A 140,538-nucleotide genomic window follows, 5' to 3' on the forward strand; every position below is an offset into this window, starting at 1 on the left:
AAGACATATAGTGTAGGAAGAGATTAAAAAATTTAGAGAAGTCAGCAGGAGGTGGATGTACTTAAGGTCAGAAATCCCACAGAATGATCATGTTCTGTGGGAAGACGAAGAGGAGACGTGTGAATTCATCAAGACTTTAAGGAATGTGATGGTAAGGGGTGCGCCAGCATCACCAAAAGTTCAGCTGTGGTTTTCCTTTATAGGCGAGGACTGACAGTAGGAGCAGCTGTTGGAAAACTGGGTTCCGAAAGGGGAGCAATAGGGTCTTGAAATAAGAAGTCAGGTAATATCACTTAATTGTGAGAAGCCAGGCAGATGCAATTATCATGAAGAGTGGAAAAGTCAGAATGACAGCTGCAGAATCCTGACCCTCAGAGAATCATGGAAATGGTTAACAGAATATAGCATTCCCCAAGACAAAATAGATAGCCAAACAAGTGTACTCAGTTTTTAATCAGAAGAAATTAAGGTTGGGTGACCAGGGGCTGAGGGCAGTTGCCCCAATGGATAGTGACCATCCTTTGCCCACTTTTAGATCTGGGTTAGTTTTCAGACCCTGAACTCATTAAGAGATGGTTAGGTCACCAAAAGGAGGACTCTACAACAGCATGGCAAATTACATAGTAATGATTTCCTAGTCCTTTTCTCAAAGTTCACATACCTACTTGTATGACTCTCAATATATTTTAGATACAGTTGTAAGGAACAGGATACAGATTCGTTTAAAATGTTTAATGGATTCATAGTATTTTTTCTTGCATTTAAACAGCAGGAATCTATTTTCCACAGTTCTGGAAACTAGGAGTCTAAGGCTGCCAGCATGGTTGGGTTCTGGTGAGGACCCTCTGCAGGTACAGACTGCTATCTTTCTGCTGTGTCCTCACCTGGCAGAAGTGGTGAGAAAGCTCTCTGGCGTCTCTTTGATAGGGCACTTAATCTTATTCATGAGAGTCCCACCCTTATAACCTAAAGAAAGAAAGTCGCTCAGTCGTGTCTGACTCTTTGCGACCCCATGGACTGTAGCCTACCAGGCTCTTCAGTCCATGGGATTTCCCAGGCAAGAATACTGGAGTGGGTTGCCATTTCCTTCTCCAGGAGATCTTCCCGGACCACATGCCAAGAGGCAGCTAAGCCCATGTGCCACAACTAGTGAAGCCTGCGCACCCTAGACCCCGTGCTCTGCAACAAGAGAAGCTACTGCAATGAAAAGCCTGCCCACCACAACTAGAGTCGCCCCTGCTAGGGCAGCTAGAAAAACCCTATGTGCAGCAATGAAGACCCAGCACGGTCAAAAATAAAAAATTAAAATTAAAAATAAATAATGATGAAAATCCATATTCAGTGTAATAAGTTCACACAATACCATAGTATACAAAAAGCAAAAATTTCCCATTTCCAACACTATTCCTCCAGCCCCTACTCACTCTACTGTAATTCACCTCCCCAATTATACAATTATAGACATTTATTGAGTACTTACTCTTTACCAGGAAGTATTTAAAGCACTTTTTTATATGTTAAGTAATTTATACCTTGTGTGTGCTATGCACTCAGTAGCTTCAGTCATGTCTGACTCTTTGTGACCCCATGAACTGTAGCCCACCAGGCTCCTCCATTCATGGGCTTCTCCAGACAAGAATACTAGACTGAGTTGCCGTGCCCGCCTTCAGGGGATCTTCCTGATCCAAGGATTGAACCTGTGGTTTCCTGGGTCTTCTGCATTGCGGGCGGATTCTTTACCCACTAAGCCACCTGAAAAGCCCAGTTTATACCTTGCTGCTGCTGCTGCTGCTGCTGAGTCACTTCAGTTGTATCCGACTCTGTGCAACCCCATAGACGGCAGCCTACCAGGCTCCTCTGTCCCTGGGATTCTCCAGGCAAGAATACTGGAGTGGGTTGCCATTTCCGTCTCCAATGCATTAAAGTGAAAAGTGAAAGTGAAGTCGCTCAGTCATGCCCGACTCTTACCAACCCCATGGACTACAGCCTACCAGGCTTCTCTGTCCATGGGATTTTCCAGGCAAGAATACTGGAGTGGGTTGCCATTGCCTTCTCCGAATTTATACCTTAGCAAAACCCAAAGAAGCAGATATTATCATTATCTTCATTTTACAAAGGGGAAACTTTCACAGGTTGGGTTCCCTGAGAAGCCAACTCAAGAGGAAATTCAGAGTACAGAATGCTCACTCATTCATTTCAGACACAGTTTGGTCTCAACGTGGACTAAGTCCAGTCCACAATGCTTTAGAAGGCCCCTTGCTGAAAAATCAATAGATTTCACTCAAATAAAGAACCCATCTTTCTTAATTGCAGTCAAGGGTCACTGACTATATTATAGCTTTCTTTTATTCACAGATTTAAAGACAGTCCTCAGAGAAGGGCACCAGCCTTTGAGGTAGCTAGAAACAAGGGAGGTAAGCTGGTCATTTTGGGTCACCTTGGCCATGGGCTCAGTTCCAAGGATACGCTGGGGGAGAGAAGTCTAGGGGACTTCTCTTAGGACAAGGTTTTTCGAGTAGAGATAGTTGGGCCTTATTTGGGTTGTTTTCTCTACCTTAATTCTGAACACTTTTCAATAACACTTAGGGAAGCCTCAAGCCTAACTCTCAACTTCACAACCAGAATAAAAAATTAATGGACTCCAAAAACTTTTGAGAACAGTTTCAAATTATTGTTTCTGATGCTCCCTACCTTATATTCCAAATCCCACAAAGAAATCACTGTGAAGTTGTTCTTATCAGCTGCCCTCAACAGGCATAAAACTGAACTGATCTCCTACACACCCAGTCTCCCAAACATCCTCTCCACTTGTGCTCCTTATCTCCATGAAGGACCCACCAGCTTCCTAAACCAGAACCTGAGTATTATTTGTATTTGGGACGTCACCTTTCCCCTTTCCCAACTAGTTTTTAAGTCCTAGTCATTCTACCTTCCAAATTATCCAGAAGCTATCCATTGCTCCCCAATTTCACTGCTTCTTCCTTAGTTCTGGCTTCCCTGGTGGCTCAGGAGGTAAAGAATCTGCCTGCAATGCGGGAGACCTGCATTCAATCCCTGGGTTGGGAAGATCCCGCTGGAAAAGGAACCGCTACCCACTACAGTACTCTGGTCCGGAGAATTTCGTATCTGTATAGCCTACGGGGTCGCAAAGAGTAGGACACGATTCAGCGACTTTCACTTTCCTTAATTCAGGGCATTATCTTTTGCCAAAACGCCTTCAACAGCCTACGTGGTTTTCCTGCCTTAGTCTCCTTCCTTCTTTATTCATTCGCTACACTGCAGCCAGAGTAATTTTTTAAAAACACAAATCTGATAATGTCGTTCTACAGTTTAGAATCTTTCAGTACGAAAGATTTTAAAACTTCCTAATATAGTTTATTAGGATCTGAATGATTTGGCCGCTGCGTGCCTCCACAGTCTCATCCCCACACACCACGCCCTCTGTTCGGCCATAATGAACTTTCAGTTCCCTGAACTCAACTTTTTCTATTATCGCTATGTCTTTGACCAAACGGTTCTCTGCTTGGAATACCCTTCCCTCTACTTTTTTTTGGGGGGTAAATCAGATGCATCCTTCAGGTCCCAGATCAGTTGTCACTCGCACAGCCCAGGTAGGCAGGCTTCGTTCCACAACAGGTGTCCTCAGCGTGGTCCAGACGATCTGTCTTTCAGGCGGGCGGCCCTAACGGTGCCCTAGAGACTCCATCAGTGTCAGACAGTCGAAAGGCTCCTTAGAGCAGACCCAGATGCTTGCGGCTCCAGTCCAAAACAAGTAGGCAGTACATGAAGCTTCGGCCCCACAGCAGAGACACACCCAGAGCTTCCAGTTGCGGGCGCTGGGTACAGGACGATCGTTCACCGCCCGGAACCCAACCGGGTGTCCCCGCCTCCCACGCTGCGTCGGGGGGGGAGGGGCGGGGCTTTGGGCGCCGGCGAACGGCGTGCGACGAGCGGGGGGCGGGGCCAGGGGCGGAGCGGAGCGCGCATGCGCGGTCGCCTTTGTGTGGGTCGAACAGCAGCAGCGGCGGCGGCGGCGACGGCGGCAGTGGCGGTCCCACTGGCAGGCGGGCAAGAGGGGAGTCCGGGCGGCGTCCGGCGTGGGAGCCGGGGGACCACGATGGTAAAGAAGCGGAAAGGCCGCGTCGTGATTGACTCAGACACGGAGGACAGCGGCAGCGACGAGAACCTGGATCAGGTTAGGACAGGCCGCGGAGGCGCGGGCCAGCGGAGCGGGAGGGCTGAGTCCCGGCCACGGGAGTCGGGAGCCTGTCGGGCCCCGGGCCTCCTGGCTGGAGCGCCCGGCCTGCCTCGTGTCCTGAACGCCGCTGCCGCCCCCTCAGTCCTCCCCGCAGTGCCCGCGGCCCTTGGAGTCTGGCCGGGGCCTGGAGACGGAGCCCGAAGGACTTGGCGCCTTGGGCGGGGAGGCGGGGCAGGGGCCAGGCTGGTGGGCCTCGGACTGGGGGAACTGGAGGAATCCTTGGTCTGCCACGGCCAGATCGGGGCGGCAGGCAGCAGGCCAGGCAATCCGGCCACGGAGAGATAGAAAGTATCGCTCGCCAACCCGGGCGTTTGGGAGGTTTTGGGGGCGGTGCGGGGGGTGGGGGGCGGGAGAGGGAGGCCGAGAAGGTGCAGGCTGTGGAAGATGAAGTTTTTCAGACGAGGGTGTGAACAGAGTGAAGGGCGACCTCTCCGTGCTTGGCGAAGAATACTTAGCTGTGGACACGAACCTACTTGGCAGCTAGGGTGTTTTGTGTTTGTTAAGGGTCCCCATTGAGATGTCAGACCCAGGAAAGCTCTTGGGAGGAGGAAAGTGGGCATAAGTGGAGAAATATCTAGGGCGGCATGGAGGCCCTTTTCATGCAGCATCCCAGAATTCTTTCTACTTGAAAGATGTTCAGGAGCCATTGAAACTAACTTTACGTCTCACTGTCTTGGGGTTGCTTGAACTGTTTATATACTCTGGGAGATACTATAGGGAGGAAGCTGTCCTTTGTAGCAGTGCTCCAGTGATAACAGAAGATTCAAAGAGAGTTTTCCCCCATGTTTAGTGAACAAATTATATACAGAAAGGATATGCAAGAGCTAGTAGTTCTGTAAGTTGAGTAGAGGACTGAACTTAGAATCTGAAATTTTTGAGTTCTAGGCTGTGCTGTTTTCTAGCTATGTATCTTTGGCCATAACTGTAAAGTCTAGATAAAACATCAGCCTTGTGTATCTGATTGGCTTATTACAAAGGATTGAGTATTTGTAAGAATTAATTGATACAAGCACCTGAAAACTAAAGCTTTTCTACAAATGGCTTCTTGGGAGTCCTCTGTATTAGGTCAGAGGTCTCAGGACTTAAATATTAGGGCATGAAAGGGGAGGACTTTGAGAAAGAGGGACTGGAGAGGTGTTGAAGAAAAGAGGGCTCTTTTGAAAATGGTAGTATGGAGGTAGGAGATGAGGAAGTAGTGGGGCCTGTGGAAAAGTATCAGAGGGATAGAAACCTTGTTATGGGATAAAAAGTGAAAGGTAAGGTGAAAATGTTCACAGGAGAGACTCCTGAAATATGTAAAAATATATTCTTGACTGTAAAAGTTTGGCTGGTAAGTTTAGACTGGCACTTAGGATTAGAACTTAAAAAACAACTATTTTCTAATTTTAAAATGTAGGTTTTTCTGATGATAACATCAGTTATCATTTAAATAGGTCCTGGGGTGAACGTCCCTAGATCAGGAAGATCCCCTGGAGAAGAAAATGGCCACCCACTCCAATATTCTTGCTTGGAAAACCCCATGGACAGAGTCTGGAGGGTTCCAGTCCATAGGGTCGCGAAGAGTTAGACAAGGCTGAGTGACTAACACTGGGGTGAACTAGTCACCTATGTGTTGTGTGTGCTTAGTCGCTCAGTGATGTCCGGCTCTTTGAGACCTGCAGAAGGGTACTGTAGCCCTGGAGAAGGAAATGGCAACCCTCTCCAGTATTCTTGCCTGGAGAATCCCATGGACAGAGGAATTCAGCAGGCTGCAGTCCTTGGGGTCACAAAGAGTCGAACACGACTAAGCGACTGAGCACATACTGTAGTCCATTAACCTCCTCTGTTGGTGGAATTTTTCAGGCAAGAATCCTGGAATGGGTTTCCACTTCTCCGGGAGATCTTCCTGACCCAGGCATCAAACCCTCATGACTGTGTCTCCTGCATCGCAGGTGGTTTCTTTACCCGCTGAGCCGTCCAGTCACTTCAATTAAGTGCTTTATTTACATTGTCAGGTTTTCAAATTCTGATGAAGTAGGTACCATTTTCCCCATTTTAGATATAAGAAAAATGGAGCTTGAAGATATAACTTACCTAGATTCACACAACTTGGTAGTAGAATTTGAACCCAAATCTGTATGACTGCAAGGCCTATGCTCTTTCCATATACCAACTATTCTGTGTTTCATATTGCAAAATGATGTTTCATAGTCATTTTCTATGTTACTCGAATGCATGTTTGTAAAGTATATTGAATAGAGGAAATTGATACATCAATTTGAAAGATGATTTGGGGGGCTTCCTTGGTAAAGCACTCTTAAGACATCTGTTCTTTTTTTTTTTTTTTTTAAGACATCTGTTCTGATGATAAATGCACTAAGCTGTAAATTATTCTTTGATTTTTTTCCACAGAAGTCTGACAAGTAAAATGAGTAGAGAGCTTCCTTTTGTAGCAGAAAGATTTTTCCTTATCCACAAAAAAGTTTTTTCAAAGTGAAAACTGAAGGGATTACAACTTTAAACCCAACTTTATCTATTTGTAAAAAGAAATTAGCATAAAATTTGTAAGTAATACCTAATACATTTTAACAGCAATTTCAGCTTTCTCCTTTTCAACTCATTGGCATTCTTTTTATCAGATGGGAACCAGACCAAAATCCCCATTTCCTGTGCATCCTAACAGGCATCAGTGCCTTCTTTCTGTTCAGCCCTGTGCCAGGCTTTCAGAAGACTCAAAAAGTTCTATGCTCTCTAGAAGTTTTCCCAGAGATCTTGAGCAGAAGTTCAAAGTCAGCCTGGTTTTGCGGTCTTTAGGAATCCTCAGGACAAAGTTAATGCCTTCTGGGCCTTACCTCACCAAGATGCCTCGGTCTACTCCATCTATTTCTTGGTCTTCGTTGGTGGGGTATAGCATCGTATTTGCTGTCTAATGAGCAGGCCTTGTGGAAAGGAACAAACCATGACAAATCTCTGAGTGTCAAGTGTGAGAATGGAGCACAGTTAGTAAGGAGATCCTTTGTCTATGAGTTTTCCAAGTGGGAATCTAAGCCATTATGTCAGGAATATTACCTCCAAATTAGTCTTTTCGGAAGGTGAGGCAGGTCAGCCTTCTACACTGGTTTTTCCTGGTGGTGAGAGAAAGAACATGTATGTATGAAACTGCTTGGGTTGCTTGTTTAAGATGTACTTTGCAGGGGCTCCCATCCCAGACCTACTGAATCAGAAGACTCTCAGGGGACTCTATCCTCTGAGGTAAAATACGGCATTTTACCAGTTATAGTCCAGGTACTTATTTGTGTTAAACACTGAGACCACTGTCTGTATGCAAGTTAATCATTTTCATAAGACACTGTAAGTAGTTTGGGAGAGAAATAGCTTCCTGTCTCAGCCATAGTGTGTGTGCACACATAACCAAAGGAATTTAACAGAGATGTTTAAGGTGGCTTCCCTGGTGGCTCAGAGGTTAAAGCATCTGCCTCCAATGCGGAAGACCCAGGTTCGAAGATCCCCTGGAGAAGGAAATGGCAATCCACTCCAGTATTCTTGCCTGGAGAATCCGGTGGACGGAGAAGCCTAGTAGGTTACAGTCTACGGGGTCGCAAAGAGTCAGACACGACTGAACGACTTCACCTCAAACCTTAAGGTGGCAAAGCAGCTGGTTTTTCTAATCTCTGAAGCCATTTGAATTGTTGGGATGCTTTTTTTGAGGCCTGTTTGTTTTTTCCCTTTCTTCTTGGTGGGAAGAGGTATGTAGTAACTGAATTGGAGTTCTTTGAAATTTGTTTTAACTTTCAAAGGTTTTAAAAACTCAGACCTTTGAGGGATTCATTTTAACATCTGACCTGATAGTGACCTTATTTTTTATGTTGGCCACACCTTTTTTTCAACATCTTAGAATTGCAAATCATGGAGTTACTGCTTTTGGTGCTTCTTGGGAAAAAATAACACAATTTGAGCCAAATCTAGGCTTTTTTTACCCCACCTTGTACCTATATGAAGATAATATGCCACTCTTTCGGAATAATATTTATGTAGTAGGTTCTGTAATATGAAAAGCATCCAAGACAAGAAAGGAATCAGAAGTTGTCTATTCAAGTCAGTACAACTCTGTTTATAATAAGAACTTTACTCTGCCTTTTTCAAGGAAAAAAGAAAAGCTACCTGCAGTTATTTTGTAGTTTTCATCTTCATTTAAAATGATGGTAATTGTGTTATCCTGTCCTCTTTGCTCATGCTACTTGAAGTAGCCATAAATTAAACTTTTTTTTAATAGGCCCCTAAGTATTTTGTAGGAATTATTTTTAGACATTATGTGTTTAAAATATAATTCTTATAAAGTATCCTTCCATAAATCTTTCACATAAAAGTTGGGAAATTTAGAAGTGCTTCTTATTAATATAGTCTTTTTTTTTTTTTTGTCAGTGCCAGGTCTTAGTTGTAGCACATGGGATCTTCAGTCTTCATTAAGGCATGCGAACTCTTAGTTGCTGCATGTGAACTCTTAGTTACAGCATGTGGGATCCAGTTCTCTGACCAGGAATCCAACCTAGGCCCCCTGCATTGTGATCACGGAGTCTTAGCCACTGGACCACTAGGGAAGTCCCTAAGGTCTTTTTTCATGAGTCAGAGCAGTTTGAAGTCTAGGATGAAGTTGTGAGAAGTGTCAGTGTTAACTTCTGTAGTTTTTAAATTTGTGCCATGATGTTGTATCTTGCCTGATGTAACTCATCTGCCAGTTTCAGTTGACTTTCCTTTAGAAATAGTGCAGGGAAGGTTGAGTCCAGTGGGAGCCATAACAGGCTTTTAGGAAAAATTGAAAACCTGTCTTTCAACACCCCTTCTCTTGGTTTGTACTTATTTGCTCCCTTCCTAAGTTCCCCAAAAGGAAAGATTTTTTTCTTTTTTTTTTTAAATCTTTCAACAAATGTGTTAGACAGTGCTAGACAATAAGGCTATTGGATGAACAAAATGGAAGCAATTCCCACCTTCCAGGACCTGGGAGTAGGGGAGCACAGAGGGAGGGACAGGTGCTGAAATTGCTCAGAGAGTCATTTCCTTAGATTTTTGTTACATCTTAGGAAGGAAGAACAAAGATGCTGTGACAGTTTGACCTGGGACCCAGTGCTAGCCTGATGGGAGTGACATTTAAGCTGAGACATGGAATATGGATTAGGGACAAGGAGATAGGTGACTGAAGAGTACAGGGACATGTGAGTGTTCATGGTTGAGGGACCAAAATGTACAAAACCGTTGAGGCAGGAAGGGCCTAGCACCCTCATGAAACTGAAAGAAGCAGTGACTACGACATCACTAGTTGGAGAGAGAGTGGTCCAAGCGAAGCTGCAGAAGCAGTCTCTTTGGATTCTTTGAAAATGGAAAAACCAGTTTAGTGGATCACAACCAGTATTAAAAATAAAAACAAAATTGAATCAAGTATAAAAAATAATTGTATGTCAGGCTTTATAAAGGTAAGTATGTTTCATAAAGATATTGTTTCATAAGGTCTAATTTATCTCTCTGTGGGCTGAGGTTGAAAAGAAGTTTTAAGCCACTGGCAGGATCAGGTCAGCAATATTCAGGACTGTGAACTCTATTCTGAGGGTAATGAGAAACCAGTGGAGGATTTTAAGCTGGAAGAGGTGTTCCTCTTTGTCTTTTGAAAAGTTTTCCCAGACTGACATGTGAAGAGTAATCTAGAGAAGGGACACCAGTTAGGTGGCAGATAGAGGAGTCCAGGTGAGAGATGGTGGAGAGGGTAAGTTCCACTAGAATGGAAGCTCCGAGAGGGCAGTGGAGTGTCCCTGCATCTAGAATAGTGTCTGGCCTGCTGCATGTGCCTTGTCAATATTTGTTGAATGAATGCCTAACTTGGACCGGTGTAGTTATAGACACTGCAGAAAGTGGATTCAATAGGACATAATATTCACGCTATGAAACTGTGAGTTTGATGATTGATTGGATGCTGGGGGTGAGGAAGAGGATGTTCTGGCATGAGATAGGGAACCCTGGAGGAAGATCAGGTTTAGAGGTGAAGAGTATATCTTCAGTCTTAGATGTGTAGAGATTAAAATTGTCTTATGAGACTCAAGTGAAAGCATTGTAGGTAGTTGAAAATAATGCCTGCCTGACACAGAGTAGACAATTAATAAATCTTTGCTGAATAAGCAAATGCTGCTTGTGGCATATCCATGGTAGAAAGTTAGATTCTAACTTTTCTGTATAGTGGGGTTGCTTAGAGATAAAAAGGACACTGTCAGATTGGGAGTTCTTACTCTAGCCTCTGCTGTAATACTGATATCTCTTCTATAAGGCCCAATGTGCATTAGTTAGAAAGTATTCAAAGAGGGAACCAATTATAAATAAATAACAGTAATAGAATTTTTTAAAGATTTTTATGTACTTTTCATTTTGATTGTGTTGAAAGCTGACTTTATTTTATCAGTTCTGTGGCAGTGTGGGCATTTATAGAGCACAGTATTTTATCTATAACTATAATCACTTTGCTGGTAGTTGGAAGAAATTGCCACAGTTAGCTCCAGTCATGCAATATGTAAAAGAATGCTATACTGTCACTTTGGAATTACTTATTCTGAAGGGTTTTTGTGTTTGTTCATTGGTTTGGTTTGTTTTCTTTTGTTTTTTAATTACAAAAATAGTGCATGCTTGTTGAAACAGTTCTAGCAAAACAGAATGGGACATACATGTATGTACAGATACATGTATGGCATACCTGTATCCCACAGACATGTGTGTACACAGTGGCTGTGTTCCTTATTCTTTAAAAATAACCAGTGTCCACTGTTGGAATCATGTTCTTCTATCAACAATTTTGATATGAAAGAAAAAATAGGAATTTCAGATTTACACTTCTGTGAATTATTACTCTTTACTCAGCATCTCTCAGGTCCTCCCACTTGCCTGTGTCCCTGTGGCTACTTAGGCTGTCCAGGCCGCATCCACTCTGATTGCCCTGCTGTGGACCCCTCGGTACTTCTTCCCTGGCCTTCTAGTCGATTCCTGTTGGTCAGAGTGCTCTTCTAAAAGCCCTCTCAGGGGGTGGTTACTTCCCTAGCTTAAAATCATTTGATGAAGGCTCCCCACTGCCTTCCAATAAAATTTGTTCTCCTGATCCTGCTTTATAAACCTGGGAATGATGTGGTTTCTCATCGCCTCTAACCTGCCTCATTCCATCATCCCCTACCCCTTGCCTAAGAAGCTCTAGTCACACTGGTTCCCTTTCAGTTCTTTGGTTAAGCCAAGCTGTTGCCAGTCTCAGGGCCTTATCTATTCTCTCTGTAGACTTCTGTCCAGAAGACTGCTGCACCCCTGTCTCCTCTCGCCAGGTTTCTAGTCTCAGCCTAAATACCATTGCCTCAAAGAAGCAATCACCCTATTGCAGATAGGTGTTCCATCCACTTGACAGCCACCTTCTCAGCACTTATTACTAGATATAATTGCTTCTTTATCTATTTGTCTCTCTCCCTCACTTGATTTTATTTATTTATTTTAAAAATTTTATTGGCGTATAGTTGACTTATAATGTTTTGTTAGTTTCAAGTGAACAGCAAAGTGAATCAGTTATTCATATACCCCCTCACTTGGTTTTCAGTTCTGTGAGATCAAAGGATTATGTATCTTCATGACTGTCTACTCAGGACTTGGTATATAGTAGGTGCTGATAGCAGGGAACTATTAATATCTGTCCCAGCTTGCCAGGAACTGAGTTTCCCAGAATTCAGGACTTTCAGTGCTAAAACCAGGACAGTCCGGAGCAAACCAAGATGTCTGGTCACCCTAATTGGCAGTAATCACTTATATCAGTTGTATTTGTGGAATGAATAAGTGAAAAATACATGCTAATTAACTATTAGGGAAAAAAAACCTCTGAGGTTTATCCATATGAGCTTTTATTCTCCTTATCTGGGGTACAGAATGTGTATCCCACTTTCACGTGATCATGGGAGGTTTGATTAAAGAGATGAGACTTAATTTCCTTAGAGTAAGGGGAAGCTAAATTGCTTTATTACAAGCAATTGCTTGATCCCAACATGGCATCACAAAAAGCTCATTGTGAATGATGGGGTAGGGGAATTCAACCCTCAGGTTTATGAATCTTGACATATTGATGGATTAAAATTATAATTTTAACCAAAATAATACTATTTTAATAAATATTACCTTAGTGTAGTTAGGCTTGCTTTGTTAGGGTCTGAGTTTTGGCCACCTAGTTTAGTGTTGAATATCAAGCAGTGTTAATGACACTCCTCTGGAAGCCAGATGTGGTATCCTACACAGCCTTACCTGCGGTGTGTTGGGCATTGGCATTACTCTCAGCAGATCTTTAGTTCAGCTTCAATTTGATAAGCCATGCTGGCACCCTGTACTGCCATGGCATCCTAGAGGAATCCCGAGAAAAGAGGTTTTCACTAGCTGTGATGAAATACAGAGAGGATGGTGAGAAAACCAATGGACACACACCAACATCATCTCAACCAGTGTGGCACAGTGAAGTGGGCCTGCCAGAGAGAGCTGCAGGTGGATCTACCCCCATTCATGAATCAGTTTTAATCTGGCTTTTATGAGTATTGGTGTTAGATAAATCCACCCCTATAGGTAACAAATCTATCTGTGTGTGCGGTATTGGCAAGACCTTTCTGTTGCACATTAGTGTGTTCAGCTGATTTATGAGCCCTCAGAATATAAAGGCCTTAACTGTGAAGAGTAGCCTTTCACACTTTTTAAGGTCTTTGCCGTCTCTGCTGTTGTTAATATGGTATTTAATACTGTAGAAGAAGGACTGTGCCTGTCAGATGCAGTTGTCCACTAATGAAGAGCCATTTGCTAGGTTTTTATCTTTTTATTTGCTTATTTATTGTTAAATTTTTATTGGGGTATATTTGATTTACAGTGTTGTGTTAATATCAGGTGTACAGCAAAGTGAATCAGTAATACATACGTTCACTCTTTTTTAGATTCTTTTCCCATATAGGTCAATTACAGAGTTTTGAGTAGAGTTCTCTGTGCTATACAGATAACTTACAACGGTTCTTATTAGTTGTCTTGGGTTTTTAATATTATGTGGAATCTCTTTAACAGGAAGACAGTATTAACATCTTAACACTTTAGTTACAGTAACTGTTAATGCGTATCTTCTGCTTGTAATAGTCTGTGTTTCAGGGAAGAATTTGATTGCCAACATATCCAAATCCATGTTATAATGAGTTGGTATTATTATAAAACAGAATTCTGTTGCATTTGTGAACCTCAAAGGGTCAGAAAAAAATTATAAATAAGAAATCTTTCCTATTTTTATAAATTTGCATGAAGGTAATGTAGAAAAAAGATAATAGTAAAGGCCATACACAAATTACCATATAACTCGGCATTTATCCAGGTGAAATAAAAACTAGTATTTACATGAAAACCTGTACATGAACCAATAATTGCCCCAAGCTGTAAACAATCCAGATGTTTTTCAACTGGCAGATGGGTAAAGTGTGGTGTATCCATACAATGGAATATTACTTAACAATAAAAAGAAACAAACTGCCTATTCCTGTCCCAGCAACATGGATGAATCTTAAATGCATTATTCTAAAAAAAAACGGATTCAAAAGACTACATGCTACATGATTACATTTATATGATATTTTATGATAGGCAGATGTATAGGGACAGAAAACAGGTCTGTGATTGCCAGGGGATGGAGGGAGGGAGATGAAGAGCATTAACTTCCTGAAAAGGCTGAAGGTCATACATACTCTACTTTTTCATATGAAAGTAATGACTCCTATTGACCAGTGCAAATTACAGCAAAATTTGGAGGGCGTGATGGGACTGTCCTGTATCTGGTTCACAGGAGTAGTTCAGCTATATTTGTCAAACTCATAGAACTGTCCATAAGAAAGGATAAAACACACTATATGTAAATTACATACTTGTTTTTACAAGACTATAAGCACACAAATATTGTTGCAGTTCGTGTTTGGTCAGTAGGAGTTACCATTTTGGTATGAAAAAGGAGAGTGTTCTTATGATCTGAAGCCTTTTCAGGAAGTTAGTATGCTAGCTCTGTCTAAGGAAATGAGAAGAGTAACGTTTCATGACTGCTTATGAAGACGAGATCATGTCAGCTGTTAATCTGAGAAGGTCATTTTCTCATTCTGGCCAAGGAGGGTATACTCCTAAAATAGAAAGAGACTGGAAGAGGAAAACAGATATTTTATAGCAGTCTTTAAAAATTTTGTCTTGGCTGTTAATCTTTAGTTGTATAGCACCACCATCATCAAGGAATAATGCTACTAGTGTTTATTAGTTGTATTTTTCTCTTTTTTTGGCATAAGGGGAAAATGTAAACCATGATTGAAATAGGAACTAGGATTTTATCTGTCCTGGTTTGAATCCTGACTCTGTCATACACTGGCTGTATTATCTTGGGTAAATTACTTAACCTTTGCTACCACTTAGTTTTTTTTATCTTTAAATCGGGAGGGGTGATGATATTTACCTTAAGGTGTTGTGAAGATTACATGTTAGATGCTTAGAAAAGTATCTGACATCTGGTAAGTGCAATATAATTTTGGTCTGGTATTAATATTATCCAAGAGTAAGAACCAGAGCAAGTATCCTTTTGTTGTGTTTTTGAGTGGACTGAGTTGGGGAGAACTAACAGGAGAGGGGAACCATGTGAAAGAGCAAATCCTGGTTGTAGCCACAACTTACCAAATGGCATATCTCTTCCCCTTTAATTTCTTAAATCACCAGGACAAGGCAGAGATGGTGAATGGAAATATTTGGGTTATCAAATTAGGATTCTGATGTAGTGGTCAGCATACTTCCTGCTTGGCCCTGGGTTAAGCACCAGAAATATATTTTTCCCTGCCCTGGTTTAAGCATTCAGAAAACTACCTCAGAAACTTATTGGGCTTCCCTGGTGGCTCAAACGGTAAAGAATCTGCCTGCAATGCAGGCATCCTGTGTTCGGTCCTTGGGTTGGGAAGATCTCTAGCATTCTGGCCTGGAGAATTCCATAGACAGAAGAGCCTGGCAGGCTATAGTCCATGGGGTCACAAAGAGTCAGATACGACTGAGCAACTTTCACCTTCAGAAACTTAACAGTTTGTCAGCTTATTCTGAACAGCGCTACAGATGCCAGTTTTACCGTGAATTTTATATATATAGTAAGAAGATGCTCAGAGTATTGGCTATACCACTAAGGACAGGGAGCAGATTACCTTCGTAGACATGGTCCTGAGAATCAGTACTTCTGTAACTTATAGAGGAAATTTGGGGGTAGCCTGGGGCTTCCCTGGTGGCTCAGATAGTAAAGAATCTGCTTGCAATGGCGGAGACCCGGGTTTGATCCCTGGGTTGGGAAGATCCCCTGGAGAAGTAAATGGCAACCCACTCCAGTATTCTTGCCTGGAGAATCCCATGGACAGAGGAGCCTGGCAGGCTACAGTCCATGGGGTTGAAAAGAACTGGACACGACTGAGGGAGTAACACATATGGGGGTAGCCTACAGTTAAGTTTTCTAATCACTTTTCCATTTCAGACATACACCTCCCATTGAGGGGACAGATTTTTAAATTTTTTTTTCCTGTGCTTTATGGCTTGTGGGATCTTAGTTCCCCCACCAGTGGTTGAACCCAGGCCCTTGGCAGTAAAAGTACAGTCTTAACCACTGGACCACCCGGGAATTCCCAGGACAGATTTTGAAAACATTTCTTTACCACTTAGAATCGTGGCAGTCCGACTGTTCATGTGATGAAAGTTCCCATGATGGTATTTTTTGATTGCAACCACAAAGAGGTAGAAGAGATTTAGGGAAAGTGGGCATTGTAGTATTTTTGGATGTATTTTCTCTGTAAACAAAACTCATGCGGCTACTTTGCCCTCTCAGGAACTCTTGTCCCTGGCAAAGCGGAAGCGAAGTGACTCTGAAGAGAAGGAGCCACCTGTGAGTCAGCCTGCTGCCTCCTCAGACTCGGAGACATCTAACAGTGATGACGAGGTGGGTGTGGAGGGGTGGGCCTCTGACGGGCATCTGAGAGTCCCGACAGCCTCTTTTCCTTAACCTGAGACCTTCCTGCCTAAGATCTGTAAGAACTTCTTAGGGAAAGAAAATTGTGTCTGGAAAGCTCTCACATTGTGATGTTCTCTGCACTGCTAGTTACCAGCAGGCACCTCTGCAGTGCATCTGTGACCATTTTTTAGTTTTTTATTTTTAGCACTCTTACAGAAGGGGCACAACTTGTTAGTCATCATCTCTTTTATTTTTTTTGTCAACTTTTTAATCCCATTTCTATGTCAGAAAAGAAATTCTATCAAGAATGCCAAATTATGGTGGAAAATACTTTAGAAAAACAAGAAGCTTTCTTTGAGTAGACATAATCAACATTCCCCAAAGTGGTGTCTAGGTATTACAGAGAAATATCCAGCTGTTCATTGTTTAAGCCAAGGTGACTTTCCCAATCTGCTGCCCACCACCAAACAAGGCCCTAAAAGATCCAGAACTTTAATGGAAGAGAGAGATTAGGGGAAAGGTCTTTGAAACACTCCTACATGTTCCTCATTTGATTTAAAATACTTTTCTTCCCCTTAGTAATTTCCTGGAGGTAGACTGGATATCACCTTTGTGTTTAATCTCTTACCCTGCAGTCTAGGAAAAAATTTTTGTTGAAAAATTTTTTAATTTTTGTAGTTATTTTATTGTTTGGCTGTGTTGGGTCTTCATTGCTTTGTGCAGGCTTTCTCTAGTTGGAGTAAGCAGAGGCTGCCCTTCATTGTGCTATGTGGGGTTCTCATTACAGTGGCTTCTCTTGTTGCTAAGCACAGTGTACAGGCTTCAGTAGTTGTAGCACTCGGGCTTAGTTGCTCTGAGGTGTGTAGGATCCTCCTGGACCAGAGATCAAACCTGTGTCCACTGCATTGCAAGGCAGATTCTTAACCACTGGACCACCAGGGAAGCTCCTTAGGAAAATATTTTTAACAGTGTACTAACAGTATCTTGTTTTAAAGTTCCACTGAAGTAAAAAAAAAAAAATTTTCTAGTATAATAAATTTTAGTTAACAGCCAGAACAGTATTCACCAGTGCCCTGCATATGCAGATTAGGAAAGATTGCATTCTGATTGACTGTAGTGATATTCTCTTAATCGTAAATAATTTAACAGACCTAAAATTGTTTTGACTATAAGAGGTAGTAAATGTGTGAATTTTATTTTTTGTTTCATTTATTTTTCATGGAGGAACTGTAATTCCTCTAAAATTGATAAAGTAATCTAATCTGATAGAAAAGCATTAGGCTTTATGAAATAATTTGCTTTTTCTATTAAAAAAGAAGCAAAAATAGAACAGAAAAATCTTGAAATAATTCCCTTCCCCACTATTCCTACATTAACTATTTTCATTTTCCATGTTTTAGAAGTCAGCTGCTACAGTGTAATCCCAAATCTGTGTTGTGTTTGGAATATCCTGTAGCATGTTTATGATCTTTGTACTTCCTTAAGGAAAACATCAGTAGCTATCCTTTGAAGCTCCATAGTACTATCATTAGATCACTCTTGAGTATGCAGTTACTACAAGGATTCCCTTCATCCTTTTGAACTGCTTCTATCAAGCGGTCAGAGTATGTATCAACTCCATAGCATTAGAGGAGCCCAAATATGTGCTAGGGTAGATCGAGCATCATAAACATGTCTCCAGCTTTGTCACTCTCAGCTACTTACCAACTCTTGAGTCTTCATCCTTAGAATGCTACCAGCTACTCCTGTACTTATTAGAGAAAAAGCTGACAGACAGGCTGCACCCTGTCTAGTAGGGAGTTAAAGTTTGAGTAAGTTTCCCCCCACAAAGTTCTTAGCTCTTGTAGCTGCCTCCACGTCCCATCGCCCAGGCTCACTGGCTTCTTGCAGCTCTGCTCCAGTCTGCTCACCCTTCACTGGAAATAGCAGTCTCTGTTTCATGGCCATTCTGAAAGGTGCCTCTTTTTTGGTCTGCATTATCAGTTTCTGGCCCAGGCTACTAGCTTAAGCACAAAGCACTACAAAGTTAGGGTGAATTATTTCATTATTTTCGACAATTAAGAAAGTCTTTTTTTAAAAATCCTACCAACCACTAGAGAACTCAGTAGTATGGTAAACTCAGATTTATGGCTGCCATGTACACCTCCCAACACTTTTCCCCTCCCATGTGACTCTTTTATGGTTTATTGTCATTAGCAATGATAAACACAGATAGAAAGAATTATATTGTTCCCCTCAGATTTGCTGGAACAGAAAATTTGTCAGGAACAACTGAGTTAGGTTAATGGGTGGTTTGTCTTAAGGAGAGACACGCACTGACTTTAGAATAAGAAGGTATCTAGCTAACTGGTAGGGGTGGGGAGGGAGATGCAAAGAAGTTATGAAAGTTTCCTATCCAGAAAAAGTGGGTACAGCGGATATTAAGGTTCAATTACGAGGACTTCCCTGGTGGTCCAGAGATAGGACTCAGTGCTTCTGCTCCCTGGGGCATGGGTTTGATCCCTAGTCAGGGAACTAAGATCCCACAAGCTGTGTGGTATAGTCAAAAAAAAAAAAAAGAAAGAAAGAAAACGTTCATTTCAGGAGGGAATAGTAGAGATTTCATTTATATTCTCTGTCGGGGGGAGGGAATACCTAACTTTAATGGAAGAAAATATGCTTTGGTATTATTTTTGGTGAGTGAATTATTCTCAATCATACCTTGGGCACATGAGAAAATAAGAAGTAGAACTCTTCCTGTAACCTTTCATTGGCCGTGCCTGGGACATGGGGAAACACACCGCAGTGGTAGTTTATAATGTTGTGTTGTGGCGTTTTGGTACCGTCACTTCTTGTCCCTTCTTGTCCCTTCTTGAGCGCATTTGATAAGAGAAGCACCACCAAGGGTGCAGACAGGAGTGGCGGGGAAGAAAAATAACAAGCTTAGAAGGAAGAGAATTAGTGCTCATTCATGAGATGAAGTTTAAAAACAAAAAAGTGGCTGAAACAAAAGTCTACTAGGAGGAAGAGAGTTCTAAATCGGGTAGTTCAGAGTCCTTTTTAGAAACATGGTGGGTCTCGTGGAAACAGATGGCTGCATCTAGGTAAGACATAAGAAGAAAGCCTAGATTTTCACTTGGTACCAGTAAAAATCATGTTAGATACCAAGAAAACCTTTTTTGTTGTTGTTCAAAGCAGAATATAACTACATTAGACAAAGTAAGGGGACATCAGACTTATGTTCTAATACCCTCAGCCTGACTGATTATTTTATAAAGCTTCATGTATAGCCCTGTTTTCTACACTTTTGAGAAATAAAAGTGTCGGGCCCAGCCCTGTTATTCACTGCTTGTCACACCAGGTTTTTCTTCCCTAGAACTTGTGTCAGCCCTCCTGGACGAACTTCATGCTCCAGCTTACCACCTCTTCAAAACTCTGGTCTCTTCTTGCTTTCCCCCATTCCATTGTCTTCTACTTTCTTTCTTTCTGAAGCTTCTTCTCTTTCCCTTTTATCCCATTAATCTTTTGGGCGCTCCCAGGTTGATCTAGTTGCACTCCTATTCCACTACTTTATTTATTGCTTGCTGGCTCCAATATTTTTAATAGGACATTTTGAAAAGGATTCTACTTTTACTTAAAATTCATTTAGTAATAACTTCCACGAAGTTGGCCGAGATACCCAAGAGCAAAGTTGTGTTACTGCCTTACCATGCAAATAATAATCAGCACGTACTTCCGATAAAGGCCTTCACCGCCGAACTAATGTTTTTCAGTGTGTATATTCATTTAGTAAGGTTGTCATACACACAATACTTGTAGAAAAAGATGTTCCATGGAGATGAATTATCCCAATACTAAAACTAAACTCTTGAAAGTTTATTATATTTGAAACTTTCGGATACGTTTTGTCAGATATAGTTTTTTAAGCTGATTATGAATGGTTATGAATGGCAGTTCTTGTCCTGTGAAATAATGACTTCCAGAATACCAGCGCAGGTTGGGGTGCCTTTCCTTTTCCCCCCACTATCGTAGGTAAGCAGTGGCCATTGTCTCATCTCCTAGTGATGGCTCTGCTTCCGGCTTCCTGTATCTGATCTGCTCTGAGGTCAGGAAGCCAGGGCCCCATAGAGTTTGTGTGAATATTCTGCTTGAATTTAACAAGAGTAGCTGTTTGAATTACTCATAAGCTTTTATTTTTTAACATACTTCTTGGTTCTTGGCTATGTAGATTACCGTACTATAGCACCTCATTTTCTAGAAACCAAAAAAAATCTCATCATAAGAAAAATAAAGTGATTTTCATGGACCACTTGCTTAAACTGTGTACAGCAAATTCTGACACCTCTTACCACACAGTGCAATGGAATACTGATTATATTTTACTTTGTTTTTTGGTATCTTTTCTGTTTCACTTTTTATCTCGACAACCACATTGTAAGTTTTTGTGATTGAGTGTAGGGATTCTTGTGATTGTGATTTTTGTGATTGAGTGTATTTTCCAGTTAAATATGCATGATTGCTTGATTATAAGGTATAGTAGTGTTCTTTGTACTGTGATTAATTACAAAGTAATTAATTTCTTTTAAGGAAAAAGAAAACTTGCTATTCCTCATGTCCTTCAGGCTGACATTTGCATTTACTCTTTAGCTTGGCTGATCCTTTTCTATCTTCAAGGGGGGAAAGAAAACCACCTAAATCAGGAACCATGCCCTTTCCACACAGCTCTCTATCGGCCACTGTTTAGATCTAGAATAATGACTACTGAACCCTTTTGACAAATGCTTCCATTTAGTATAATACTCAGTTCATATAGAATCCTACTCCAAGGGGTCATAGAGATCATTTGGATTCCCTTATTACAGATTAGAGAACAGAGGCTCACAGAGGATCTGGTTTCCTTTTCCCATCATAAAATGGTGCCCTCCATTTATATAGAGCTTCATGGTTTCTGATGTGCTCTAAACATCTTTCATTCAGTCTCCTTTGAGTCTCACACTACCCTGATATGTGGTCAAGTATTATTCCTTCTTTACAGATAAGAAAACAGTCTCAAGTTGAGGGCTTGGGCCTTATTCCAATTCTTTGAACCTCTATTCCTGTAGTTTATCGCTAGCCCAGCTATTCTTAAACCCTACTTACTTCAAAGGATGTCATTTCACTCTAAATTCGTTTCAGGAATAACTGCACTGCAGTGGTTTCTACTCTGGGTCCTGAGACCTAGAATATGATCTTCCTTGCCCATTAGAGATAACCTCTCTGAAATGCTGAAGAAATTGCTTTTCTGTCTCCAGGATACTCAATATGCAGCATGTCAATGCCACCCAAGTCCAAAGCAGCCACGCCCCACCCCATGTTCCTTCCTGTCTTTCAGCTGAGTGCCAGGAAGGTCAGCTGCTTCCCAGAGTAGGGACCTGCCTATAATACACCCTACACACTCAGTCTGGCACAGGGTGATGTAGTAGTTCCCAACCCTCTTTGTATTATTAGATAATTGCCATCCATTAGAGTATCTGTTACAGGAGTGAGAGTCAAAGTGCTAATTTCTTTTAATTTATTACTTAAGAAAACATCTTCCTTCTAGTCGCTGTTTTAGGTTTCCATCACTGCATATGTACATAATGCTTCCCTGGTGTTATGTGTGGGTCTGCTTGCATGTAAGTGCAGGGGAGAGCAGGATGTCAGTGTGTATGAGACCTGACTGATCCACTGATCCTTTCCCTTTTCCAGATTGTTTTTAAGCAGCTATCCTCAGGGGATTCTCTGGCTCTGTGAAAGTGAAAGTGAAGTTGCTCAGTGGTGTCTGACTCTTTGCGACCCTATGGACTGTAGCCTACCAGGCTACTCCATCCGAGGGATTCTCCAGGCAAGCGTACTGGAGTGAGTTGCCCTTTCCTTCTCCAGGAGATCTTCCCAACCCAGGGATTGAACCCCGGTCTCCCGCATTGCAGGCAGACGCTTTACCATCTGAGCCACCAGGGAAGACTGGTTCTGTACTCGGATGCAAATCGGCAGGCACTCGCTTTCTCATTCTTGTCTTCTTTGTGGTGCATTTCAGAGCACTTTTAAGGTCACCACAGAGCTTGCGATTCATTATAGCCATAGTTCCCAAAGCAAATTAAGAAAAGCCAGGTCATTTCTTCTGCTCTCTCCTGGATGGAGAGAGCCCAAGAGTAGCTCTTTAATCCTATCCTGTACTCTTTAGACTCCCTTTACTACCACCCTCTGGCAATGAAAGAATTAGTTTTCCTTCTTAGAGTCAACAGAATGAGTCAATCTCTGGGCTAATGGCTGCTGTTGCTGATGTTAAGTCGCTTCAGTGTCCGACTCTGTGTGACCCCATAGACGGCAGCCCACCAGGCTCCCCCACCCCTGGGATTCTCCAGGCAAGAACACTGGGAGTGGGTTGCCATTTCCTTCTCCAATGCATGAAAGTGAAGTTGCTCAGTCGTGTCCAACTCTTTACGACCCCATGGACTGCAGCCTACCAGACTCCTCCATCCATGGGATTTCCCAGGCAAGAGTACTGGAGTGGGTTGCCATTGTCTTCGCCGGGGCTAATGGCTGGGTTAAGATTATTTCTATATTGATTTTGCCTGCCACAATTCTTGACCATCTCCTTTATGGTTTATTAGGTTCTGTGATCTTGAGAGGAGAGGTACTGGGCAAATATTTAAAATATGTACTTTAGATGTATTTAGACCAAGAAAACACTCAGAAACCTCTGGATTATAGGAATAAATGTAAAATATTACAAATATGACCTGTTCTCCAGGGGAAAAAAATCTTTTGGGTGACCAATCAGAACCAATTTGAGTCTCTTTCTCTATATTAAATAGGAATAATGAGACTGGGCCCCACATTTTAAGTGATTATTTACCTTTAGGTGGTAGAAATACAGATTTTTTTTTCTTAGCTTTAAAAATACTATTTTTTCCCCAAAGCTTCATATAATGAACACATATTATTATTAAAGATATATTCATAAGAAGTTTTATTTTTTAAACTAAAGTTACCTGCTGCTGCTGCTAAGTCGCTTCAGTCATGTCCAACTCTGTGTGACCCCATAGACGGCAGCCCACCAGGCTCCCCCATCCCTGGGATTCTCTAGGCAAGAATACTGGAGTGGGTTGCCATTTCCTTCTCCAATGCATGAAAGTGAAAAGTCAAAGTGAAGTCACTCAGTCGTGTCCGACTCTTAGCGACCCCATGGACTGCAGCCTACCAGGCTCCTCCGTCCATGGGATTTTTCCAGGCAAGAGTACTGGAGTGGGGTGCCATTGCCTTCTCCACACATAGCTTTCTAGCACTTCCTGAATTGAGTTCACCTGTGTGGCCTTGTATTTAAGCCCTTTTTGCTCTTACACACTCCCCCCTTGCCCTCACCCAGGATTTCAGAATTTGACTCTGTTGCAGATGAGTAATACTAATCTGTGGGCAGAAGTAGACCCTAGCCCATCTTGATACACGTGACTTCGGTGAGCTCAGCCTTTATGTTCTGAGCCTTTCCATATTACCTTCAGGTAGAAGTACAAAGGGACATCTTTATACAAAGAAGGGATTTCTGTACAGTCTGAAAAGACACCCTGCTTAGAAGAGATGGGTTATGCTCATTTTCATGATCAATATTTATTGACTATCATGTGCATAGTTGGGATATTTCTTGAAACAAGTGTAATATATCTATTATTAGCATAGGAAGTGAATATATTTTAGCTCAGTTAACTTAAGAAACTGATCACTTTGGCCTCTTGGATTCTTTCAAAATGACCTAGAAAGTATCATTCTGGAATGATTAAAATTTGAAATGGTTGAAACATAGCCATTAAAAGCATTGGAATTTGTTTCTAAAATGGTAACTAAGTGTTGAAATATTAAAAGTTTGAGAAGTAAATTCACTTATAGAGTTGCCTTAACTATATATCACTTAATATATAAATGGTGTATTACTTAATATGTCATTTATTCACTTAAGGTATCATCTAGAACATGTAGCTGTTTTCTTTTCACTTGTCCCTTCTTCCTAGCTCCTGAGTACAGAAATAAAGTAGCAGTTAAAATAACTGAGTAAATTAAAATGAAAAATTAGAAGATTAAAGTAGCACTCTTTCACAGTATTTTATCAAGGTAAATTAACAGACTGTGGTTCTTAAAAATAGCTCATCTGGAGCATTTCTAAGATGGAAACCTCATCAGGACTATCCCGCCACCCACACCCCCTAAAAAACTCCAAAATAAATTTACTTCTGATCTTGGCTATTGTTAGATAGGTTCTATAATGATCATATTATAGAAGGAACAAAGACTTGGTGCTTTTAAAAAATACTAGATATAGAAATTTTATGTCAATGCCAGATTTATAATTCAGTCTATGATGTTGGAAAGATGAATGTTATTTTTCATCCTCCCCCTCCATGGTTGTTCGTTGGTTTATTTAGTGTTGTCTGAGTTTGCTTTACTGAGTTTTTAAAATTTTTTATTGAAGTATAATTGATCCACAGTGTCGTATTACTTTAAGGTGTACAACAAGGTGATTCAGATATATCTATCTATCTATCTATATATATATATATATATATACTCTTTTTTAGATTCTTTTCCAGTATAGATTATTATAAGATATTGAATATAGTTCTCTGTGCTATACAGTAGGTCCATGATGGCTATAAATATTATTTTCAGAGTACATAAGATGAAGTTTTTCCAAGTAAAGTACTTTTCACCTAAAACCATTCTCCTAAACTGATGTTACAGTATCAAAGGAGGTATGGTTTAATGTAACTAAATAGTCTCTGTGAATTTTAATAATGATTTTATGGTCTTTCAGTCTTATAATTAAAGTGCTTGATGAAGGTGATTTTTTTGGCCTTGGAGTGATTATGTATCGCCAGCCTGTTACTTTGATAATACAAATCGCAGGTTCCTTGTATTTAGATGTATGGGATCTCCTATTTATGATCCAATTTAAGCACTGTGTTGTAGTGTAATATTTGCAGATTTTTTAAAAAGATACACACACATGTATATTTTTCATTGATCTATTATATGCTTTCTGCCTTCTTGGAGTTGGTACCAGTGCTACCGTCCATGCCAAACAGTGGCCTTCATCCTTTTCTCCCTGTGTGTTCTGAAGTTCTCTCTTGCTAACATGCTTTATTCCCTTGCCTTCCTGGGACCCACTCCAGAACTAAACTATGCACTGTGTACTGAAACCCAAACATACCAACCTCTAGCAATTACTGACCTCTCTGCCACAGGAACCTTAGAAGCTGTTTTCTGTACTGAGTTTTAGTTAACTCAGTTGACTTGCCATTAAGATGACATACTTGCTTTTCTATTGATAAAAAGTTATTAATTTTTATTCATTGTATAAATTATCTACTGTCTTTAAGAAAGTATAAACCAAAAGTTACGAAGTTTTAAGTAAAATTTCAAAAATCATTATCTTTCTTCCTATAAAAGTGTATTTATGGATTCAAAGCAATAGAGACTCTTGAAATTATTTCGATGAATATCGGAAATTCTTAACTCTCGAATCTTACAACTTTTCTCAATAAAATTCCTGCTTCAATTTTCCTTGTAGTGGACTTTTGGGAGCAATAAAAATAAGAAGAAAGGAAAAGCCAGAAAAATAGAGAAGAAAGGAACCATGAAGAAACAAGCGAATAAAACTGCTTCCTCAGGCAGTTCGGACAAAGACAGTTCAGCGGAGAGCTCAGCTCCTGAGGAAGGTGAGTCAAGTCAGACCTGGGAGTGAACTCTTACGTGGTAAAAGCTGCAGAATCAGAAATCAGGGGGAAAGGTACCTGATTTACAGTATGGTCTCTGCCTTTATTGTAAGGCTCTCTAATCTTTTCAGTATCTGTTTAGAATCTGAATGAAGCAAGAAAAATACATGCAATTCCAAAGCATTAGTTAGGTCCTTGAAACCCACAGGAAACCCACGAGGAGTCCCTGCATTAGAATCTCTGTAACCTGTGTTTGCGTTTGCCAAAGGCAGACCAAGAATTTTCACCAGGGAAGTGAGATGAACATGTTCCACTTCACCTAGGAGAGCTGAGGAGGAATGATTATTAACGTGTGTCTTCTGCAGCATCGCCTAATCTTGTGTTTGGGCCTGTGCTGCAGGTGAAGTGTCAGATTCTGACAGCAACAGCTCCTCCTCCAGTTCAGATTCAGACTCTTCCTCAGAAGATGAGGAATTCCATGATGGCTACGGAGAAGACCTCATGGGAGATGAGGAAGATAGGGCCCGTCTGGAACAGATGACAGAAAAGGAGAGAGAGCAAGAACTGTTCAACCGCATAGAGAAGAGGGAGGTGTTGAAAAAAAGGTAAAGTAGTAGTTCCTTAATGATACATTAATAGAGTAATTTTCCAAAGTTCACATTTGGAGCCCTGTCTTCCTCGGGTTTAAGACTTAAAATTTTGGGAATTCCCCCGCAGTTCAGGGATTAGGACTCCACCCTTTCACTGCTAAGGGCACAGGTTCAATACTTGGTTGTGGAAGCAAGCCATGCAGCACAGCACCCCCCCATCCAAAAAAAATGACTTGAAATTCTCATTGTTTATGAGTTAGAAATCTGACTTTCCTTCTAGCATGGTTTTTGTTTTTTTCCAAACTCTAATGTTAAATTGCTTTTTGGTATACAAAGGTGTTTCAGTATTTAGGATTACATGTGTAAATGACAAAAGTCTTTCCTTACCTCCTAAAAGCATTTCAAGGTGAAAATAAACTTGGCTTTCATCTCAGGAAATAGTCCTCAGAACTAGGATTATTCTGTCCCTACCTGATCATGTGAAAGAAACATAGAAGCGTCTTCTTTGGCAGCAAGTAGTCCCATTTCATCTGGGACCCTGGTTGTCCCTTCTGGAGACCATGTTAAGTCTGGTGAGTTATCCGAGACAAGAATGTTTGGCTTTCAGTCAGCAGCAAGTCATAGACATTTGTTTTGAGTGTGGATGCTTCCACAGTTACCTATATTGGAACAAACAGGACTTAAGAAGCAGTACCAGAGTTGCCAGATGGTTAAGAATGACTTCAAAAATTTGTATTTCTAAACTGTGGAGAGTATAGCAAAAGGGTCTCAACCAAGGCCAGTAGGGCCCTATGCTAAAATCACCAAGTAGCTCTAGAGAAGTGGGTGGCTTATCTCAAGGTTGGTTTTTATGTTTTTCACCTTGTATGAATGAGTGAGGAGAATTAAGACAGAAGTTCAGAGCCATTCTCAGAAATTTAGGGGGTTGTAGCTCGTTTGTTTAGCTGCAGGGCAGTACATGGTTATTCAGAAACTTTTGTGAAAACATCAGTAGCATCCTAATGTGAGATATAGTGGCAGCACCAGTAATGAGGCATCCTTTTTGGTGGTGTTTTGTTTTTTTTTGGGGGGGGGGGTTGTTTTGTTTGTTTTGGAGTTTTTTGTCTGTGTTTTGACTGCTTTGCGCAGCATGCTACTGCTGCTACTGCTAAGTCGCTTCAGTCGTGTCTGACTCTGTGTGATCCCATAGATGGAAGCCAACCAGGCTCCCCCATCCCTGGGATTCTCCAGGCAAGAGTACTGGAGTGGGTTGCCATTTCCTTCTCCAATGCGTGAAAGTGAAGTCGCATGCAGGATCTTAATTCCCTGACCAGGGATCCAAACCATGCCCACCACAGTGGAGGCTCAGTCCTAACCACTGGACCGCTGGGGAATGTGTTGGGTTTGGTTGTTGGGTTCTTCCCCTATTCTAGAGCTTTCCCTTTTTTATTATTTATTTACTTACTTATTCAAGCTTACTGCATAAAGGTAACTTGGTTGTGTAAAGAGCACTGATACTTTCTGTCAGAAAGTCTAGGCTCGAGTCCAACTCACTAGCCAGGTGATCTGACCCTCCTTCTGCCTCAGTCTCCCCTTGAGGGATTGTTGTTAAGTTCAGAGTGAGATGATACATGTAAGAACATAATATAAATATAAACATTTTAAATCAAGGTATAGTTGATATACAATATTATATAAGTAACATGTATAGTGATTCACAATTTTTAAAGGTTATATTCCATTTATATTGTTTATTGTTCAGTTGCCAAGTCTGAGTCTTTGTGGACTGCAGTACACCAGGCTGCTCTGTCCTCCAGTATCTCCCAGAGTTTGCTCAAATTCGTGTCTATTGAATCAGTGATGCTATCTAACCATCTCATCTTCTGCCACCCTCTTCCCCTTCTGCCTTCAGTTTTTCCCAGCATCAGGGTCTTTTCCAGTGAGTCGGCTATTCATGTTAAATAGACATAGTATTGGAGCTTTAGCTTTAGCATCAGTCCTTCCTATGAATATTCAGGGTTCATTTCTTTTAGGATTGACTGCTTTGATCTCTTTGCAGTCCCAGGGACTCTCAAGAGTCTCCTTCAGCACCACAATTCAAAAGCATTTATTCTTTAGGACTCAGTCTTCTTTATGGTCCAACTCTTACATCTGTACATGAATACTGGAAAAATCATAGCTTTGACTATATACAGACCTTTGTCAGCAAAGTGATGTATCTGCTTTTTAATATGCTGCCTAGCTTTGTTATAACTTTCATTCCCAGGAGCAAGCATCTTTTAATTTCATGGCTGCAGTCACCATCTGCAGTGATTTTGGAGCCCAAGAAAATAAATCTGTCATTGCTTCCACTTTTTCCCTCCTGTTTGGCATGAAGTGATGGGACTGAATGCCATGATCTTAGTTTTTTGACTGTTGCATTTTAAGCCAGCGTTTTCAATCTCTTCTTTCTCCCTCATCAAGAGGCTCTTGAGTTCCTCTTCACTTTCTGCCATTAGAGTGGTATCATCTGCATATTAGAGGTTGCTGATATTTCACCTTGCAATCTTGATTCCAGCTTGTGATTCATCCAGCATTTCATATGATGTACTGTGTATAGAAGTTAAGTAAGCAGGGTGACAGTGTACAGCCTTGTTATACTCTTCCCAATTTGTATTGTTAGTTACTGTAAAATATTGGCTATATTCCATGCTGTACAATATATCCTTGTAGCTTATTTTATACACAGCAGTTTGTACCTCTTAATTCCCTACCCCTATAGTGCCCCTCCCCACTTTCCTTTCCCCACTGGTAACCACTAGTTTGTTCTCTGTGTCTGTGGATCTGTTTTTTTGTTTCTGTTGTTATATTCATTAGTTTGTTGTATTTTTTAGATTTCACATATAAGTGATATCACAGTATTTGTTCTTCTGTGTCTGACTTACTTCACTTAGCATGTGCTTTGTTGTCAGTCGTGTCCGACTCTTTGCGACTCAGTGGACAGCAGCCCTCCAGGCTCCTCTGTCCATGGGATTCTCTAGGCAAGAATACTGGAGTGCCATTTCCTCCTCCAAAGGATCTTCCCCACCCTGGGATTGAACCTGCATCTCTTAGGTCTCCTTCATTGGCAGGCAGGTTCTTTACCACTAGTGCCACATGGGAATCCCCTTTCTTGGCATAATCCCCTGCGAATTCATCCATGTTGTTGCAGATGGCAAAGTTTCATTCTTTTTTATGGCTGAATAGTGTTCTGGTGTGTGTGTGTGTGTGTGTGTGTGTGTGTGTGTACACACACCACATCTTTATCCATTCATTGCATATCTTGGTAATTGTAAATAATGCTGCTATGAACATGGGAGTGTGTGTATCTTGTTGAATTAGTTTTTTGTTGTTTTTGTTAAATATTTACCCAGGAGTGGAATTGCTGGGTCATATGGTGATTCTGGTTTTAGTTTTTTGAGAAACCTCTATACTGTTTTCCACATTGGCTGCGCCAGTTAATTTTCCTCCATTTGTTCTTTGTGTTCTCTTTGATGATAGCCATTCTGTGAGGTAATAATACCTCATTGTGGTTTTGATTTGCATTTCCATAATGATTAGTAAGATTGAGCATCTTTTCATGTGCCTATAGGTCGTCTGCATTTCCTCTTTGGAAAAATGTCTTTCCAGGTCTTCGGCCCATTTTTAAATCAGGTTTTGTTTTTGTGATAGTGAGTTGTATGAGCTGTTTATATATTTTTTATATTAACCCCTTATAAGTTTTATCATTTGCAAATATCTTCTCCCATTCAGTAGGTTGTCTTTTTGTTTTGTCAATGGTTTCCTTTACTCTTTAAAAGCTTTTAAGTTTAATTAGGTCCCATTTGTTTATTTTTGCTCTCATTTTCTTTGCTTTAGGAGACAGATCCAAATAAATATTGCTATAATTTATCTCAAAGAGTATTCTGCTTATGTTTTCCTCTAGGAGTTTTATGGTTTCTGGTCTTACATTTATGTCTTTAATCTGTTTTGAGTTTTTTTTTTTTTGTTTGTTTGTTTTAAGAAAATGTTCTAATTTTTTTCTTTTGCATGTAACTGTCCAGTTTTCCAGCATCTCAGATATTAACTTTTAAAAATAACTTTATTCAAAAAAAAAAACTATTCAGATGTATTTTTACACACCATAGAATCCACCCATTGAAAGTGGTTGAAAGTGATTCAGTGATTTTTTTAAAAATATATTGATAAAGCTGAGCACCGAAGAATTGATGCTTTTGAACTGTGGTGTTGGAGAAGACTCTTGAGAGTCCCTTGGACTGCAAGGAGATCCAACCATTCCATCCTAAAGGAGATCAGTCCTGAGTGTTCATTGGAAGGACTGATGTTGAAGCTGAAACTCCAATATTTTGGCCACCTGATGCAAAGAGCTGACTCATTTGAAAAGACCCTGATGCTGGGAAAGATTGAGGGCAGGAGGAGAAGGGGATGACAGAGGATGAGATGGTTAGATGGCATCACCAACTCAATGGACATGAGTTTGGGTGGACTCCGGGAGTTGGTGATGCCTGGCGTGCTGCGGTTCATGGGGTCACAAAGAGTCGGACATGACTGAGCGACTGAACTGAACTGAACTGAAAGTTGTATATCCATTGCCACAGTTAATTTCAGAACATTTTCATCACCCCAGGAAAAAACCCTGTACTTACTGATACTCAGTTCTCTCTATTGCCTCCTAGCCTTAGGAAACCACTAACTTATTTAGTGTCTTTGTAGATTTGCCTAATTCTGGGCATTATATATAAATGGAATCATAAATATATAGTCTTCTGTGCCTGACTTCTTTCACTTAGCATATTTTTGAAGTTCATTCATGTATCATGTGTCAGGATTTCATTCCTTTTTATGGCTGAATAATATTCCATTAAGTGTATACGTCACATTTTATTTACCTATTAATCTGTTTTGACATCTTTTTGCTGTTATGAATAATACTACTATGAACATTCATGTACAAATATTTAAGTATCTATTTTCAGTTCTTTTGGATACGTACCTAGGAGTGGAATTGCTGAGTCATATGGTAATTTTATGTTTAACTTTTTGAGAAACAACCAAACTGTTTTCCAGAGCAGCTGCATCATTTTACTTTCCCCCAAGCAATGTATGAGAGTTTCAGTTTCTCCATATCCTTGCCAACACTTGTTATTTTTCCATAATAACTATCCTGGTTGCTGTGAAGTATCTCATTGTGGTTTTGATTAGCATTTTCCTGTTGACTAATAATGTTTAAAATCTTTTCAAATCCTTGCTGGAGAAATTTTTGTTCAAATGCTTTGCCTATTTTCTAAATTGAGTTATTTGTCTTTTTGTTAAGTTTTAAGAGTTCTTTATGTATTCTGGTTACTAGGCCCTTATCGTAGAAGGAAATGGCAACCCACTCCAGTTTTCTTGCCGAGAGAATCCCGTGGACAGAGGAGCCTGGTGGGCTGCTATCCATAGGGTCGCACAGAGTTGGACACGACTGAAGTGACTTAGCATGCATGCATGCGTTGGAGAAGGAAATGGCAACCCACTCCAGTATTCTTGCCTGGAGAATCCCAGGGATAGAGGAGCCTGGTGGGCTGCTGTCTATGGGGGTCGCACAGAGTTGGACATGACTGAAGTGACTTAGCAGCAGCAGCAGCAGCAGCAGCAGCAGGCCCTTATCAGATACATAATTTGCAAGTATCTTTTCCCATTCTGTAGGTTGTATTTTTTCACTGTCAAGTATTGCTTAATGCACAAAATTTTAAAATGTGTGTGTACGATAAATGTTTTTTTTGCTTGCTCGAGCTTTTGGTATCATAGCTAAGAATTTATTGCCAAATCCAGTCGTGAACTTTTACCCCTATGTTTTCTTATAAGTTTCATAGATTTAGTTCTTATATTTAGATCATTGATTTTTTTAAATTTTACATTGGCGTATAGTTGATTTACAGTGTTGTGTTAGTTTCAGGTATACAGCAGAGCAATTCAATTATACATATATCTATTTTTTTTAAAGAATCTTCTCCCATATAGACTATTATAGTGTATTGAGTAGAATTCCCTGTGGTCTACAGTAGGTCTTTGTTGGTTATCTATTTTACATGTAGTATTGTGTATATATCAATCCCAACCTCCTGATTTACCCCTCTGCCCCTCATTGATCCATTTTCAGATCTCTCTCTCTTTTTTTTTTTATGGTGTGAGGTATGAATTCAGCTTTATCATTTGGTATAGTTGTTCAGTATCACTTGTTGAAAAGACTGTTTTTTCCCCAGTCTTGGCCCCATTGTTGAAAATCAGTTGTCTGTGGATGTATGGATTTATTTGTTGAATCTCTTCTGTTCTACTGATCATTGTTTATTATTAGGCCAATATCATACAGTTTTGATTACTGTAGCTGTATAGTCGGTTTTTAACTTGTGAAGTGTTAAGTTATCCAACTTTGTTCTTCTTCAAAATTGTTTTGACTATCTGAGGCCCTCTGCATTCCCATAGGAATTTTAGTATTGGCTTATCAGTTTTCATAGCAGTGAAAAGAAACAGCTGGGATTTTTTTGTTTGTTTCATTCACTTTATTATTCCCTTTATAAAAAAAAATATGGAACGCTTCACGAATTTGCGTGTCATCCTTGCGAAGAGCCATACTAATCTTTTCTGTATCGTTCCAATTTTAGTATATGTGCTGCCGAAGTGAGCACACAGCTGGGATTTTTATAGGAATTGTGTTGAATCTGTTTATCAAATTTGCAAGTGTTGCCATCTTAAGTCTTTCAATCTGTGAATATGGTATCTTTCTACTTACTTAGATATTGTTTAATTTCTTCCAACAGTTCTTTAGTTTTTGGCATAAAAGACTAGCACTTGTTTTGTTAAATTTATTCCTAAATATTGTATTTATTTTTTTGGATGCTACTGTAAATGGAATTGTTTTCTTTATTTCATTTTTGGATTACACACTGCAAGTATATTGAAATACAATTAATTTTTGTATATTGACCCTATTAAGAGCTAAGTAAAAAAAATTTTATAGTTGAAAAAGAGTTTAATATTCTTATATTCTTATTGTTTATCCCTTCCATGAAACTCCTTAAATTCACACAAAACAATAGTTTTGTTTCATAAAAGCCTAATTTTTGTTACAGGAGAGAGCCTCAATTGCATTTGTTTAAGAGAATAGCATATTTATTCACATGTTTGCGGTGGTAGAGCTGAGGGAGTTATTTTTCCTAAAGAAGAAAGATTTCGAGTGGTATTTTTAAAATATAGCCTGTGTCTTGACCACCTTCAAAATGTGACAGTGATTCTCTGTGGCTCCATTATGTTTCTAATGAGACACCATTGGAGTTAATCCAATAATTAACTCTTTTCTTCCATTTTGTGAAGTTGAGGAAGAGCTGTGTATTACCAACAAGATACAGGAGGATCCTAAATATCTTCTCTCATTTTTAAGTCTATTTCAGCTGAATGCTGTCCAGTACTTTTGGTGTGCTTATATTCAGTATTTCTAACATACTTAATATATTGGAGTTTCTTGTAGGAAACTAAAACATTAACTCCTTCCCCCCTACTTATTTTCTTTCTCCTATCTAATAGAAGTCAGTCCTTACAAATATTTCATTGCCACTTAAAAACCAAACAAATATCTTTTAAACAGATTTGAAATCAGGAAAAAACTGAAAACAGCCAAAAAGAAAGAAAAGAAAGAAAAAAAGAAAAAGCAAGAAGAGGAGCAGGAAAAGAAAAAACTGACACAGATTCAAGAATCTCAGGTAGGAGATACAGTAGTCCTTGTTATCCAAAGAGTAATACCTCTGTTTTGAGTGTGTATGTATGTTTATGTAAAAGATGGGTTTATATTATAATCAGCTTAGGTCAGTTAGTGCAAGACTGTTTATGTGGTGTCTTCATCTTGTAGGTTTCATTAATCTCTGGACATATCATTTCACCATTAGCTGTGCTGTTTAACTCCTTGGGAATTCTACTGAAGTCTGCATGTAAAAAAGCAGCTCAATTGGTGTGTGAGCATTCCTTAAGGGAAAGTTGGTAAACTTCCTGTCCCAGGTAGCTAAATTGGTTATGATGTTTACTCAGGTGTATGTCATCCTGGACTTGGTAATAAATGTAGCTTGGGAAGTTAGTCATCTCTGCGTTTATCACAAAAAGCTTTGTTGACAGTGTTAAAAAAAATTAGCTACGATCTAGGGAGTCCTTCCAGAAAGTGTTTACTCTGATATTTCTTTGGCTTTCTCTTTATTAGCCAGATAAGACAGGACTGACTATACTGCTGAGTCCTCTTTGTCCACAAGAGGATGCTGTCTCCCCTTAAGCAAATTTCAGTTTCTGCAGCCAATATAGATTCACATTGGAGAACTGAATTATTGTTAGTTACAGAGAATGTTATCAGCTATTGGTGAAGAGAACCATCCTACATACCTTTCCCTTCGCAGGTAACATCCCACAACAAGGAACGACGTTCCAAACGGGATGAGAAACTAGATAAGAAATCTCAAGCCATGGAGGAACTAAAAGCAGAGCGAGAAAAACGGAAGAACAGAACAGGTAAGTGGGGAAAATGTAATGGCTACTTTGTGTCTTTGATCATATGATTTGACTTCCCGATGCCATTTTTATCTCCCCGCTCACCCTTTTAGCTCTCAAGTGTAGACAGTTCCAAACACAGAGAAGAATAGTATAATAAACTCATGAACCCATCCTCCAACTTCAGCAGTCAGCTCATAGCCAATCTTATTAAATCTGTACTGCCTTTTCCTTGGGGTTATTTTAAATGTTTATTTTTATTTATTTGGCTGCACCAGGTCTTAGCTGCAGCATGTGAACTCTGGAGTCTCAATATGTGGAATCTAGTTTCCTGACCAGGGATTGAACCCAGGCCACCTGCATTGGGAGTGCAAAGTCTTAACCACTGAAACACCAGGGACGTCCCTCTCTGGGTTATTTTAAAGTAAATCTCAGCATCATCACATTTCAACCATAAATACTTTAATATGTATTTCTTAAAGATTAGGACTCTTAAATATAACTACAGTACCATTACCACAGCTAAAAAAAGTGACAAATATTTTCTTCCAGTCTGTAGGTTATCTTTTTGTTTTATTTATGGTTTCCTTTGCTATGCAAAAGCTTGTAAGTTTGAGTTGGTCCATTTGTTTATTTTGCTTTTATTTCTATTGCCTTGGGAGACAGAGAAAACATTGGTGTGATTTATATCAGAGAATGTTTTGCCTGTGTTCTCTTCTAGGAGTTTTATGGTGTCATGTCTCATATTTAAGTCTTTAAGCCACAAAATGGTGATATCATTCTTTCATCTACTATCTGGTTTACTTATGTAAAGAGAAACTTACCAGCTATTCAGTTAACACCAGGGACATTTTGTATTTACTAGTTCTCAAAAGAATGAGATAGTTCCTTAGCAAACTCCAACTGTAACCCGTGAGATTTGTTTGTTTGTTTTGAATATCTTTGGGAACTCATGGATTTTTAACATACTTTATGTTTTTATTCCATTGCAGTTATTATTGTTGAGACTCAAATTGTCTTATCTTCAACCAGTTGTAGCCTGAATCTTTTGACAGGAAACAAAGGCCTTAGTCTTTAATAATCCAGTGGTCTTTCGTAGCTTTCTTGCTTTCTGGATTTAGAGTCAGCCATTTCTCTAAGGAGCCCAGTTCATCTTTGCGCTTTGGGGTGGGTTTTTTCCTCCCTCATGAGAAATTGTATTTTAACCATAGTCTAGACACAAGGAACACTGCTGGATTGGTTATTACTTCTAAAGTCTTTTCGATATCCAGAGCTAGGATTTTTTTTTTTTTTTTTTTAGGATACATTCATTTTGAGCCTCATACTGATGTATCTGTTTCAAAACTAGGATGCCAAGGTTTTTTTTGTTTTGTTTTGTTTTGTTTATGCTTTATAACAACTTTCTTGAGGTATAATTAAGGTACCATGCTGTTTACTCGTTTAAAGCATACAGGGCCTTTAATATATTCACAGCTGTGTAATAAAACTCAATGAGTTTTCAAGTGTTTCATTACTCTAAAAAGAAACCTCATATCCCTTAGCTGTCACCCCCTCAGTCCTGTTATTTCCCAGCCCTAGCGTAGTCCTCTTATTTCCCAACCACTGGCCTACTTTCTGTCACTATGGACTTGCCTGTTCTGGACCTTTCATATAAATGGAATCATACACTATGTGGTCTCTTGTGTCTGACTTCTTTTACTTAGCATGCTTTTAGATTCACCCATGTTGTAGCATGTATCATACTTCTTCCGTTTATGTCTGAATAATGTTCCATTATATGTCTGTACACGTTTTATTTGTCCCTTCACCTCTTGAGCGACACTGGATTGTTTTCACTTTTTGACTGTTGCAAATAATGCTGCTCTGAGCATTTATGTGTAAGTTATTGGGTAGACAGATTTTCACTTCTCTTGCCTATACACTTAGGAGCAGAATTGTTGAAGCATATGGTAACTTTGGTGTTGGAGAAGACTCTTGAGGGTCCCTTGGACTGCAAGGAGATCCAACCAGTCCATTCTGAAGGAGATCAGCCCTGGGATTTCTTTGGAAGGAATGATGCTGAAGCTGAAACTCCAGTACTTTGGCCAGCTCATGTGAAGAGTTGACTCATTGGAAAAGACTCTGATGCTGGGAGGGACTAGGGGCAGGAGGAGAAGGGGACGACAGAGGATGAGATGGCTGGATGGCATCACCGACTCGATGGAGATGAGTTTGACTAAACTCCGGGGGTTGGTGATGCACAGGAGGCCTGGCGTGCTGAGATTCATGGGCTCGCAAAGAGTCAGACACGACTGAGCGACTGAACTGACTGACTGATGGTAACTTTGTGTTTGACCTTCTGAGAAACTGCCAGGCAGTTTTCCAAGAGACTTAACCATTTTGCATTTTCACCAGCAATGTATGAGCGTTCTCCTCTGTTTTCACATCCTCACTAACACTTGTCATCGTCTTTTTTATTATAACCATCTTAGTGGGTATGAAGTGGTATCTTATTATGGTTTTGATTTGCCTTTTTCTAATGACTAGTGATACTGAGCATTTTTTTGTATGCTTATTGGCCATTTGGGTATCTTCTTTGATGAAATGTCTAGTCAAGTCCTTCGCCCGTTTTTTAATCAACTTCTCTGTTTTTTGTTGTTGAGTAGAAGGACTTCTTTAATTATTTTCAATTTTAGTTCATTATCTGATATATGATTTACAACGGGTTTCTCCTGATCTATAGGTTGTCTGTTTCCTCTTGATAGTGTTGTTTGATGCATAAAAGTTAATTTTGATGAAGTGCTATTTATCTTCTGCTGTTTATCTACTTTTTCTTTAGTTGCCTGTGCTTTGGATATCATATCCAAGAAATCATTGCCAAATGCAGTGTCATAAACTTTTCCCCCTACTTCCTTTGAAAATTTTGATAATTTTAACTGTTACATGTAGATCTTTGATTCATTTTCATCTTTTTGTATGGTGGGAAGTAAGAGTCCACTTTTTTTTGTCATGTGGGATATCCAGTTTTCCCAGGACAAGGTTTTGAGATGACTGTCATTTCCCTATTGATTGGTCTTGACATCCTTGTCAGAAATCATCTAACCATAGATACAAGGGTTTATTTCTACACTCTCTATTTCATTGGTCTGTATATCTTTCAGATGACTTTTTCAAAGTCACTTGTTGGGAGTTCCTTGGTGGTCTAGTGGTTAGAATTTGATGCTTTCACTGCCTTGGCCTATGTTCAGTCCCTGGTCAGGGTCCTGAGATCCCACAAGCCAGGTGGCGTGGCCCAAAAAAAGTCACTTATTAAGAGTTCTTTTTGTGTGGTTGTGCCATCAAGTGAATACTTCGTTTCATTTTATTTCTGATCTGTAGAGATGATATTATTTTTTTTCTTTTATGATTATATAAAATATAAGGTTCCAAAGTCAAACTTTCTAAATAAGGTATGTTCAAAGAAATATAGAACCTATACCCTTCTGTTTCACTCCTTGCCTCCCTCCCATAGTAGGCAGCCTTCCTTTTTAGTTTTTTAAACAAAAGGAGCAGATTCACCTTCCGTCTTGAATTAATGGCAGCACATTATACACACTTTTCTCTACCTTGCTTTTTTCACTTACTCATACCTTCTAGAGATAACTCCTTAGGTCGAGCAGTGGTTGGTAGACTACCTGTTTTGTAATGATTTGATTGGAATACAGCGATGCCCATTTTTCATAATTGTCTGTGGCTGCTTCCTGTCTACAGCAGCAAAGTTGTGTAGTTGATACAGTAACCATATGAAGCCCATCCTAAAATATTTACTATCTGTTCATTTAAAAAGATTTTCTGACTCAGGATGCAATGTAATGGCTCAACTTGGCTCATTCCTTGTTTCGCAGCTGCAGGGTGGCTCACTGGGTCAGTGTGCTAGAGGTGATTCAGCCACTCCCCTTTGCAGACATTTGGGTTGTTTTCAGTCTTGTGCTATTACATGTAGTGCTGTAAATTCAAAATAAGGTTTCCCTGAAAGACTCTGAAGACATCTTTAGTTTTTCCTCATTTTTCCTGCCCGTCTCCAGGTGTCTTGAGAACAATAAAAGACTAGTGTCAGCAGAGTTGGTATCCCTTTTTGCCCACTTAGTTACTGTCTTCCAACACCCTCCCTCACCCCCTTTATTTTTGTCTGCTGGGGCTTGACATTTGGTATGATTTTAAACTTTCTGGGTAACTCACTTGTATAGATAGCCCAAGTAATCACAATCCAGGCCAGAGATGGTGGAGCTATCTAGTAAATCTTTTTCTACATTCCAGTCCTTTTTTTCAGAGATGAAAGATGTTTCTTATTGAGAAAACCTTAGTAAACATTTCCTTTTTTTTTTTTAAAGCTGAGCTCCTTGCCAAGAAACAGCCATTAAAAACTAGTGAGGTGTACTCTGACGACGAAGAGGAGGAGGAGGATGACAAGTCCAGTGAAAAGTCAGACCGCTCATCCCGAACAACGTCATCCGATGAGGAAGAGGAGTAAGCTGTGCACGTTTTGGTCTAGTAGTCAGGATGGGTGGGTTCTACGGGGAAAGGTTTAGTGTAGTTTCCAAATATCTCCTCCTGTTTGGCGACAAACTATGGTTTGGTCCAGTACCCTGAATTGCCGAGCTGAGTTTGTGAGCACATCTGCCAAACAGGCTTCTGCCTTTGGCTCATAGGCTGCGCCCCTGAACATTTCATCAGGATTTGGCAGGTAGGAATTGCCTTCATGTCACCCTCAGATTGGCCAAGAGCTTCCATTAGTTTTCTTTCTCTGATAATGGGTTATCTGGGATAGCAACCTCATTCGAGACAGTTCACAGTCCTGGTCAGAAACAGGATTGTAGTCCCACTTTCCTGTTGCTTCGTGTATTTCTCCTGCTGTGTGAAATCACATATACTTTGGTTAAGTTTTAAGAAGTTGGTATTTTTTATTTACCTTGATCTGTTAGTACAATGAACAGTTTTCCCAGCGTCCTTTGTTCCTCACAGGAAAGAAGAGATCCCTCCAAAATCACAACCGGTCTCCTTACCAGAGGAATTGAATCGGGTTCGATTATCACGGCATAAGCTGGAACGTTGGTGTCATATGCCCTTCTTCGCTAAAACAGTCACAGGATGTTTTGTACGGATTGGCATTGGAAACCACAACAGCAAACCAGTTTACCGGGTTAGTATTTCTTTCCTTGGACAGTTGTAGGATGTTTTAAATATAATGATTCTTGGCTAAGAGTATGAATGGCTGAACAGACCTTTCGCTTTTCTGCCACCATTTGATGGGAAAATAGATTCCAGTAGAGATGTCATTAGATTAGCCACAATCTGAGGCAACCAGGGATCAAGCTGACCTGCTGCCAGAAGAGTACTTGGAGCCCAAAAGTTTAGATTTAGAATAATTTTTTCTATCCTTCCATATAAAAGCAAGACAGGAGACATTTATGAAGTCTTTGTCAGGAGTTATGTAATCTGGAAGACTTATTCATTTGAAAAATGATGAAAAATTTCCACATTACATACTAAGTGACTTCTGGAACAGGGAGTTATATTGAGGTTTAAAAAATAAACAAAACCTTCCAACCTATTGAGATTATTTTGTGAGTTCCAGCTCTGCTTCTGTGGTCTGGATGACTACAGCATAGCTGGTTGGTTTGTTTTTTCTTTTCTTTTCTTGTTTGTTTTATTCTGAGTTGTTTGATTTTAACCTGTGTTTACCCCCTTGTGTGAGGACCAGTGGCCATGCCATGTCCCAGAAACCTTGGGAGCAGAAACAGACATCATGGTCTTCACATTTGATTGATAAAACTGACCTCTGAAAGCCAAGTGCACCCCCAATAAGGCAGAATTAAGTTAGAGGGGAATTTGCCAACGGGTCCCACCAGGCTAACTGCGTCATCACTTTGGGCACAGGTGCTTGGCTATCTGAGTCCTAAGCCTGAGAATGGTGCCCAGAGCACCTTGAAGCTATGGGGCTCCTCTCAGTTTAGGGTCACTTGTTTGCACTCAGGCAGATGAAGCCAGAGGGTGGGGTGGAGGACTTCAAACGAGTGTGTTGTAACTGGTGTCTCTGTCCTCACTTAGGTTGCTGAGATCACGGGTGTTGTGGAAACTGCCAAAGTTTACCAGCTTGGTGGCACCAGAACAAACAAAGGGCTACAGCTACGGTAGGAGAGGTGCTTCCGTGGCCGATTCTGTTCCCACTGCAAACAGGCATGGCCTGCTGGGGCTGTTGCTTGCTCCCAGTGTTCTCTTTCTTATAATACTGTTTGTGTTGTCCCCACCAGGGGCTTGGAGGGAAACTTGTGTTCTGCCCTTGCCCATAGGGAAGGTAGGGTGTAGCTGTCTCATAGGGGACGTTGAATGGTGGAACACACAGAAGGAAGACGATCACAAGATCTGCTCCTCCCAGAGTCCTGCAGGCATTCCTCAGCGAGTGTGGGCAGGAGGCTTGCTTCTGGTCCTGGCTCCATCACCAACTAACCTGATCTCTCACAAGCCAGGTCACCTTTTTGGATTTAGTTTGTGCCTCAATAACTTGATGTTGACTGAGTGCTGGCTACATGCCACAGTTGTAGGCATCAGGATAGAGGTGAGAACAAAATACACAAGTCCCTACCTTCTTGGAGCCTGAAAATTCTAAAGGCCCCGTGTGGGAAGGAATATAAGTAGCTTGCCAGGTCACTGCAGATAGTGGGTCACAGACACACCTCTGCCATGGCCTTATTTGGCCTCTGTGGTCTTTCTGTTCTCTTCTCCCATTCCCGTCATTTCTCCTGGACTGTTGAAAAGAGCCAGTTGGGTTAGGCAGTAGCCATCACATGCTAAGAGTGACTGTCCCTGTGAGGCAGGCACTGATTCACGTGGCTGGCACAGGGATCAGCAGAAAGGCAGTGTTCTTTCTCTCTAGGGATAGAGCCTCCTTGTCATTCATACCTCCGTAACATTTCACATTCTTGATGCCAGTTGACTGTGACCGATTTCACTATAGACGGACTTTTGAAGCACTGGCTAAGTCTACTCGCTTCCAGTGCTCACGCTGATGCTTAATCATGGCTGCTCTTTAGAACAACCTGGAAGGTTTTTTGTTGTTTGTGTTATTTCAGTGGCTGGTTCCTACTCCCAGAGATTCTAATTCAGTTGATCTAGAGTTGTGCCTTGCCACTGGAAGTTTTGTGAATCTTCGTAGATGATTCTAAAGGGTGGCCAAGATGGAGGCCCTCAGAAATAGGCAGTGTGGAGTCTGGTGGGATTGATCTGCTGGCGCTGCAGTCAACATGGCCATTCCTGAAGCTGCTGTCTCTTTTTCACGTAGGCACGGCAGTGACCAGCGAGTGTTCCGCCTAGAGTTTGTCTCAAACCAAGAGTTCACTGAGAGCGAATTCATGAAGTGGAAAGAAGCGGTGAGTGAGTAGACAGCACCTCCCTAGCAGTTGTTCATGAAAATACTGACAGAGCCTCTTTCCAAAATTCTTAACAACCCTTTTATTGCATTTTGGTCCAGATGTTCTCTGCTGGCATGCAGTTGCCCACTCTAGATGAAATCAATAAGAAGGAATTATCTATTAAAGAAGCTCTTAATTATAAATTCAATGACCAGGACATTGAAGAGGTAAGAAACCTGGTATCCCAGAGTCTGGAGACTCATCAAGAGCCAAGTGTTAGAGAAGATCATGCCTGTCTTTTCTTTCCTGTATTTTGACATTTTTGGCTCTACCACTATTGCATGAGGAAGAAGGAATTCTGTTATTACTACCTTAGAATTTATAGTTCATCAGGATTTTCTTGTACACTGTCACCTGAAGTCATAGCCTAACAAAGTAGATTCAGGGCTCAGGGATCTCTGGTCTTCTGCTAGGCTTGGTCCTTCAGGAGTTTCCTTTCTCCGAGACATTTTGGTAAAGTTGTGTGATCTCTGTTCTCTTGGACAGTGGCTAGCCTTACAGTACAAGGTCCTTGGGCTGCTGCTGTCTATTGGTGCATGTTCCTTCACGCTAGCCTGGAAGAATCTCTGTGACCCCGGAAGCAGCATAGTAGCCCTTGGAATGAACTCGCTCTGTATGTGGGGCATGGCACTGCCATAGGAAGAGCAGCCCTCTTCTAACTATCTGCTTACCTCCACAATGGGCTCACCTGTCCTGCCTAGAAAAGTAGTTTAGGAATACCTCACTGCTGGTGTCTTCTCCTCTCTGGTACAGATTGTAAAAGAGAAAGAAAGATTCAGGAAAGCTCCACCCAACTATGCTATGAAGAAAACGCAGCTTCTGAAGGAAAAGGTGAGGCCTTGTGTTGGAACTTCTTTCCCTGTCCTGCAAGGAGATACGGAAACCAGACTTGTTCATCCTCTGCCAAGTCAGTAGTGGCAGGATTGGGAGAAAATGCAGGGCTTGACTGTAAGCAGCATAGATTTTCTTAGCATCTGGGCAGCATCCCTTGGCTGTTTTCCTTTCTCTAAATGGAAGCTGATCTTGCCTGTTCCATTTTCCTCCACTTCTAATCGCTTTAGTTTCACGTGTAATAAGATAGACCCCAGGGTAGTATCAGCACTGGGTCCGAACAGACGAATGATATTGCCCAGCCCCACTGTGGCAGGTGGCTTTCTGTTCTTCATGTCAGGGTGGGCTGAGCCTTGTTAGGGTGAGTTAGCCAGGCGGGGCCTGGGTTCTGAGGTGTTTGGTTTTGCTCTTCCTTCACACCTCCTGTCATTTGTTCATCATGTGAGATAGCTTGCCTGTGTTGGAAGGAAGGGGACACTTGATACAGAGCCGGTCATGGCCAAGATCTCATGCATCTCTGTGTACAGGCCATGGCTGAGGACCTGGGAGATCAGGACAAGGCCAAACAAATCCAAGACCAGCTGAACGAGCTAGAGGAGCGAGCAGAGGCCTTGGACCGCCAGCGGACCAAGAACATATCTGCTATCAGGTGTGCTTCAGGGCCTGTTTGGATTGGGCTCCTATCCTTGGTCCACAGTTATCAGGCGAGGTGTGGCCTTGGATGTGCTATGCTCCAGTGGCTCCACATATCTGGAGTCAGGCACCATGGTTCCCGCCCTCCTTTCACAGCCCACTGACTCATCCCTCTTCCTTACCCCACAGTTACATCAACCAGCGGAACCGGGAGTGGAACATTGTGGAGTCTGAGAAGGCCCTTGTGGTGAGTGAGACAGCTTGATCTGGATCACTAAGTATAGTTTTAATTAATAAAACAACATGTAATATTTTCTGTATCTCACCTGAGTATGTTTTAATTATTAAAGTAGCATGTACACTTAACACACACATAGTCTCTCTGTCTGTACACATACAACTGTATAAGGTATTATAATAGAAAGCAGCAGTCTTCTGTGCTAACCCCTCCCCATCTTTAGATTCTATTCCACGCATATTTATTTTTATCAGTTTCCAGTTTTTTTCTTTTTGTTATTGTTCCCATAATCTGTTCTGGTGTTCTTGAAGGGAAAAGGCTAATAGACAGCCTTTGACTTTTTCAGGCCCTTGCAAAGATCGTTACTTATATGTATGCTTATGATAAATGAGAGGCGTGGCGGGCAGGAGATAGAGTTCTGTAATACATGCTCTCTGTTTCAGGCTGAAAGTCACAACATGAAAAACCAACAGATGGATCCCTTTACCAGGCGACAGTGTAAACCTACCATCGTTTCTAATGTGAGTGCCTAAAGAGGACATATTTAGTCAGGACCTAGATTCTGGGACATAAATGAATTCCATTAGGAGATTAATAAGCAAGTTAAAAATAATGTTGTCTTAGTGGGATTTGCTTGCCTCAAACACTCGGGTCTGGATACTTCCTTTTTTATCTTACTGTAGGACATACAGGTAGTAAAAACCTGGCATGGATTTTAGAAGCCTATGGACTAACGTGCGATGCCAGGGCAGGTTTACCAGTGCAGCAGACATGAGGAATGTGTAGGCTAGGTCGCCTAGCAAGGGCCTGGCTAGGCTGGACTTTAAAGCTTTTAACTGTCCCTTTTTGTAGCCTGGAGGAAAACCCCACTGAACTGCTGATGGGCCTACTGTGGTGCTTGTGTTAGTGGTGGTAGGTGGGACAGAAACTGGTGGTGGGACTGTGTGAGTGTTGAAGAGTCTCTAAAATAACTTCCTTTTTCTCTCAGTCCAGAGACCCAGCTGTTCAAGCTGCCATATTGGCCCAGCTGAACGCAAAATACGGTTCTGGAGTGTTACCAGATGCTCCAAAGGAAATGAGCAAGGCAAGTATAACACTGAAGCTCGGCCACTGGCCTGGACACCAGAGCAGGCGCTTCCTGGTTTGGGCTTGATTGTCCCCACCTGGAGGAACTTGGCGTCCCACTTGTAGTCCTTTCTTCATCCTCATTATTTACAAATGTAATAAACAGCTACTGAATTTTGGTCAGATGACGTAAGTTCTGAACCCAACACCACTACGTCTAATGAAGGTCTAATGAAACCCCTGACTGTGGCTTTAGGCGGCTGACCTCTAGCCTTCTAATCCACATTTTCTCCTGTGTAAAGCGGGGTAATATTATATGCCCTGCCTAACTCATAGGACAGTCAGGAGTAGATGATATGTAAGGATGAGACAGTTGTAAAAGTGAAAGCTCCTTGTAAACTGAAATGTTAAACCGAGAGAAACTGCCCATTTAGAAGCCATTTTCTGCCTTTTCCTAAGGAGCCCAAACTCCCAGAAATTCCAGAGATCTTGAGTCAGGGGTGATTTGTTGTCTTAAACCTACCCTTTCTACCCTCACCCACAGACATGAACCTTCCCTTCCCTCTCCTCCTAGGCTCAGAAATGAAACCTCTTTGTGGACTCTTCCTGTCCTCCCTCTGAGAGAAGAAATCAGAGGCGTCTTTAACAGGAAGAGCTAATGAACTTGAGCAGCAGTTTTCACCGTTAGTGGTTGCTGCTGCTGGAAGTCCAGTCGCATTTACCCCTTTGTAATTAGTTTTTCTCTTCCCGTTGCAGGGTCAGGGAAAGGATAAAGATTTGAATTCTAAATCAGCCAGTGATCTCTCAGAAGATTTGTTCAAAGTACATGACTTCGACGTGAAGATTGATTTACAAGTCCCCAGCTCAGGTAGGTGAAGGTAGAGATTGGCCATGGCCAAGGACCAGGGTGGCTCCATGACTCTCAGCCAGCAAGGAGGCCTGCTTTGGGGGAAGAAATGGGGATATCTAGTCACCTGTATTTATGGAGGCCAGAGTAAGATAGGCTGCAGGTCCGTCTTGAGAGGGAACAGGGACACTACCTGGAGGAGTGAAGCCCAAGACCGGGGGACCTCAGATGCCGGTTTGCTCTTCTTTCCTGTAGAATCAAAGGCCTTGGCCATCACCTCCAAGGCTCCGCCGGCCAAGGATGGAGCTCCGAGGAGATCTCTGAACTTGGAGGACTACAAAAAACGACGAGGGCTTATCTGAGCGCGCCCAGCCTGCTGCGTCTGACCCCGCATGCCCATCACAGTGTCCCACTTTTCCTCCTTTCCTCTGATTTGCCCTCACTGGGCTGGAGCAGCAGGAGAACTGGGAAGAGACTCTAAACTGCCAGTCGTCTGTAATATAAACCATTTGCTGTATAGACTTCCCTGGTCTGCAACATCTCCACCGACCCCCAGGACCCCCCCAATGTGAACCTGGGCTCTCTTGGGCTTTATCCATGTCTTTAGATTTGTGTTTGCCTTTTTCTTTTTTTTTTTAAACCACAGTTCATTGGCCACTCTGCACGCATTCAGTATTACCATGGAGCTGGGGTTCTTGCTGGAGCCCCCAGCAGCAGCACTGGGCAGCATCCTGTGCTGGATGGCCCTGGACCCAACCATTGAACATTTGGCCCCCGGCCCTGGTGGGAGTGGGGGCTGGGCACCTGCAGACCCCTCTCCTCTCTCTCATCTTTCTCTTCTTCCGATCTTGCGGAAGAAGGGTTTTCAAAACCCAATTTAATTTCCAAAAAGTGTACATTTGTGGGGAGGGAGGGGGTTCTATTTGAGAGAGAGTGTGTATGTGTGTATGTGTCTGTAAGTGTGTGGATTTTTTTATCATTTTTTTAAAATGCAGTACTCTTTGTATCTGTCTGTCATGGGGCTATAGCTGTTTCAGATTTTTTTCAGCTGTACTTGAGCATCTGAAACTGCAAGAAAGAAACTCATTAAATGTGATTCTTCTTACTAAACGGGCCTGACTGCTGTAGCTCTGTAACTTCTCCCCCACCTCCTTTTTCCCATCACCCTCCCACCTCGGAGAAATCTCCCCAGTTTGGCCCCTGCCCTGTCAGCTGTGTCCTGGCAGGTGGGAGGGAAGCCCATGGCTAGGTACTAGGGAGGTACAGGTGTCTTGCTAAGCCCATGTGTTCAGCCCACAGCTTCTTGGCTGAATGTAGTGTGTCTTTTCCCCGCCCCATGTACTTGTCTCTTCCTAGTGATTCTGTTTTGCCGTTTCAGCAAGAATAATATTGTGTTCTGTTTTTTAAGAGAAAGTATTCAACATGAATGTGGAGAGAACGAACACAAAGATATAGGTTGCAGATGTTACAAGCATGTGCAGTTCTGTGTGTGTGTATACATATATATGGTAAGCATATATATTGTTGTGCAGCTAGGGTGAAGCCAGCAAAGAAGTATGTATGTCTTTATAAAATGTTTGCAAAGAGATAAGCTGACTGCTTGATAATCATTCTCAGGTGTAAAGCTCCAAGTGTAAATAAAAGTGGCATTTAACAAATCTTTTCAGAACAAAGTACAGCTGACTATATAAAACAAGAACTAAGCTAAAGGAACAGCTGAGAGCTGCTGATTCCCACAAGAGGGAGAGGAATCTCAAAGCCCTGCTTTGTATCTCTTCACCCCACTTTCTGTAAGAAAGTAGGATGATGGGAAATCATGGATTAAGTTGTATTTAAACAAAAAGGAACTTGGTAACTCTTCTGGGTTTAGTAGAGCCTCAGTGTTGCTTTAACTTAGTTTACACTTTTTTTATTTAAAAAAAAAAGCAGCAATCAATGTTTTTTTTAAAAGAATTGTGACTGTAAAATTGATAAATATGACTGTAACACAGCTTATATGGTGGCTGTGACAGTTCAGTTGGGCAAAGGAGTGGTGGTGGACTCATTAAAATCATATATACTTGAATAGTCCATTGACCAAAACTCTTTATAGACTGTTGTGTAAATGTGGAATCACAGACTGTTAAACATTGCCTGGACTCCAGAAGAGTCCTGGAGGCTGCTGGGACCTCTCGCATCATGACAAACTTGGACTTTTTTTTTCTTGTTTTAAAAGACACGAAATGATAGAATCCATATAATTTGCTGGAGACATTCTGATCCACCATGTAGATCTGTATTTAGTATCATTTGGATTTGGAGAAGTGTCGGTTACATTATGGCTGTGTAATAAAGTTTTTATTAAAACTGCATCACACTGTAGCCACTGTGCCACTACCTACCCACACGCAGCTGCTGAAACTTTCATTCTGAGACGCCAGAAACAGCAGGGAGCAGAGCCAACCAAAGAAGACCGCCAGTTAACTTCTCACCTGAGTAGCCTATTTTGGTGATTGGAATCAAGACTGAGGACTTGTCTGCAGTCTCAACTGAGGCAGGGCCTCTGAACTGAGATCTTGACCAGGCATGATACATTGGCTTTATCCCACCAGCGGAGCTTCTTGGAGGTTCGAAGTACCTCTTGTGCTGGGGAATGGCAGCAGTGGCCCACTGCTCCACCCCCACCCCACCCCCCAGGTGGTTTCAGTGTTGAAGGGTGTGGCACCTAAAGCTGCTTTATACATTTTTCACTTCCTTCCAAGAAGCAAAAAGGCCAATGTCCGTATGCCGAGCTCATGATGTATAGAGGTCTGTTTGTCTGTCTTGCTTCTGACAGGTGCAGGGAAAGTCTTCCTGCCTACAGCTTTCCTTCAAAGAAAATGCTTTTGTTTTCTTTGTTTCTGTGAAGTCCTGACCTGTCACTCAAACTGTACAGATATTTGTAAATAAACTTTATGCCCTGTTTTAACAAGGGAGTCAGATTTAGTCCAAAGACTGCATCCTGAGTGGCAACTCTCAAAGTTTTAAAAGTCCAGGAGAGCCTCTCGCCTGGCTTCCCTCCCTCCCCCTACTCTTAGCCCTGAACCACCACCACCCCCAAGTGAAAGTGGCTGTTGTTAACTCTTTAGCTACCCAGTTCCCCAGAAGCCTCTCTGAGACAATGGTTGCCTAGAGCCAAGGCAACCTTTAACGGGCCTAGTTTACTTCCTACGTTGGAAGATACCAACAAGCTCTAACAGAACTAGGTAGGCCCCTGATACACTGCCTAACCCTAGTGAGAGTGTCGTCCTTCTATAGCTTTCAGTTGGCTGAGGTATAATTTCTTTGTTAACCTGTTTTCTGCCTGTCGTGAGTATGAAGGGGGACCCAGGGCTTGTGAGTATGGCTCTGGGGGTAATACTGATATACTTCCCTTAGGGCCCCAGCTGGGGACATGTGTAAGGCTCCCTGCCCTCACATGAGGCTGTGTCTCAAACCTTTCTAGACCTGGGAAGGTAGGGGGTGGCAACGCAATGGTACAAGCCTCGTCCAGGCCTGCCTTTGATGGGAGAGGTGGGTCCCTGGGGCTCACCTAGCAACTGCATCTAATGAGGTTTTCTTAAACTCCCTATCACACCAGCCACCTGATTGTTGGAAGCAGTGGGCTCCTGGGCCCTAGAGAGCAGAGATTATAGTCCAGCCTAGAGGACAGCCTTGTCTCGTTATTTCCCAGGGTTCTCTGCTGTGAGGCAGCCACTGGCTGTGGGTGGAGGAATGCAAAGGGGAGAGGGGTGCAGGGTCTATTGGCTATCTCATGGCAGTGACGTTCTGGAACGGGGAAGTCACAGGCCTCCAGCTCAGATACTATCATGTGACTTTCCTGACTAAAGTGGGCAGCTGAACTGCTTTGGGGAGGAGAGATTTGGAGGGAGCAGCAGCACTAGGGGGTGAGGACAGGGGGGCAGTCTGCCTTCTCTGGAGGGTTCCCCAGGCTGGCCCCCAGGGCCAGTTTCTTGGCCCAGAATAGGGGCTTAGCCAGTGCAGCACAGGCATATTGAAGGTTTCCAGATTGTGCTCTGGACCTGAGGGAGAGCCTAAAAGCCACAAGGTAAGCGGGCTCAGTGCAGCATCATGCCCCAGCTCCACCACTTAACTACCTAGGGCTGAAGCTGGTTAACTCTTCTGAGCCCATTCCCCATCTTTAACATAAAATCTGTCTGGAGCCTGTTCAAGATGAAGTGTTCCTTTTCCCAGTAAAGGTTTGGTAGGTGCTGTTGTCAGAATAGAGGCCATTAGGCCTCACAGGAGAGACGGAGCAGAGTGGAGGGGTGGGGGTGGAAGGGGCAGTGTGATGGAATGGGTCAGAAACCACAGAATAGCCCCAGTGCCAGCAGAGGGCATGAAGCTCCAGAAGCTGGGCCTCAGCTGGCTCCCACCTAGGAGTGTGTGTGTGTGTGTGCCCCAGAGACTCAGCTGGCATATGTGTGTGTGTGTGTGTCCCCCAGAGACTCAGCTGGCGCGTGTATGTGTGTGTGTCCCAGAGACTCAGCTGGCATGTGTGTGTGTCCCAGAGACTCAGCTGGCTTCCACCTAGGAGTGTGTGTGTGTGTGTCCCAGAGACTCAGCTGGCATGTGTGTGTGTGTGTGTGTGTCCCAGAGACTCAGGTGGCGTGTTGTGTGTGTCCCAGAGACTCAGCTGGCGTGTGTGTGTGTGGCCCAGAGACTCAGCTGGCTCCCACCTGGGAGTGTGTGTGTGTGTGTCCCAGAGACTCAGCTGGCGTGTGTGTGTGTGTGTGTCCCAGAGACTCAGCTGGCTCCCACCTAGGAGTGTGTGTGTTGAAGGGTGGGAGGAAGGTCAAGAAACTCTGTCTCCCTATGGAGGTTCTGATGACCACTGGGGCTGGCCAGGAGAACTGTCCAGAGAAGGACAGCTGCCTTTTGGTCCCACTTGCTGCTGCTATTTATCCTCTGCAGCCCCAACACACACCCTCTTTACTGATGGTGGTTCTGAAAGCATCCTCCTGCTCTCAGCCCTCACTGGCTCCGGAGGCCTCCACCTCACCACTGCCCCAGGGGACTCAGAAAGACTGTGAGGCCTCAACTCCCCAACACCACAGGGAGTAATTAAAACATAAAAACCGTGTCAAACTGGAAAATGAGTGTAAAGAAGTTCAACCAAGTTCTGATCTCTTTCATGATGACTTAATAGTATCTTCAGAATATCACTTTTCATCTCTTTTAGCTGTCCATGACCCTGCATTTTCCCCAGTGGTTCAACGGTCTGCCTGCAATGCAGTACATGCGGGTTCAGTTTCTGGGACGGGAAGGTCCCCTGGAGAAGGAAATGGCAACCCACTCCAGTATTCTTGCCTGGAGAATCTCATGAACAGAGAAGCCTGGTGGGTTACAGTCCATGAGGTCACAGAGTCAGAAACGACTGAATGGACTTAGCAGGCGCAAACGTACAACACTGTGTCGCTAAATTCATGCGGAGAACACATCTTGCTCAGCCATAAACACATCCACCTCTCCTGAAATGCACAGGTCTATCCCCATCGATTTTTCCCTGGAGAACTACTCTTCACCCTTCAGCGCTCAAAGGTCACCTCCTCCAGGAAACCTTCTCTGATTGCCCCTTCCCGCTCCGGTTTGGGAGCGCCTAGGCTTCTCTAGGGCTGCAGACACCACGCTGTAGTACTGTTACCTGTGAGTCTCCACCTCCACCCTGGGAGCTAGTTAACGCCCAATAAACGCAGTGGAGGAAAGGGGGGCGAGACCAGCTGACTGCGTTCTGGGATTTCTGACCCCACCACTCCCCTCTATCGTGTCCCCAGACCGCAGCGCACGCGGGAATGAGATGGCGGTGCTATGCCGCCTGCAGTAGAAGCCCAGGCTGTCCGCGTCGTATGGGTTCAACCTGAGTCCGCGAGTAAAACGGCTGTGGCAGATGGGAGCTATCCCCTCACGCCCCGACGAGTCAACAGCCTCGGCCTCTGTTCGCCCAGTCGCGACCTCACAGACCTTGGAGTCCAGGTCCGAGTGCCCCACGGGGCGGTGACCACACCGCCTGCACGTGCATGCCCTCGCCATGCACGTCTCCAACCGTGGACCCCGGCCGGGCGCGCCCCGGCGGCCTCCCCACACCCGCCCCCCACCCGCCGTTGAGAGCTGGGGCCTCAGATTACTCGGTGCTTCTGGCGGGTTGCGCGAGGCGCCCGGCGACTGATGCCGAGGAGGAGCAAGCATCAGCTCCATCAGCTCCACGGACCTAGGGCCTGCGCGCCGCTTCCCAGCTTCCCAGTGGCTCCTGTTTCCACCTGGCCACTGGAGGCTCTCTGCGCACCCCGGGTGAAGGTCACGCTGGCAGGCAGAGATCACAAATATAATTAGGGGCTGCGCCCACCTGGGGCGGGGAAAGATCTGGAGGTACCCTGGTAGGGATGTGGGGGACAGAGAAAGACTGCATCCCTGACCTCAGACACTACCAGTCCCCTCTGGCTCCCCTTGGCCACTGGCAGAGATTCTGAGGGTTCCGAGTTTTAGAGAGAGGGAGGAGGGGAAATACAGGCTCCTGGGAGGGATGGGAAACCTTGTTTCTGAAGTGTGTCAGGAGAGAAAATGTTCTTACTGAGCATACACAGGTGTGGTGACACATTTTGACTGTTTTGGAGGAGGGTGATTCAGAGGGTGGTGGCGCATCATTTTACATTGTCTTTTGAAGGAAGGGAATGAGAAAGGACACAACAGAAAACAGCCCCAGGAGATTCTGTGCTTCCAATGCAGGGGGCATGGATTCCATCTGTGGTTGGGGAACTACGATCCCCACATGCCACATGGTGCAGTTTTAAAAAAGAAAAGAAAGAAAACAGGCCCTAGGTTGCTAAAAAGCTATATTTACTGTTTCCAAGGAACTTTCAGTAAGACCTTGGTTTTCAGCTGCTTCCTGCAAACCATTCATTCTCCAACCCTGGTCAGTCTGAAGCCCTTTTCTGCCCAGAGCATGGTAGAGACAGTGCTGAAGTGTTTGCCAGAGCCAGGGTTATTGCAAATGGGGAAGAATTGGTGTTCTCCTTCCTCCTGGAAAGAGGAGTGAACAGCCATCTTCACTTGACAACCCCAGACCCTTTTCCTTGCCTTTGGGTTTCTCCTCCTCCCCATGCAATCTCTGACCCCATAATTGATACAATTTGTGGAAATATCCTGGGAATATCTTCTGATAAAACTTGGGACCTAGCAGCATTCACTGACCCGCCACCCTCTGGGGGGTGGGATCATTCTTGCATCCCTTTCACCTACCACAATGCCTTGTTCATAGCAGCTGCTTGCTGCTGCTGCTGCTAAGTCACTTCAGTCGTGTCCGACTCTGTGTGACCCCGTAGACGGCAGCCCACCAGGCTCCACCATCCCTGGGATTCTCCAGGCAAGAACACTGGAGTGGGTTGCCAATGCATGAAAGTGAAAAGTGAAAGAGAAGTCGCTCAGTCGTGTCCGACTCTTGGCAACCCCATGAACTACAGCCTACCAGTCTCCTCCATCCATGGGATTTTCCAGGCAAGAGTACTGGGGTGGGGTGCCATTGCAATGAAAGTTAATTTGCTCTATAAATGACAAATGAGTCATAGGTCACAGAATATTGGAATCTTGGGGTCAGAAACTCCCTTGGAGGACACTAAGCCTCACAGAGCATGTCTGGGAGTTGTTGACTTGAATGAGAACCTGTACCACCTGGCCTAAAGGAAACTATGCCACCACCACCTTCCCAACATATACACACACGCTCTCACACACTCACACACATCTCATGGAAGTTCAGCTCTCACTGGAAAGGCTTTCAAAACAACAGGTGGGGGCTTCCCTGATGGCTCAGTCCTAAAGAATCTGCCTGCCAGTGCAGGAGACATGAGTTCAATCCCTGGTCTGGGATGACCCCACATGCCAAGTGGCAATTGAGCCTGTGTGCCACCACTACTGAGCCTGTGCTCTGGAGCCCAGGGGCTGTAACTACTGAGCCCAAGTGCTACAAGTACTGAAGCCCTGTGCCCTAGAACCCATGCTCCACAAGAGAAGTCACTGCAATGAGAAGCCTGCACACCACAACAAAGAGTAGCCCCTGCTTGTTGCAAATAGAAAAAGCCTGTGTGCAGCAAATACAAATAAAGTTACTAAAAACAAACAAACAAACAGATGGCCCACTCATCCTCTCTCTCCAAGGTGAGAGGCCCTGCCCAGGGGTCTTGGGAACCAGAAACTGGCATAGAAATGGTGAGTAGTGACCTTGCTCCTGCCACTGGGGCCAATGATCCTGTACTGTGAGTTGCATAAGAGGCACAGAGCTAAGTGAGGCAGGCTAAGGAATAAACTAGAAACCTCTCACTCAATCTCACGCACCCCTTCCACAGCTTTTGTGCCCCAGGGTAGTTAACCCCAGGAGGGATGTAGCCCCCATGCCTGAAAAGTCCTGAAGGACACAGAGAGGGATGAAGACTCAGATACCCCAGGATGCAGGCATCTAGGGTATAGGAGGATCCCTGAACAAAGAAGCCACAAGAAGAAGGATCAGCTCTCTTCTCAGACATATAGCTGACCTTGTGGATAAAGCAGAGGGATTCTCATGGCCAATCTCAGATCAGCCACCTAATGACCGTCAAAACCTTGAAACAATCTTCTTGGCCCCCGCACATCTATTTTTTGCATCATACAAGAGGCCATTCCTATGCCTATATTGTAGTCAGACTGACCTTCTCCACACCCCTCTAACTTACATCCATCTACTCAACTTCAAGGACTGGGAAAACTGAGGCAAAAAACAGAATTCCAGCATTTGAAAGGTCATTCCTGGCTCAACTAGGAGGACATGCGGCCCCTTTGACCTTGTCCCACAGCTCTACTGGGACCCCTCCGCCCTGCCCCAGGATTGTTTTCTGCCTATGATAGGTGGAGGCAGACTCTGCCTTCACTGGATAAGGATCTAGAGACTGAACTGGAAGATGTTAAGAAACTGAGCATAGCACAAGAATAGAAGTTAGGGCACACTCCCCCACCTAACCATGTGGCCTTGCACAAGCGCCTTAACCTCCTTGGTTGAGTCATTTAACCTCTTTGTTACTTCTGCTGTATTGTGAGGATGGTAGAGGCATATAAATGTACTTCCCACTTGAAAACCTATGAAATTAACTCATTTCAATACCCATTCGAAGGTTTGTCCTTACCTTTCCAGGGAGGAAGGCCTGAGCAGGTATGGCAAAGAGCTCTTTTTTGGTTGCCTGCCTTGGGCAAGTTCCTGATACAAGAAAAAGGAATTGCCCTAAGTTTCCTCATGGCAGTCAGGATGACACCAGCTCCCAGCCTGCTTGTGCCTCCAACATTGCCCATCCATTGACTGCCACACAGGTGTGAGCTGCATATTCCCTCTTCTCACTTCCCTTCCCGCCTTTCCAGTTCTAACAGGTCCTTGTTGCCTCTCTCCACTCTGGTTTTGCCCCCAGGCCCCCCTCTGAGGGTACTACCTTCCTAGCTCCCCCGCTAACCAGGGGAGCTCTGAAGGAGGGATAGAAATGAGTGCAGGTGTCTCTGGTCCTTCAAGCCCTCAAGTACACCCCTGACACAAACACTCAGGCTCCTCCAAACTTCTGTGCCCCAGAGAAGGTAGCCATGTGGCTTCCTAGGTTCTCCAGAGGACTTGAGTATTCAGACTCCTGTATTTCCTTCTTTCTCTTACTCCTTCATGTCTTCCGTTTTTCTTCCCTCCTCCCACTCTTTCTTCCACTCAATCTTTCTTCCCTAGGGGTTTTCCCTTTTCTTCTTTGCTGAAGGCGCCCACTGTCTCTCCTCCTTTTCTCTCCTCCTAGGCCATTCTCAAATTCAGGATGAAGGGAGATAAGGAAAGGAGATAAGAGTTCCTTTCTGTCTTCATCAGCTCAGAGGCCATCCTTCTGAGGGCTGTATCCCCACAGGTCCCCCAGTAATCTCTAGGCATCAGAATCCCCAGTGAGGGATTCTCTCTCATGGCATTTGGAGAAAAAACAGGAAATGTTGTGAAATGCTGAGTTCTACACAAAGCAGCCTTTGCAGCTCAGTTGACCACTAACACGCAACATGCTACCGATGAGCACGCTGTGGTGTATGTATAAGGTCCTTCTCCAACATCAGCACTGTCTTCCCAGTTTCACAGCCACAACTCTGTGGGTCAGGTGAAGTTTACCTACATCTACAAGTAAGAAAATGGACTTAGAACAGTGAGTAGACTGCCTAAAATCACATCTGGAGTGTGGTGAACCTGAGGCTGGCTCTTTCTCCCACCCACACTAAAATTATTCTTACCATTTAGAGATATCACATCTTTCATTTTATTCTCACAGCAATCCTGTGAGGCGGACAACAACCCTGTCAAGAAAAATCAGTTCAAGGAGGAGGAATGACTTACTTCCAGTCCCACAGTAACTCCAAGCCCTGAACTCCAAAAGGAAAGGAGGAAGAAGGGCTCGCCGCCCCCACCCCAGCCTCCGCCAGCCAGCAGCCTGGGATGCTGCCCGGTTCTCCGCCAGGAAAACGTGGAGAGATCCAGGCTCCGCCCCCTGACCTTGTACTCTGCCAGCCTCGAGGAAAGGGAGTGGGGAAAGCCTCAGCTGGTTCCCAAGACACAGTCCCCACTTGGGCACACGCCCTGGGGTGAGGCTTCCTAGGGAAGCCGAAGGCCTCGAACTCCGCGCCGAAGAAGGGGGAAAAGCCCCCAAGACCTGGACGCCTTAGCCCAGAATGGGTGGAACGAGGAAAGGAGCCCGAGGGGGACCGGGTGCGAGAGCCAAAGCTGGACCAGCTCCACCCCCGCGGGGTCAGGGCCCTTGGAATTGCCCTGGAGGAATTCCTGGAGGAATCCCTGTGGAGTTGGGGTGTCGAGCGCGGCGTGGGGCGGAGCAATCCTTCCGGCCTTCCCCAGCGAAGGTGGGCACTGAGAGGCCGCGAGGGCCAGTCCCGGGTTTTCTGTATATCCAGGAGGCCTGGGCTTCCCGGCCACCCCCGGAGCCACAGGGAGCCTTCCCGGCTGGGCAGGAGCCCAGGAAGGCCCGCGCTTTCTCTGAAAGTGAAAGGAGTGGGCGGGGGGCGCGGCCGAGGCGGGGCCCAGGCGGGCTGCGGCGCAGGCTCCGCCTCGGGGCAGTCTCGAGCCGGGGGCGCCGAGCGTCTCCAGTGCCCGCCGCGCCGCGGGCTGGTGGGCTCCGCCGCGGCTCTGTTACCGGGAAATGACCCTGCCCGGGGGCCCGACGGGCATGGCGCGGCCGGCAGGCGCGGGGTCCTGCAGCCCTGGGCTGGAGCGGGCCCCGCGCCGGAGCGTCGGGGAGCTGCGCCTGCTTTTCGAGGCGCGCTGCGCTGCGGTCGCTGCCGCCGCCGCCGCCGGGCAGCCCCGGGCTCGCGGGGCCAAGCGGCGCGGGGGCCAGGTCCCCAACGGGCTTCCGCGGGCTCCCCCTGCCCCAGTGATCCCGCAGCTGACTGTGACGGCCGAGGAGCCGGACGTGCCCCCGGCCAGCCCCGGGCCGCCCGAGCCGGAGGGTAGCTGGCTCCCGGCTGTGGGTTCGTCGCACCTGCAGCAGCCGCGCCGCCTCTCCACCTCGTCGCTTTCCTCCACTGGCTCCTCGTCGCTGCCCGAGGATTCGGAGGACGATCTTCTGAGCGACAGCGAGAGCCGGAGCCGCGGCAACGTGCAGCTGGAAGCGGGCGAGGACGTGGGTCAGGTACGGGCCGCGGGGCGGGGCTGGAGCGGGGACCTGCTTGGAGCTCGCTGCGGACCAACTCCCGCCCTAAGCTCCCTCCCCCGAGAGTCCCCTTCTCCCTCTTTAGGCAGTGGGGTCGGTGGGAGGCGCCGGGACAGTTTTTACTCCAGTTCTACAGGCGAGTAGGGGCCCTGGGGGCGTCTAAGAGAGTGAGAAATCCCCGAGACCGGCCATGGGGACCGGTGGGGCGGTAGGGCAGCGTGACTTGCCGGCCGTGAGATGGCTGGAGGGATCGGAGGGGCTTAGCGTTGCCCGGCGAACTCTCGCCGAGACCGGAGGACGAGCCTCCCTCTCTGCCGCCCCCTCTCCCTCGCCGCCGCCCCACCCCCGCCGTTGCCACGGTTTCCCTCTCCTGAGTGGGAGTGGAGCCGAGCTCCAGGCTCCGCTCGCGAACTGCCGCCGTCTGCTCCGGCACCAGGCTTGGACGCGGGCAAGGGAGGGGCGCGGGACAGCGAGCTTAGGCAGGGGGCGGAACGCTGCCCTCCTCCGCTTTGCTGCTCCTAATTCTGGCCGGGGAGGGTGGGGGGGGTAAACTGAGGCTGAGAGGGTGGGACCAGTCTGCCCATCTCCGCCCCCGGTAGCCTGGCTGTTCTGGGGCCAGGTTTGACCCTTTGATAACCCAGGCTAGGGTGCGGTGCAGTCATTCCCCGTGCCTGCCCCTCCGGGTCGTGCCGCGCCCAGGATAGCCGTCCTGTCCCCCTTGTTTTAATCAAGGCCAAATACTTTAAATAACTATCCGCGGTCAACGAGAAGGAGTTGCTCTAGATCCACGTTATGCAAGTGTCCCTGGAGTGGAGGGAGAGGCGAAGGGCGCCCTCCGGCTCTGGTGGCTCGGGGCTTGCCCAGAAGGGCGGTGAGAGCCGCGGACGTGCGCCGGGGCGGCCGGGCCTGCGGGACCTAGGCTCCCCCCCGCGCTCGGATTGGACGAGGCGCGAGAGTCACTGTAATGGCTTGCAGCGGCTCCGTGATTCAGTTACCCCTGAGACTTACATTATCCTCAGGGCGACGTGGTTTGTGACACAGAAGGGAAAAGAAAAAGTCTCATAGAGCAGGAACCCATCCCGACACCAGGCAGAGGGCGCGGGGAGTCCCTCTGTCCTCCCTAGGGGCAAGGGTACCCCTGACCCCTGACATTTCTGGTGTAACCCTGTTCCCTGAAAGGAGGCGGTTCCGCCCGAGGGTTTCATGAGGCGGTGATGAGGGCCAGTGAGAGGACTCCTCCCTCCCCACCCCCGAAAATCCGGAGCAGTAACTGTGGGCCCAACGCTCCCCCCGTTCAAATCTTTGAGAGCTGAGAGGCGGGCGCTGGAGGCAGGGAGCCACGAGGGCAGCCCCCGGCTTCACTCGTCCCTAAAGGCGGAGGAGGACCTGCGGCTCAGGACTGCTTACACGTAGGCAGGCCAGCTGGGGTCAAGATTGCGGGGACCAGTCGCAGCTGTGCCCTGGGCGTCTTCGGCCGGCCTCTCCCACTCTGGGCCTCCCCGTCACCCGGCGCGGCAAGAGCTGGAGCAGATGGCCGTGGAGGGCCCTTCCAGCTCCAAGGCTGCGAGTACCAGGCCTTCCCAACCCCCAGCCCGCCGGGACCTCCCCGAAGGCAAACAGCCACGGCGGTGGCAGATAAGCCAGGGGCTGTTGACAGAGGCCGCCTGCGTCCGCGTGGAAGGGCCCGGCTCGGACTTTGCCTCGCGAAGCGGCACAGCGCGCCCGCCTAGGCTGGCTTTAGGGCTTCCCCAGGCAGGAAGCAGAGCCCATGGGCTGGCTGGCCCTGAAGGATGCACCTGGGAGAAGGGTACTGCGGCAGCACTCCTCAACTCTCAGCTCTCCAGCCCCTTACAACTCCGGCCTGGGTGGATAATGTGAATAGCGGGAAGCCTTTGCGAGGCTTGCGTACATCCTTCATCTTTTCTTTCTAGAAGCCGCACACTGTGTGCCCAGAGTCTGGAGCTGGGCTCCCCCTCAAGGTAGTTGGGACTGGGCAGGCTGCCTCCTTCCTGCCTCCTTTCCTACGGTAGAGGGAAGAGTCATGGGGAAGAAAAACCATTCAGGCCAAGAGAGGAGTTGGGGGCCTGTCCCCAAGGGCAGCGGGCATGACATTCCTAGGCCTTGTCTGCCTCTTAAAACAATTTTGGGGGTGTTGCTCTAGCAGAAGAGAGGTTGTTTGACTCTTGTTCATTTGATTCTCTTCTCTCAGTGCTCCAGGATGGGTAAGGAGACCTGGATGCCATCCTGTCCTGGGCCCAGAACTCCCACACTTCACTTTTCACTAATTATAGAGCAGAATTTAGGTTAACAGACTTCCTTTTTAAAAAGCAAATGCCCCTGGGAGGGTGAAGTCGTGGGTCACTTATACCTTGGTGCAAATCATTTTATAAATTTAAACTGATTGTTCTCACCACCATCACCAGGAGTGCTTATTTGATAAAGTATTGGGAACATGGCAAGGGGGTTGGGCTGGTAGAGAGCTTTAGCCAGAGTCTGGATGGCTGTAGGTAGGGCATGGAAGTCAGGAAGAGGGGAGATGAATACCAAAGACAAAGAAAGTAAAGGGCTTCTGGCAGAAGATACACAGAGTGTCTGGTGTGATACAAGAAGCCGGAGTCCTCAGGGCTTCTAAATAGAGCTCAGACAAAGGAGGGTCTCAGGCTAGTATTCAGCTAAGCTCTGCCCAGAGAGAGATGCTTCCTGTCCAGCCTCATGGGTGAAGAATTATCAGAGGGTCCTCCTGTGACTTCATCAAAGACTCTCACATGGTCAGCTCTCCTGAGCTTTTTGTCCCAAGGTGTCTGGGTAGCCTCTTGCTGTGAGATGCTTTCTCAGACTTCTATTTGCCTGGGCCAGGCGATGGGGTTTTAACCCTTTTTTCAGCCAGGTTTCACTCTGTAACATAATAAATCTGCTTTCTGATATTCACACAATAAAAGCTTTACCTGCTCAAAAATATCTTCCCTGCTGTTGTTCATGTGCCAAAATCCCCACCCACTCGCCAAAGAATGATTCCCCAAGAACCATTCTGGATATATGCATCTTTTATGCATTATGTTCCCTGGGGGAGGTAGCTCCCTCGATGAAGATGGCAGAATTCCATGATGCTTGCATCAACTCCTTCCATATCCGACCCTATCCATTACTGGCAGAGGAACTAAATCCTGTCATTACCAACCAACCTCAAAAGGTAGCTGGGAGGGCTCAAATGGCATAACAGGTTTGAAAGCCTTCTGTAACCCACATGGCTGGAAACAACCTTAGTCTTTGCTGCTCTTGGCTGATATGATCTCACAAAACTGGGGTGGGCAGAGTGGAGAGAGAACCCGATGTTATCTCAGTTTGGGAGCAAGTCAATGCTATATTATCACACATCACTCAAGAGATAGTAGCTCAGGCCTGCAGGTACTAAATCCTCTTCTACCAGGTCTACCTTTCACCTTCCAGCCTCACTCACTGCTCCTACATGATTGCAGAAGAAAGGATGATGCAGTTCTCCCATCTCACCTAACCCAAGGCTGATTCCATCTTCTACTGGGGTGGCTATGGAACTAGATGAACCCTATAATGAAGTCCATCCTGGCCCGACTGTCCCCCCAAATTCTGCCAGTAAGTCCCTAAAGCTTCCTGAAGCCCCACCGCTAAACCCATCCCTTTGGATAAACTAAAGGTGTCCAGCCAACAAAGAGGGGTCCCTAGGCAGATCTCAGTGTTTCCCCAGAGATCAAAACACACCACCTTGTGGCTGCAAATTGCTTCATCTTATACAAAACTCTTTTTCATGCAGGGTCCATTTGACCTCTGGAACCTGCTGGGACAATTGGACCATGGGGGTGGGTTTTGAACTTGAGCTTAGGGCAGAGACTGGGAGGCCAGCTGGAAGCAGGGATAGCAGGAATGTTACTCTTTGAACTTTGATTGCCTTCTGTAAAATGGCAATAGTTACCATCTCAGGCAGCATCATGAATTTCAAACTGAGTGTGGGGGAAGAGGGTATACGATATGCCACTCAATGTACCTGGCACATACATCCTCCTGGAATTTTATTTGAGGATTTGGAGGTGGGAGAGTTTTATAATAAAACTTGGATTTATTATGCAGCATAATGCAAACCTTGTATGTATTTAAAGAGTGAAAAAGGGAGTTTCGAAAGAGATGTCATGCTTCTAGTGGGCTGCTTCTGGCTACACCCCCAGATCCCTGGGGATTGGACACGTGATCACACCCTACTGTGCTATGTAAGGACTTCGGGAAGAAAGCAGGAGCAATGCTGTCTGTTGGAGATGAGAAGCCTGGTGTGCAGTGGGCGGTCAGTAAATGGTGGCTCGTGTTATGGCAACAGCTAGGTCCAGAGGAAACAGGCTCACACAGATGAAATTCTCACTTGAGTTCACTCAGCTAAAAAGTGACAGAGCCAAGACTGGAAGCAACTTCGGACTCCCCCCTCCAGTACTCTGTCACTGACTCCCATCTCCTCCCCATGAAAAGTGGTTTTATAGTCAGCAGCCTCCTCTGCTTAAGCCTCCACCCTAGTTCTCCCTCTCACTCTAGTGGATTGAGTGAGAACTGGATTCTTGGGTTCCAGCCCTGTGGAGGCACACATCATTCCTCTAAAAGACAGGCACCCTGGGAGGAGGCAGCAGACACACTCTTTAGATGAGCAAACCTGTGCGCTCCAGTGGGTAGACACAGGAGTGATGAGCTTGGTGTGGGAAGAGGAAAGGTTCAGAGTATCAGATGATCTCAGACTAGATGCAACAGTCAAAAGGCAAAAGGTACACCAAAATCTCAATTTCCCTCTCAGTTTCATCTAAGATGACAGACCCTCCTCTCTGTACTCCATTTTCAAAACTCAGGTTTCTGGGTCCAGGTTGGGGCACCCTGGCCTTGTCAACTGGTAGGGAGTGAGATGGCATCCAAGGATAGGAAGAGGGCCTTCGGGAGCACCAAGCCATTCTTTCTTCAGGCTCTACCAGGTTGGCCTCCCTGCCCTGGGCCTGTGTAATGATTTGTTTCCATATTTGTCTTTCTCCCTAAATGAGAGGAACCAATGGTCCCAAGTATTAAATGATAATCCAGATTTGTGCAGGTAGTGGTCCATGCCAAGGAATGGGACGCTTGGTGGGGGGTGTCACACTCAAGTCTCATTTACTACTACTCACAACAACCTGGTGGGAGTAGTTATTTCCCCATTTACAGATTAAGAAACTGAACTCAGAGACTTCTCAAGCCCCAGAATATCCCGAGGCACTGGTAAAAGTGCAATGCTCAGAGTTTCCCTGTGGTAGACCTGAAAATCTGCATTTTTTTAACATCAGGAGACTGTCTTCCTTACAAAAGTCCTAAAACCTCTACAGACCAGTTCAGTAACCTGTCCATGCAGCTGTGGAGCAGCAGAACTGAGCTTTCTGATGCTAAGGCTGAGGCTCTTTTCAGCACACTGGATATGTCATCTCCAGGCGCTTGTCTCAGGGTCCGCCACACAGGCTCACGATAAACTTCCCCTGAGTGAATCAGCCGTTGAAGCTCCACGCATGAGCTGCTTAGGGTAGGGTGGGAAGGGGAGAGACCATGTTCCAGAGGAAGGATGGCTTTATTGCTGAGACACTGACTGGCAGACCCGGGTCGTGTCGCTTTCAGAAAAGCCACTGGCAGAAGATCCGGACCATGGTGAACCTGCCGGTCATGAGCCCTTTCAAGAAGCGCTACGCCTGGGTGCAGCTGGCGGGGCACACGGGTGAGCACAGGGCCGTGGCGGGTGCCGGGGGAGGAGGCCGGGAGGAAGGGACTTAGGCGGCGCTAACCAGGGTCTGCTCTCAGGGAGTTTCAAGGCAGCGGGCACCAGCGGACTGATCCTCAAGCGCAGCTCGGAGCCGGAGCGCTACTGCCTGGCGCGGCTCATGGCGGATGCGCTACGAGGCTGCGTGCCCGCCTTCCACGGCGTGGTGGAGCGCGACGGCGAGAGCTACCTGCAGTTGCAGGACTTGCTCGACGGCTTCGATGGGCCTTGCGTACTAGACTGCAAGATGGGCGTCAGGTATGCGTGCCCTGCGGGGCGGCTGGAAACCAGTAAAGGGCCCAGGGCGGGAACCCAAGGCAGTGCTCGACTAGGTCCGGGTGTGCGCCCGCTCACGCCGCGCCGCTGCCCGCGCCTCCGTAGGACTTACCTGGAAGAGGAGCTGACCAAAGCCCGCGAGCGGCCCAAGCTGCGGAAGGACATGTACAAGAAGATGCTGGCGGTAGACCCTGAGGCACCTACCGAGGAAGAGCACGCGCAGCGCGCGGTCACCAAGCCGCGCTACATGCAGTGGCGAGAAGGCATCAGCTCCAGCACCACTCTCGGCTTCCGCATCGAGGGCATCAAGGTGGGCCAGGACCGCGTCGCTTTGTACTTCCCGGGCCCTTCCTCCGCCCCAGCCCCACTGTGCGGTGTCTGTCCTCCGTGTTGACCTCCCACCCCGACTGCCCCCGGAAGAGGCACCTTCTGGCGGCCGTCTCGCTGTCCCTGGCATTCAACGTCCCGGGAGGTATCCCTGCGCTAGCCAGATCCTCTCCCTTTGGGCGCACACGTGGCCCCTGACGATTTCTGCCACCTTCTACAGAAAGCCGATGGCTCCTGCAGTACCGACTTCAAGACCACACGAAGCCGGGAACAGGTGATCCGCGTCTTTGAGGAATTTGTGCAAGGGGATGCGGAAGTGCTGGTGAGCGTGCGATCCCAGAACCCTGAGATGCTGGGGAGCCTGATACTGAGGGGTGCCCCCAGGTCAGGTTATCTGACGCAACAGCCTTCCCTACGTGACCCCCATCCCAGTGTTTATCGCACTGCGCTGTTATTGCTTACAACAATTCTGGGCTGCGTGCCACGTGGGGGCCTGCGCCTTCCTCACCATGGTATTTGCCAAGCCAAGCATGCATCGCGGCGTTCTTCATAATCTCACAATCGCAGAGGTTCAGTTGGTATTTAATTTGTCCTCCTCTTCTCCACCCTCTCCAGAGGAGGTATCTGAACCGCCTGCAGCAGATCCGGGACACTCTGGAGGTCTCTGAGTTCTTTCGGAGGCACGAGGTAAGAGGGGCAGGCTCACATGTCTGTGGTCTGTGAGGGACGAGGGTGGAGGGCTCCTCCACCGTGGCCTGACGGTGGGGGACTCGACAGGTGATCGGCAGCTCGCTCCTCTTCGTGCATGATCACTGCCATCGCGCCGGTGTGTGGCTCATCGATTTTGGCAAGACCACGCCCCTCCCTGACGGCCAGACCCTGGACCACCGGCGGCCCTGGGAAGAGGGCAACCGAGAGGACGGCTACTTGCTGGGGCTGGACAATCTCATTGGCATCCTGGCCAGCCTAGCCGAGAGATGAGGCTGGGCCCCTGTCCCTGCTGACCTGAGGGTCTAACAGATGGAGCTGCGCCTGCGTCCCCACCATGCATGCAGGCAAGAGAGACTGAAACCTCGCGATGCAGAGCAGTGCATACCGCCATGTAGGGACAAGTGCCAACCACTGTTGGACACACTGCACGCACAGGGCCTGGCCCCCCACAAGCCCCAGTGTTCCTAGAGCCGGCGACAGGAATTAAGCAGGGGAGGGAGGAGGAGAGCTGGGTAAGTGGCTTCTTCATCCCAGCTCTTCTGAGGGGGCTCCATACCTCTCCAGAGAAGCCAGATAAAGAACTTTGTTTCACAGGCACTAGATCTACTGGTCTGAATTCCCACACTACAATGGACTCCCCTTCCCAATAAAACTCAAAGACACCAGCTTTGCCTCTGGCCTCATCCCCTCTTTCCCTCTGGTCCCTTCTTTCTTGGTTCCCTAGCATCTCTCAGATCACTGTGGTCTATGAGAAGAGCTCTTTTTTAGAGGCATGTGTAGCGTTGGGGGCTGCCCAGGTGGAGGATGCTAATGGGATAAGGGCAATCCAGGGACTGCTTCCTGCAAGAGGCAATTTCAATTCCCCACCTACACCTGTGGGTGGGGGTGGCCTCTAGCCCCACATATCAAAGGCTGGGAGTGGCCAGGCTCTTGCCCAGGAGGCCTGAGACTGGTTTCCAGGATGGAGAGTTCAGTGGTGCCAGGCCAGCCCTGAGACAGGCCCAGACATGCAGCACAGACTGCGGGAGACAGAGGCTACGTGGGACACAAGCCACCTGGAAGCCTGGGGAGGAGTACAGGGAGGAACTGTCACCATCAGTGCCAGAGTCCTCATCCTTAGGACCCTGTGGCACCCAGGAGCCACAGGTGAGATTCCAAAGGTTCCAAGGTTGGTTACTCCTGGACTTGGGGGGCTTGAGGCCAAAAGGCAGCTGGGGACCAAGGAGGCTCCCTCCCCAGTTCTTCAAGCTCCCTAGACTCAGTTCCTGGGCCTGTGGAGATCTTAGGCCCACCAAAGACAGGCTCCCCAGCCCCTTCCTGCTCCATGATGGGTTAATTCAATTGAAAGGGGTGAGTTCAGCACAACAGGGTTCTTTAATAGGAAGGTCGGGGAGTAGGAGCTCACAGTGTTGTTTTATGGTTTCCCTCCTGGTCCCCAAGTCCAGGATGGTTGGGGCAGGTCAGATGGCACACCTGAGTGCTGTACTGAAGATGCTCCAAGATGCTGGCAAAACGAGGGCAAAGTTCAGCTGATGCTGTCAACACTGAGTCATGATACAGTACCTGGGGAGAGGAGTTCATTGCCAACCCTGGCAGTGAAAAACCTCCCCCTCAAGACAACACTCCACACTCACACTGAGTCATTCACCCCCACTCCCCTGCCCCATGACACAGTCGGCACCTCCTGACTGGTGCACCCAGGGCAGGGCATATAGCCCAGTGAGATCTCCCAGAGCAGCATTTAAAGACCTGCATCACACATGGTGGGAACTGAGTGCAGGGGAACCGATCAGGAACAGTTTCCTTTTCCCTTACATGAGGTACCCAAGGTAGTGGAGTGCATGTTATCACCAGGAGTCTGTCTTGGATGTAAAGATGCCCTCCAGGGAGGCTTCTGGGGGCCCCCTGCAGAGCCCAGGCCCCTCTTGTGGTAATAACTGGCCCTACAGGAGGGAGGAAGGGAGCGATGAGCTGTTCAAATGGTCCAAAGGTGCTGGTAAACTCCCTTGGAGCACCACATGCCCAGGTCCTACACCTGTAAATATTGCTTGCATCCAGAAGTCTCCAATCTTGGCCACTTGGCTGGATCCAGTGCAGCTCAGCAGGCAGTTCCTGGTGGCCCAGCAGAGTCAAGCGAAAATCACTGCCAGAACTCCAGCCTTGATCTTTTCTTTAAAAGTTATGTAAAAGGGCTGTTCCTTGGGGAGGGAGCAGGATGGGAGATCCCCAGGGCTAGATCACTCCGACCTGTGGATGAAGTGATTTTCTTCCAGGTAGTAGCAAACCTCGGCTATGTCCTGAGCCAGCTGGAGGAGGTCTTGCATGGCCAGAGGTGATGGCTGGGCCTGGGTCAGGCAGAACGCACATCAGACCATACAGGTTTGGGGACCCGTGAACAGGTCTTTAGGTGAGCCTAGAGGGCTGGAAAACGGTCACACCAGCTGCAGCTGGCTCTGACTCAGGAAACCCTTCATGTCCCCTCCAGACACCAACTCCAGCAGAATTAGGCCAGAGGTAGCCCTGATGCACTCAAGTATTCTGATGTTCTGATGGCTGAACTCACTGAGCCAGTGGTGCATATACCCCATCACCAGCAGGAAGAGAAACCATGCTCTAGGCTCCACAAGGCTGGAGAGGAGCTCTAAATCCCTAGAGCTGCTACCTCTCAGCCCCAGGGTGAAGAAAAGCTATTTCTGCAGGTGGGTCAGGGTGCCTCCCTCCCACTTGCACCTCTGCACCTGGCCCCGGGTGCACCCCATGATGAGCGCCTCAGTGAGGAAATCCAGCCCATCCTGTGGACAGCAGAATTCTGGCAGAATCCAGGGAGGGAGAAGGGCTTCCCTGGTAGCTCATCTGGTAAAGAATCTGTCCGCAATTCAGTAGACCTGGGTTCGATCCCTGGGTTGGGAAGATCCTCTAGAGAAGGAAAAGGCTACCCACTCTAGTATTCTGGCCTGGAGAATTCCACAGACTATCCATGGGGTCACAAAGAGTCAGACGTGACTGAACAACTTTCACTAGGGAGGAAGACAGCAGAGCTCCTGAGAACCCCAGACACTTCTAGAGGGCGAGTTGACCCTATCTCCAGCCATGACTCCTTTCTCAGAGACCCTTTTCTTCTGCTCTCAGAAGCCCCACCCCTCTCACCTTGACAGTCACCTGCAGAAGGCTAGGGTCCCCAGGAAGGCCAATTACCAGTCCCTCATAGGTTTCTCCAAAGACACCACGGGCCAGGGCTCTGCAGAAAGGCAGATTGGAAGGGAGTGGGTGGTTGGGTCTGGGGAAGCGTCCTTGAAGGTCTAGAGCCTCCTTAACCTCCCCTGTCCCCTGCTCACTCTCCATATGCTCAACTGGCCCTCTCTGAAGGTCTGAGCTCTCTGCATCATGGCATGTCCCCAAGGACAAGCTCTGCAGGGGTGATGGTGACTAGGGCAGAGTCAGGGCAGAAGAAGGGGCAGGTGTGGGGTGAGGTGGTGGGGCGGGATTCTGTGCTAAGTCTTCCCTTGGGTCCCTTCAGACGCTCTGGGGTAAAGACAATCCTTATGCCAAAGGAATCATATTTAGGGTCCCTACCATCCCAGAACTGGGGATGACAGCTGACTTTGCCAGGTTACTTCCCCTTTCAGGGCTTCTCTGACTTCCATCTCCTCTATACAAGGGGTTTGGATGAAATGCTCACTGGGATCCATAATTCACCACAGCAGGGAGCAGGATGGAGGCTGGGGATTCAGAGTGCATAGGCTCTCAGAAGGAGGGAGAGGATTCAGCTGAGCAGAATGAAATTGGCTGAGGAAACCTCCATAAGCCCTGGGGGGCAGCATACAGGACTGGCCTGGGCCAAGCCTCACCTGGAAGTAGTAGGGGTTGGGGATTGTCCTCATGGTGGAGATGTGAAGCTTGATGATCTGGAGCTCAAGGCCTGGCAGCTTCATCCACCACGGGTCCTGCCACTTCTTATGGTTCACCAAGGATGGGAGGAACACTGGCATATTCTCTACCTGCCCATCAGGCCCACCCTGACCTGCCCCCCTGCCCAGGACATCTCTCCAGATGCCCATTAAGATAAATGTTGTACTCAGGCCTTCCCAGGTGCTTCTACTCTTTAGAACCCTAGGGGAGTTTGCCACTTCTCTCCTGGGAGTAGAGGTTTGAAATCAACTATGTCTGCCCCTGGAACCCCACAGAAGCCTGTTGGCTCAGTGAAGAAATCAGCCTTGCCTGCTAGGTGCTCTGCACCCAGAATCAGGACCCCACATACCGTAGGAAGGCTCAGTGTCAAGACCACCACCACAGCCATCATCAGAATCAAAAGGCCTGAGGGGCTGGGCAGGTCCTCCAGTGGGAAACTCCTCTCTGTCCCTCTATGCCAACTTTTAGTGATGCCTCAAGACTCAGCTTGAGTGTTCACTTTTCCATGATGCTTTCCTCACTTATCCTAAATGAATGCAACTACTCCCTCCTCATCACCCCTAAGACACTTTACACCTCCCATGGCAACCGTCACTACAAGATATATGTAGATATTTAGATATAAATGTAGACATATATAGAGACAGTGATCAGTATCTCCCCTACCACACTAGACCACTAGACTACATGCTCCCTGAAGGTAGCGCATGCATTGATATACCTCTAATCCCCTGCCCAATACTCAGCACAGTGCCTGGCACACAGCAGATATCCTTCCCAGTGCCCTACTGCTCATCCCCTCCCATAGTCCCACAAGTCCAGACCTCAGACACAGGCAGGACATACCCATGCAGGTGATGTCATCCGCAGCCAGCTCCATGCCCTCTGGGCACATGCGGTTGGCCAACTGGAGCTCGGCCTGGCATTGGCAGATCTTCAAAAGGCAAAGGCAGCAATTGAGGTCTAGTCGAATCTCCACCTCTCTGTGACTCTCCATGACAATGAGTAAAAGAACTGATATTGCTGGGTGAGGGTGGGGGCGTCTGTACTTTTTCCAGTCTCACAGTTAATTTTAGCCCTGAACTTTGGAATGAGGAGCAATGCCAGGCATTTAGGGAGGGTGGGAGAGTTTGGGGGACTTCCGTCAATCTTGTATGCTTCCTTTTCTGGGATCCTTGAGCTTGCAGGTTGTTGAAGAGAATTCAGAGCAAGAGATAGTTTGACAAGCAGACCAAAATGCCCCATTCTGGCATCACAAGTGACAGCCCAGCTCCCAAGTATTCCTGAGTTGTGCAAGACCGGGTAGTTCACAGGGCAGAGCAGGTGGTCAGATGGGAGGGACTGAAGAAAAGGGCTAGACTAGGCTAAAAGGTGGGGGATAGGGGCCAATATCTGCCAGAAGCTGCAGGCAGAGCTCACTGTTAGGGTGTATGACAAATACTGCACCCTTCTCATCAGTCCAGGGGATGTCAGTCTCTGAGGCATCACTCCCTGCCAGAAACTGAGATAGAGGGTTTGGCTATGAAATGGGAGAAGGAAGAGGAGCACACAGCTCCTCACAGACAGGAAGCTGGCTTATACAGCAGGGAAGCCGGAGTCTCCCCGTGGAAACCCCAGTATAGCCTTGTCTACACTCACATCACACTAGTGCTGCCGGATGGCAGGTGGGAGCTGAGGGGCCAGAGAGGTGGGAAGAAATAATAGCTGGAATCTGCAAGCCTGGCTCAGGTTGGCTGTTCCTTGTCTGACTGAACCTCTCTAATCCCATGTTCTCAACTATAAAATGGAAGAGGCCCAACCCACACACTCCACTTCTACAACAATGGAGATAATGTGTATAAAGTACTTAGGAACAGTACTGCCCAGACAGGAAGGCTCCGTTTCTTTATAGCAGTGGTTTCCAAACTCTGGAGTACATGAGAATCACCTAGAGACTTAACTAAAACACAGATAATGGGGCCCTCCCCTAAACTTCTGATTCAGGAGGTTGGAGGGAGGCTGAGAATTTGTATATCTGGCAACTTAGGTGGTGCTAATGGCTCAGCCACCACACTCTGAGAACTGCTGACTTAAACTACCCCTGGCTTTCTGCCTCCCAGCTCAGCTTGCTAATGCAGCCAGCTCTAAGTTCCTGGGACTACTACAGATCAAGGATGCGACATGTTGTGCTGACAAAGATCCTGGATGTAAAAGAAAATCGAGGGAGTCCAGTCTGCACGTGTGCTTTGCAACTTACCCGACCTCTTTTTCTGATATTTATTACTCTACCTGCTCTGGCCTGGAAGGCGGGCTCAACACTTTTCCCAACTGTCTTCCGAGGGACTAGGTCTGTCCTTAAGGGTGTAACCTCACTTCACTCTCGGGTCTGCCTCGCTGCCCTCCCCAAGGGTGCACCTAACCGCTGCCGCCACCCCCCTCGCAGTCCTGGCCCCGCGGCCTCTGGCGAAGCCGCCGGCTGCCACCCAGCCAAGCTTAGCCCAGACCTCCGCGTTGCCCTGGCTGCCCCGACCCCTTCCTCGCTGACTCGCCGGTGGGGAGTGTAGGGAGCCTGCGAGGTCCAGCCGCTCCCTGCACCTGCAGAGAGACAAGGGGTGGCTGGCCGCGGGGGACGGGAAGCCCGCCCTCCAGTCCTCGCAGCCCGCTCCCTCACCTGCCGCCCCGCCTCTTCAGCTGCTCCTGGGCGCCACCGAGCGGCTCTCTAGTTTCTGGGCGGTGATCTGAGTACCCCCTCGGTCCTGCCGCTTCAAGTACTCCCGACCGCCTCCTGCGGCCGCCACCAGCAGCGGCGTCGGCTCACCCGTGCGTAGTTACACAGCAGCGACATGCAGGGGCTCGTCCTCCAGCCATCAAATGAGAAGCCGGGCGCTGGGCAAGGGCTCGCGCCCCAGGGACTAAAGATAGGGGCTCGCAGTCAGGTCCCCGGCTTTGGGGACGCCAAAGAGATCCTGTGAGTGCGCGCTTGGTGGGAAGGACCCCAACACCTAGCTCTGGAGGACCGGGGCAGCCTGCGCGGAGGGAAGCACGAAACCCGAAAGACGTAACCCGAAACCCGAAAGGCGCTCCCACCACCTCCGCCGCCTCCTGCCCAGCGCCACGACCCTGGGACTCCTTAGATCCCATTCTTCGCCGCCCTCTCCTCAGCGGCACGGAAACTCCCGTGGGGAGTCCGGTGCCAGTGCTGCAATCGGTGGAGGCCCGGGCCCTCCCCTCCAAGTGCTGAGGTCTGAACCCCGAGAAACGCCCCTCCTTCCACCCAGCCCCTGCTCTGGGGCGCTTGAGCCGCTTCCTTCCAGACAGGCGTCCTCTCCCAGCTGCCCCACGAGGATGTAAGGCGGCTCTCCTACAACCAAGGGAGCAGATGGCAGAGACGAAGATTCCACGTGCCAGTGATAGGTATCCATTGGCACCTTTGCTGCCCGAGGCGCTATGGGCTGAGATCCTGCGGAAAGCGGGCTCTGAGTCCCTAGCCCTTGACCATTGGTCCTCAGCCTGCCCGCCTAAGGTAGAGATTAGTGATGGAGGAGGTTCCAGAAGTTCTTATCTGAGGGACCTAGGGGATGTAGTGTATTTTGAAGGAATGGGGAGATTAGGTATGCACACCATAAAATTAGATTTTGCACTTATTTCAAGAGGCTTAATGGAGATGGTGAGGGAGGCTCAAGCCACCTCTTGCAGCAGCCACTGATTATGAACACACCAATTGGCAGGAACAGGTGCCTGGGTATAGCTAACTTGGTGGCAACTATTGCCACCCCTTCCAGGGTTTGGCTGGAAGAAGGGACAAAACTGCTTGTCACTGAGGGATACACCAAGACTCAAAATGGAGCACAGGTACCCTTAGTTCCCCAGACCACAGAACCTCAGATTTGCAGCTGCTGCCCACATCTACTCCTGTTTCTGCCAGTATCTATTCTTTATAGATACTGGCTAGCACCCCATGCCTACCACAACTGCTCAGAGTCCCAGGGGCCCCCACTGTTAGCACCACACTGCTGCTAGTGTGGTCCCCGGCCCACTGTGTGTGCGGGCCCAAGCCAGCTCCTGGCCCTGCAGATGGAGAAGAGCCAACTTGGAAGCAGGGTAGGAGGAAAGAGTCAGGAGCACCTGCCCTAGCCTGAGGGACCCCGCACAGAGTGGAGAGCGGAGAAGGGAGGAAGGAGCTCAGAGCTCACCTGGGGGAATTAGAAGAGAGGCTGGCTCAAAGCTGTTAGGCAGGGTGGTGATGTCTGGGTCCCAGGAGCTTGGAGCCGGTGGCAGCAAGGACGAGGTTGGGGGAAATGGTGCCTGGGACCCCAAGCTGGAGCAGAGAATTGCACCTGAAAGGTGACGAGGCGACGGCAGGGTTGGGAGAGGGTACATGTGTTAACAGGATGGCAGATGGAGAGCCTCTCGCAGCCACACCCCTACCCCCACCTAACTGGAACATACTAGCACCTGGAAGCTGCCCAAACCAACTCTGGTTGTCAAAGGCCCACTGGGGTGGGGTAGGGGTGATGTGTGCTCACTTTTCCCCAGAGAGCTTTTCCCAGTGGATGACTTGGGCATAGCACTGAAGTCCATCCTGCAGGGCCCCCATTTTTCTCTCCACTTCGTTTGGTGGTTCTGCCCCCATGCCATGCTGAGACCCAGGGCCTGTCCCTCCTTCCCCAGCAGAGATCTGGATCCTGGGATCAGGCACCCACCACATTTCTTTACCTGTACTCCCCCTGCTTTGGCTGCAAGGGTTCAAGCGTTCAAGACCTCTGCAGGAGCCCCTTGGAACCCCGCTTGTCTCAACAGCCACCCCCAAGTCTAGGAAGTTGCCTGTAACTTAACGGTCCCCTGACTGCCAGAAGGCACTTACTAGAGACACAGCAGCAGCCGAAGGAAGAGGACTGGCCCACCCACCACAGCCAGAGTTGCAGGCTCAGACTGATGCTTTTAGGAATGTCCTGCCTCTTATTGGAGAGCGCTGGGTCCTAAAGCCGCCCTGACTACCCCCCCAGCTCAGACCCTGGGATATCAAGCGATCACTTGTACAGTTTTGTTGCCTATGTCAACTCTGTGCATAACTTCCATGATTTGGTGAAAAGCCTGGGCCTGATTCAAAAGACGAGAGTGCCAGGAATTCCCTGGTGACCCAGTGGTTAGGACTTCATGCTTCCACTGCAGGGGCACGGGCTCAATCCCTGGTCGGGAAACTAAGACCTTACATGCTGCGCTGCAGGGAAAAAAAGGCTAGCATCTGTAGTGAACTGGGTTTGGTGACGAGATCACAACTCAAGGAGTTTCTCTACCACCTGCAAAATATAGGAAGGGAAGTTATTTTTTAACCACAAGGCACACAATAAGTGAGAGGGCCACGCATCATCAGGTGGTTTTGTGTCTTCTTCTTTTTTGCTCAAAATACCAAGTTTGAAGGCTGAGACCTAATTAAAAAATACCGAAAAAAAGAAGTTATAGTAGTTAGCTACTTGGTAATCTCTGAGTGTATAGTGCTGGTTGTAGACACTACAGTGATTTTTTTTTAAAAAAATGCCTGGCACCCATGTCTTTTTTTAACTCTTACTATGAAGTCACAGAATTTACAAGGTCCCTGTAAGCCGATGGTTCTCAAAGTGTGGTTGGTTCTGGACAGCAGCAGCAGATGGGAGTTTGTTAGAAATGCAAATTCTTGGGTTTCACCCTAGACCTACTTTATCAGAAACACTGGCAGTAGGGCCCAGTGATCTGTTTCAACACTATGTCCAAGTGATTTTTTTTTTTTCATATAAGTTTGAGAACTACTGACGTTTCATAAATATGGGAGTTGCTCAGTAAAACATACCGTTTAATTCTGTGTTCAGCAGGTCCATTTATAGGGGATGGGTTCTTTACCTACTGATGGGACATAGCTCTCACTCTGACCTGTAAACACAATGATTATAATTTCACACAGCAAATGACACTAAGAAAGCTTAGTGTTGGAATTCAGACAAAAGAACAACCTAGAGGTGCCAAAACGAAGAGATAAACTGATGGACCAGAGTTTAGTTTTTGATCCAATCCTCCCCAGTCTTTGCCTACCACCACTAAAGTCCACAGCGGAAGGGGTGTTGTAGAACCTCACTATATAGAACCCCCCTACCCATACCCCATCCCAGATCCACCATCAATCAAATTCATATGTTGAAACTGAATCTCCATATTGAGCATATTTGAAGGTGGGGCCACTGGGAAGTGATTAAGTCATGAGGTTTTTACCTTCATGAGTGGAATGGGATTAGTACCCTTATAAAAAGATGCCCCAGGGGAGTTCCCTGGTTGCCTAGTGGTTAGGACACAGCATTTTCACTGCCATTGCCTGGGTTCAATCCCTGGTCAGGGAACTGAGATCCCACAAGCTGTGTGGCCAAAAATAAGAGGCTGCTGAGAGTTCCCTCGTCTCTTCTGCCATGGGGGAGCTGTCTATGAACCAGGAAGCAGGTCTTCACCAGATACTAAATGGGCCAGCACCTTGACATTAGACTTCCCAGTCTCTGAAAGTTGCTCAGTCGTGTCCAACTCTGTGCGACCGCATGGAATACGCAGGCCATGGAATTCCCCAGGCCAGAATACTCTAAGTGGGCAGCCGTTCCCTTCTCCAGGAGATCTTCCCAACCCAGGTCTCCCACATTCCAGGCATTTTCTTTACCAGCTGAGCCTCAAGGAAAACCCAAGAATACTGGAGTGGGTAGCTTATCCCTTCTCCAGTGGATCTTCCCGACCCAGGAATTGAACTGGGGTCTCCTGCATTGCAGGCAGATTCTTCACCAACTGAGCTATCAGGGAAGACCTCCCAGTCTCTAGAACTCTGAGAATAAATATCTGTTCATAAGCCACCCAGCCTGTCGTATTCTAATATATCAGCCTAAACAGATCCAAGACAGACAGCTACCACACTAGTCTGATTTTTGGATTCTTCTTGTCTCAGGATAGCAACTGACGGAAATAAGAGGCCATAGGAGACAAGCTGCAGTCGTCCCAGGTGGTGCTAGTGGTAAAGAACCCACCTACCACTGCAGGAGGCTTGGGTTTGATCCCTGGGTTGGGAAGATCCCTATGGAGGAGGGCATGACAACCCACTCCAGTATTCTGGCCTGGAGAATCCCATGGACAGAGAAGCCTGGCGGGCTAGTCCATGGGGGTGCAAAGAGACAGACATGGCTGAAGCCACTTACACACATGCAGGCAGAGACAGGATAATGACCTCATTAAGGATACCTACACTTCAAGTGGACGGCTGACAGAGTCCTTCTAGAAGTGCCCCATTCCCAAGAGCATTGCCCCGGCCTGGCTTCACTCCAGAACTGGGACCCATGTTTTTGTCGTCCCAGATGTGGACTTAGTTTTTGCCTCCCATTCATGATTTCTCCCGTTTCTCTCACAGCAGTCTTGCTTCCCTCAGGGATAACCCATCCCTTGATACCAATCCTGAACTAGTATATCTGAAACCAGTCCAAATCACATTCCCAGAAGATTAAAAAAAAATTTATTTCAATGCCCAGCTCCAGTATTCATACACACTGATGCCAGGGCGTGGGCAGAGGAAGAGAGGTATAGTTGGTTTGTCTTGTCCCCAAGGGGACACAGCTAAGTCACCCTTCACTCCCAGTACAGACCCTCAGAAGTCCCAGATCCTGGGCTCCAATTATCAGGATATACAGGTAGGTTCACCAAGCTCTAAAAAAGCTCAAAGAGCGTGCTTCCTCCCAAGAAGGCAGGCCTTCCACTCTTTTTGTTTCCTGCCCACTGAGGACACAAAGCCCTTCTCTCTGGCCAGGTATCTGTTGGTAACTCCAGGAGAGTGTATCCATCTCTTCATCTGAAGCAGCTATACTAGGTATCTGACACCCCATTTGGGAGTACCCCTGAGATCCTGAGTTTCTGGAGGTACTGCTGACGCAGAGGGGGCAACTGGGGATACAGCTCAAAACCCTCGGGAAGGGCAGAGTTGGGAAGCTTATAGTGGAGAAGGTGCTGCCGAAGGCCCTGCAGAGAAGAAGAAAACTTTATGCAGCAGGTAGTGAGATCCTGTTGAGATCTCTGTTCCCCAATACCCTCCATTCTCCCACCTCCAAGATGTGACCCCCACCTCATCTGTCAGCAGCCAAGTCTTCTGTAGCATGCTTCTACGGGCAGCCTTGATCTCATCCTAGAAGCAGAATAAGAGGAGGTGGCACCAGGCCAAGAGAAGGTACCTATCGCTGGCCTGGCTGGGCCCTCACCTCCTCCCCAGCTGGCCCAGTTCAATTGCAGGCTCCTTCCTCCCTTTGGAGATGGGGATGTAACTTACTGAGTTATTTGGGTCCTGGGAGAAGATGAAGCTGTTGACATGAGCCACAGCCACAGCATAGAGCACAGGGCACCAGCGTGGACGGAGTGCACCAGTAACCAGAGCCCGGAAGTAGAGCTGAAGGAGGGCCAAGTTGTCTTCAGGAGGCGCCGTGTAGCACTCCAGGGACACAGGCAGCTGGGACAGGGGATATAAGACATGCTGAGGCATGATGTGTATCAGCGGACAATGGGGTGGAGGGTTGATGATCACATGAACCAAATCCTGAGGGCAGAGATCTGTCCCTCTCTATCACAAGGGCCAAGGGTAAAGACTAAAGAGCTAGAAAGGAACTTATTTAGAAAACAGAAGCAAACTCTCAAATGTAGAAAGCAATCTCATGGTTACCAGGGGATGGGGGGAGGGATAAACTGGGAGATGGGGACATATACATACAACTATATATAAAATAAATAACTAATAAGAAACTGCTGCTGTATAGCACAGGGCATTCTGTAACAACCTATACAGAAAAATAAGCTAAAACAAAAGAGTATATATATATACATGTATATATATATAACTGATTTACTTTGCTGTATACCTGAAACAATATTGTAAATCAACTACATATCAATAAATTAAAAAAAAAAAAGACTAAAGAGCTGGAAAGCAGTGGAAATTGGGAAACTGAGAAGCAGCTGTGAATTTCTAGTGCCACCACTGCCTGTTTAATCTACTTGAAACTTTCAAAATGTCACATGCAGCTGCTCAATTCTATTACCAAACCTTTCAAAAGTTCATGTTCTTTGGAATAGTAATTATTTTTCTAAAAAAGTATTCTTTCATAATTCCACGCAGAATGATTATATGTTTATGTCCAATGGTGTTTATCAGAGTGTTACTTAAAATAGCAAAAAATCAGAAACAAACTTTGATACCCACTAAGGGGTTCTAATAAACTGTGACATATTTGCATAATGGATTATATAATAAAAATATTGATTTCTTAGGCTATTTAATAATGTGAGAAATGCTTATTATATAACATTAAATTAAGAAAACATTATGCAGTGATCCCAATTTTATAAAAATATGTGTACGCATAAGAACTTCCCTGGTGGTACAGTGGATAAAAATCGGCCTGCCAATGCAGGGGACAAAGGTTTGATCCCTATTCCAGGAAAATTCCACATTGCTGTGGAACAACTGAGTGCCTATGCCACAACTACCGAGCCAGTGCTTCAGAGCCCTCAAGCCACAATTATGGAAGCCCACATGCCTAGAGCCTGTGCTCTGCCTTGAGAAGCCATCACAGTGAGAAGCCTGAAGAGTACCCCCCACTCACCGGCAACTAGAGAAAGCTCCCACAGAGCAGTGCTGCCAGCATATATATTTATCTCCATGAAAAAGGGGAGAGGGAGTTCCCTGGTTAGGACTCTGTGCTTCTACTGCAAGGGGCACAGGTTTGATCCCTGGTTGGGGAAGTAAGATCCTGCATGCTGTGCCATGTGGAAAAAAATAAAAAGACTAGAAAAAGATAAATCAAAGTCAAAATGGTCACCACTGGGGAGCAGGATTATGGATAATGGTAACACTATTTTTATTACTGATCTTTTTTTTTTTTCCTGTTTTGGCTGCAGCCTGCACAGCTTGTGAAGTTTAGTTCCCTGCCTAGAGAGCAAACCCAGGCCTTTTACAGTGAGAGTCCTAACCACTGGACCACCAGGGAATTCCCTGTAATGTTCTCTTTAATTCTTAAAAATATTTTTTTCTTTTTAGTTTTTTATCTAAACTATACATTTATACTTTATATACATATACTGAAATCTTTATATTTCAAGCTTACCAAAATAAGTTGTAATGGAAATTAAAAAACAAATCTTGAGAGAGCCTGGAACTCTTTACAGCTTACAAGTTTAACTCCTAAGGCTGATATCCAACAAGTTCCCAGGCTGGTATGTGTGTGACTCCTTCCTCCTCCTATCCTATCGTATTTCTTTCTGCCTTTTGCTTATGCTGTTCCACTAGGTACACGAGGTACATTCTGTCCTTCCTCAACAATCCAAATTCTACCCAACCTTTTGTATCCAGATCAATTCCCACTTCCTCCACAAAACCTTCTCCTCATGGAAAATCCACTTTGATCTTTGCCTTCTCTGAATCCTGACTTAACACCTAGAATCTGAATAACTGAGAACTGTATTGGTTTCAGTACATCTCTTGTCTACACTGTAGCACCTCACGAGCAAGGAACAGTGCCACTAATAATAATGAACACCTATGGTATGCCAGTTACCATGATAAACCCTTTTCATGTATTTTCTCATCTCCTCAAAGCCCCCAAGAGGTAAGATAAAGAACCTCAGGCCACCAAAGCACCCCGCTGCTCAGGAGTGCTTCCAAGGCCCAGGACAGGATGACCATGGTTGGCCCTGCTGGGCTGAGAAAGTACCTGGGTCAGTGGCAGGCCCAGAGCTCGCAAGGCACCCACGTGCTCCCCAAAGAGGGCGAGGCGCAAGGTGACGCTGAATCGACGCTGTAGGGGAAGGAGAATCAGAGCCCCAAAGAGGTGGTCCCCAAAAGAGACAGCCTCAAAATGCTCCAGGAAGTTGGCATAGAGGTCCGGGAAAGATGTCAGGCCAGGAAGTGGGCAATCCAGGTTGAGATTTGGTAGGACTTCAGGCTGGCAGAGCCGGGCCAGGAGGGCTGCCACCAGGCGTTGTATTGGGGTCTCCCGGAACAACTCACTGTCCACCAGGAACACACACATGAGCCGCGCCAGGCGGGCAGCAGGAGACACAGCCCAGAGCGCCCGGGGGCGCCAGCTCTCCAGGATGAGCACCCACTGCAGGGCCCGCAGGGCTGTGCCCACAGTGTCAGCAGGAGGGAGCCCCGAGGGGGTGTCTGAGGCCCGGTGGTAGAGTTGAATCAATGGCAGGAAAGGCCAGTCAGTGGGCAGCAGCGGCTCCTTAGGCACAGGGAGCAGCAAGGCTGGGACTCGCCGGAGCTCCCCTCTGTACAAGGCTTGGGAGGCGAGCAGACTAGCCCGGGCCAGTGAGCAGTGGGTCAGGTAGCAGCTGCGGATGCTGGGGAGGTCCTGGCAGGCCTGAGCTAGGAGAGTCCCTCGCCCACATCCAAGGTCTCCGCCGCTTCCTAAGGAGAGCCGGTCAGAGAAGTCAGCTGCCTCCGGACCCCCTGATGCTCCTTCTCTGTAACAGAACCCGAAAACAAAAATGAGGGCAAGAACCCACAAGGCCACCAACTCTCCAGGGCCTCCAAGAGGCTCCCAGGTCCAATCCTGCTGCTTCCTGTCCCCCTAATAACCAGCCACATGGCAGTTAAGAGGACGGACACTAGAGAGAGTTACCTTGGTACTCATTTACAGAACTCTGCCTCGGTTCCCACATAGTAAAATGGGGATGATAATAATGACGATAATACCCATCTCATAGTAAGGGTTAAATAATTACAGACATATAGTTAAGGGGGATGAGACAAAGAGTAAGCACTGAGTAACTGTTAGCTCTACAAGTGTACAGCTAGTTTATAACCATTTTCCAACCATACAGTCACAGAAGTCTCATAATAATACCCTAGTGTGTTATCCTCATTCTCACTTAACTAATAAGGAAACGGAAACTCAAGACAGGCTAAGTGTAATCCATGGAAGAAAGAAAATTAAGCCCAGGTCTTCCGGTTCCCAATTCAGAGCTGCTCTGGCAACCACCACAGCAGCTTTTTGAAAGGGCTGAGTTGATGCTACCAAGCCTGGACTTACGGGAGGAACTCCAGCCGGAACACACAGCTCAGCATCAGCTCATGGGCGAGGTGCTCACTCCCAGGCAGCAGCCGGCCCAGCAGGGCCAAGGCCATGCTGTGACAGAGGACCGCGTCGGTGCCTGACACTGGTGGCTGCAGTGTTGCCTATGGACAGAAAAGGGGGAAGGAGGAAGAGGAGGCAGAGGGGGTGAGGGGGCACGGGGAACAGAAGTGAGGAAGAGAATACGTGCCAATAGGCACAGATTCTGGGCATGTCTTCAGGGAAGTAGGAGCTGCATGGCCTGTTAGCAGCAGCACGTGTTCCAGGGAGGCAGGATGGGGTGGGGGGTTAGGGGCACCCACCGCTCTCTGGGCCAGGGTGAGTGCCAGGTATTGCAGGTGGTACTCGTGGCGCAGGGCCCACGCAGAGAAGGAGGTGAGGTGCGGAGCGGCCACGGGAGACACACATCGCAAGAAATAGTTCTGGAGTCCCGGGGCAGCCAGTACGGTGGCCAGCTGAGGAAGAGTACGTGTGTTCAGATTTGGAAGGTGACTTCGATGCCTTCTGGGGCTCCCCGGCCACCCGTTCCCTGCCAGACTCGGAAGTGAGGGTTTGACAAAACAGGCCTCCTTTCCCCAAGGGGTGCCCTCCCCGACAGTCCTGCAATCTTGGCCCCCAGCACTCACCTGGCCACACAGTCCTTTGTGGATCCGGCCCAGGGTGTTAAGAAGAGACAGGAGGGCCGTGAGGAACGGGAAGGGGGAAGCTGAGCCAGCCAGACTGAGAGGGGGGTGGCCCCCTGCACAGCCCAGTGACACGAGGCTGGAGACAGTTTCAGGGGTCACAGCACAGGACTGTGGGTTGCACAGAGGGGAGCAGCACCTGGAGGCAGAGTGGAGAAGCCAAGGGGGCTCTGGTCTGAGGTGTGCTGGAGTGTCTGCGGCCAAGGCCAGTGTCAAGGTGGCCATGCAGACAGGGCCCATGTTCCCTGGAGCCCCCAGCTGCTGCCTACTAGGGATTCAGGTCTCCCTCAAGCTGAATGGACTCAGGAACCCCACAAGGAGCAAAACTGCCTCCCTTCACCAACCTCCACCACACACATAGTACATACCTCAGGGAATCCCACAGGCTGCCCAGAGAAGGGTGTTTCAGCAGGGGCAGCAGCAGCCCCTCTGACAGGCGCTCCATATCCTGCAGCCAATCCTCTGGGCACAGGCCTGGCTGGAAGACCATGCGACTCAGAGCTGATGGCCCAGGAGCCCCCATCCTCCTATCCTGTGCACTCTGGCTGAGCCTATGATTCCAAGATCCCCAGAGTCAGTGTTTAGAGGCTTCTGCCTTCTGACCCTTCTGGAGGGAGAGAAGACTCTGAGGATGTGCTGGCAGGGTCATGAGAGGGTATAACGGCCGTAGGGAGGCTAAGCTGCTATTTGGGGTTCTCTGGCCTCTACCAACATGGCTCCTTGGAAGCTCTACTGGATGTGAAGGTGCAAAGAGGAAAAATGGTAGGAGGGAAAAGGTGGAGGGCAGGAAAGGTGGCAAGAGGGAGGTGTGGACAGGTGGAGACACGAGAAAGAGGGCAGAATGCTAAGACACAGACGGGGCACCTAGGGCAGGCGGGAAGGCGAGTAGGCAACACGTACCTGCTGGCTCCAGGCCTGGTAGTAGGCATCCAGGAAGAGCAGGCAGGCAGTGGGCACTGGGCCCAGGGCACTCCACATCTCAGGTCTGGGCAGCAACTTCAAGGTCTGTTTGAGACATGGCTCCACGAGAGGCTGGAGCCCAGACACCTGTGTCCAAGTGATTGAGGAAGGGCTGGCCAACAGACTGGCCTCAGCAGAGTAACTACAGGAGAGCCAAAAGGGGCCGGGTGAGGATCTGGCTGCCCGGACTGCCCTCTAGGCTCCGGCCACCCTCTTTCTGTGGAGGAGCCCTCCCACCGATCCCAGAGCTCCCGGCAGGACGACTCTCCACCGGCAGCTCGGGGCCAGGGCCTACCTATTGGGTTCAGGGGCGATGCGGCCGGCTGCCAAGGTCAGCTGGGTGAGGAGGGTGAGCAGCGAGGCGATCCTCTGCAGAGCAAGGGGCCGAGGCGGGGGGCTACTGAGCTCCTTCGGCACAGCCTGCAGGGCTCGCATCAGCACAGGGTATAGCTCCCTGGTGGTGGTGGTGAGGGGGAGACAAAGACCGCCCTTCAGTGTGAGGAGGGAGACAGAGACAGAAGACACGGAGCGAGGCCTGCCCTGGGGCCTCTGCAGGCTGGCGGAGGAGGAGCAGGAGGGAGGCCTGGGCTGGGCACTCTGTGAGGCTTCAAGGGAGGCTGGGGGCTGGGGTGAGGGAGGCAGCCCCTCAAGGCTTCCACACTACATGCTACAGGGAATTTCAACATGACTTCACCCAGATATCAATGCCGTGATGCACAGAATGTGGTTAACCCAGCCTTGCTCCACTGCCCCCTGGCTAGCCCTGACGCCCCAGCTGTCTTCATTCCTCCCAGAATCACCTCTTCCTCATGCTCAGCCTCCCTCCGAGCCTGGACCTTAAGCAAGGCTGAATCGTCAGTTCAGGCCAGAGTGCAGGGCCGGAGAGGTCTTGAGGGGCCTCCCATCATCTCTTCTCACCTGTAAACGTCGCTGCCTAGGCCGTAGGAGGCCGCCACTGCCCACAGGCGGAAGGCCTCAGTGCTCAGTGCCTCGGCTTCTTCCAGAGGCAAGGCCAGATCCTGGGGGTCTTCAGCTATAAAGCGGCTCAGGCGGCTCCAGAGATCAAAGCCGCTCAGCTGGGGGTGGGCACAGAGTCCGGGGATCAGGATCGCTGGGAGTCCTGTTCCAGGACCCTCTGGTGCCACAGAGTCATAGTTCAGGGCTCGGGTGAAACTACCTCCTCCATCCCTTCCTTCCGCCCTCTTGCCTGCCTTCTTGTTAGCAGGCACTTGCTGGGCACCTTTGCCAAGGCTGCTTGGTGCCTATTTGTATGTGGCCCCCCTGGCCTGGGTGCAGGGAACAGGGAGCCTTTCTAATGAGTGCAGAGCAAGCCTACAGGATACACTAGGCCCCTTTCTGGGGGTTTCTGTTGCACTTTTAAGCAACTGAAACAGTTAGGAAGAGAAAGATGGCATGACTGGGCTGCCTAAAAGTACAAGAGCCATGCTTAGCCCCCAACCCAGCTCTGTCTCAAGCCCCCATCCCCTGCCGTGTCCTGCTCACCAGCCGGGCAGCAATATTCCTACTGGCCGAGGCCAGGACACGAAGCAGCTTCATGGCAGGAGCACAGGGCACCTGGTGTAGACTGGAGGTAGGCCCCGACCCCACGGGGGACCAGCTGGTGGGCAGAAATTCTCGGACCACAGTCTCTACCAGCCGAGGGCACTCCAGCACCTGTGAGCGCCAGGAAGAAAAGGGATGTGGGCGGCTGAGGGGCAAGGCCAGGCCCAGCGAGGCTCTTTGCCCAGTCCCTGCCTCCTGTCTCTCACCCTTGTGGCTGACTCCAGGGAATGCCGGGCCAGGCGGATGAGCACAGTCAGGATATCAAGGACCACAGAAGGTCCTGGGCAGGTCACCTCCAGTATGTAGCGCAGCCGAGGCAGCAGGTTGGTAGCCAGAAGCCCCTGAGGTTCAGACACAAGCCCGTTAACAAATGTAGCTGGGCCCCAGGCCTTGATGACCCCTCCTGCCCAACACGTGCTTGCCCTGGAGGTCACGGGACTGGTACAGCTGCCTGCACGCTTGTACCTTGATGACGTCATGTCGGGCCAGGTCAGATGGAGGCCGGTTTCCTTCTTCAGAACTCTTGGTTTTTGCCTTTTCTGCTGGGGGTTCTTCGTCCTCGTCCTCGTCCTCCTTGTCCTCCTGGCTGGGCATCAGAGCGAATATCAGTGCTCCGTGGTACCAAGAGAAGGTGCTGTCGAGGAGCTCCTGAGAGAGGAGAGTGGGGGTGGAAAGAGGAAGAAGGGATCGGGTCAGGAAACAGGTTGTCGGTGAGGGCAGGCCCAGCAGGGGGAGTAGGGACCATGAGGCTTCATGCCTTGGCATGTTGTACCTCATCTCCAGGGGCCACCAGCAGGGCCCGAAGAGCCCGGACAGCAGCTGTGATGACCCCATCCACCCTGTCATCCAGGGAGAAGCGCAGCAGGAAGAGGAAACCAGCATCCAGAAGGAGGCGCAAGACGCTGCCCACCAGCCGGTCCCCAAACTCCCCAGCCTGGGCCTTGAGGGCAGGAGAAGAAAACCTTGCTGAATCTGCGAAAGGTACCGAGTCTTTGTCCTAGGGCCTTCACTTGCCCACCTAGGACCCTGGGTTTGACCTCTTCCCAGTGTGACCCACAGACAGCTGGGGTATGGACCAGTGAGTCGGAAAGAAATGGGCAAGGGGTGGGAGAGTCTAAGGGGTAGAGGGGTGGACAGGACCAGGCCAGCGGTCCACTCACCCTGCCGATGACCTGGGCCAACACGTGCAGCGCTAGGGCTCTCTGCTGGGACACCTGGCTGCGAGTCAGGTGGAAGAGCTCCTGAAGGGAGTACCCTGCTCTCTGGAACAGGGACAAGAAGTCAGAGGAGTCAAGACGCAGGGCAGCACCCATTAACAAATATGCGGCAATCCCCATCTGCCATACATGGAGTTGGGTGTCACGGCAAAGACAAAGAAAAGTAAGTGATGTTTCTTGCCTCTGCTTTCCATGAATCCTCAAAGTGGTAAAGAAAATAAGACTTGCACACAAGTAACCACAGCTTAAGGCAGATGGGGGGAAATGTAGTCATCGGTGTTTAATTTGCAACTAAAGAACAGGAGAGAGAAGCAGTCCTGGAAAACTGATGTGGTCTCAGTGAGCAGATAGAGCCCTTGATGGCAGGGCATGGCTGCTGCTGCTGCTGCTAAGTCGCTTCAGTCGTGTCCGACTCTGTGCAACCCCATAGACGGCAGCCCACCAGGTTCCCTGTCCCTGGGATTCTCCAGGCAACAACACTGGAGTGGGTTGCCATTTCCTTCTCCAATGAATGAAAGTGAAAAGTGAAAGTAAAATCGCTCAGTCGTGTCCGACTCTTCGCGATCCCATGGACTGCAGCCTACCAGGCTCCTCCATCCATGGGATTTTCCCCATGCAAGAGTACTGGAGTGGGGTGCCATTGCCTTCTCTGGCAGGGCATGGAGTGAAAGGTAAAGGCTTCCCTGGAGCAGGCTTCAGGAACCGCGTGCTGGAGGTCCAGGAGCAGAGGGGGTATGTGTGGGGGAAGGTGGCCGAATGTGCAGCAGGAGGGAGGGAGGCAGAGCTGTGGGGTCAGCAGGGACAGATGGCGGAAGGGCTGTTCTGCAGGGTTGAAGAGCCAGGGCCTTATTCTGGGAGCATTTCCGGAACAAGGAAACTTTCTGAGGCAAGAGACAGCCTGAACGGGGTCAGAGGAAACCAGTACAGCAACCCCATGGGGGAGCGAACCGCAGGACAGAGTGAGTAGAAGACATGTTGGCTGAACAGACAAGAGGGAACAAGGCTCAGACAGAGGAAGCAACGTGGAGAGCTGACAAACAGAATTGGCAAGTTCTGGCGACTGACTGGAGTGCAAGAGAACATGGAGAAAGATTTCAAGCCTTAGAACCAGCAGGGTCAAGAATTGGAATGGGCGCACTGGAGGGTTGAGGCAGCTGAGCAGCTGCCCTTCTCCATATGGTTGTTAAAAGCTCTTGCTGACCCAGTACTCCTTGGAGCCCACGCCTCACCTCCGCCTCCTCTCCATGGTGGTGCAGGCCCAGATGGGTGGGAAGGTCCATGTCGGGGGCCAGCAGCTCTCCCTGAAGGCTGAATCGGGCCTGCATCCTCTAATGGGTAGAGAAAGAGGACTATGCACTGGGGCAGCAGTGAATTCCTCCCGTCCTTCCTCACTGTAACCCCAGGCCTCTCAGGACTTACGTCCTGCCTGGACCTCTGACCCAAAGTGGGGCTCCTCTGGCCTGAAGGGCCAGGCAGGAAGAGAAGGGTGAGCACAGAGAAGTTTCTCCGGCTCGAGGGATGAGGAGGGCCTGAGTTCTGGGTGCAAGAGCAATAGCTCTTGCTATTGCTTACTCCCACCCCGCTGCACCCTTATCAGCCAGTGGGCCCATCTCACCTTCTACCCCACTGCACCCGTCGGCCAGCGGGCCCTCCACGCGTCCCACCCCACTGCACCCATTGGCCAGCAGGCCCTCCAAGCCTCCCACCCCACTGCACCCTTGTCGGCCAGTGGGCCCATTTCACCTTCTACCCCACTGCACCCGTCGGCCAGCGGGCCCTCCCGGCCTCCCACTCCACTGCATCCCTGTCGGCCAGCAGACCCTCTTCACCTCCTGTGTCTGCTGCCGCCGGAGTGGAGGGAGGTCCTGGGTCCAATGGAGCTTCTCCAGCTCCACAGTGTCCATGTGCAGCCATTCTTTCTGGGGAGTCACGGGCAAGGCCAGAGCTAGGGAGATGGGAACAGAGTAGTTTCCCTAAGGGGCTCAGCTTGCTGATCCATTGGGGTCCCAGGTGTCCAGCAGCTGCCACATCTACCTCTGCCCAAGGGTCTGGCAGCCTCTGCCCTCAGCTGTGGCTAACGGCACAGCCCACAGCGTGGAATGACTACTATGGCAGACATCCTGTCCTGGGCTCTAGCTCCTTGCTGACCCCAAAGATTTGCTGAGAGGGCAAAGAGGAAGAGGAGGAGATAAGGAAGAAAGGAGAGAGAAGCAAACAAGGAAGGGAGGACCACAGACATCAGGGAAACCCAGTTCTCCAGTCTAGCACTGATGTTCCAAAGGAGCAGGGGAGTGGAGACAGTGAGGAGCGGGCAGCCACACTTCAGCAGAGCAAGACACCGAGACACACACCTGCCGCCACCTCCTTCTCACCCCACCCAAGCCCCACCCAACTTGCTCAGCTGTTCCGGAGCACATCCTGGAGCAGGAGCTTCCTAGGGCTCTCCAAATTCAATTCTTCTTTTGTTACTCACTAATAAAATAATCCAGTTCCTGGAAGATGAGTGCTCCCACTGGCCTTTCTGCTTCAGGCCTGGCCTGTTCACAAGACCTGCATCAGACCCTTCCTCTCCCACCATCCTGCCATCAGAGAAGCAGAGGCAGAGAGAACTGTGGGATGGATGGAGCCAGAGCTGAGGCAGCTATTGCAAAGGCAAGGGGCAGATGGTCTGTGGAGGAGGGGGCCATTCAGCCCCATCCTACTGTGCTGTCTCCTACCGGGGAAGGGGGAGAAGGAGCAGTTAACAGGCGGGAACACAGGAAGCATGTGCGGGAAGAATATATGCATGAGCAAATGAAGACTGATTTCAAGCCAAGCATGAGGATTAGCATTGCATGTTCAAGGACATAGAAGGTTCTCTCTCTTCCTATCTGCCAGACCCGGGAGAAGGAATACTTTCCTCTGCTTTCATTCCTCCAAAGTCCCCCCCTCCTCCAAACCTGGGGTTTCTGGCTCCAGCTCACTTTCCTGCCTGGGCACACTGGCAGAAGTTGGTGCAATGGCCTCCTTTCCAGTGACCTCAGCAGAGGGTCTTCCTGGTCTCTGCTCCCTTGTGGCCTTCTCTTCTGCTTGCTCACAGGTACGGCTGTGAGATTTCAAGAAGGCAACCAAGCTGGGATCTAGAACAGAGCATGGAGAAGGGAGTGGTTGGAGGCATACCCTTCCCAGCCTCCAACAGACCCAAACCTGCTCAATGTGGCCTGTCAGTGGGTGCCAAGGCACTTCCCAGCCAGGGTATGCGCCCCCTGGGCTCTCTTGCAGCCTCAGTGACCCATATCTGTCACTGGAACCTGCCTACCCACCTATCCCTCCATTTTTCACAGTCCTCTGGTCCAGGCCTCTCTGCCCATCCCTGTGCTTGGCCTCAGATCAAGGCCCAAAGTAAGGAGCTAAGGAATAAATGAACCAATTTGACTAGGGCCAAAAAGAAGGCATTTAGGGGAATAGTTTCTCATTTTCAGTTATTTTATTTATTTACTTATGTACAAATATACACTAAAAACCTAATATATGCTATGCTCTATGTAAGTGCTAGATACATAGTTTGGAATAAGATTGACTTGACACTACTGTTTTGGTGTCCAAAAACTAGGAGGGAGGTGTAATACAGCACAGCATATAATTCACATAAAACAGAGTGCCCTGCAGCTGTACTAGAGTATAGCCAGAATACAGTGTATACTATATTACACCTGTACAGTATACATGATCTACTGGTTAAAAGCACAACCCATGAGACCAGGTAGACCTGGATTTACATCACATTCGTGTTCCTTAATGGGATGTAGTACCAGGCAGCGTGACCTGGGGGAGAATTTCTTAAAGTTTTGAGCCTCAGTTTTATTTGTTTTCCATTAAATAAATCAGGTTACCACCACCTGCCTCACAGGTACAGTTTGAGAACAGAATGAAAAGCACTCACAGTAAGCCTTCCTCAATAAATGGCAATCCCTTCCTCGCCTGATCTTGGCAGGAAAGGCCGGTACCCGTACCAAGCTGAGCCAGCAACCGCTGCTGTTCCTGCAGGATCTCCTCCGGAGCCAGGGCTTGCAGTCTCGCTATGTTTTCTTCATGGATGGTCTGGGCTTCCTGCTCAGCCTCCTGGCTCTTGAGCCCCTTCCCTGTCACCAGATGGGGTCCCTGGAAGCTGTAGCTGTTCCATGGAGGCTGGCTGCCCCACTCCCTAGGTGTGAGTGCCTCACAAGTCATAGCACCTGCAAGAAGAATATAATCAATTCATTGCCTCACTCCAGCTGGAATTCCTGGGCCTCTTCTCTAATCCCATTAGCTCTGGAGACAGAGAGAGATCCCAGAGTCTACCCAGGCACAGAGTGGAGACCCCCCTGGATATGACACATGACTCCAGGCACTCTGGGCCTGGCTTGGGGTGACGTATTCATTTTCCCCCTTGGATTTACATGAGGTTTCCCTCAGAAACATCCCACTGACTCTTCTCTTGGATGTCCAGGCAGACGTCTGCCTCTAGAGGTCTGCCCCCAGTTCTTCTCCTAGTAATTTGCATCCCTAAAGAACTTTGGCCTACATCTTTATTTTACAGCCTCTAACAGACACTTCAGGCTTCCCCGATGGCTCAGCAGTAAAGAATCCGCCTGCGATACAGAAGATGCAGGAGGCCTTGGGTTCGATCCCTCGGTTGGGAAGATCCCCTGGAGGAGGGCATGGCAATCCACTCCAATATTCTTGCCTGGAGAATCCCATGAATAGAGAAGCCTGGCGGGCTACAGTCCACAGGGTCACAAAGAGTCAGACACAACTAAAGCAACTGAACACGCACTCACACACACGCCGACATTTCTATCCCCTTTTTTCTCCTATAGTCAAGTAATGACCTGTCCTCTGCCTGCACCTAAGACCCAGATATGGACCCAAGCTGCCCACACTCAATACTCTCAGTAGGGTATGGGACAGCTCCTCTTTAGATGGCTCAAATGCACTTCAGGTTTGAAGCAGGAAAGATGAATATCCAGAGATGACTTGATGATTGTGTATTACAAAAAAGCTTAGACCAAGCCTCTTCAATCCTCACTCACTCTCTGGTGGGTCCAAGACAGATTCAACTTCTCTAACTGGTGAGACTTTGGCTCCAGATGCTCTCCTTGCTGCAATTTCCTGGGCAAAGATGCTTCTCTTACCAGCTGTCGCTTGCTTCCCCTAAAGGGCAAAAAGAAAACCCAGGTGACAGATCCTCATTACCCTACTCTCCTCTCAACCTACTGATGTCACTGGAACAGAGGTACAAGAGACTTACTTAATCTCCAAGGGTCGCAACCCTAGTCCTCAGAAAAAGCAAGGCTCCATAGAAGCACAAGTTTTGAAGTCTGACAGACTTGGGGTGGACTTCTGGCTCTTCTGTTAGATGTGTGGTGTAGGACAAGCTATCAGTTTTTTTATTTGAAAAATGGAGATAATGATGCCTGCATTATATGGCTGTTATGAGGACTAAATGAAGTAATGCATATAAAGTGCTTAGTGCTGTGCTGTTTTAACAATGGAATTGTTTATCATTATTAACATTATCTACCTGGGATGAACTATGATGCTCACATGATTGTCTCCTAAACACCATCTAAGGTGATCTTCACCTACCTGTCTCCCCTGCGAGCGATAGAATACAGGAGGGAAAGCAACGCCACTGGACACAGGCAGATTCACAGGCATTGAACTTGTATCTCGTTCCTGCAGCAAAAAAGTACAAAGCAGTAAAGATATAGACAAATCCCCAAGCTCAATGCTATCCCATTAACCTTGGTACTCTATTATTAGAACCTCACCCTAACGAGTCATGAACCCACCTTTCTTCTTAAGGCACAGAGATTCTAAACCAGCCCTTACCCTGACTGCAGAGGGATGGAGTCCCATCTTTCTGAATCACTCTCTACTCAATAAGGCTCACCACCCACACCAAACATCCCTGCTGCCCTAGGACACTTTGCTCCACTTAACCAGGGTGAGACGCACAATAATCTTAGTCAAGACAGCAGTGATGTGCTGATCATGCCTGTTCAGCCTCTCTTCAGGGTCCTCATGTTCAGGCAGGAGATGGCCAGGGCTGGGCCTGGCTCTCTTTGGGGGAGCAGGAACCAAAGCTGGGGGCAAATCTGGGAGACCTAAGAAAGGAAAAAACCCCAGATGTGAGATTACTCATATCTTCCCAGGAAGAGATTGAGGTCTAGAGTGAAGCCAAAGAAAGAAAGGCAGCTGCTGTGGGGCCCTGGCTCAAGCTGTGTCACCTTGGGTAAGGTACTTAATCTCTCTGGACTCAGTTTCTTCATATGTAAAATGGGGCTGCAGCAACAGAGTTCCGCAGTTCTGGGCAATCCAGCCACATTAGGAAAAGGAGAAGACCCTGAGGTTGTACCTCTCTCCTTTTCAACCGCATATCCACAGCCACTCACTGTCTAGCATCACCACATCCCGATGATCCTGCAGTGGAGGCTGCTCCAGGTTGGCATCCCCAGCTCTCCTGCTTCCTTTCTTCACCAGCTGTACTGCTGGGGTTGCACCAGCTGCAAGAAACTGACTCTGGAAGCGCAGCAGGTCCACCTCCGACTCCCCTGGCTTTGGTCTTGACAGCATCTTGACACTCCAGCTGCCTCCCTAATTCAACTCTTTCCAGCACTGCTTCAGCATAGGGAATTCACTCTCATTCACCCTAGAAGCAATAAAGATAATGGGCCTTCTGCAACTGAATCTCAGTTCTTTTTTGTGCATCAGAGAAGGCTCCTTTTCCCTGGGTTCATGTGGACTCATTCCTCCTCATTCATACCTTATTGCCATTCTCTTTATTTAGCCTTCCCTGATGTCAACAGTCCAGCAACAGTATTTACTGCCAACTTAGGTTGTTTACAATCTGTGGATGATTAAAACTCAGGAACAACCACAGGGGACCTAAGAAAAATGCCTTCAAGAGCCAGGCAGTGGTGATTCAGTATCAGACTCGTGGGAACATGCCTGGTTTAAAAGTATTCAAATTATTAAAAACCTTGGGCTATAAAAGGTATATAAAAATCACTTGTATTTCTACACACTATCAAAGAACAATCAGAAAACAAAATTAAGAAAACAACTGTATTTACAATAGCATTGAAAACAATAAAATAGTAATAAATTTCACCAAAGCAGTCCATGACTTGTACTCTGTCAGGCCCCACAACTGCCCTAAAGAGCTGGGCTCTACGGTCGCAGGTGCTCCAGGATCACCCGTGTCAGCAAAGAGAAACCACGGAGTCTCAGACTACGCTGCCTGCAGATGGAGGGCCGTGCCTAGGGTCTCCGCATCGGAGAGGCGGCGGCCGCCCCTGGCCAGACCAAAGACACTGGGGCAGGCTCCGACCAAGAACTAAATACCCTGTATCGGAGACCTCTGCCGGGATCTCCTGCAGTCCGTCCCGCCAGCAAAACCACCTACTTGATCTAGAATCACCTGGGTGCCGCCATCTTGTCCCGTTGGGGCCAGGCTTCCGCCGCTGCCGGTTTTGAGCTTCCGCCCCGCATCCCGGCTCCGCCCACTCTTGGGAGGGAATTGCCGTTTTGGTCTTCAGGACGCTGGAACAGGAAAGTACTCCAGCAAGTAAGCTTTACGCAGGCTGGCTCTACACGAACAATACCAGTGACAGAGGCAAAGAGTTACTCAGACGCCCTCCCGCACTCACCAGCCGGGATAACTGTATGCTACCCTCTAGCACCCAAGCTCAGGAGCAGCGCATAGAAACCTGCATACTCAGGACGGTAGCCTCCCCAGTGTGATTATGGACTAGTAAGAAGATTACTGGGGCTTCCCAGGTGGCTCAGTGGTAAAGAATCTGCCTGCCAATCCAGGAGCCTCAGGAGACCCGGGTTCGATCCCTGGGTCTGGAAAATCCTCTGGAGGAGGAAATGGCAACCCACTCCAGTATTCTTGCCGGCATTATCCCATGGACAGAGGAGCTTGGTGGCCTACAGTTCATGGGGGTCGCAAAGACACGTTGGTGACCAAACAAGAAAATAACCAGGACAAAGGAAAGGTGAAATCCTTGGAATCTTCTATCTGCGCTACCTGTGTGCCATGTTGGCAGCATACTGCCCACTATCACCTATCACCAGTTCCCTTTTCACAGGCATGTCCCCTGTTCCCTTGTGTAAACTTTGGGTTCCTTGGGGGAAATCAGGCCTTCTTTTTTGCATCCATCATGCTCAGCACCCAGTATATTGCCATGCTCATATGACCTTAGTAAATCATTGCTTGATTGAGGGCCATCTTAGGGCAGCCAATGTTAGCAGCGTCAGAAACACCTGGAGGGCTTGTTAAGCCAGATTTCGGGCCACATCTGAGTTTCTGATTCACTCAGTCTCTAATAGGAACCAAGAATTTGCATTTCTAGCAATTTTCCAAGTATTCTATAAAATCCTTTTTTAACTCTCTTGGTTTCAACTGCAGCAGTAAATTTCAGCTGCTAGGATTTAGCCAACCTTGGAATCCAAATAGTACTGGCTGGTCAGAAGTTAATGGTGAGTGAGGGAGGGAAATTGAATCCAAAACTGCAGGAAGACTGGATATAGAAAACCATTGTGTGCAACCACTAATGACATAATTACTGCAGGCAATGATCGTCAATGATTGATAAAACTATTAGGTAAAAGGTTGATGAGAACTTTGGATAGATGGATCAGGGGGGCAACTTTTAAACCTACTGATGAATCTTAACGTCACTGAAAGTGGGGCCACTGGGCATAATGTGCCCTCTGATACGATGCCACTGAAAGTGCAAAACACATCCTGCTGCTGCTGCTAAGTCGCTTCAGTCGTGTCCAACTCTGTGCGACTCCATAGACGGCAGCCCACCAGGCTCCCCTGTCCCTGGGATTCTCCAGGCAAGAACACTGGAGTGGGTTGCCATTTCCTTTTCCAATGCATGAAAGTGAAAAGTGAAAGTGAAGTCGCTCAGTAAGTGTCCGACTCTTTGCGACCCCATGAATTGCAGCACGCCAGGCCTCCCTGTCCATCACCATCTCCCGGAGTTCACTCAGACTCACGTTCATCAAGTCCGTGATGCCATCCAGCCATCTCATCCTCTGCTGTCGCCTTCTCCTCCTGCCCCCAGTCCTTCCCAGCATCAGAGTCTTTTCCAATGAGTCAACTCTTCGCATGAGGTGGCCAGAGTACTGGAGTTTCAGCTTTAGCATCATTCCTTCCAAAGAAATCTCAGGGCTGATAATTAAATATGTGGTCCTGATTTGTTTGTATCCTGATTCAAACAAACATACTATAAAATGATACTTTTTGAGACTGTTTGGAAAAACTAAATCTAAAACACACACTATTAAGTATTTTTAAAACATTTTTTTGGGTATGGGGAGTTCCCTGGTGGTCTGCTGCTGCTGCTGCTAAGTCCCTTCAGTCGTGTGACCCCATAGACAGCAGCCCACTAGGTTTCCTCATCCCTGGGATTCTCCAGGCAAGAACACGAGTGGGTTGCCATTTCCTTCTCCAATGTGTGAAAGTGAAAGTGAAGTCGCTCAGTCGTGTCCAACTCTTAGCGACCCCATGGACTGCAGCCTACCAGGCTCCTCTGTCCGTGGGATTTTCCAGGCAAGAGTACTGGAGTGGGGTGCCACTGCCTTCTCCGCCCTGGTGGTCTAGTGGTTAGAATTCAGTGCTTTCACTGTCATGGCCCATGTTCAATCTCTGCTTGGGAACTGAGATCCTGCAAGCCAAGTGGTGCAGCTAAATAAACAAGTCAATAAATAAAATGTGTTTTTTTTAATGTTTTGGGTATGGATGTGGTTTTTTTTGAAAAATAAACTTTATTTTAGAATAGCTTTAGCTTTACAGGTTTATAAAGCAAGAAACATTCAATTTATCCTAAACATAGTAGCACCTATCATTAATATGGCAGGTTTGTTGGTATTAATAAACCAATATTTGACATAGTATTACTGAAGTCCGTACTTTATTCAGGTTTCCTCAACTTTTCCCTAATGTCCTTTTCCTGTTTCGTCCAGGATACCACATTGCATTTCATTGTCATGACTTCTTAGGCTTCTCTTGGCTGTCACAGCTTCATAGAGGGTTTTTTTTGTTTTTTTTTGATGACTTGGACATTTTAGAATAGTACTGGTAGGGTATTTTGTGCCATATCCAGCCGATGAGATTTGTCTGATGATTTTCTCATGATTAGACTGAGGTTATGAGTTTGAAGTCCTCTCCCTCCTTGAGGCTGGAGTACCTTTGTAATATTTAAAGTATAAATTTTTGTAATTCTGCATGGGAGATTTGTCTATGCTTTCCATGAATTAACTTATTAATTTATAATATACTTTTTAATTACTAACAAATTATAGTCATTCACATATACTCATTTTTTTTTGATATTTTATTTTATTTTTATTTATTTATTTTTTTAATTTTAAAATCTTTAATTCTTACATGTGTTCCCAAACATGAACCCCCTCCCACCTCCCCTCCCCATAACATCTCTGTGGGTCATCCCCATGCACCAGCCCCAAGCATGCTGTATCCTGCGTCAGACATAGACTGGCGATTCAATTCTTACATGATAGTATACATGTTAGAATGCCATTCTCCCAGGTCATCCCACCCTCTCCCTCTCCCTCTGAGTCCAAAAGTCTGTTATACACAGCTGTGTCTTTTTCCTGTCTTGCATACAGGGTCGTCATTGCCATCTTTCTAAATTCCATATATATGTGTTAGTATACTGTATTGGTGTTTTTCTTTCTGGCTTACTTCACTCTGTATAATTGGCTCCAGTTTCATCCATCTCATCAGAACTGATTCAAATGAATTCTTTTTAACTGCTGAGTAATACTCCATTGTGTATATGTACCACAGCTTTCTTATCCATTCATCTGCTGATGGACATCTAGGTTGCTTCCATGTCCTGGCTATTATAAACAGTGCTGCGATGAACATTGGGGTACATGTGTCTCTTTCAATTCTGGTTTCCTCGGTGTGTATGCCCAGCAGTGGGATTGCTGGGTCATAAGGTAGTTCTATTTGCAATTTTTTAAGGAATCGCCACACTGTTCTCCATAGTGCCTGTACTAGTTTGCATTCCCACCAACAGTGTAGGAGGGTTCCCTTTTCTCCACACCCTCTCCAGCATTTATTGCTTGCAGATTTTTGGATCGCAGCCATTCTGACTGGTGTGAAGTGGTACCTCATTGTGGTTTTGATTTGCATTTCTCTGATAATGAGTGATGTTGAGCATCTTTTCATGTGTTTGTTAGCCATCCGTATGTCTTCTTTGGAGAAATGTCTATTTAGTTCTTTGGCCCATTTTTTGATTGGGTCGTTTATTTTTCTGGAATTGAGCTGCATAAGCTGCTTGTATATTTTTGAGATTAGTTGTTTGTCAGTTGCTTCATTTGCTATTATTTTCTCCCATTCAGAAGGCTGTCTTTTCACCTTGCTTATAGTTTCCTTTGTTGTGCAGAAGCTTTTAATTTTAATTAGATCCCATTTGTTTATTTTTGCTTTTATTTCCAGAATTCTGGGAGGTGGATCATAGAGGATCTTGCTGTGGTTTATGTCGGAGAGTGTTTTGCCTATGTTCTCCTCTAGGAGTTTTATAGTTTCTGGTCTTACATTTAGATCTTTAATGTAAATTTATTCAATTTTGAAATGACGTTATGGTCTTGGAAAAAGATGTTCGGTATTCATTTTTCATCAACATAATCTCCAGAAGAAGAGTATTCATTTGCTTGCAAAGGCCATAATCTGTTCTTTGAGTGGAGACACTGCATTTGTAGCCTGCAAGCCCCAGGTCCTGAGCAGCACGAGAAGGGTAGCCTGGTGGAATAGAGCCTTTTCAGTAGGTCTGTGCAGCCAGAAGAGCAGTGCTGTGACGCTGTCTGTCTGTTCATAACTTGTGAGGTGGCTCACGGAGCCTAAGTCTTTGCCATTGAAGGCTGCAGTACGGAGGTGATGAAGCAAGCTGGAGATATCCCCAAAGCCCATGTTGACACCTTGCCCTGCAAGTGGATGGACCCTGTGGGCTGCATCCCCAATGAGGGCCAGCCGAGGCCGGACATACTCGGCAGCATGTCCCCACCCAAGAGGAAACAGGACTCGGCTTTTGGCGTCCACCCTGGCTACACTGCGGGGCAGCTGGCGAGCTGAGACTCTAGTGGGCTTCAGAAAGGCAACTGCGGACTGCAGCATGGAGCCAGCTGAGTCGATGAAGTCTGTGTGGTTCACATCACTCCAAAAGGCAGAGTTAATGGCATCCACAAACTCCTCCTCCTCCATGCTGACCAGCTCTGCTGCATGTTCATGGGACAGGTATAGCTGATTGCTTTGCTCTTGTACAGAACGGTCACTCGGTCTGACACAGCCTCCAGCTGCTTAGTGAGAGCATGCATGATGACATCGTTCTCCACTATATAGCCCATGTCATCTAAATTATCCTTATCGAACATTATCAGGGCCTCTGAGCAGGCATCCCACACCTGCATTCGCCGAAAGGCTCTGTATCTCATGTTGCAGATGTGGTCCCAGGCACCAAAACTACTGAGAAGGGTTGCAGAGCCAGGGGAGATGGAGCTGACCCTGTTGCTGTAAGTTTCTGGCAATTTCTCCAGCACTTTCTTTGGACCTGCTTCTAACAACAGGATTTTCTTGTCACAAAAGTGAATATCATGTCCTAAGGCACAAACCATAGAGGCGCCTACCAGGCCTCCCCCTGACACCACCACATCGTACACATTGTCCGCCGAGGCGCCAGCCCACCTCCTGCAGGAGACCCGCGGGCCCTTCTGGGCAGCGGCAAAGACATCGCCCCACCGGACCCTAGCCAGCTGGGCCCCATGGCGCTGACCTGCGCCTTATCCAAGCGACTCCACATATACTTATATTTGACCCTTTGATATATCCCATCATTGTGTGTGTGTGTGTGTGTGTGTGTGTGTGTGTTTTGGCCATAACGTGCCTTGTGGGATTTCGGTCCCATGACCAGGGATTGAACCAGGTCCCTCAGTAGTGAGAACTTGGAGTCCTAACCACTGGACAGAATTCCCTGAGTGTATATGCTTGATTTGTGTTTTGTGCTTTTGTTTTTGAACACTTCCTTACTTTCTGGTACTACAAAATGCTCCAAACTCATCTTGTATATTTCCTGCCCCAGTCCTAGAATCAGCCATTTTTCCAAGGACCTTTGGTTCTCTTATATTGGAAAATGGTATTAGAAACCAAGATTTGGGTGCTAGATATACTCATTGTTACTGGAGTGTCTTGCTTTTGGGCCCTTCTCAGCTGACAAAGGGAATATATGTGTATGTGTAACATATACACATATCTATAAATATTTCTATATGTAACTATCTGAATCTCTATATGGGTGAGTTTTTTAAAGCCTGTTACAGATACACAGTGTAATATTTACAGCTGAAATTAATTATATGGCTAAGATTTGGTTTTAGAACTCCAGCAAAAGACTAAAAATAAATTGGAATAATACAACACAATTGGCTAAGATAATCATCGAAGCAGAATGAAGGGTCCTTTGGGGATTCATTATACTGTTTTACTTGTGCGTATGTTTAACATATTTCATAATAAAATTTTTTTAATAGCCTAAATTACCATGTAGTTATTAAAGCAGCTCAAAAAAAGAACTATAGACAGCCAGATACATGCCATTCACACACACACATACTTACTACACTCTTCTGAGGGCCATCCCTCAGTGAAATTTTGAAGAGTACAGTTGGTTTTTTTCCCCACATGTTTGGACTCACTTGCTATTTCAGAAACCCCAGACTTACTGCTCTCTTCCTATTTCCTACTTTTGAGGAAAAATCTGCTTATTTGAAAATCCCCCTTTCAGAGTGCGGTCTCTCCTAGAAACTTACTTTTTTGCTTTATCGTCAACTGAGCAAGGTGTGGCACTGTTTCTGATTTACAGATTTCAGGCAAGGGGCGTTTGGCAGGTACAGCAATAGTCCCCAGCACCCGTGACATCACACCTCCAAACCCCAAAGTCATAGATTTCCTGCTTCTCTAAGGTGATGAGGAACTGATTCCGTTGGCTGCCCCATTCCTTAAAGGAAACTTCCCAACTCTTAACCTCTTTAAGCAGTAGTTGGGAAAGAATATACCCTTGCTCACAGGGCCAGCAAGACTGCCATGACCCCGTGACTTCGTTCTCTCGTGGAGGAGGAGTCCTAACTCTGAGAAAGCTGAAGCAGCTACTTCCTGAGACTGCTAAAAATTGTTATCAAGGTGTTCTGCTGCTGTGGGCAGGTGGCTTTTATTTCCAGTTTTGCCTTTGTCTTTTCTTGCTCCTTGACTTCCTTGGACAGTCATGGATTGTAAAAGGCAGAGAATGGGCAGATACTTATTTCACATGAGTAGGGTGATGCCAAGGCCCAACCAGGCTCCACCCATAATAAGGGGCTGCTGCTGGCCTTTCCTCTCTGGTGGGATAGATCATAGCTGGCTCTGCTTCTGTTTTGAGAACAGGAACCACTTGGAGATCTGCTCCTATGTTAGGTCAAACACATTTCCTGTTGATTTGATTAGTTTCCTTCCAAGCAATGCATTTACAAAAGGAAGGGAGATTTTTGCAGGCATGTATTTGCACAGGCAGCCAACCTCCTCCAGTCACACACACACATCCTCTCCCCATCCACCCACAAAGCGTCAGTCACATTTAGGGTTTGCACAAATGCACACCCTCCCTCGTACATCATAATGCACACCCTCTCACCCACCTACACACCTCTTCCACAAAATCACACCTGCTCACATATCCTTAAAGTATGTTTCTTTGCTGTGTCCAGAGAGACAGAAAGATGGAGGAGATGGGTAAGAGTGGGTTGTGAGGGCTCAGGAAGGCAAGCACTCTATGCAGGAGCACAAAGTCTGAAGGCCAGGACTCCACAGTTCTCCCTACCCTGCAAGCAGAAATACTAAGACTTGAGAGGGGTTCAGAAGCAGGGGTAGAGGAGGCAGGCATTCCAGTTGCCAGGCCCCACAGGGACAGTATGCTGCCCCTCAGGCTGCTACCTGAGGTAGGAAGTTTGTCAAGGCTGTGAGAGAAGAGGGACTTCCCTGGGAGTCCAGTGGTTAAGACTCCATGCTTCCAATGCAGGTGGCATGGGTTCAATCCCTGGTAAGGGGAACTAAGATCCCATGTGCTGCCTGGAGCGGCCAAACAAAGAAAAAGAAAGAAAGAAAATAAAGACTGTGAGTGGAGAATGCAGAGGCATGTGCTCCAGAAATCCATTTTGCCTGGGGGCCAAGGATGGTCCTTGGACTGGGATTCTCATCAGAGTTCAGGAATTAATAGGGGGCAGGGTTGGGATAGGGGAGAAGAGGAAGTTAAAAGGCCAGTTTGGGCTCCAAGTTCAACATCCTCTAGGAGCGGTCTTTCCAGTGTCAGCCAGAGTCAACAATTTCCTTTCATTGGAAACTTGAAGTCGCCTCCAGAGAGGAGAGTTGGGGGAGAGGACCTTGAGAAATGACAAGTGCTCAAGGGCAGGGCCGCAGCAGCCACTCTTGCCGCAGTAGCCGCGGCCCGGGTGAATCTGGCTTCAGCCCTAGACTATTGTCTGCCCTGATCCGACTCAGCGCGAGCTCCGAAACTGTGGATTCTGGAAAGGATCTAGACTTTTCCTTTAGGAAAAAGTCCCAAAGCCGACCCACAGCGCCTCAGAAGACTGCCTGAGCTCTCAGTTAAAGGGACACTCAGGCCCCCGCCCTCCAACTCTGACAGCACTTTCCCTGTGCTGCCGCCTGGGGGCGCCCCCAGCTGGCTCTGAGGCTGCCGCCAGAACTGCTGTTGTTATCAGTATAATAAATAAACAAGCATTGATGGGGCCAAGAGAAGGAAGAGGCAGGCCTCTGCTGCTCAGAAGGAGAATCCCTTGAAAGATCCAGTGAGGCTTCAGGGAAATGGAAGGTGAGGAAGAGGGGAAAACGAGTGGCTTGTCCCTCCTCCCTACCCAGTACTTCTGGGACTTGCCCTCTGGAGTTCTGGTCCTGGGGACCCCTAAAGGCAAGGGCAAAAGGAAGGGGACATTTGGTAAAATGGATTTGGAACCAGCTCTTTATCAGCCAGACAGGATGTCTGTAGCCACAGCTACCCCTTAGATTACTGGTGGTGGGGCAGGCCAAGCTCTGAGGCAATTATTCATTTAACAAACATCTGTCTATTTATGGAGTGCCTACTATGTGCAAGGTAATCTACTAATAATAGCTAATGTTTTATTGGATATTGTGAGAACACAGCCAACTTTCACATCACATCCTGAGAGATGGGGGCTAGAGGCATAGGGAGCAACTAGGAAGAATGACAGTCCCTCAGAGATGTGGGCCATTGGGCTTTAACCTATGTAGTGGAACAGTGGCAACAGCAGATAAAACCAGAGGATTACCAAGATCTCAGAACTCAAGACCCAAGGCCCAAGGTCTTGGAGATACGAATACAGGGAATTTGGGTGAAAAACTCATGAATGAGGCACGAAGGTGTGCTAGTAGGTCCTGTGGGGGGAGCACTGAGTCACCACAATTTCAGGGCCTGATGGTTGGAAGTATCCAGGGGAAATTTTCTGTGCTGAAAGGAGGGTGCTAGGTTCTGTGATCAGAGTCTGGACAAAAGTTGGGGTATGGTAGAGGTTTCTAGGAAGGTTTTGAGGGAAGGATCTAGAGTACTGGGTTGGAAAAGATGCTGGGGTGTATTTAAGGAAAGGAGGGGCGTGGCTAGGGTGTCCATCTAGGGGACCCAGCCAGGTCCTTGGGTTCTGCACTGGGGTATTCTCTGGGACCGCGGGAGCCGGCCGAGGCTGCGGAGGTCTGTGGGTGGAGGTCTGCCGGAGGCCCGGCTGGCTGGCAGCTACTAGGCTGGTGCTCGGAGCGAGCCGCCCGGGGTTCCGCGGGGGGGCGGTACGAGCTCTGGCTGCGGGCGGGCGGGCGACCGGGGAGGAGGCGGCGGCTCCAAGAAGAACATGAATCAGCGGCGGCGGCGACGGCGGCGACGGCTGTGGAAGGAGCGCGGTGGCCCAGGAGCGGCCCCGGGGACCCCGCGTGGCTGACAGCCGCCGCGGCGACTCACAGCGGGCGCGGGTCTCGGAGCCCCAGCCCCAGCGCCGCCCCCCGGGCCGGCCCCCGTCCCTCCCTCGGCCCTCCTCCTCCTCCTCCCTCTCCTCCCTCCTCCCTGGTCGCTCGCGGGCCGGGCCCGGCATGGTGCGGCGTCGCCGCCGATGGCGCTGAGGCGGAGCATGGGGCGGTCGGGGCTCCCGCCGCTGCCGCGGCCGCCGCCGCCGCCGCTGCTGCTGCTGGCGGGTCTGGCGGTTCTGCTGCTCCCCGAGCCCGTGGCCGCAGGTAGGGGCTGCCCGGGGGGCGGCGGAGAGCGGGGGGCTGCGGAGGGGCGCGGCGGGGATCGGAGCCCGGGGACTGCGGCCGGGCAAGCCCAGGGCCTGGGCGGGCCGGAGATTCGAGCGGGGGGCTCCAAGCTGGAAGGCCGAGGCTCGGGGGCTGGGGAAGGGGGCTCAGCGGTGGGTTCGCTCCGGGATCTCGGGTCGGGGCCCCCACCCCCCAACTTTCTCATGCCCGGGCTCTTCTGGCGGGGTTGTAAGGAAAGGAGTGGGGCTGCGAGCTGAGCGGTCAGCGGGGGATGTTAGGGACTGGCTTTTCCCGCCTCGATGTTCCGAGTTGTTTGTTCACCCCTCCCAGTCCTGGAGACCCCTGTCTGCTCGCCCCACACGCGAAGGTCCACTCTGAAGCCACTGGGGCCGGGACTCAGCACCCACAGGACCCCTACATCATGTGGGTACAGGGGCTCTCACAGTGCCCAGTCACAGAAAACACCTGGGCATACTCGAGTCCCTGTGCCTGCTCTGAGCTTCCTAAAACCCAGGCATGTTGGAGATGATGGACTGGGGCAGAGTTGCTGGTGTTTGCTCAGCCTTGTGTTCCCACACAGCCACTGAAGCATTTGCCAGTGGCTAGAGTGCTTCTTGCAGCACCCGGGATCCCTAAGTTCACACTACACACCCCTGGGACTGCCTGTCCTGTATGGGGTGTAAAGCTACCCCTCTTTGCCCTGTGACTGGTCCTGAGAAGGTGAAGAGTAAGAAGTGACACCTGGCAGAGCAGCAGGTATCTTCTTTTCAGACAGCTGCCCCTGCCATATCAGCATCTCAAAGGAGGCAAAGGAAGGGAAATAGTGACAAGTATTTACCAGCGGAACAGTGTGTGTATCTAGGATCAGAGAGCTCAGAAATTTGCCTGGCATCACACAGCAAAGGGCAGGAAGAAGCTGGACTGGGTTTCAGTTCTATGGATAGTTCACCTGCCCCTCTCTGCCTCACTGCTTAAAAACACACAGGAGGAGTGTGTGTGTGTGTTTTCAGAGGTAGTGTTCTAGAGGGTAGCCCCCTGTTGGTGTGACAGTAGCTCAGGGGTCTTGGGCTCAGGGCCCCTCCCTTCCCTTCTTACCTCCTACCTTCCTAGCACCCGCCCCTGCACACGTTCAGGTATTAATAGAGCGGCCGGCTGCCAGGAAGGCTGCCATGTGTTTGATCTGACGTGGTTTTGCAGCCATATGTTCTCCACTTCGGGGGAGCACCCCCTCCTTCCCTTCCTCCTTACATTTGCCAGAGGCGGGGGTGCAGGAGGATGCCAACAGCAGTGCAGGGTCTGGGCTGTCACCTTGGGTGGAGAGCTGGCTGCCTGTTGCACTGACTGGGTACACCAGTGATTCCGAGGGCAGTACCTGCCCCACTGTTGCAGCCTGGCTTGCTTTCCTTTTGGTGGTTGGGCCCGACTTAACACTGCCCAGCAGGGAGGTATGGGGAACAGGTCACTTCCTTACAGCTGGGAGGAACTTGGCAGTGGTAGAAATGGTGCCTGGAGAGCTTGTCATGTTCCTTCCCGCAGCCCTGGTTAGGCCACCTTCCTTCCCACACCGTCCTGCCTGTGCTTCCTTGGCCACTGGCTAGGAATGAGCCTTCTGACACAGAAACTAGGTGCTAGGAGAGGATGGGGGATATTTCCAGACTCAGGGTGCCTGTCAAGCAGAATGACACATTCTCTTTCCCACCTCTCAGGCCTGAAGCTCATGGGGGCCCCAGTGAAGCTGACGGTGTCTCAGGGACAGCCGGTGAAGCTCAACTGCAGTGTGGAGGGGATGGAAGAGCCTGAGATACAGTGGGTGAAGGATGGGGCTGTGGTCCACAGCATGGATCAGGTGTACATCCCCGTCAGTGAGCAGCACTGGATTGGCTTCCTCAGGTGCAGGACTGGGGGAGGGTGTGGGATGCCAGTCTGGGGGCATGTTGTGTTCTTGCCATGGGATTTGGGAGCTGAGGGCAATGCTGATGTCCATAGGTCTGTGGTTTTTTTTGTTTTTTTGTTTTTTTTTTTAAATTCGGCCACCTGTGGATACTTCCAGAAGTGGGGGTAGGCTGAACCCATTGAGTCTGCCCAGCAGAGCTGCCCCCCTTGACTCTGGGAGGCCCTGTGTCCTGTTTCCACAGCCTGAAGTCAGTGGACCGCTCTGATGCAGGGAGGTACTGGTGCCAGGTGGAGGATGGCGACGAAACTGAGACCTCCCAGCCAGTGTGGCTCACGGTAGAAGGTGAGGAGGCAGAGCCACAGAGGCGTGTTGACCTGAGCAGGCGCTGTCTGCTAGGGACCACACCTATGCCCAAGGAAGCTCAGTGGAATCTGGGCGGCCCCACTGCCTTCTGGGACCTGGTTGTACCAGACTCCAGGCCCAGACCCTACATGCAAGGCCTGGGGATTTGAGAGCCAAGGGGACGGCTAGCACCCAGAATCTATGGGGTGCAGTTGAGTTCCAGTTGTCTGACAAACAAGCCTTGAACACCCATCTGGGGCTAGACCTTTTTCTGCCAAGTGGCCAGGCCAGGAGGGGGAGGACTGGGGGAGGGGAGGAAGACTCCACAGCTGCAGGAGCTCAGAGCTGTTGAGCCCAGGAAAACAAAGTGACTAAGAAAGTAACAAAGGCCCCTGAGTGGGATCTAGGGCTTGCCAGCAGAACTCTGCTAAAGCTCCTGCCCACTCCTCCTCCTTGTTGCCCCTCCCTCAGCTCCCCACCGTCTGCCTCTTCCCTGGCTTTGAGAAGGGCTGTTAGAGAAGGGAGAATCCCTCTCTCAAGGCTCACTCCCCACCTGCCTTTTACCCCTAGGTGTGCCATTTTTCACTGTGGAGCCAAAAGACCTGGCAGTGCCGCCCAATGCCCCTTTCCAACTGTTTTGCGAGGCTGTGGGGCCCCCAGAACCTGTCACCATCATCTGGTGGAGAGGAGGCACGCAGGTTGGGGAACCTGCTCCCTCTCCTTCCGTTTTAAATGTCACAGGTGAGCAGCCTCCCAAGGGGCTCTGAGCAGGGGTGGTGAGGCTGGCAGAGTTCTAACCTGCTTCAGTCACTAAGCTTGCTGTTGTGAGTGTCCAGAGTGCCTGAGAACATGACCTGCACCATTACTAAGCTCATTAGTCAGGTGCGCTAGACTGGCCTGGTGGGCTGATTTGTGGTGAGCCTGCTGTGTGTGCTTAAGGAGATGCTGGAGCCTCTTGCCTTCGTTCACAGTAGGCTAGTTCACAGCAGACTAGGCCGTGCACAGCTGGCCCTGGGAGGTGAATGTGTAGGACCAAGGGCACCCATCCCCCCACCCCTCCCAAGGGAAGGAGCCAGGAGCCAGCCCACGCAGAACTAGGAGGAGTGTCTGGCAGACTTGTCTAGAAGACAAGAATCTCAGGCTGCTGTGTTGGGGATAGTGGGGAGGGGTGGGGTGAGCAGGGAGGAAAAGGGGGAAGGGGGAGCCAGCACACAGATACACGAGCCTACTCTTCTAATGGCCCTTTCCAGAAAATCTCCAGACCTTTCCCAAACAACTGTGTCTTCCATGCCTCTACACAGTTAAACCAAAGCTGCCATGCCTGCACACCCACATGGACCCCAAGATCCCCAGGCACACACCTCAGGAAGGGCTCGCTTATGTGTGAAACAAAGTTATTGTTTCTGGTGGAGGCTTGAACTGGCCGAAAAAGATGGGCATCTGAGCTTGGTCTCCTGTACTGCAAGTTGGGAGGGATGGACACTGATCTGCCAAGTCCCTTAGGAATTTGAAAAAAGATGAACTGCAGGATCGGTTGGAAGTGGGGCAGGTCCCGTTCGGGAGGCACTGTGTTGGAGCAGATGAGAAGGGAGGTCGGGTTCAGTTCTCTCTAGCAGTGCGTGGTGGGGACCCTCAGGCAGCCAGCTAGATAATAAGCACTCACTGAACTCCTGCTCCACACACCACACTGCGCTAGGCACCACAGGGGATCTAGGACAAAAGAAAGAGAAGCCATTGGTCCCGCCCCCTGGGAATTAGTATAACTGGGGAGATAAGACTTCAGGAGCAGAGAACTACTGAAAAGGCAGAGAATTTGCAAATAGAACAATGTTTTGGAACAGAGCAAATACAGAAGGGCTCTCTGGAATGTGCAAAGGAATGACCAGAAAAGGGAGGCAACATTGTGCTGTCTGCCAGAGATGGGACTGAGGTGGGGGGGTGTCACATGTCACATTTCTCAAATGTTTTACTGTGCACTTTACATATGTTACATCAGTTGGTTCTCACAACTCTGCCATTCAGAAGATGAGAAAACAGAGCCCCAGCCTTGAGATTTATATCGGTCCCTATGGTCTAACCCTTTCTTTTGGCTGGAGGGTATTAAGCTAATCAGACCCAGAGCCTGGCTATCCCCCTTCCCTAATCCCAGACTGAGTGGGAGTTGATGCTCAGGGTATGCTAATTAAGGTTTTCTGGCCCCAGGGGTGACCCAGAGCACTGTGTTCTCCTGTGAAGCTCACAACCCAAAAGGCCTGGCCTCTTCTCGCACCGCCACTGTTCATCTTCAAGGTAGGAGGACCCCAGGAAGTGAGGGGCGGTGAGGCAGAGGCCCTCTCTGCCTGCTGTGGGTGAAGTTAGAATTGTTTGGTGTTCCAACTCGCCTCAGTCCTGCTGGGATCTGGTGGATGAGGAGTTAACTGGCATAGCTCCATTCCTAGTGGGAGCACCTGAGACCCTGCCACGGCTGCGATGAGAATAGAAACCTGACGTCACAGCAGATTTCCCATCTCAGAGCAGAGTCCTTGGGAGGGAAGTAGGGAGGGAGCTGGCAGGAGACGGTCAAGGCTCATGCCCAGTCTTGCTTCTCCAGCCCCTGTAGAGGGAATGGGGGTGGGGGAAACAGCCTAGCAGGATGGTAGAGACCCAGAGGGCTGCTGTGCACAGTGGGAGGGGTACAGAGGGAGAGAGAGCTGATGTATGCTCAGGAGTGGGCTGTGGCTGCAGGGCCAGTTGCCTCTCACTGGTATCTCCCAAGGCCGAGATACTGTGTTCCCCACCCATCCACTGTCTTATCCTATTCCTTGATTAGACAGGGCTCTTGATTCAGGGAGAGGTGACCTATCTCCACAGCCTAGGCCCCCTCCCAGGTATGAGCAGCTATCTGCTGCTGGTTGCTTGGCTTCTGTATTACTGTGGTCCTGGGAGTGCTTTGTGGCCATCATTTTGGTGGGGAGAACCCTAGGGAGGGCCTCATGGCTCGACTCCCATACTCTCTCCCTTTCCCTGTCCTTCCTGGGCACTGACTCTAAGTCCCCATCTGCAGCACTCCCCGCAGCCCCCTTCAACATCACAGTGACGAAGCTCTCCAGCAGCAACGTTAGCGTGGCCTGGATGCCGGGGGCCGACGGCCGAGCCCTGATCCAATCCTGTACAGTCCAGGTAGGCTGCGAGGGTGGGACAAGCTCTCCTGGCCATCCTCCTCCTGGCTGTCTTGGTGGCACTTTGTTGACAGTGGTATCACATTTACCTAGTCTTGCCCTCAGGGCTTGGACTCCACTATTCAGGTGTTATTCCCTTACCAGGAACAGCCCTGGCCGTTGCCCCTTATCATAGGGTGCTCTGGCAAACAAGTGATGGCAGATCAGTTCAACCTGTGCATTCTTCAGGCTAGAAAACGGATCGGTAGATCAGACTGGGGATACCCTGGAAGAGTTTTACTTATGTGGGCAAAACCCCAGAGCTTTGATTTATTTGATGCCTGTACTCTCGAGCTCCACACCCTGACTCAGGCCTCAGACACAGGGGCCCAGAAGGGGTCCTGGACATTAGAGAGCGGGAGGGCCAAGTAAGGTGATCGAAAAATGAGGCAATGCCAGCTCATTTGTTTTTGTCTGTTCACTCCAAAGCTATTTAAGGGGAACCTTTGAAACAGTTCTAGGCAGTTCTCCTGGGCAGCAAAGGGCCCTGCTCTGGGTGCCCACCTTTAGAGGACCCCACTCTGGCCCTCCTTTGGTTGCACCTCTTGCCGCTGGGCAGGGAATACATAGGGCCAAGGGAATATACCCATCCAGCTCACCAGGACACCCCCTCCTCTTAAATCTGTCTATTTCTGGGGCTGATATGGGCCTCTTCCCTGCTCCATCCTCCCAAGGATGGATCACACCGAGGTACATGCACCACTAAGCCCCAAGGACAGCCATCTGAGGGGGAATGGGTATGGAGTCCACTGTCTACACCCATGCACATGGTGTCCCTCATGGTGCAGACCCTTGCCTGGAGGCTGGCTCTTCTTGTGCTGTCTCATTCAGGCTTGGAACTCCAAGGATTCAGAGAATTGTAGAAAACTGCAAACCTGATCTTCCAGGTTGTTTTGTAGCTTTGTTTGTCAGTATATTAAGATAGAAACTATTTTACTTAATAGCCTGTTAGCTGATTTTTAACATTTAAAATCATATAAAATCATAATGTTTAGTCATGTAGTACACTGGATCTCCCCATCTGTACTCTTGCCCTGGGTCCCCAAAGTATAAGGTGCAGGCCAGGTTCATGGTGCCCCTAAGATCCTAGGCACTTTGCCCTTGAGAAGCTCTAAGACTCTGGGCTGGCATTTATTTTTATTTATTTATTTTTTGTAAGTCTTTATTGAATTTGTTACAGTATTGCTTCTGCTTTATGTTTTGTTTTTTGGCTGCAAGGCATGTGGGATCTTGGCTCCCTGACCAGGGATTGAACCTGCACCCCCTGCATTGGAAGGCAAAGTCTTAACCACTGACTGCCAGGGAAGTCCCTGGGCTGGCATTTAAACAGTTACTGGGTTGGCCAAAAAGTTTGGGTTCTTCTGTAACAACTTATGGAAATGTAAACGAACTTTTTTGCCAAATGAATACAAAGAGTGGTATCTACTCTAACATAATTATGCGTCAAGCACAAAGGGGCATCAGTTTTACTGAGTATTTGAGAAAGTGTTTCACAGAGAAAGTGATATTTGCACTGACTCTTGAAGGATGAGTTGGACTTCATTAGGAAGAGCAGGTCATTTCCAGCAAAGGGAACAGAATTTGCAAAGACGCAGAGGTGTGGAATGTGCAGTGGGGGAGGGTGGGAAGGGATGGGTTGCAAATGTCTGCTGATAGTTTTTTTTTTTAATTGACGTATAGTTGATTTTCAGTGTGGTGTTAATTTCTGCAGTACAGCAAAGTGATTCAGTTATAGATAGATATGTTCTTTTTTTTCCGTTACGATTTATCACAGGACATTGAATATAGTTCCTTGTGCTATACAGTAGGCCCTTGTTGTTTACCCATCCTATGTATACTAATTTGCATCTGCTAATCCCCAACTCCCAATCCTTCCCTCTCCCCTACTCCCCGCCTTGGCAACCACAAGTCGGTTCTTTATGTCTGTGAGTCTGCTTCTGCTTCATATATATATTCATTTTTGTTGTATTTTAGATTCCACGTGTAAGTGATATCATATGGTGCTTGTCTTTCTCTTTCTGACTTGTTTTGCTTAGCATGATAATCTCTAGGTCCATCCATGTTGCTGCAGATGGCATTATTTCATTTTTATGGCTAATATTCCATTGGGTATATATGTATGTATGTATACATACACATACCACATCTTCTTTATCCATCCATCTGTTGCTGGACATTAGGTTGTTTCCATGTCTCGGTTACTCCACTGATAGACTTGAAGAGGCATAGATGAAAGCCCCCGATCATATCCATACCCATCCTACCTTCCATCTCATCTCACATGCCTAAGAAACCTCCCTCCCTTACATCACTGATTTTCTGCTATTCTGTAGGTGATTCAGGCCCCAGGAGACTGGGAGGTTCTGGCTGTCATGGTCCCCGTGCCACCTTTTACCTGCCTGCTTCGGGACCTGACACCCGCCACCAACTACAGCCTCAGGGTTCGCTGTGCCAATGCCTTGGGGCCCTCTCCATATGCTGACTGGGTGCCCTTTCGGACAAAGGGTCTAGGTAAAGGACTTACAGAGCAGAGTACCTGGGCAGGGATGAGGAGGGGCGGGGCCGTGTCAGCTCCAGTTCTGATGGAGTTGATTGAAAGAGGGTTACCTAACAGGGGGGATCATACATCAGTCAGCCAGCACTTCACTGAGTGCCTGCTGCTTACTTGTGAACTGGATAAATCCAGCCCCCATCCAGCAGCTCTAGTTCTAGCGGGTGGAGCAGACAAGCAGAAAAGATTGGATAGTACGGTGCTAAAGAGTACCGTAGGGGGCTCCAGGAATACCTGGATAGAGATCTGAGGTCTGAATGATAAGGAAGGACCCATATTTTGGGGGAAATCCATGTAGAAAGAGGGCGCAGTGACCCTATAGCACAGACATGCATGGAGTTGCTAGCAATTGCAAGGAGGCTGCAGGGCTATGAGGAGAGGGGAGTGAAGGATGCCACTGAGGAGCCACCAAGGTGATGAAGAGCAATACCCTGCCTCGCTGGGATGGTCCAGGCCTTGCCATTGCTCACCCTTACTCCCCAGGACAGCAGGTGATAGCAGTGAGCAATGGCAGACACACTGTTCCCCGACCTGTTGCTCTCGGAGCAGTTTAGTTCTATGGAGCCGGTTCCAAAGGCCCACGTGGGCTAGTGACGGTGCGCAGGCAGGGCAGGGCTCTTAGCAAGCTTTTCTCTTTGGGAACAGCCCCAGCCAGCGCTCCCCAGAACCTCCATGCCATATACACAGACTCTGGCCTCATCCTGGAGTGGGAAGAAGTGATCCCCGAGGGCCCTTCAGAAGGCCCCCTGGGACCCTATAAAATGTCCTGGGCTCAAGACAACGGTACCCAGGTAAGGGAAACTTCCAAGTGCACTACAGTCAGCCATCAGGGCTCTGAGGCCCTTCAAGATTCAGGTTAGCGGTCCTTGGTGAGCGCGGGGGGCCGTGGTGGGCCTTCTACCACCCCTGGGAGTCTACGCTGTCCTGCCCTCCTCTGCAGGCTGCATTGTTCATTGGAGTCCATCTCCTGTGAAGACTGCTTCCAGTGTCCACTTTGAAAGTCAAGCAGGAAGTACATTCCTGCACAAACCAGGGGAGGACACAGATAAGGCCTTCTTATCCTCTTCCACCCCTCAGTTCCCTCCCATCCCCCACCCCTGCTTTCTCAGACTGAGCCTTGTTTGTGTTCAGGAGAGGCCTCTGCAGCCTGCAGCAGGAATGTGATGACTCCCAGCAGGTTGTGTCCCTGCATCCCCTGAACCCACAGTGTTCCTAGCCGCCCATGTTCCTAGTGAGATCTTTTTCTGCCTTCAGGCCCCACCCAGCTGGAGCCTTTTTCCTCAGGCTCAGTGTGGGATGGGGACTTTTCCTGGCTGCAGGGTGAGCTGACAGTGGAGGGGACCAGGGCCAACCTGACGGGCTGGGATCCCCAGAAGGACCTGACTGTGCGTGTGTGTGTTACCAACGCAGTTGGCTGTGGGCCCTGGAGTCAGCCACTGGTGGTCTCTTCTCATGATCACGCAGGTAAGGCCTATAAGGGGAAGGGGCCATGGGATTGAGGCTTTCCAGGGCAACCTGGACTGATGGGAGGAGATTGGCAGCACCTCCCCTCCTAAGAGGCCCGAAGACTCAGAGTCATGCACTTGAGGCCAGGGTTGTATCTCATTCTCCACCCCCATGCCATGCAAACTAGCATAGAAATGCCTGGTCACACTGTAGGTCCCAACAGCCAGGGCCTGTGGCTGACAGAGTAGGAACTCTTGGGTCTTCCTTTGGAGCCTCTTTCCACTCTGCTCCCTTACTGACTGAGAGGAGCCATTGGCTCAGGCTCATTGACCCTCATTTACAAATTCTAAAGGGTCTCTGTGGTGTCAGCCCAGCTCGTGCTACTGCCCCTGTCTCCCACAGGCCAGCAGGGTGCTCCCCACAGCCGCACATCCTGGGTGCCTGTGGTCCTGGGCGTGCTGACAGCCCTGGTGACGGCTGCTGCCCTGGCCCTCATCCTGCTTCGAAAGAGGAGGAAGGAGACACGGTTTGGGTAAGGGCTGAGGACATGGAGAGAGAGGCCGGCACTGACTGAAGACCTTGGAGCTGACTCCAAGTCCTGGGTCTCCTTTTAGGCAAGCCTTTGACAGCGTCATGGCCCGGGGGGAGCCAGCTGTTCACTTCCGGGCAGCACGGTCCTTCAATCGGGAAAGGCCTGAGCGCATCGAGGCCACATGTAAGTGAGTGGGGGGGAGTCCTACGAGGAAGGAATGGGCTGCCTTGAACCTGCACCTGCCTTTCTCTTACTGATTTGACCAATAGGTCTGAACCTTGCTGAGTCCTAGGCACACCATGGAAAAGACACGTAGACCTATCCTCGCAGAGGTCACCGGCCCAGCTGTGGGGGAGCTAAATAAAGCTTACCTCTGCTTTGAGGGTGGCGTCTGGGGTGGAGGAGGCAGGCTGAGTTTTGGATCAGGACCAGAGAGGTCGCTCCCTTTCTTATGACCGCCTCCCCGCAGTGGACAGCTTGGGGATCAGCGACGAGCTGAAGGACAAGCTGGAAGACGTGCTGATCCCGGAGCAGCAGTTCACCCTGGGCCGGATGTTGGGCAAAGGTATGTGGGGCTGAGCAGGGACTGGCCTGAGCTGCCAGGGCTGGGTGTGTCTGCTTGCTTCCATGTCACTCTGGGCTGTGGATATAGGTCAGCTCCTATAAACAGGATGTGCTCATAAACTCCTGGCTGCTGGACATTTAGGGGAATGGAGGCTGGGGCGAGAAAGGCTGAGGTGTCATCACTCCTAGCTTACTTTGTTTTGCTATGAATGAGGGAGCCTCCTTCAGTGGCCCCAGAAAGTGATACTGTGTCCCTATGAAGGGTCACTGGGGAGGTGGGTGGGGGGCAGGAGGCCAAGGGGACTCACCATTGTTTGGATCGGTTCCTAGGAGAGTTTGGTTCAGTGCGGGAGGCCCAACTGAAGCAGGAGGATGGCTCCTTTGTGAAAGTGGCTGTAAAGATGCTGAAAGGTGAGTGGAGAATATTACTATAGTGGAACTGAGGGTTTCACTTGGGAAGGTGAAAGGGGGCTGATTCTGAAGCAGGCTCTGCTGGGCCCCTTAGACTTTCCAAGATGTGTTAGTCAGTGCTAACTGGGATGCTTTCTCTGCCACGTGAATAATTCCCAGGCATAAACCCACTTTCCTTGGTGCCCCAGCCTCTGTCCTCTGCCTTAGCAGTGACTATCCTCTGGTTTCACTTGGGGTGACTAAAGCTGTGGTTGGTTGAGTGGTTTGGCTGTCCAAACCAAAGAGAAGGCATGAGCGAGTGGAGATGTTGGACAGACCAGCCTGTGGGGTTTCCTCCTGCTCATGACCAGACTGTTTCCCCACGCCCACGGTGGTCACGTCTCCCTCCTTCCCTCCCTCCTTTTCTCCCAGCTGACATCATTGCCTCAAGTGACATTGAAGAGTTCCTCAGGGAAGCGGCTTGCATGAAGGAGTTTGACCACCCACACGTGGCCAAGCTTGTTGGTGAGTCCCTTCTTGAGGGAAGTAAATGTAAAATGAGGCTAAAACTGTGCTCCTCCAAGGTGCTAGGGCAGCCTGTGGAGAGAAGCTCAGACTTGCCTGGTGAGTAAGCAGACACCAAAATAGCAAGGAGGGGCGTGGCTGAAATCTGATCAGGCTCCAGGTAAGGAGCTCAGTTTGTAGACCCTGTACATGAAGACTGCTTGTGTAAACAGGAGGAGGAGACAGAGAAGATGCTCCAGAGATTCTGGGGCAGCCAGAATGACTCCTGGGGAGTCACTGGGCCCAGTGTGGAACTTATGGGGAAAGAGGTAGCAGAGCCAGGGCTAGAGGTAGGACTGGCAGGCGGGGACCCAGGCTGATGCTTGGACTGTCCCTTGACCTTTATGTGCCCCGCTGACTCTCCCTTGTCCCCAGGGGTAAGCCTCCGGAGCAGGGCCAAAGGCCGTCTCCCCATCCCCATGGTCATCCTGCCTTTCATGAAGCATGGGGACCTGCACGCCTTCCTGCTCACCTCCCGGATTGGCGAGAACCCCTTTGTGAGTGCCTGGGGTGGGAGTGGCCAGGGGTTGGAAAAGCACAGAAACCCTGGGAGAGAGGTTGGCTTGGTGGGCAGGGCCGTTTGAGTAGGTTGGGAGAAGGCAGGCTCTAAGTCTGACCTTTATTGCTAACAGGCTTTCTTCTCCCTCACAAATCCCCACTGGGAATTGAGGCTTACCCAGGCCCCTTCCTGGGAGAGGAGCCCCGTGGGGGGCCCAGATTGGGACAGTCTTGACTTTTGGGTGCCCTCCCTCAAGTTTGCCAAAGCTTCCTTGCACTGGGAAGCCCCTCCACTCTCTTCCTTTCAGCAATTCTGAGGACAGTTGTTAGGTTTCCTGGTCAGGGAATCCCTTTCCTCCTGCCCTGGCTAGGTCTGTCCTGAGTTTGCTGTCCTGTCTGCCCACCAGAACCTGCCGCTGCAGACCCTGGTCCGGTTCATGGTGGACATTGCCTGTGGCATGGAGTATCTGAGCTCCCGGAACTTTATCCACCGAGACCTGGCTGCTCGGAACTGCATGTATGTGAATTCTGGAGGGTTCAGGTGGGAGGCAGGAAGCAGTACCAGGAAGAACTAGGCCCCGCCTGGAACAGTATCTGCTCTGTGAGGAGATGGCTTGGGGACAAAGACACCGTGGATTTAGTAAGGCTGCGGCCTGGTGGAAGGCTGACCCCACCCTCCAACCCCTCCCAGGCTGGCAGAAGACATGACGGTGTGCGTGGCTGACTTCGGACTCTCCCGGAAGATCTACAGTGGGGATTACTATCGTCAGGGCTGTGCCTCCAAACTGCCCGTCAAGTGGCTGGCCCTGGAGAGCCTGGCTGACAACCTGTACACTGTGCACAGTGACGTGGTGAGCAGGTGGCGGGGCAGTACTGTGGTTAGTGTGTGGGTGGACCTGGAGCCTCTCCCAGGCCTGGCCCACTCAGCCCTCTGCACTCTGGCTGTCCCAGCCTGAGGCCCCTGAGCCCCAAGATGTGCTTGCTTCGAGACTGCCTGGCCTAGGAGGCCTAGTGACACCTTCCCCCCAACCTCGATTCTGTCCCAGTGGGCCTTCGGGGTGACCATGTGGGAGATCATGACGCGTGGGCAGACGCCATACGCTGGCATCGAGAACGCTGAGATTTACAACTACCTCATCGGCGGGAACCGCCTGAAACAGCCTCCGGAGTGTATGGAGGACGTGTGAGTGCCCGAGGGAGGGGATCCTGGGAGGGAACAGGGGTTTGGGGTTTCAGCGGATGGCTACCACCACACCTGCTGTCCTGGCGGGGGCTGCGACCCTCAGCTGAACTTTTGTGGAAATACCCTTGTCATTAGAGGCGAGTCTGACTTCTACCCCAAACTTTCTTTTTCATCTACGACTCCTGTTTTCTTTCTTTCCTCCTTTATCATCCTATAGTTCTTCCTCCAGTCTTTACCGATTGCTCATTTTCTCCAGATTCTGGGGAGAACCAGGTATCCACCCCCCAGAGGCAGAAGGTCCAGGGTTGGTTGAGCAACAGTGGGCTGCAGGTTCCCATTAGCATTCTCCACCCAGACTCCTTCTCCAAAGCTGAGCTCCCTCCCCCTCTGGGAGTGCTCCCTGGGGGCTGGGAAAAACTGCTGCTCCATCGCATTCCTTGCTTGACAGGGAGGGGGCGCTGGGGGCGGGAGGTTGGGTTCCTTTCTTATCTGGGCCTCTGCTCTGGGGGAGTGGAGAGACCTAAGATAACAGACTGCAATCCTGGGGAGAAGGGCACTGTCTTCCCTGCTTTCTGGAAGCCTGGAGCCCTTGGGAGTGGGGCGGGATGGTGATACACTTGCTACTCGGGGGAGAGTCATGAACCCTGTGTGACTAGAACACAGTATCACTAACATCAACTGGCTACTTCACAGGCATTCTTTCAGGTAATCCTCCTCTAACCCTATGAGGAAAAGACTATTATTATCCCCATTTTGTAGATGAGGAATTAGGATTAAAGAGGTTAGATAACACAACCCATGTCACACAGCTATTAAGTGAATAAGTTCAGACTTGAACCTAGATCTATGTGATTTTCGAAGGTACCTATTAAACATGACCCCCACTATGACTTGTCTATTCTAGTATTATTCTCTCATGCCATGCAAGCCAGAGATTCCCTGGGCCCCCAGAGGACCTTTGCACTAGTACTAGGGAATGGGAGGCTACAAATCTATTTCCTGCTCTGGGGTTGGACCTTCAGAGGTCCAAGAATGGAGACAGGCAGAGGAAGACTCAGCCTGAGTGGTGGGGTCCTCTTTCCTCTAGGGTAGGAGCTTTGAAGGACCCTGAGGCTGGACTGTGGGAGAGAGGGAAATCTGAGTGCACAAACCAGGGCTTCCCCTCAACAGAGCTCAGGGGAGTCAGAAAACGCTGGTCTCCCAGTGGCTGCAGCCTGCCTGGGCCTCTGAAGCCACAGAGGCTATACTGGGCAGTGGGGACCAGGCTCTGGCTTAGTGTCATTCAGGACTGAAGTTAGTGTTCTTAGTAGGGGGTGGGCAGGCGCTGGCCTCCCACCAGGCAGCCCGTGGACAGGCGCCAGTTGGCTCCTGGCACGGCCTTGACAGTATATCCCAGCCCAGCCACATAGCCGTGGCCTGGACCATTCCCATGACCTATTCAGCGTCTGGCATGGCTTTGCCCCATCATTGGAGGCCCCTGTCAGGAGGCCTGGTATGTGGGAGTGTTTGGGTCTTTTATTGTGGGCACAGGCAAGAAAGTCAGGCATTTGCTCTGACTAGATCTGGTCTCAGCCCCTTCCTGTTAGATTTTTTTTTTTTTTCCTTCAGCATGAGGCATTCCCTGGGAATAGGAATAAGACCTCAGGGAATCTATAAAGCTCCTAAAGTTGTACATAAAAAATGTTGCTGCCAGGGAATGAGCCGGAAGCTTTTCTGATTCTCAAGGTGTCCATGAATAATGAGGATTTAGGACCCCCTGAATGGATGAGGATTTAGGACAAAGGGTGAATGCTCAAATCTCACTCCCCCCCAGATAACCCTGACTCCTGGCTGTGTCTCACAGGACAAAAACACTCCTACTACCCACTCCCAAAACAGCAGAAGAGGGTCTCTAGACCCTACCCACCTGGTTTCATCACTTTCTACCTGTGTGACCTTAGTCAACGTTCTTAACCTCTCTGTGCCTTTTTTTGAACATTGGTAGAGTAGGAATCACTTAGTTCATAATATTGTGAGAATTAGTAATAAATATAAAATACTTAGAATAATGCCAGATACACAGTAAACCCATAGTGCCAGTAAATAGTGCCAGATACACGGTGTTCGATTTATATATATTTGACCTTGCCATGTGGCTTGCAGGATCTCAGTTCCTTGATCAGGGATTGAATCTGGGCCACAGCAGCGAAAGCCAGAATCCTAACCACTAGGCCACCAGGGAACTTCCATAATCACATCTTTTTTTTTTTTTTTTAATTTATTTGGCTCCACTGGGTCTTAGTTGAGGCACTCAGGATCTTAGATCTATGTTGCAGCATGCAGGATCCTTAGGTGTGACATGTAGTATCTTTTAATTACAGCGCGCAAACTCTTAGTTGCAGCATGTGGGATCTAGTTCCCTGACCAGGGATCGAACCCAGGCCCCTGGCATTGGGAATGCTGAGTCTTAACCACTGGACCACCAGGGAAGTCCCATCACATCTTTTTAAATTGTGGTTTCATATAATAAAGGGGCCTCTGCTTTTGAAAGGAGGACCCTTCTTCCCCTTTCTCTGGCTCCTTACTCCCTCCCCTCACCCTTCTCTTTGTCCCAGGTATGAGCTCATGTACCAATGCTGGAGCGCCGACCCCAAGCAGCGCCCAAGCTTCACGTGTCTGCGAATGGAGTTGGAGACGGTCCTGGGCCGCCTGTCTGTACTGTCCGCCAGCCAGGACCCCTTGTACATCAACCTTGAGGGGGCCCAGGAGCCTACTGAGGGAGGTGACCTGGAGCTGCTTGGCGGGGACCAGGCCAGCAGCGGGGCGGGGGATGACAGTGGCCTGGGGGCCGTGGGGGGCACCCCCAGTGACTATCGGTACATCCTCAGCCCCGGGGAGCTGGCTGAGCGGCCTGGGCAGGGGCAGCAGCAGCCAGAGAGCCCCGTCAGTGAGTCTCAGAGGCTGCTGCTACTGCAGCAAGGGCTACTGCCCCACAGTAGCTGTTAGCCCACAGGCCGAGGGCATCCGGGGCCACGTGGCTGGCTCTGCCGGCCGCTGTGCTGGCTGACTAAGCCCCGTCTGACCCCAGCCCAGGCGGCAAGGCATGGAGGCTCCTGTGGTAGCCCTCCTGAGCTGTGCTGGAAGCCTGGACTGACCACATCACCCAATCCCAGTTCTTCCTGCAAAACTCTGTGGCCGGCCTGGCATCAGTTCAGGCCTCTGCTGGGTGGAGGTGGGCCAGGCCTGGTTGTCTAAACGCAGGCAGCTGGCAGAGGGGGTGGTTATGTTTCCATGGTTACCATGGGTGTGGAGAGAAGCTGGGGCCCCTACTCTCCCAGCTGAGCGGCCCTGTGGCTTCAGTGCATGCATTGAGGCATCTCTGGCCTGGGGGCCCATCTGTGTCTGTGCTTGTGGTTTAAATGCCCAGGTTTGCCCCACCTCACAAAGAGATGCCCTTGTATTATTCCCCTTTAGGTGAGAATTGGTAAGGGATTGGTACAGTCGGGTCCCAAGCCCTGTAGCGTGAGGTAGTGGGACACTCAGGTCTGAATTGTTATCACCTTCCCGGTTACCCATCCTGTCTAGGTCAGGAGTAAAGAGCAGCTGAGCAGATCATGGTCAGGAATGTTGAATGACACGGGCCATCCTTTGCCCAGCTTTTAAAGGGAGTGCACTGAGGAGCTGGGCAAGAGGAAGGGGTGCTGTGCGGCTTGCCCAGGAATGAATGAGGCCAGAGAGGAGTTCAGGAGCCCCTCTTCATGCCCTCCTGTCTGAGCATGCTACCATATCCCAAAATATCCCAAGACTAACAAAGGCAGCTGTGTTTCAGCCCAGTCCTTCCATGCAGCATCCCTTAGTTCCAACTTTGCCTCTAACTGGAGATCCTCTTCTGTTCCATGTCTCCAGAGATGGAGAGAAAATAGGCCTGGTGACTGGTGTGGCTGAAGGGGAGTAACTGGAGCCTGGACCCCAGCCCTGACTAGGGGAGCCTCTGGGAGTGCATGGGGCAGGCCCTTGCTGTTAGGGACTTTTCCAAGCCGTTAGATGCTGTTTAAAAACAGAAATAAATTGAAGACTAAAGACTCAAGGCTTTGTCTCTTAAATGTTTACATTTCTTTCCAGATCACAAAAATGAAGCATCTCTGCAGAGAGAAAAGTCTGAAAGACATATGCCAAAATGTTAACAGCTGTTTTCTTTGCATGATGTCATTAAGGGGACTTTTCTTTTCCCTTTATATTTCCCAAGTTTTCTGCATTGAGCACAAAATGCTTTTGTAATTACAGACGGTCCCAAAGAATCTTATAGTAAAGATAATACATAGTCAGAGATAATTAGGAAAATGCAGAAAGTAATTTTAAAAATGCCAAATACCTATAATCGTACCACCATTGACCTTTTGAAAATGCAAATGTTTTGAAAAAGTGCTTTATCTTGGAAGAGAGACAAAGAGACTACTTTGGCTGCCTCCTAACCCTCTATCAGACTCTGTTGGGTGTGGAGACAGCGCTTACCTTCACAATGTTGCCTGGACCCAGGAAGCGTGAAAAGTGGGCAAAGAGAATGGTGAGCCTCTTGGGGATTAGAAATAAGAGCATGAAGTTTGCTTTCAAGTATTTCCACCTGAAAACTTCAGAAGCTTTTAGAGCAAGCTAATGGGAATGAGCCACAGGAGGCGTGAGAAATGGCCGCTGTCTTTGTTGAGGGGTGTGGGAAGACTGGGAGGGACGCAGGTATTGCATGGCTGGCTGAGGGCAGTGGAATGGGGCGGATACTTTTTGAAAGCAAATATCCTGAAAAACCTGTTACTAGAACTCCAGATTCTCGTTCCCACGTGGATCATGAGAACTGAAGTAATTTTCAGGCTTTCAGAATCTTTCCTGCTTGTGATTAGCTTTAACTGCAGGCAATGATTTGGAGAAGGAAATGGCAACCCACTCCAGTATTCTTGCCTAAAGAATCCTGGTGGTTAGCGGACCCTGGTGGGCTGCTGTCTATAGGGTGGCACAGAGTCGGACATCACTGAAGCAAATTAGCAGCAGCAGCAGGTAATGATTATCTGTGAGGTAGTGTTTGGGAATTACTGACTGGGAGACCTTTCAGTTCAGTTCAGTCGCTCAGTTGTGTCTGACTCTATGACCCCATGGCCTTTACGTCTTGGGAGATCTTTACACCTAAGTAATCGTCTACTATTAATGGACTCCTGTTATGTGTCAGGTATAGTGCCTGGTGCTTCATGTATATTATCTCGTTTAACACAGGGAATATGCCTATAAAATGGGACTACAATTATCCTTCGAAAGGACAGAAATGCAGAAGTAACTTGTCTAAGGTTACGTAACTAACAAATGGTTGACACAGACTTTAAGCCTACCATGCCGGAGAGCAGAGCCTGGGCAATTCTCCTACCACACCAGAGTATCTAGAAGTTTCATTGCAATCGTGTCATCTTTTGGGTGACTGCTTGTCAATAGTAGGTGCCTTTCAAAATGCACAGGACAGGGGACTCCTGGTGGTCCAGTGGTTAAGACTCTGCACTTCCTCTGCAGGGGGCATAGGTTTGACCTATGGTCCAGGAACTAAGATCTCACATGCCACATGGCAAGGCCAAATAAATAATAAATACATTTTAACGCACAGGAGTTCCAGTAAGTGTGTGTGTGACATAGTAATCTATCTAAATCGAAATTATCAGTAATTAAATTCAGTGTAAGTAACTTTTTCAGCTCAGTCTCTTTTCCCCAAGCACCTTGGACCTTGGCCCCCCCGTAACAGTCATGGGGTTTGAGGTAGGTGATAATAGTGGAATTTTTTTCTTTTTGTCTATACCACATGGCATGCAGAATCTTAGATCCTCTACAAGAGATCAAACCCAAGCCCCCTGCACTGGAAGAGCAGAGTCTTAACCACTTGACCACCAGATGAGTCCCAATAGTGGGACTTTTAAAAACCTTTTCATTGAAGTGTGACACGTACAAAAAGTATACACCAATCAGAAGTGTATAGTCATATGGAATTTTCACAAACAGATCCAAATAACCAGTAACCAGATCGAGAAACAGAATGTTACCAACACTCCAGGAGCAATTTGGGTCCTGTCCCATCTTTGCCGCTTCTCCTCCCCAGTTCAGTTCAGTCGCTCAGTCGTGTCCGACTCTGCCACCCCATGAATTGCAGCACACCAGGCCTCCCTGTCCATCACCATCTCCCAGAGTTCACTCAGACTCATGTCCATCGAGTCAGTGATGCCATCCAGCCATCTCATCCTTTGTCGTCCCCTTCTCCTGCGCCCAATCCCTCCCAGCATCAGAGTCTTTTCCAATGAGTCAACTCTTCACATGAGGTGGCCAAAGTACTGGAGTTTCAGCTTTAGCATTATTCCTTCCAAAGAAATCCCAGGGCTGATCTCCTTCAGAATGGACTGGTTGGATCTCCTTGCAGTCCAGGGGACTCTCAAGAGTCTTCTCCAACACCACAGTTCAAAAGCATCAATTCTTCAGTGCTCAGCCTTCTTCACAGTCCAACTCTCACATCCATACATGACCACAGGAAAAACCATAGCCTTGACTAGACATACCTTAGTCGGCAAAGTAATGTCTCTGCTTTTCAATATGCTGTCTAGGTTGGTCATAACTTTTCTTCCAAGGAGTAAGTGTCTTTTAATTTCATGGCTGCAGTCACCATCTGCAATGATTTGGGAGTTTCCACTGTTTCCCCATCTATTTCCCATGAAGTGATGGGACCAGATGTCATGATCTTCGTTTTCTGAATGTTGAACTTTAAGCCAACTTTTTCACTCTCCACTTTCACTTTCATCAAGAGGCTTTTTAGTTCCTCTTCACTTTCTGCCATAAGGGTGATGTCATCTGCATATCTGAGGTTATTGATATTTCTCCAGGCAATCTTGATTCCAGCTTGTGTTTCTTCCAGCCCAGTGTTTCTCATGATGTACTCTGCATAGAAGTTAAATAAGCAGGGTGACAATATACAGCCTTGACGTACTCCTTTTCCTATTTGGAACCAGTCTGTTGTTCCATGTCCAGTTCTAACTGTTGCTTGCTGACCTGCATACAGATTTCTCAAGAGGCAGGTCAGGTGGTCTGGTATTCCATCTCTTTCAGAATTTTCAACAGTTTATTATGATCCACACAGTCAAAGGCTTTGGCATAGTCAATAAAGCAGAAGTAGATGTTTTTCTGGAACTCTCTTGCCTTTTTGATGATCCAGTGAATGTTGGCAATTTGATCTCTGGTTCCTCTGCCTTTTCTAAAACCAGCTTGAACATCAGGAAGTTCACCGTTCACGTATTGCTGAAGCCTGGCTTGCAGAATTTTGAGCATTACTTTACTAGCATGTGAGATGAGTGCAGTTGTGCGGTAGTTTGAGCATTCTTTGGCATTGCCTTTCTTTGGGATTGGAATGAAAACTGACCTTTTCCAGTCCTGTGGCCACTGCTGAGTTTTCCAAATTTGCTGGCATATTGAGTGCAGCACGTTCACAGCATCATCTTTCAGGATTTGAAATAGCTCAACTGGAATTCCATCACCTCCACTAGCTTTGTTCGTAATAATGCTTTCTAAGGCCCACTTGACTTCACATTCCAGGATGTCTGGCTCTAGGTGAGTGATCACACCATCCTGATTATCTGGGTCGTGAAGATATTTTTTGTACAATTCTTCTGTGTATTCTTGCCACCTCTTCTTAATATCTTCTGCTTCTGTTAGGTCCAGACCATTTCTGTCCTTTATCAAGCCCATCTTTGCATGAAATGTTCCCTTGGTATCTCTAATTTTCTTGAAGAGATCTCTAGTCTTTCCCATTCTGTTGTTTTCCTCTATTTCTTTGCATTGATCGCTGAGGAAGGCTTTCTTATCTCTTCTTGCTATTCTTTGGAACTCTGCATTCTGATGCTTATATCTTTCCTTTTCACCTTTGCTTTTTGCTTCTCTTCTTTTCACAGCTATTTATAAGGCCTCTCCAGACAGCCATTTTGCTTTTTTGCATTTCTTTTCCATGGGGATGGTCTTGATCCCTGTCTCCTGTACAATGTCACGAACCTCATTCCATAGTTCATCAGCCACTCTATCTATCAGATCTAGGCCCTTAAATCTATTTCTCACTTCCACTGTATAATCATAAGGGATTTGATTTAGGTCATACCTGAATGGTCTAGCTGTTTTCCCTGCTTTCTTCAATTTAAGTCTGAATTTGGTAATAAGGAGTTCATGATCTGAGCCACAGTCAGCTCCTGGTCCTGTTTTTGTTGACTGTATAGAGCTTCTCCATCTTTGACTGCAAAGAATATAATCAATCTGATTTCAGTGTTGACCATCTGGTGATGTCCATGTGTAGAGTCTTCTCTTGTGTCGTTGGAAGAGGGTGTTTGCTATGACCAGTGCATTTTCTTGGCAAAACTCTATTAGTTTTTGCCCTGCTTCATTCCGTATTCCAAGGCCAAATTTGCCTGTTACTCCAGGTGTTTCTTGACTTCCTACTTTTGCATTCCAGTCCCCTATAATGAAAAGGACATCTTTTTTGGGTGTTAGTTCTAAAAGGTCTTGTAGGTCTTCATAGAACCGTTCAACTTCAGCTTCTTCAGCGTTACTGGTTGGGGCATAGACTTGGATTACTGTGATATTGAATGGTTTGCCTTGGAAATGAACAGAGATCATTCTGTCATTTTTAAGATTGCATCCAAGTACTGCATTTTGGACTGTTTTGTTGACCATGATGGCTACTCCATTTCTTCTGAGGGATTCCTGCCCGCAGTAGTAGATGTAATGGTCATCTGAGTGAAATTCACCCATTCCAGTCCATTTTAGTTCGCCGATTCCTAGAATGTTGACGTTCACTCTTGCCATCTCTTGTTTGACCACTTCCAATTTGCCTTGATTCATGGACCTAACATTCCAGGTTCCTATGCAATATTGCTCTTTACAGCATCGGACCTTGCTTCCATCACCAGTCACATCCACAACTGGGTATTGTTTTTGCTTTGGCGCCATCTCGTCATTCTTTCTGGAGTTATTTCTCCTCTGATCTCCACTAGCGTGTTGGGCACCTACTGACCTGGGGAGTTCCTCTTTCAGTATCCTATCATTTTGCCTTTTCATATTGTTCATGGGGTTCTCAAGGCAAGAATACTGAAGTGGTTTGCCATTCCCTTCTCCAGTGGACCACATTCTGTCAGGCCTCTCCAACATGACCCTCCCGTCTTGGGTTGCCCCACGGGCATGGCTTAATTTCATTGAGTTAGACAAGGCTGTGGTCCTAGTGTGATTAGATTGACCAGTATTCTGTGAGTATGGTTTCAGCGTGTCTGCCCTCTGATGCCCTCTTGCAACACCTACCATCTTACTTGGGTTTCTCTTACCTTGGGCGTGGGGTATCTCTTCACGGCTGCTTCAGCAAAGCGCAGCTGCTGCTCCGTACCTTGGACAGGGGCTATCACCGCTGCCCTTCCTGACCTTCAACGTGGGATAGCTCCTCTAGGCCCTCCTGCGCCGGCACAGCCACTGCTAGTTGGATGTGGGGTGGCTCCTCCCGGCCGCCGCCCCTGACCTCAGGACGTGGGATAGCTCCTCTCAGCCGCGCTTAGTGCGCCAGTCATAGCCGAACCTCTATCCTGCCTTCAAATACCATTGACTGGTGTAGCTTGTTTTGCAGTTCATATAAATAGATCGTATAGGTTGGATTACTTTGTGTTTGCCTTCTTTCAGTCAGCAATGTTTTCCAGAGTCATCAAGCTGTTGTCAGATCCAAGTTCATGCACCCAATGCACAGTGGGACTAAACAAACCAAAATGCTGAAGTTTGGAGCAGAGAGAGGTTTACCGCGAGGACCCAGTAAGAATAAGCAGTTCATGCTCAAAATGGCTGAACTCACTGGTGTGGGGAGGTTTTTTGTTTTGGGCTGTGCCCTCAAGATTTGTGGGATCTTAGTTCCCCAACCAGGCTCAGACTCTTGCCCCTTGCACTGGCACTGCACTGCTAAGGACTTGCCAAGGAAGAGCTTTTATAGACGAAATTTGCTTGGAGAGCTGCAGGGTGCAGGACCTTCCTTTGATTGGTTGGTGATGAGGTAACAGGGTGGTGTTCTAGGAGTCAGCCTTCTAATTCTAACCAGTCTGGATCCCCTGCTTTGTCTGAAATTACCATCCTCCACGTGGGTGGGGGCCTTAGTCCTAGGCAGAAGGACTCAGAGATTTGTATAACTTTGTGATGTATATTCCTTGAGGAGGAACTAGTAACCTGCCCCTTGTTTCCTTTGTTTTTGCATTCCCTTATTCCCCTAATTAGTAACTGCTTGAATCTGCCCTTTGAAGCTCAGGGAAGGTCTGTAGGGCTGAAGCCTTTTTCCTACAAACCAGAAATGAAGGACACAAACAGGCTTTTGTGCTCAGCAGGGACTCCATAGAATTCTGCTTGGTTTCAGAGCCACGGCAATTTTGAGAGATGGGAGTCGAAGAGAAGAGACAAGAGTACAGCAGTGTTTTTGTTTTGTTTTGTGTTTCTGTGTTTTAAAATTATGTCCTCTGGCTCAGTGCTTCTCATACCTCAAACAAGATGCTACAAACAAATTACCTGAGAATCTTGCTAAAAATATAGATTCTGATTTGATAGGTGTGTGGTGGGATTCTGAATTTCTAACAAGTTCTGAGGTGATACAAATGTTGCCAGCCTGAGGACCACACTTTGAGGTGCAAGTACTATGCTTGAAAGTGTGCAGTGGTGTTTTAAAAACCATTCAGTGACTGCAACGTATAATCATTTCAACATAACACTAATGGGAAAGATTGGAACATAATTTCTATATCATCAAATTTGATTATGTTTTTCTGAATGATACGCTTCAGCTTAAAAAAATTTTATCTTTTCAAATAGATGTCAAATACACATAAAAAAACTTTAACAGGTAGACAGTGAAAATAACTTGCCTTGCTGCTGGCCCCTTATTTCTTCTGTACAGAGGTAACCACAGTTACTGATTAACTGTGAAATTTTCAAGGGATATTTTACCCATATACTTATTTTTCTTTTATACAAATGGTAAGTAATTGTACATGCTGTTTTGCCCCTTGTTCTTTTTATTAACAACGTGTGTGTAAGTAAATATCTAATAGTATGTATTCTAGATATTGTTCAGTTCAGTTCAGTCACTCAGTCGTGTCCGACTCTTTGCGACCCCATGAATCGCAGCACGCCAGGCCTCCCTGTCCATCACCAACTCCCGGAGTTTACTCAAACTCACATCCACCAAGTCGGTGATGCCATCCAGCCATCTCATCCTCTGTCGTCCCCTTCTCCTCCTGCTCCCAATCCCTCCCAGCATCAGGGTCTTTTCCAATGAGTCAGCTCTTTACATGAGGTGGCCAAAGTATTGGAGTTTCAGCTTTAGCATCATTCCTTCCAAAGAACACCCAGGACTGATCTTTAGAATGGACTGGTTGGATTTCCTTGCAGTCCAAGGGACTCTCAAGAGTCTTCTCCAACACCACAGTTCAAAAGCATCAATTCTTTGGCACTCAGCTCTCTTCACAGTCCAACTCTCACATCCATACATGACCACTGGAAAAACCATAGCCTTTGGTTTTCGGTGGACCTTTGTTGGCAAAGTAATGTCTCTGCTTTTCAATATGCTATCTAGGTTGGTCATAATTTTCCTTCCAAGGAGTAAGTGTCTTTTAATTTCATGGCTGCAATTACCATCTGCAGTGATTTTGGAGCCCCAAAAAATAGTCTGACACTGTTTCCCCATCTATTTCCCATGAAGTGATGGGACCAGATGTCATGATCTTAGTTTTCTGAATGTTGAGTTTTAAGCCAACTTTTTCACTCTCCACTTTCACTTTCATCAAGAGGCTTTTAGTTCCTCTTCACTTTCTGCCATAAGGGTGGTGTCATCTGCATATCTGAGGTTATTGATGTTTCTCCAGGCAATCTTGATTCCAGATTGTGCTTCTTCTAGTCCAGCATTTCTCATGATGTACTCTGCATAGAAGTTAAATAAGCAGGGTGACAATATACAGCCTTGACGTACTCCTTTTCCTATTTGGAACCAGTCTGTTGTTCCATGTCCAGTTCTAACTGTTGCTTGCTGACCTGCATATAGGTTTCTCAAGAGGCAGGTCAGGTGGTCTGGTATTCCCATCTCTTTCAGAATTTTCCAGAATTTATTGTGATCCACACAGTCAAAGGCTTTGGCATAGTCAATAAAGCAGAAATAGATGTTTTTAGGTAGTTAGAATAGGAAATAGGAGTCCAAAATGGCAGTGGCTAAAAGATAAGGAAGAGAAAAGCCCACGAAAATAGAACAAAGGAAGATCCAAGGACCAGAGTGAAGCCCTCAGGTATAAAAAACAGCGCACCTGGCTAAGCCCAATTTGCATAGGGCAGGCCCAGGGGGAGGAACCAAAGCGCTTTCTCCCCTGCCCCCCTCCTCCTCTACTCTCTCCTCTTGGCTTCTTTGGGTGACATGCCCTCATGATTTGAGGAGAGATTCTCCTTCTATCTTCTAAATAAAATACAGCTGTAACACTGATTTGTCTAAGAACTATAACATGGTCTATCCAAGACCAGGGAGCTGTGACCCACCGAGGGCTTTAATGTCTGTCACTCCAAATCTTTGTTATGTTGAGACAGAACCGAGGAGCATACACTCGCCTGACAATATTGTTCTAAGTACTTTTGGTATTTTAATTCATTTAAAGTTCACAACAACTCTCTGTAACAGGGATGATTATTATTTCCATTTTATAGATGTAATTCAAGTCTAATATACCCTACAAGCCTTGCATTTGAAGGTTTTTCCCTAGCTGTACATATGCATCTCTACTCCTATATATAATATATCATAATTTATTAAATATGTTCACTATTGATGGACATCTAAGTTGCGGTTCCCCGGCTCTAGAGCGCAGGCTCCATAGTTGTGGTGAATGGGCTTAACTGCCCCAAGGCATATGGAATCTTTCTGGACCAGGGATCAAACAGTGTCTCATGTGTTGGCAGGTGTCTTTACCATTGAGCCACCAGGGAAACCCCTGTATGGCGTTTTTTATTGTAGTTGTTTGAATGTGTCCGTGTATGCATGTGCATGTGTGTGGCTTCTGGCTTTCGTGTTACACTACTTAGGATTTCCATACTCCAACATTATTTTTAAAAACCTATGTTTTATTCTAGGGCTTCTAAAGTCTACTTTTCATTGCTCCATTTTGAGTCATCTAAAATATAGATCCAAATTAATTTTCTTCCAGATGGCTATTTATTGTCCCCAAAATCTCATATTGAACAATCCATGTTTTCTGAACATTTCTTGAATAATCTCTGTATTTCTATGTATTACTTCCTTTTCATATACTATATTCACATATATATTTGGGTTTATTTCTAGGCTTTTTATCCCATTTTACAGTATCACTAGTACAGTATTTTAATTACTGATAAGGAATGTAGTTTTCCTACGTGTTCCTCTTCCATTTTTTGCAACGTCCCTCCAGTGGTTAAGGAACACCATCACAGGGCTTGGCTGTTAGTTGCTCAGTCATGTCTGACTCTTTGCAACCCCATGGACTGTAGCCTGCCAGGCTCCCCTATCCATGGAATTCTCCAAGGCAAGAATACTGGAGTGGGTTGTCATTTCCTCCTCCAGGGGATCTCCCCGACCCACGGATAGAACCTAGGTCTCCTGCACTGCAGGTGGATTCTTTACCACTGACCCACCAGACATACTTGCAGTCTAAGGAAGAAATGCAGGTCTTCCAAGGCTTTACAAAACAGTGATTTGTTCCTGATGTCATCCAGCAAAGAACACAAACAGGATCAGAACCAGGGATTTACGTAGTTCTTCCTTCTCTCCAATGCCCCAGTGTGGGAGGGTAGAGGTGACAGAGAGGTTGGGTCAATTTTTCAATCACCATCCACAACTAACAAATCATTAAGTCTTGTTGATTTCAGTCTCCTAGTTTGATTGATTGATTGATACTTGGCTGTACATGCGGGATCTTAGCTCCCCTATCAGGGATCCAACCCACACCCCTTGCAATGGAAGAGGAGTTTTAACCACTGGACTGCCAGGGAAGTTTTAACCTCAGTTTTCTAATGCTGTAGAGATAGGATATAAAAATAATATTTATTTCACAAATCCTTTTGAAGATTAACTAAAACAGTATTAATGAGTCTAGAAGAGTGCCTGGCTAAGGGCCAAAGTTCAGTAAACATAAGGCAGAGCTCCTCTCCTTTCCCCCAAATCCCTGTTTTCCCCGGGGTAAAGCAAAGGAGAGAAGCTCTTTGGATCTTGACTAAGACACACAGACGAGGAGGAAGCCCTTGGATAATTAAGAGGGAGGTTGGAATTTTACATTTCGACCCTTGAGAACCCAAAATGCCCCAAGTCAGAGGGCTGTGCCAGAACTTAGCAAAGTTCATGCTATTGCCGCCGGCGCCTTTCCTCTACCCACCGGCTCTGGCAAGGGGCGGATCCGGAGGAGCCGAGGCCGGGCGGCCCGGCCCAGAGAGGGGCACGCGGGACCGGGGCCGGAGCCTAGAGCGACTTAGCCCGCGGGCGCGGCTGGCCCACCAGGGAGCCGGGCCACGCGCGGGGTCGCAGGCGGTTCGCTCCGCCCTGGCCTCAGTAGAGGCCTTTCCGCGGCCGGCAGGGAGAGGCTCCGCCAGGACACAGGCACCTTTGTCCGCGGCTTGGAGGGGCCCCAGCTGCAGGCCAGGGAGCCGAGTGTGGCTGCGACCGCCGGAGGGAGCGCTCCCCCCGTCCGGAGGTCAACGGTTGGGTCCTCCCATCACGCAGAGAACATTCCACCGTTGTCTGAATGCCTGCGTCTGGGAACAACAGCTTTTGTTAACCCTGGCTTAAGTTGGTCCTCTGGAAGTAAAATTTAACTCAACGAGGATTGATTTGGCCGCAAAGAGTGTAAGAGCACCATTTTTTTTTCTTTAATTAGGATTAATTAGGATTAATTAGGAGCTTGTGCTTTGGGAGACAAGGAAAACGTCACTGAGTTTGACTAGAAAGAGCTAAGAAGCGCGTTGACAGCAGGTGCCGGGAGGGCAGAGGAGGGCAGATGTAGGGGAGCCGGCGCCATAGGGCAGTGTGGGGGCCGGAAGGTGTCCAGACCTGGTGGCTGGAGCTGTGGGGCTACCACATGGAAACAAGGGGTGGGAATGCTTACTGGGTGAAATGTTAAGTGGAGAGTCCCAGGACAGTGCTAATGCCTGTGGACCAAGAAAATGCCTCCTGCCACTTCAGGAAGCTACAAAGGCGGCCCATCGTCAAGCCATTGCCCCTAGCACCTCTGCTCCTACCCTGCAGGGTGCACCTGGAGGGGATTCTGAAGGAAGAAAAGCAGGGGGCTGGCCCTAGACAGTTCAGGTGCATTTCAAAGGAATAATTTCATTGAGCCCAGACTTTTGAATCTTCCAGTACACAGAAAAGTGCTAAAATCATTAACTTTAGAGATTGTTTTTTTGTGATGAGAATAATCTTTTGATGTTCAACTAGCTTTTTTACAGCAAAAACTCCTATATACTGTGACTCCTCCCTTACCTCTTCGGTAAGATCCTCAGTTATCTGAGAGGCTGTCTCCCAGACTATAGTTCACAGTAAGGTCCTAGAATAAAATGTAACTCGCAACTTTCAGGTTGTGTGTGTGTGTGTTTTCACTCTACAAGCCCCAAACAATAGTCCAATTCAACAAAACAATTTTTCAATATAAATACTTTTTTTGACAAAGAATTTGATTTTTATTGTTAAGAATCAGTATATATTTAAAGATTGGTATCAGTCTTTCATTAAAATGAAATATATAAAATGTAACATATAAAAATGGATGAAAGAAATATGGTACTCAAAACATTTAAATCTTCATTTGTTAGGAAATACTTTCTTGTTTGTGACCCAGAGGTACTTTGGTCCAACTACTGAAATTTACAAATGAGGAAAAAAAGGAGAGTCAGAATCATTTGTTACTTGCTCAGACTTTTATGTAAAATGCAGCATGAGTTTCTACCAGCACCGCCTCTCATTACTCTGAGTTGCAAACTTAGGATGAGTAAAGTGTTAAACCTTATAGAAACTCAGTTTTGCAATGCGTCAGTAGTGTCTTCTAGAAATACATATTATTGAAACTGTGCTGCCTTCTTTCAATTCTGTTATTTCTTTTGGTCAGATAGTTGGAAAGTTTCAAACTGTCAACTCTGTTCAAGCAATGAACACAACAGTTAACTTTGTTTTTTAAAGAGCTTTACAATTTTAACATGTTTAATATTCTTAACAATGGTTTGGGGTAGAGATTCTTATCCCTATTTTTCCCAAGGAAGCACAGAAAAGTTAAGTAACTTTCACAGGCTCTTAATCACTCATCTCTGCTGTGAGAATTACTATCGCCATATTATCTATAAAGAAAATGAGGGGCCAAAATAATCCCTCAATATTTTTTAAATTAGGTCTGTTACAATGCACAGGAGAGAAAGTTTCAAGCTGTGTCTTAGGAATCTCCAACTCTGCTAGATATTGCCAAGCTCTCTCTCAAAGTGGCTGTAACAGGAACATTTTCCCCAGCAGTGACTGAGAATTCCCATTGCTCCATTTTCTCAATAATACTTTCTTTTTTAAAACAATTGTATAGGTGTAAAATGATATCTCATTTTTGTTTAAATTGATACTTCATCAATCACTAGTGAGCCTGAGCATTATTTCAGATATTTATGAGAGGCTTTTTTCTTTGTCTACAGCAAACAGTTTTCTCCCGGTTGCAGCTTGCCTTTTGTACAAAAGTTTGTTTCTGTACAGAAATTTTAAATTTTAATCCAGTCAATGTACTAATAGTTTACTTTATAGCTTTTTGTGATTTAAGAAATTACTTCTTACCCCCAAAGTCATATAGATATTCTTCTGTATATTCTTTGTAAAGTTTTAAAGATTTTCTTTTCAAATCAAGATCTTTATTTGGGATTATATTTATATATGGTTTAAGGTAATTTATTTTTTCCTCATATTTATATCTAATTATCTAGTCATCATTTGTTGACCAGACAAGGATAGTTCAATTAAAAAAAAATAGATAAACCATAACTATAGCCTGGGGTTGAGTGGGTTTTGAGAGTTGGAGAGAGCTCAAAAGTGGAGAAATGCTTTCCAGGGCCCACTCAGGTCTCGATGGTGTTGCTGGCTCTGACCAATTCCAGGAATCAGAGTGGGATTTAGAAGAATCTGAAGAAGGTATTTCTGTTCAGCTAAACCCCTGTGGTACCTGGTTCCAGTCCCAGCCACTGGAGGAGGGCACATCAAAGCATGGAACTCCCTTGAGACAGGTACATAGCCAGGGGCAGGGAGCTGCCTTGGCAGCTCTAAAAGCAATACTAATATTAGGGCTTTTCCCAACCATTTTCCCTAGAGCTGATAGCTCCATAGGTCTGTCTTCCAAGTTTTCACAGGGAAGGATTTTCCCAAAAATTCAGACACGTCACCCAATATTCAGCCTTCAAAATCTGTTTCTTTGTCACAAGCTGCCTTACCAATTTATCAAGACGCTGTGTTTTAAGTTCTTGTTTTGGCAGCAGCTCCACTTCCAGATAGCAGTTTCCATAGTATCAGAATATAGGGTAAACTGATATAACAAAGAGACTACAAAATATAATGGCTCAAACAAAATGTTTCTTTTGTTCTCATCCATCTCTCTAGGGGTGAAAAGTCAAAGGCTAGTAGGTAGCTCTTTTTCAGAAGTTTATTTAGGGATCCTTGTTCCTTCCATCTAATTGTCCTACATTTTCCTAAGGTGTTCTCCTCTGAGGTATAATCAAAGTTGGATTACTCATACACTACATTCTAGCTTCCAGTCTTTATATCTGTCTCTCTGTTTCTTTCTTTTTATTATTTTAGTTTTCTGAAACTCTTTCTTTGGTTGATTTCTCAGAAATAACTCATATAACTCTCGGGTGAACAGTAGCCTGAAATTCTGCCATATTCCTAACAGTTTCTCTACAGTCTTTATACTTGAAGATCAGCTTGGCTGGATACAAAATCTGTGGTTCACATTTTCTGTCTTTGTCTCAGATATGTTAGTCCATTGCTTTCTGTAAACAGTGTTAACTAACAACAACAACCAAATGACAATATAATTTTTTTTTTCTCTTGGTCTTTTTTTTTTTTTCGCCTGCATGTCAGTAACTGTTTTGTTTTCAAGTCCAGTTGTTTTAATAGACCTTGGCTCTGTATTGGCCATTTTGAATCAGTTTTCCCAGATACCTGGTATATTCTTTTCAAGGATAGTTTCAAGTCCTAGAGAAGAGCTCCCTAGTTGTATTTATGTAGTGATTTTTTAAAAATAATATTTATTTATTTTTGGCTGTGCTGGGTCTTCATTATTGCGCATGCATTTCTCTGGTTGTGGTGAGCGGGATCTATTCTTTATTGCGGTGTGCAGGCTTCTCATTGTGGTGGCTTCTCTTGTGGAGCTTGGGCTGTAGGCACTTGGGCTTTGGTGGTTACAGCACACGGGCTCAATAGTTGTGGCTCGCAGGCTCTAGAGCACAGACTCAGTAGTTGCCCTGCGACATGTGGAATTGTCCCTGACCAGGGATTGAACCCATGTCTCCTGCATTGGCAGGACGATTCTTTACCACTCAGCCACCAGGCAAGTCCCACAAAGTGATTTAAAAAGATGTATGGCCTCATATTTTCTGAGATTTGCCTCTTCTGCTTCCCTCCCTTACATTTATTTGGATCTTCTTATTTATCCCTCTTCCTGAGATTTCATTCCCAGACGTTCATTGAACGTCTTTGTCTTGGGAGGAGCTTTGTCTGTATTTCTGAGTTTATAGGGCCCAGTCTGCCCCCTCACCATGAGACCTTATCATATCCTTTTGGTGCTCTTGTACTTATTGGTGAGCTAGACCCCTACTGGATCCCCTCCCAGCTTCCATACAGTTCAGTTCAGTTCAGTTCAGTTGCTCAGTCATGTCCAACTCTTTGCGACCCCATGAACCCGTTAAGAGGAGGTAATTGGGGGGTTTTCTTTTGTGAAGGGTTCTCAAAAGCCAGGTTCCTTTCCTATGCTTCCTTCACAGATTCCATCACACACAAGTCTTGTAGATAATAGGGTTTATTCTTGTCTGCCTAAATTTGTGGGTTCAGAGGAATGCTTTGCCACCCAGGTTTGGAGAGATGTTATGCATGAGTCTTTACTACCCCAATGGCACTTTGCTGCTTTTGTAGTCTACCTCCACTCCGCTAATCTTGCCATTCATTTCTTTCACTATCACTCAACCCTAAACCTTTTTTTTTTAAATTTTATTTAGTTAGTTTTGGCGGCACTGGGTCTTTGTTGGTGTACTGCCTTTTCTCTAGTTGCGGAGAGCCAGGGCTAGTCTCTGGTTGAGGTGTGTGAGCTTCTTCTTGTGGTGGCTTCTCTTGTTGCAGAGCAGGGGCTCTAGGGTGGGTTGTCTCAGTAATAGTGGTTCCAAGGCTCTGGAGCACAGGCTCGATTGTTGTGGCGGCCCAGCTTACTTGCCCAGTGGTATGTGGGATCTTTCTGGATCAAGGATTGAACCCATGTCTCTTGCATTAGCAGGTGAATTCTTTACCACTGAGCTACTAGGGTAGCCCCCTAAACCTTTTATTATTTATATAAAATGTCCTTTATAACCCAAGTAAGCTATCTCTCTGGCAGCTGTCAGGGACTATGTTTGTCAGTCTCATTCCTCAGTGGAGAAACTGCTCCAAGCCCTGGATTCAAGCACTGAGCCTGATTCTAATCCCTGACCCAGATTGGATCATTTTTTCCCCCTAAGTGCCTGACTGCTACTCCTCTCTTTACAGCCTCAAGGCTTCAGTCCTGCTTATGACTGTGTGTTTCTATTTAGTTCAGTGCCACAGAGATGGTAATCTTGTTTTTGAGCTCAGCACTATCATTTCAGTGTTTTCTTTTCTATGTTTTATCTATCCCTGCTGTGTAATTTGAGCAGAGGGAGTACCTAAAGAGGGAACTTGCAGAACCATCTTGACTCAAAGTATCTCAAAAAACAGTTTTGAATGCACAATACACAATGAACTGACAACGTTACAAAAAAGAACAAGAAGGGCTCCCACTCAGAGAGATTAGGATGTAGTGAAGGAAGGTGAAGGTGATCTGTACCACACCACTGTAAGATAGACTGAAAACTACTCTGTTGGAAGTGATCAGTAGAGCTCTGTCAGCCTACAAGAAGAAGCAAGGGCTTGAGAGGGAGGGGTGCAAAGAAGGCTTCTCAGAGGAAGTGGCTTTGAAATGGATCCTTAAGGAGTGCTGTAACGGGGGTGTACCTGTTGGTTTGGTGACCTCATCCTTGGAACTGGAGGACATGCTGCCTCGGTGGAGTGAGGAGGATATGCTGAAGAAGAGCCTGGAGCTTAGCGTACAGGCCACAGAGTTCACACAGACTCAGCTCCAGTCTTGGCTTTGTTGCTAACTAGAGGCAGAAGCCTGGGCAATTCACTCAGTCTCTCTGAGCTTTAGAAAGGGAATAGTGTCCCCAGCCTCACAGAGTTGTTGTAAGGATAATTGGTGGTAATGTATATAAAGTTGTGATTAAACTCTCATAAAGTGATAGCTGTAACTTTTAGATTATGGAGGGCCTTGAATATCAGGCAATTAACTTTTTAGAAGCTTTGTAGAAGTATAGTTTACAGTAACAAACTGAGCACTTTTGACTACCACTCTCTGGTCTTCTGCTCTCTGGAGCAGCCTCTAGAATATCACTCAGACTTTGATAACCTCTGTGGTAGGCAGAGTAATGATTCTGCAAAAATGTCTACTTCTTAACCCCAAGAACCTGTGAATGTGTTAGGTTGAAAGGCAAAGGGGACCCTAAAGGTTACAGATGGGATTAAGGTTGTTAATCAGCTGACCTGGGGATGGGAATATTATCCTGATGCTCAATGTGCTGGACTCCTTTAGGAGGGGATTAGGGAGGCAGAAGGGGGAAAATCAGAGATGTGAGAAGGACTCCTTGTTCATCGCTGGACATGGCTTTGAAAATGAAAGGGGACATGAACCAAGGAATGTGGGCAGCCTCTAGAAACTGGAAAAACAGGAATGGGATTCCTTCCTGGAGTCCCTGGGAAAAGGGCCCTGCTAAAGCCTTGATTTTAGCCCAGTGAGACCTACTTTGAACTGACCTCCAGAAGCATAAGATAACAAAAATGTGTTGTCTGAAAGCACTAAACTTGCTGTAATTTGTTACAACAGAAATAAAGAACATGTAAAGTCTTGAATAAATGCTTGTTGATTAGCTGAATTAATAAATCAAAGACAAATCTACTACCTTTTTCATTTAATAATCCTTCTAGTTTTGAGAGAGAGAAGATTTAGTTTGGACCATGTTATCTCCCTGTAAAATTCCTGTATCTTGACGTGAAATTCCTGGATTGGTACTAAAGCAATTTTGAGGTTGATTGACGAGCACTATAAACTGAATGTTTGTATCTTCCCGAAATTCGTATGTTGAAATATTGGAAAGTGGGTCTTTTGGGAAGTGATTTGGTCATGAGGGTGGAACCCTTGTGAATGAGATTAGTGCCCTTATAAAGGAGACTCTAGAGAGTCCCCTTGGTCCTTTCTCCATGTGAGGACACAGTAAGAAGGCAGCTGTGTATGAACCAGGAAGTGACCCCTCCCCAGACACCAAATCTGCTGGCGCCTCGATCTTGGTCTTCCAGCCTCTGGAACTGTGAGAAATAAATTTTTGTTGTGTATATGCCACCCAGTTTATGATATCCTCTTATAGCAGCCCGAAGGGATTATGACAACGAGTTTGGGATCATTCCACACTGGATGCACTATTGATATGGTAGTGATGTAAACCATACTCCCCCTGCTACCACTCTAGATGGGCCAGCAGAAGGCAGGCTGACCCCCACAAATCAGCAACCCTTCTTTCTTTTCCCACCAGGTGCCTTTTTTTTTTTTTTTAAGGGATATGTCCTGTATTTCCAATAAAAATGGGAAACGTGTTAAAGTCAGTTCTTTGTTGCCGTGCTTTTTGATTTATGGACCTTTGTTTTATTCAGGTTGTTAAATAAGAGTTGATAAAATTATTGCTTCCCATCCCCCGCCTCCATAGCAGTCAGAGAAGAGCATTGAAAAAACAATTTCAATAGTTAGTTACAAAATTTAATTGTAAGGGTTAAGCAGTGCTTATTGGTCAAACCAATCAACATTAATAACTTTGAGGTGTGCAGAAACTAGTCTTTAAATAAAGGTGACAAATACCAGTAAGATTCCTATAATACTGTTCAGGATCTAAATAAATGTGATTCTGGAAGTTGAGTACAAAAGAGAATGATAGTGCAATCATCAATAAGTAAACCAAAAGCATAATTTTCTAAATCATTTAATGTATTTTTTAAAAAGATTATTTATTTATGGCTGTACTTGGACTTCATTGCTATGTGGGATTTTCTCTAGTTGTGGCGAGTTGGGGGGTCACTCTATAGTTGTGGTGGTGAGCTTCTCATGGGCTTCCCTGGTACCTCAGCCAATAAAGAAATCACCTGCAATGCAGAAGACCCCGATTCGATTCCTGGATTAGGAAGTTCCCCTGGAGAAGGGGTAGGCTACCCACTCCAGTTTTCTTGAGCTTCCCTGGTGGCTTAGATGGTAAAGAATCTGCCTGCCATGCATATAGGTTCAATTCCTGGGTTGGGAAGTTCCCCTGGAGAAGGGATAGGCTACCCACTCCAGTTTTCTTGGGCTTCCCTGGTGGCTTAGATGGTAAAGACCTGCAATGCTGATGGCTTCGATCCCTGAGTTGGGAAGATCCTATGGAGAAGGGCATGGCAACCCACTCCAGTATTCCTGCCTGGAGAATCCCCATGGACAGAAGAGCCTGGTGGGCTACAGTCCAAGGGGTTGCAAAGAGTCAGACACCACTAAACTTCTCATTGCAATGACTTCTCTTGTTGCTGGCTTACCTAGTGGGTCAGTTGGTCAAGAATCTGCCTGCAGTGCAGGAGACCCAGGTTCAATCCCTGGATCGGGAAGATTCCCTGGAGAAGGAAATGGCAACCCACTCCAGTACTCTTGCCTGGAGAATTCCATGGACAGAGGAGCCAGGCAAGCTACAGTTCACTGGATTGCAAAGAGTTGGATATGACTGTGTGATTAACTTTTTCTTGTTGCAGAGCACTGGTTCTAGCATGTACAGACTTGAGTAGTTGCAGGACGCCGGCTCAGTATTAGCAGTTTACAAGCTCTAGAGCACAGGCTCAGTAGTTGCGGCACATGGTCTCAGTTAAGCTGTGGAATGTGGGATCTTCCTGGATCAGGGATCGAACCTGTGTCTCCTGCATTGGCAGGTGGACTCTTTACCACTGAGCCACCAGGGAAGGTCCTCTAAATCATGTTTAGTTAAACAGAGTAAATTCCAGTTTTTTAAAAAAATTTAAAGTGACATAAACTCAATCTGTTTTCTACCTGAGACCAAAACAAGTTTCTTTTTTCCTGTCTAAACAAAATTCTTGGCATTAAGATAAATCTGAATTCACGTGATATAATTTGTTAAACATTTCCAAAAAATTTTAAGCCTGTTGTAAAGAGAATTCTCATGTTATACTACATACATATTTATATATTTTTCTTCAAAGACAAATTTATGAAGTTAATAGGCCTGTAATAGGACCATGATACTATTAATAATATAAAAACAGAAAGTGTTCCTATATGTGCAATATGAAGTGAGATCACCAAATCTGTGTACCCAGATGAATCACCAAGAGTTCAGAAATTAAGCTCACTTTAAGAAAATACATTCCCTCTTTTTTGGTGCCAAGTTTGCAAAATTGTGATGTATGACAAAAACTTTGTGTATACAGACTCCAAAACCAAGCATTGTTCTAAATTGGCAATAACTGTAACTTAAGTTAAAATTAAACTCAACTAGATCACTGTGGTTGGAGAAGGAAATGGCAACCCACTCCAGTATTCTTGCCTGGAGAATCCCAGGGACAGAGGAGCTTGGTGGGCTGCCATCTATGGGGTCACACAGAGTCGGACATGACTGAAGTGACTTAGCAGCAGCAGCAGCAGCAGATCACTGTGGTTATACCACACTTGGCTTTAGGTAGGGTCTGCAAGTTTTACTGTGCCTCCCATCCTGCGCTTGCCCCCACTGCCCCCAGCTTCCTTTCATATGGCTGCATTTGGCAATGCTTCCAAATCTTGGAAGCAGAAGAATCTGCTAAAGTAAACAGAGAGGATGAAAAATGACACTATAAATGATACATGAAAAATCAACCTTAGAGTATAGACTGAGAAGCAGCAGTCTACCCTCAAGGGAAAAAGAGAGAATTAAAAAAGTAGGGGGACTTGCCTGGCCATCCAGCGGTTAAGACTCTGTCCCTTCACTGCAGAGGCTGTGAGTTTCACCCCAGGTAGAGGAACTAAGATCCCACATGCTGAGCAGCATAGCCAAAAAAATAAAATAAAATAAAATAAGGGGCTGTTATTCCTAGATATTTTCCCACATAACAAAATTTCAAGCTCTGGAAAGGTAACGACTTTGAAGGAGGAGCTAGGGAAGTAAATAAATGGTAAAGAAGTATAGCAGTAGCTTTAACTGTCAGTGAGTTTCTTTGCCCTGGCATTGGCATTATCAAGATGATCTTTATTGGTGTCAGCCTTTTCTATGATCTGTTCTGTTTGTCAGTTGTGAGCTTCAGTCCCAT

The 140,538-nt window shown here is 47.4% G+C and overlaps 4 protein-coding genes, 1 non-coding gene and 2 pseudogenes across 12 annotated transcripts; 3 read left to right on the forward strand and 4 right to left on the reverse strand.

The window, feature by feature from the left end:
- The first annotated feature begins 3,965 nt into the window (after positions 1-3,965).
- Positions 3,966-48,450, forward strand: RTF1 (RTF1 homolog, Paf1/RNA polymerase II complex component). The gene is made up of 18 exons (XM_027971693.3): positions 3,966-4,195; positions 16,140-16,250; positions 25,822-25,969; positions 26,367-26,571; positions 34,175-34,289; positions 34,968-35,079; positions 39,408-39,543; positions 40,039-40,216; positions 41,125-41,207; positions 42,356-42,443; positions 42,545-42,652; positions 43,239-43,316; positions 43,844-43,965; positions 44,139-44,196; positions 44,631-44,708; positions 45,176-45,271; positions 46,009-46,120; positions 46,355-48,450. The coding sequence occupies exons 1-18, from the start codon at positions 3,986-3,988 to the stop codon at positions 46,459-46,461; spliced, it is 2,145 nt and encodes a 714-aa protein (XP_027827494.1). The 5' UTR covers positions 3,966-3,985; the 3' UTR covers positions 46,462-48,450.
- On the reverse strand, positions 33,113-33,218 carry LOC114115991 (U6 spliceosomal RNA). The gene has a single exon (XR_003590091.1). It is a non-coding gene; the product is annotated as a U6 spliceosomal RNA (small nuclear RNA).
- An 8,760-nt stretch (positions 48,451-57,210) lies between the features above and the next one.
- Positions 57,211-65,562, forward strand: ITPKA (inositol-trisphosphate 3-kinase A). Its single transcript, XM_027971694.2, has 7 exons — positions 57,211-57,783; positions 63,445-63,541; positions 63,625-63,841; positions 63,965-64,169; positions 64,407-64,508; positions 64,802-64,873; positions 64,964-65,562. The coding sequence occupies exons 1-7, from the start codon at positions 57,295-57,297 to the stop codon at positions 65,165-65,167; spliced, it is 1,386 nt and encodes a 461-aa protein (XP_027827495.1). The 5' UTR covers positions 57,211-57,294; the 3' UTR covers positions 65,168-65,562.
- A 10,716-nt stretch (positions 65,563-76,278) lies between these two features.
- On the reverse strand, positions 76,279-92,822 carry RPAP1 (RNA polymerase II associated protein 1). 6 transcript variants are annotated; one of them, XM_042253004.1, is made up of 25 exons: positions 92,769-92,822; positions 91,741-91,997; positions 91,289-91,452; positions 90,932-91,021; positions 90,376-90,496; positions 89,317-89,538; positions 88,264-88,443; positions 87,154-87,269; positions 86,554-86,652; positions 85,268-85,369; positions 84,880-85,047; positions 84,573-84,755; positions 84,314-84,448; positions 84,048-84,218; positions 83,463-83,620; positions 82,840-82,998; positions 82,485-82,686; positions 81,953-82,062; positions 81,528-81,723; positions 81,204-81,356; positions 80,860-81,005; positions 79,534-80,290; positions 77,100-77,276; positions 76,899-76,958; positions 76,279-76,795 (listed from the first exon to the last, which is right to left on the reverse strand). In XM_042253004.1, exons 2-25 carry the CDS (start codon positions 91,919-91,921, stop codon positions 76,643-76,645), a joined length of 4,203 nt encoding a protein of 1,400 aa, XP_042108938.1. In that variant the 5' UTR covers positions 91,922-91,997; positions 92,769-92,822; the 3' UTR covers positions 76,279-76,642. The 6 variants fall into 6 exon arrangements, with proteins under 6 accessions (XP_042108938.1, XP_060275057.1, XP_027827496.1 ...); XM_060419074.1 differs by having other exon boundaries at positions 88,288-88,443; positions 91,304-91,452; positions 92,754-92,793; XM_027971695.2 differs by having other exon boundaries at positions 91,304-91,452; positions 92,754-92,793.
- Positions 92,823-96,911: 4,089 nt separating this feature from the next.
- LOC114115842 (ubiquinone biosynthesis monooxygenase COQ6, mitochondrial-like) lies at positions 96,912-98,445 on the reverse strand (annotated as a pseudogene).
- Positions 98,446-101,163: 2,718 nt separating this feature from the next.
- TYRO3 (TYRO3 protein tyrosine kinase) lies at positions 101,164-119,913 on the forward strand. 3 transcript variants are annotated; one of them, XM_012181240.3, is made up of 19 exons: positions 101,164-101,244; positions 104,393-104,576; positions 104,822-104,922; positions 105,493-105,663; positions 107,125-107,211; positions 107,966-108,081; positions 110,453-110,630; positions 111,316-111,461; positions 111,990-112,134; positions 112,519-112,648; positions 112,731-112,831; positions 113,118-113,213; positions 113,543-113,623; positions 114,035-114,127; positions 114,542-114,663; positions 115,072-115,181; positions 115,356-115,515; positions 115,711-115,847; positions 118,442-119,913. In XM_012181240.3, exons 1-19 carry the CDS (start codon positions 101,238-101,240, stop codon positions 118,830-118,832), a joined length of 2,556 nt encoding a protein of 851 aa, XP_012036630.2. In that variant the 5' UTR covers positions 101,164-101,237; the 3' UTR covers positions 118,833-119,913. The 3 variants fall into 3 exon arrangements, with proteins under 3 accessions (XP_012036630.2, XP_060274582.1, XP_027827498.1); XM_060418599.1 differs by lacking the exon at positions 101,164-101,244 and adding an exon at positions 102,060-102,135; XM_027971697.2 differs by lacking the exon at positions 101,164-101,244 and adding an exon at positions 102,501-102,665.
- A 20,415-nt stretch (positions 119,914-140,328) lies between these two features.
- Positions 140,329-140,538, reverse strand: part of LOC114115716 (synaptosomal-associated protein 23-like) — a 730-nt pseudogene continuing 520 nt past the window's right edge.

Source organism: Ovis aries, chromosome 7 (genome assembly GCF_016772045.2).
Source record: "Ovis aries strain OAR_USU_Benz2616 breed Rambouillet chromosome 7, ARS-UI_Ramb_v3.0, whole genome shotgun sequence".
NCBI classification, from domain to species: Eukaryota; Metazoa; Chordata; class Mammalia; order Artiodactyla; family Bovidae; genus Ovis; species Ovis aries.

Coding starts and splice junctions, on each gene's coding strand:
- RTF1 (XM_027971693.3), top strand. CDS start 3,986: ATGCGCGGTCGCCTTTGTGTGGGTCGAACAGCAGCAGCGGCGGCGGCG. Junction 42,444..42,544: donor TCATGAAGTGGAAAGAAGCG/GTGAGTGAGTAG, acceptor ATTTTGGTCCAG/ATGTTCTCTGCTGGCATGCA. Junction 44,709..45,175: donor AACCTACCATCGTTTCTAAT/GTGAGTGCCTAA, acceptor TTTTTCTCTCAG/TCCAGAGACCCAGCTGTTCA.
- ITPKA (XM_027971694.2), top strand. CDS start 57,295: ATGACCCTGCCCGGGGGCCCGACGGGCATGGCGCGGCCGGCAGGCGCG. Junction 63,542..63,624: donor GCAGCTGGCGGGGCACACGG/GTGAGCACAGGG, acceptor GTCTGCTCTCAG/GGAGTTTCAAGGCAGCGGGC. Junction 64,509..64,801: donor AAGGGGATGCGGAAGTGCTG/GTGAGCGTGCGA, acceptor CACCCTCTCCAG/AGGAGGTATCTGAACCGCCT.
- RPAP1 (XM_042253004.1), bottom strand. CDS start 91,921: ATGCTGTCAAGACCAAAGCCAGGGGAGTCGGAGGTGGACCTGCTGCGC. Junction 84,449..84,572: donor CCCGACATGACGTCATCAAG/GTACAAGCGTGC, acceptor TCTGAACCTCAG/GGGCTTCTGGCTACCAACCT. Junction 83,621..84,047: donor GGAATATTGCTGCCCGGCTG/GTGAGCAGGACA, acceptor GCCCACCCCCAG/CTGAGCGGCTTTGATCTCTG.
- TYRO3 (XM_027971697.2), top strand. CDS start 102,545: ATGGCGCTGAGGCGGAGCATGGGGCGGTCGGGGCTCCCGCCGCTGCCG. Junction 104,577..104,821: donor CACTGGATTGGCTTCCTCAG/GTGCAGGACTGG, acceptor CTGTTTCCACAG/CCTGAAGTCAGTGGACCGCT. Junction 107,212..107,965: donor CGCCACTGTTCATCTTCAAG/GTAGGAGGACCC, acceptor CCCCATCTGCAG/CACTCCCCGCAGCCCCCTTC.